Here is a 144,179-nt window from a genome sequence, read left to right as displayed (position 1 = left end):
AACACACAAGGAACTGTTTTCAAATGCTTTTTTTTTTGGCTTTAACAAGCTTTTGTATTAGGCTGGTCACCATATGTTCGCATAGCCTCAATAACATGCTACAAGACTCACACTCCCCAGAGTTCAAATGGACACTGAGCATGTGGATGCATTATCCTTGGGGAGGGTCTAGATGAGAAGTTTAGAGACTCTTTGCACCGTTTAGCTGGCAGGGTTTAGCTGTGCTAAGGCCTCGTCCTTCTGGTTGTCAGGCTGTCGGGGCCTGGACGTTTACCCATGCGAGGCACACTGCCAGCAGGCTAAGGCTGTACCCGCCGCCCAGGCAGGGTGAGGCCTGGGAGGTTTAGCCCCAGTGGTAGATCTAATATCCATGCTGGCTGAACAGTGTGGGCACCATCTGGCTGTCTGTCCCTGTAGGTCTGTAGCCTGTCCCCCAAAGCCATTTAGGCCTGCCTATGAGTAACACAGACTCATACAGTCAGACTTGGGGAATTCTGTTCTGTGCTGTCACAAGCCATGTTTGCTGTTTGGTGCCTATGATAGTTATCATAACCTAATTACAATTTGAATGGAACATAGTGGATGATACTGTTCTGGGAATGTTGTTGCTTCCCTGTGACCTTTGTCCAGGTGCTGCATTCAGCCTCAGGCCAACATGCCTTGTAACGAATCAACATGTGATACAGGACTTGGGTTCTTTTTTGGCTCTTATGTTGTACCATGTAATGATAGGCAGGAAATGCTGATGTTACGGACTCGTTGTAGGTGTCCTTTAAATATGCGCTAAATCAGGAGATGTTTCTCTGATAATCCACTATGCCAAGGAATTCCACCAGAACTGGAAATTCTCAACATAGCCTCTGACTCTCGGAGACAAAGTCTCTCAGCGTGTCTAAATGCTAAATACACATTAGGCATACTGGCAGTTTTCTTCTTTCCTTTCATTTGAGATCTCCAACAGAAAGTTCCACTTTGAACCAACTATGCCATGAGTTCTGGACCTTATTGGTACACATTAACACATCTGCCAAGAAAACCAAGTGCTGCACTACACTATTCTTCTGACAGCGTGGTCAGTGTTAGCAACTATGAAATGGTTTGGCAGAAGATGTTGTATGCCAGTGTATAAGTAACATATGCAGGTCTCAATAGTGACTTACAATAAATGTATTTCGGACAGAAATGTACACACACACACACACACACGCTATCTGGGATAATGATCAGTGACAGTCCTTTCCCAGGCCAGGTCAATTCCGAGGTACTGTTTTGCAGCGCTTCAGTGAGCTAACGGCTGATGTGGCTTTGACATCTCTCTCTACTCTTTTCTGGGTAGAATGTAACTCTTTTTCTCCACAAACACACTGTCTCGACCAATCCCCCATTTGCCCTCTCTCCAACTGAATTAGATTCAGTATATGAATTATTGACCTAAATGGGTGGCCGTCACCGTTGCCTAATATATAAGCAGGACATACATCACAAATATGTTTATTAAGCAACAATAATGTATAAAAAAGAACAGTAGGTCAGGGAAAATAACTGTGTGTTGAAGATAATGCGCAGAAGAAAGAAAAACAAGTAAACAATTCAGAAATTAAATCTACACCTCACAAGGCACATTGGGAGTTATTCCTTGTCTTCCGTATTGTGACTGGCCAGAACATCGTATGCAGACTAATGTATCTCTCCTGCATCTAATGTTCTGTACCACCTGCCAGAGTGTTAGGGTACTAGGTCCTTGTGTGTGGGTGGGCCTGGACACAGTGCAACTGGCTCAATGACTCAAACTGCATTCTCCCTTGAATAATCTGTTCAATAATAGAACACTAGACTGCCATTTAATTTTACATCCAATCATTACAGATTCTAAGAAGGGACCTATTTTCTTGTTATTAAAAAATGTACCCTTGATGGTTGGAGAGATTATAGATGCTTACTTTTGCTTGTTTCTGAATAAAATATCTGTGCAGTTTGTTGTGGTTTTCTTCAGTGTTTGTGAGTTATGAACTTGACAATGTGCGATGGTTGCAGGACTGGCTGTCCTTAATGGGGTTAAGGGTTGGTATTGCCCAGACACTGGGGTAGGTTGCCGGGGTCGGGGTCTCTGTGACTCTTTTAGAATTTTTAAACAGTAGGCAAGGGCAGGAGCTAGGGAGAAGAAGCAGCTAACCTTTCTACTCCTCTACACCAACTAGTTTTGCTTCAACCCCCACTCTCCTTTTTTCATCCATCCTTCATTTTAGAACTCTGTCTCCAAGCTCTACCTTCATCTTATCAACCCGGTATTCTGGATCCCCTCCCTCCTCTGTGGTCACCTGTGAGCTGCTGTCTACCTCCCCTCATTTCCTCTGCATTAGATATGAGGTGAAGCCTGAAGGCGGCCTCTAAAGGGGGTGTTTTCTTAGACTTTGACCTCTGACCTTTCTGACTGTTGACCCTGCTGCAGCCCAGCTGTGGGAGTGGTAGCATGGCTGCAGTGTTTTGATTCTGAATACAAGACAGACCCCAACGCACACACACACAAACAGACACACACACACACACACACACACACACACACACAAACACACACACACTTGCACACAGAATGCAATGACGATAACACAGTTTGATTGTACAATATCTTTAATGAATGTTTTTTCAACTAAGCTCCCAGTCCTTCAGTAAGAGCTCTGGGTTTCAACTGCACTGGGCCTTTGGCTAATATTCCCACATGAGTACTATTTATCTGTTATCATATCATTTCTTAACTGCAGAATGGCAGGGTATTTCTTTCCCAGGAATGTACATTTGATTAAATGCAGTATAGGGACTTACACAAGGGATCATAATCTGACCAGCGTAATGCCAGCTCATGATCCTCCAACATGGACTGAGACAGCTCACATTTCCTCCTCACACACTGGAATCAAATGGTGCAAAGCCATAGGCACATAGCCTTTCATCGCCTTCACCCCCCCCCACCCCCGTATTTTCCTTGCTCCATAGCTGTGAAATTTCCTCCAGTTTTAAAGACATTTAGTGAACACGTGCCAGATTGGGAGGACCCATCTAGATGGGGAGAACACGAGGGGCCTTGTCAAAATCCATAAGTCTGAAAGGTTTCAGAAAATTGCCCAAAATGTGGTGAGTAGTGTGTTGAAGGAGGGGGGGGGGGGTGTTGCCTCTGATACTCCTATCGCTACTTCTGCCTCTACCCATTCCCTTTTAGAGAGAGAGGGGGTAGTGGAAGAATTTATGTGCTAAATAACTCGCCCGGCGAGAGAGAGATCCTCCCCAATGCACTTCTATGTCCATACCATTATCCATTTTTCACGTCCAATTGCTCTGTTATGGTAATCGTCAGAGTCCCACCATGGGCCGATTACTCACAGCTGACTTCAGAGGAACCTACTCCACACTCCCACCATCTTCCTGCTGGCCCTTTATGCACTATTAACCCATTGCTGCTTATTAATTCCCTCCCAGTCATTCCAGAGCGGCCACTCCATGATATCAGTCATCATTCCATGCCTATTAGCAGAACGGCCAACAGTTACTCTGTGTGCACAGCCAGCGTTCTGTTTTGTGCTCCACTCTTGAAGGAAATGTCATTCCTTGAGTGCCGTGTACAGTGAAAAGAGCAATTTTGGATATGCGTTCATGAAGCCATCGTGGATTTGTTAAGTGGTTCGTATTAGTAGTTGCCCATGTTTATCTTTTGGCTTAAGGCTCCTAGATGGGTTATTGAAAAAGGTCCCAGATAAAAGCATTGCAATTACTTTCTATTGTTTTCAAATCAAGTTTTTTTGGAGGCCACCAAATTTGTTTCAACAGTGTAAAGGCCATTTGGAAGGTTATTAAGAGTTTGGTGTCCTTTTAAATCATCTGTACTCATAAGTCTTTAAATACTATTTATAGATGGGGATTGTCCCGGAGTGCTTTATGTTCCACTGCCGTAAATCCTAATGGTGCGCTAGCTCCTGGAATCAGAGCAGGAATATTCCTTGGAGTGTTCTTTGGCCAGTAGCTAGCCTCTGGAATCCCACCACGAGAGAGCTGTGGTTTGGAGCGTCTCAAGACATGTGAGGGAATGTGGGAGCCTCACTGGGCTTTAGCTTACAGGGCTAAACCTCACTCACTGTCTCAGTTTCTCTGTTACCACATGAAGGACCAGCGGTAGCCCTGACTGGTGCTTTTATGAAGCCTCACACTGACATTTGGACAGGCATTGTGGATACAGCTTAATAATCAATCAACAGTGTATTGATGTAGCTATATATATACAGTATATATAGTGTATATATATATATATATATATATATATATATATATATATATATATATATATATATATATATATATATATATATATATACACTATATATACTGTATATATACAGTTGTGCTCAAAAGTTAGCATACGCTTGGAGGATTGGTAATATACCATGTACCATTTGTAAAGAAAACATTTATTATGGGATTCACATTCAACTGTAGGTCATAACAGAATGGCACAATCATAAAACTAAACATGGCAACAAAGAAAAAAATGAACGGACCCCTGTCCAAAAGTCTGCATACTCAGTTCCTAATACTATGTATTTCCCCCTTTAGCATCTATGACAGCATGCAGTCTTTTGTAATAGTTGTCTATGAATCCCTGAATTCTTGCAGGTGGTATAGCTGCCCATTCGTCTATGGCAAAATGCCTCCAGGTCATGCAAAGTCTTTGGTCGTCTTGCATGAACCGCACATTTGAGATCTCCCAAGAGTGGTTCAATGATTATTAAGGTCAGGAGCCTGTGTTGGCCACTCCAGAACCTTCAACTTTTTCTGCTGTAGCCACTGGAGGGTCAACCTGGCCTTGTGCTTTGGGTCATTGTCGTGCTGATAAGTCCAAGTGTGTCCCATGCGCAGCTTTCGTGCAGAAGAATGCATATTTTCTACCAGTATTTTCTGATAACATGCTGCATTCATCTTGCCATACATTTTCACAAAATGACCCGTGCCTTTAGAGCTCACACACCTCCAAAACTTCAGTGAGCCACCACCATGCTTCACAGTGGGGATGGTATTATTTTCACTATAGGCCTTGTTGACTCCTTTCCAAACACAGTGCTTATGGTTGTGACCATAAAGCTCTATTTTGGTCTCGTCACTCCAAATTACAGTGTGCCAGAAGCTGTGAGGTGTGTCAAGGTGTTGTCGGGCATATTGTAACCGGGCTTTTTTGTGGCATTGTCGCAGTAAAGACTTCTTTCTGGCAACTCGACCATGCAGCTCATTTTTGTTACCTGTGGGTTTCTCTTTGTATCCCGAAACAATTAATCTGGCAGTTTTGGCTGCAATCTTTCTTGGTCTACATGACCATGGCTTGGTATCAAGAGTTCCCCAAATGTTCTACTTCTTAATAAGTGACTGACCAGTACTGACTGGCATTTGCAAGGCTTTGGATATTTTTTATATTCTTTTCCATCTTTATAAAGTTCCATTACCTTGTTATGCTGGTCTTTTGACAGTTCTTTTCTGCTACCCATGGCTCATTATCTAGCCTGCTCAGTGCACAAACTCATTGACTATTCATACACAGACACTAATTGCAATTATAAAAGCCACAGGTGTGGGAAATTCACCTTTTATTGCCATTTTCAGCTGTGTGTGTCACCTTGTGTGTCTGTAACAAGGCCAAACATTCAAGGGTATGTAAACTTTTGATCAGGACCATTTGGATGTTTTCTGTTTCATTATGATTTAAAAAGGAAACAACCAACTATGTGATAATAAATGGCTTCATATGATCACTATCTTTCAATAAAATAATTTTTCAACACTCAATTTCAGTTTGAGGAGTGATCAATATTAGTGGGAGTTGTTAGCAACAAGACGTTGAGACACCTTCAATTAGTATTTTGAAAAGTGGAAGTTGCTGCAATTCCTATTGAAAAAAAATCATTGATATTTATTTCATGGAACCGCAAACATTTCCCTGTTACAATTTTTGCCTATGTATACATCAAGAACGCTCAATCTCTAAAGACACTGTCCCATCTGCACACATGTTAGTATCAATCAAACTGCACAGGTCATCAGAAGTAGACGGGCAAAAAAAAGGAACAAGTTAGAAACTTTTTTCTTCTTTTTAAGTATACATTTTTAAAGAAAGAAGGAAACGTTGATTGTTAATCCACAACTCATGTGGTAGCCAAAAAAGAGAAAGACAAACAGAACTGAAAGGAGCAAATTAACATCAAGAGCAATTACTCAGGAACAAAGGACAAACAAAAGTATTTCCTTTGTTTTCCTCCATCTGGCCAGTCCAAAGCCAAGGAGAACAGGTAACTTTTGTTGCAGTTGTTATCCATTGTTCCTCAGTGAACTTCATAGCCTATGGTGCTCAATGCTGCTCTGTGAGCCTCCTTTGATTTCCAGTTGCATATGTCAACCTGCAATTATAGGTCCAAGTCTGGAAACTGTCAAGCATGACTCTGGCAGTATTGGAATTATTGCAATTACCCCCAGGTAATTGACCCGCCATCGGTGAAGATGTTAAACGGTACGTCTGCTGTGTAACCATGTCAGGAACCATCTTATTCCACTTTCCCTCTCAGTTTGACAGTCTGAACTGGTACTTGTCCAGCAATGAAACATTGTTATAGGACTGGTGAACATACATGCTTACATACTGTGGGACTAGAGTGGACAAGTCTAGATTCATGTGTAGGTTAGCTGGTGTACCCTGTAATGAACCCTATATCAATCAAAGCTTGTGTTTAAATATGCACAAGACCAATTAGATACAAATAAAATAATTTATCAGCTAACATAACTGAATGACTAAATTAGAATCATCCTAATGAAAAGCAAAAGAGACAAAGGAATGTTAAAAAATATGCATAGTTCGGCCTCCCTGAGGTTCTCTAGCAGACTTTTCCAGAGGCTGGAGCATAACAACTGCCTCTGCATATCTCTCTTAGTCCTTGGCTTTGGGATAATTAAAAAGCCAGTGTCAGAGGACCTGAGGGACCAACAGGGTAGATACTGTGCGATCCAGAATTGTTGGTGTCTGTTTAAGAAAATAAAAAGGCTGTAAAAATGGTTGTTTACTATCTTCAATTTAGGTAAAATTATATATATATAAATAACATTTATAATTTATAATATGTATTTCAAGTTCATATGAAACTTTTCCCATTTTACTGGGGTATAAATATGAGGTGACACTTGCCAAACCTTTTTATCAATGAAACCTGAAGAAGGTCAGAGTACCCACCTAAATGACATAGAAAGTTGTTGACCTGAATACATTTGTAAATGGCTATAAATACAAATGGCTAGACACCTGACAAAACACTATTACTATTATGTCTGCTATTAGGGCAATTAATAATAAGTTGACATCATACAGAGTGTAAAGCGTAGGTATGGATTGGATTTTCACTCTTTCCCGGAGGGGTCAAATTGATGTATCTGTAATACTAGGTCACCCTGACTGGAGCTGTGATGAACCTGCCTGAAGGAGGATGGAAATCATAATACCTCATCAGACACTGTAGGAGAACACTCAGTATTTTTTAATTGGCAACGGGAGGGAGCATAAAGTACTTAATGCCGGGGTGCCAATAATTGTGACATGTTTTGGGGTACACAATATGAATTGACTTTAAGACCAATATCATTGTTCTAAAATTCACAGGCAGCCCGTTACAGTGAGTTTAAAATCAGTGTGATGTGTGCTATACATCTGTCTGTTCATATCTTTCACCTGATACTTTGTCTTCTGTGCCTGTGCATTAAGTGTGCTGCAGATAGTCTCTGTGCTTTCGCTCCAAAAAAAGTACAAATGTCTTGTTTGGAAGTATAATAATCCAGTTTGCTTGTTTAAGTAACACTTTCAAATATAGGGGCTTGGAAATATGATGACAACTCTACAAACAAAATTTGGTTGAAAACAATGTTGCCATCACCATCCCATTTCACTTAAACTGCACTGTATTAAAAAAATCTATTAGCAATTTTAAAATCTATATTATGAATGATCTACAGTAAATTATACTTGTGCTTCATTAGTTATGCAATTGGCAACTGGTGAAGGTGGTTGGGATAGGACAGAGAAGACAGGTAGAAGTCTAAATTGACATACCACCTCCTTCAACATGTCTGTATTGACCAGAGGTAAACTACTGGGCAAGGTGTGCAAGAATACATGCAGTGACTTCAACCCTCTTATCAAGTCTGGCTTGTCTGGTTTTGTTATGCAGCAATTCATCGGATTAAATGTAAAGAACAGTTCAGTTTAGGGTTAAGTTTTACAAAAAATTCCATAATTGGGATAATATAAAACAGAATTTGGGAAAAACATAATCCTACTGAATTTATTGGGAACGGCTTAGTGTTTTTTTTACCTGAGAAAGTTGCAGAGGGAGAAAAATATTTCTTGAACGCAAACGCATATCCTAGGAATTACGTTCACATGCAACTAATCTGCACAATATATATGTTTGGTATCGACATATTTCCTCTACTATTACGTTGCAGCTTAGCGTTTTGCTATAATGTTGGTCCTTGCCGTTTAACTATTGTTGTAGTACCTAGACGATTTTGATCGCTAAGTCTACGTTACTTTAGGGTACATTCCATTGTGATTGTTTCACAGCTATCAGAAATGTGTTGTTATGAGTTATATTTAGGGTTTAGAGTTAGGTTACAATTAACGTTATAAAAACTAAAAGTAACAAAGCAATACAATCCCTTGTCTAGACAAATTCCTGAACAACAACAAAAAAACATTCACCTCTTTATGGAGTCACACTTGCATCCGTTGGGGTGCAAGTCGGTTGTGTTTCTTCCCCTCTCACCATCAACCCAACCACTGCCCCAGGAAATATGCCCCGGGTTGTGATGGTAACAGCCCTGGTCAGATTTCAATACTGAACATAGTTGCGTTTCACAAATAAGTTAGTGTAATTCCTAGGATGTTGTGTTGTTTGAAAGCTATGAAGAAAAAGAAGACACTAGGTTGTTTTTGCTTTTTTTTTCAGTAGCTCTCATGCTTAAAAATGTTTGAGACACCTGCTGACTTAAATAACGACATTATCCTAATTCTGTAATTCTTATTCTTTTTTGGTGGGTTGAGGTTTTGTTATTAAATGGACCAGACAGAACCTGGGGCGATCCTCCCTACACATTCCAGGCAAATCGAAGCTGACCATAAGCTTATGATTAGTTCAAGTCGGTGTATTATCATTGTATTCTCTGTATTCTATCTGTGGCAGAGTGTCTGCTGTCTATCAGTAGTGCTGATTCCACCCTAGTGTTCATCCTGTTCCCTCTTAGTGCAGCGCTGCTGTCTGGTCTGGGCCAGTCCTCATTATTCTCAGGCAGCACAGAACAAACCAGCAGCTGCTGCTCTCACTGTCACAGCAGCCATTGTTGATACCTCCTTCATCACCTCAGTGTGTTCCAGTCACCACAGAGAGAGAAGAGAGACGGAGGTAAGAGAGGAAGAGGGGAGAAGACAGGGGGAAATGAAAGAGAGGAGACTGAGAAAAGCAAGGGAGAGAGGGAGACAAAGGAAAAAGGGGGGGGCAGTGGAAAGAGAGAGAGAAGACAGAAGAAAGAGAGAGGCAAGAAGAGAGGAAAACGAGAGAGAAGATTCAGGGGAAATAAGGGATGGATGAGGAGAGGACAATGAGGGGTTGACAGAAACAGAGGGAATATACAGAAAGTAAGAGAGCAAGGGTGAGTGAAATAGAGAAATATAAAGTGAAAGAGCGAGAAAGAGATGGAGAGGGAGGGGAAGAATGGGCCACTCAGCCAATCACGTGCATCCTCGTCTCATCTGAATTAAGCTGTGCAAAACAGGCCCCAGGGCTGGTTGCTAAGCAGTGAGATGGGCTCTGCGATTTCCACAGAGACAGTGGTGGCCTGAACCAGACACCCCGTAATGAGCGCTCACACACATAGCCTCGGCAACAATAGAGTTCCAAATAATGGACAGTAATGTGTGCTAGGTAGGATACATGCTAGCTGTAATAATTATTCATATTCCCTATAGTGATATTTGAGATTGACCATTTTAAACTGCTTTAGAAAAATGTTGTTAAACACACATTCAAGTCCAAGAACCTTTATATTCAAATATCCGCGTTCTCATTAGATTTTTAGTTAATGTTAATTGATATTCAGACCAAGTGCTACTCCAGTTCATTGCTCTTTGTTGGCCTTTCCGGCTAAAGGGGGCGACATTTTGGCGACTTCCCAATTTGTCGCCATAGCGACATGTTGGTAAACTTGGTTGCCGTGGAGGCGAGGGTCTTGTTTGTTTCCTGAGAGCTCTTGAGATGTGGCTAGAAGGGCATTTTCCTTGGGTCCTGTTTTGGGCTGGAAGAGGAAGCTGGTTGACCTTTCAGTTTAGGAGCTGAAAGAAGCCAAACAAGCCAAGTCTGTAGGTCTGTCAACAAACACTTAACGGTCTGGGAGGAAAGGAAATGAAATGAGGACCCTACAGGACGGGCCAAATGCTATTCATTTTAAAGTGTGTTTGAGCAGGCCACTGGATGCTTCCACATGCCAAATAAATAATGACTAAAGTTTATCTATTCACCAAAACAATACGCTACTTAAAGGTTGTTTAAATGCAGAATGAGCTGAGTTTTGATACAGTGTTCATGCCCATAAGGTCAAACATATGAATGAAAAGCATTGCATCTACTCTTGTTTTCTGGAAATGATTTGTCTGCTCATTTGGCAATGATCAAACACACTATTTAGAGGCATAGTAATGCTGGCTAGACGTGTATGTGTGTGTGTGTGTGTGTGTGGGTGTGGGTGTGCATGCGGGTGTCTGCCCTTACGTGCCTGCGTGTCTGCAAGTGTGTATGTGTGTGTGTCTGTGTGAGTATGTGTGTCTGTGTGTGTGATGCTGTGGCATTCTAGATTGATAGTAACAAAGTTAGACATTAGAGCCTGCAGATATTGTCATAATTCTGATTCATGGCTAAAAAACTCATCCCCGATACAACAACAGGAACAAACAGTAAACCTATGCTATTTTCTTCTGTTTATTAAACAGTATACAATGAGGGTTAGACATATGCTACTGCAACAAACAGGAACCAATACACATCTGTATGAATATACTATTTATTTTAAATACCACAACGATAAAATAGATGGATATTTCCAAGACCTACTTTATTCTTCATTTCTTAAATTATTACAAAAGTCACAGAAATTGCAGGTAATTAAAACTAAATGAAAATGAAACAGCAAATTAAGAGAATTGCATTGGACTGACAGCATTGGCAGTGGCCCATCATATCAAGGCAATTAGCTGCTGCCAGAGAAGGCGACTGTGGCTATTTTTCTTGTTTAACTCGTTAGAGGGGTCTTCAGCACGGTGCTCACTCATGTCAGACCTCTCTAATTACTTTAAAACCCAAATCAAAGTGGCCACTATCTGCATTGTTCACTGCCCCCTCATCTAAGAATTTAATTAGCCGTTGGTTTTAATAAAATCCCTTTTTGGATGAGAAACATTGTTAATAAAGCTAACTTATCATCTATATTTATCAGTAGTTTAAAAGGATCAGGACAGGTTGTTATATATTACAATCCTTTAGTGTATTAATAGTTCCATAGCATAGGAGTGACAAGAGGTCTTTAGATGGTCAGGCCATTGTTTTGGATGTTCTTTAACATGTATACGGTATCAGCCAATTCCTCGTATCTTTCGCTAAACAGAGAAAATATTTGGAAGATATTGAAACACTTCATCAATAAGTTGGAAGAACTGGATTTGTTCCTGCTACCGTTGGTAATAGTCAAGGGTTGTTGTTTGTAGTGATAGTTGAGGGGTGTTGTGTTGGTAAGGATAGTCAACAGGTGTTGTGTTGGTAATGACAGTCAAGGGGTGATGTTTCGGTAATGATAGTCAAGGGAGGGTGTGTTGGTAATGATAGCCAAGGGGTGTTTTGTTTATAATGTCAGTCAGTGGGTGGTGTGAGTGATTTTATGAGACCATCAAAGTCTGTGGAGACTGAGATTTTGGCTGGTTGGTGGACAGTTCAGATGTAATGAGCCATGAGGCTTTGCCCATGTGCACATCTTTTTGTAGGAGGTCCAGTATCTGTAGGGATAATGTGGTTAATGTCATCATTAATGTGTCCTCATCCAGGACCATCGGAAACAACAGACTCCTTTTAACCAATCAGACGTGTTTATTTTTTCTCCTTTCCTCTGTGCAGCCTCCTTCTAATTGGTCACTGGTGAGTTCCGTGCTCTGTCTTAGAATGCTGAAAACTGTGGGTAAACTGGGTCCTGACTCTTTAGTGATAACAATGGAATTTAAAATATACCTCACCATTAAAAAAACACACACACACATAAAGAAGTGAATAGGTCATATTTTACCACTGGTGAAAACTAACACTTACCTTTGACCTCTGTATTTTGCTAAATCCAGGTAAACAGGGGATTTTGTTGTCATTATGATGGGAGAGGCAAAAAGCACTGGACTGCAGCTCTTGACATCAGTGTTTCTACAGTATGTTGGTCCAAGTCACTACAACTCATTATACAGTCAATAGAATATGCAAAAGAAAAAAGAAAACCAACAATTTTAGTGTCCAAAGTCCAAATGGTTGTTTAGAATGATTCAGATATTTTCTTGGTTTTAATTGTAATTAGAAGCTGGATCCCTGGCATAGGAGTTGAGCCAGTTTTAAGTGAACCTGGAAAATAGCTGTTTTTATCAGAGCCTGACGTGATGCTTAATTGACAGAAGTTCTTGTTTTGTCAGAGCTTGTGAACTCTGTCCACTTGGGCTTCTTCTCGGTTAATCTTGCGCTCCGACACCGGACAATAGCAGCTCAGAGACAAACAGTCCATTTTTCTAAAGGAATTATTTCCGATGGTTATTATGGAGGAAGTAGGAGACAGAGGCATTTGACTAGATCAACCCCCTGCCATTGTGGTAAGGCCAGACGTTGCTCCATGTGTCAACCTGGGACCGCCATAATGAAACAGTATTCGATACATTATTATCTCTCTCTTCCTCTCACTTTAATACTGCGTTGTTATTTCTCTCTGTCCTTCCCTATTTACCACTCCATCTCAATCTGTCTATTCCCCCAACCCCCCTGCACACACACACACACACACACTCACACACAAACACTCACACACACGCAAACAGTCGTAATTAACACATCTCCGCTGTCCATATTTCATTGTGTTTGCTTTAAAACCCCCAGAAAAGAAGGGGCTGGAGGAGGGATTCTCAAAAAAAGCCTCTAAGATTAATAAGGTTGAGAGGAAAGGGATGCGTCCTGGGAAACAGCCGAGCTCGGCACAATGCGGCGCGCTTCATTTAAATAAGGGCCAGGGTCTGCCCTGTGTGCGTGTGTCATCACAACGCCTCGCCACGTGAAATGAAGGATAACTAGCCCACCGGATTAGGAAATGCCCCATCTATCCTCCCTACACCCTCTCCAGTCCATTATTTGTATTCAAGGTTTCTGAAATGACATTGCAATCTGATGATGCGCCGGCCCATTATATTGTCTAGCAGGACAAATATCCTGGCGTTTTCCTCTGTAGAACTAACACAATTTCTCCATGTCAGAGATGGGTAATATCCCGGCGGTCCGCGAAGGCAGCGGGCTGCATTTGGGAATGCGGTCATTAATCCTGGTGGGCCATCTCGCGTTCAGATTATTAGGGAAATAAATTTGCATGCTGCGTATCAGCCAGGTGAAGCACTGAAGGCGCAAATTATATTTCCTGACAGCGAGGTCGAGAATGGAGCCCGCCACTGCATCGCTCACCCAGCCACACACATACGCATGCACGCGCAAACACACGCAAACACATGGGTAAGCACGCAGCCATACACACAATCTTTACCCCCCCCCCATACACACACACACGCACACATGTGCTAACAAACACCTACGCACGCAGACAAAGAAATCAAAAATGGTGTTCTTTCACACGTCCGCACACTGCCTCTTGTCCAGGTCCTGTATATATCTTAATGTATTACAGAGAGAGCAGGGAGTCCAGGTCTGTGTTATAGCACTGCCTCACATATCTCCCTGGAGCATGGCTGCAATCACCACCACCGACCGCAGCACACAAACACACAGAGCGCTGCCGGATGCCACCGTTCACACTGCATTTATTGAACATTAGACTGCGTGTGTGTTTGTCCTTGCATAAGCGCGGAAGGGTAGATATAACGTGTGCTTCTACGTGTTTGTGCCCATGCGTGCATGGGTGTCAGTTTTTGTGTGTGCGTCCGCGTGTACGTGCTTATGTGTGTGTGTGTGCGCGCGCGCGTAGGCCGCTGGCTCTTGTGTCCTCTAACCCTGATAGTAATGGTCCATAAAGATCTAGCCTAATGGGGTGGGCAGCGGTGTCAACTTCATTATTTAGCATCTCCCTCAAAGATGAAAAGTCTCTCTCAACTTCTGTTGTGGCACACGGCTAGGAAGCTGCTTTTTCTCTTCCCCCTGTTTCGTCTCGCTTTAAGTGTATTGACTATTTTCCACAGGACAAATGACTCTGTTACTGTGGTCTTATCATTGTCGGTCAGGGCTCATGTGTCCTAAATGCCGACCGCAGTTGTTGTGGAGTGATAAAGTCAAACGCGTTTAAAGACCTCGGCAAAGAGCTGGTATCATATGGAAAAGCCTAATACAACAAAGGCTCTATAACAGGAAATATGCGTTGTCGTTTCCAAGCGAAATTCCCTTTCACCTTAACCTCTTCTAGTGTGGACTCTTAATGAAGAAGGTCGTCAAGGACACCGAGGTTGTTGTCAGTTACCACGGACAACATTAAAGGGTTATGATAACAACAACAACAACATTGACAGCAACAGAAGTCATCGTTTGATTGGTGATCATTCGGTTTGTCCTTAATTGTTGACGTTAGGGTCTGGGAGCCACAATCAGTTACGTCCTGTCCGGTGTTTGGTGTAAAAACAGTGTCGACATAAAAAGGAACTCACCGTTCTCGGCTAGGCCACGTCTAACTTCGCTTGGGAAGGCTTGTGTTTTGTCACCATCGTGGTGTCTCTGTCATTTATCCTTCACCAGTCCATCAGCACTCTAGGCTTTGAGCAGCAGGGGGCCTGATTCTTCACTATACCATCTATTTAGAAATGCATATATTCTTATTAAAGTCATTGCTCCCGGAAGAAGATGACACCGAGACAACAGAATGACCTTGAAATATTCATCCTCAGACCCACTTTGGAGAATTTAAAGGCACATGCATGCAGAGAACCCCATACTGGGTCAATTTTCGTAACAATTAAGGGTGTTGAAGCGCGACGCAATACTTCTCTGCTGTTTTTGACCCATCGCTATCACATGGCTATCAGCAGACCCGTGTTTTGGGCCTGTAACTATACCATGTCGTGATGGCTTGACAAAACCTCATGCACATTTACAGTATCGGGTCTTATTCAGAAGTGACGCTTGTCGCAACCCACTGAGTCTACCTTTGAGTTTGAAACGTTAAGATAATAACACTTTTATCAAATCAAAATGTTATTGTAAAAAGGCAGATGGAAGGATTGTCATAGCTCGGTTATTGGGTATCACACTCAATAATGTGCACATTAGTCATGAACAAAGAACGTTCTAGCAACATGTGAGCAGTTCTTAACTGCAATGGCAAGACACTGCAGAGAACCATTTAACAAACCAAATATTTCTTTCAAATGTAGAACAGTTAGCAGTATTGGACCCTTAAATGAAGAATATTTTGGACCCTTCTTTATATCTTTTCCATCGTGGCGCACAAGGCAGAGCCAGTGAGTCCATCTCCGTTTGGAAGTAGTGCATTTTCTTCTACTACTTCAATGAGTTGGTAAACAAACTGAAAGGGTGCATACTGCCACCTGGAGTGTGTTGTTTGAACAGGTGATGTTCACCATGTTCTGCCACCTACAGTTATGGAACGTTTGTTGACAATTCATCGGCTGATCTCTTATGATGACCTGGATGGAAAAGCAGTCTCACCCAAATGAGTACTTCAAAATGTTGAAAGTTACTGTGAAACAGGCTGTCGGCCACTAGAGCCATCGATGTATCTCTGTGATACCATGCTATGTATGGAGTGTTGCGCAAATCCTCTCTTAGAGCACAGATTAAGCAATTTTGTCAAACGCTTTGATCCTTGAATCAGAGTGCAGCAGTGTGTACGGCAGTGTGTCGTTAGCTTCACTGGGACATACTGTCAACTACAGCACCCTCATTTAAGCCAACCCCACCCACCCTCATTTAAGCCAACCCCACCCACCCTCATTTAAGCCAACCCCACCCACCCTCATTTAAGCCAACCCCACCCACCCTCATTTAAGCCAACCCCACCCACCACTGCTCTATTTCAGGGAACACTGTAACCAGTACTCCCTGTAACATCTTGCAGTGTTCAATATTTAAGATGGAGAGAAGCTTTGATTGTGACAATAAAGCGAGACACAGAGGATCTTAGAGCATCAGAGAGAGGTTGGGGTGGCAGGGAAGGACGCGGCCAGCCCCCTGAAGTGGGAGCCAGAAAGCTCCGTTCAGGGGTGCGGGGGGCTGGTGATGAAAGAGGACTGAAAGTGACCCAGTCTGGAGAGATGTGGGTCAATGTGGAGAAGCATTGAGGAGAGTAGGACTGTGTATGGTTGCTGCTCGTGAGGTTCTAGGTTCACGCTCCCATAACGCCATTCGTGACAGCGATGACTGACATTTCTGTATGCTGTGAAGCTTAGAACTTTTCTCGCGCACTGGCGTGCTTGCTTTGTCATTACGTTTTATTTCTCCTGCTCTGTTTTATTGTCGGTCATTATGCACTGTGTTCCTTTAATCAGAGAACAAGGCTGTCAGTTTAATTATGTGCTCTCAATTTCCAATGAGGAAACAGTTTTGAAACTAAAACAAAGCACATGTCCGCAAATTAGCCTCAGTTGTTCCCCTAATACTCCATGTTGAGGGTGTGTGATTGAGCACAGAGAATAATGGCTGATTGGAGAGTAGAATAGGATGCAATGGCCTGTCTGTAGTGGAATGCATGTTGGCAGAGTGTAAAAGAAATCCTATTGGATCACTGGAGCACAGTGCAGAATGCCTGCCAGTTTCTGGGCCACTGGGATTCTCTGACCTGTGTGTGTGAGTGTGTGTGTGAGTGTGTGTGTGTGTGAGTGTGTGTGTGTGGGAGGCAGAGCGATGAAGACTGCACTTGCTTCACATTCAATCTGATGCGCAGCCTCACCTCTGTCATTATATTTAGCATATGATCCCGCTCCCCATTTCACAACATCTTCACATCCACACACGCTGCATACGTCGGTGCAGTTTAGATGTTACATTCCAAATAACATCACCCAGATGGACGTGAAAGTGTCTTTTTTTCCGAGCCGCGAAGAACTGCGAACAGTTCATCGATCGAACTCGAATCGTGCACATAGCAGGCGTTGGGGGGACGCGATGTTTCGCGCATGCACGCGTCGCTCACGCAGGCACGCGTAAGCACACGCGCGCACACACGCCCTTGGGATCATCGTCTTCATCCTCCTGTCTTTGCTGGGACATGGCAGGGTATGTTCCTGTCCCTTTGAAATGTCAATGGTCTGACACCCAGCATTACTGATGACTGATAACCCCCAGGCACACGGCTGACCCCGGCCACACCAGACTAATCATTTCACAAATGGGGAACTATCTCATCATGTTTTTTCCCTCCTGCCTTATTTCAATGAATGTTTCTGGAAATAACCATGGAAATGTTTTTTTTTTGTCTCCTGTACGGTAAAATATGTATTTGATTAAAATTGCCAAGGTTAAAGGAATATCTCAAATTTTAACTGATGTTAGGTTTTTCCTTTGTTCAACTTACTTCAAACAGCCCTTAAAAAACAGCTGGTTTTTGGCTTTAGCCACCGATAGCCAAAAGTCAATGGACGTGATCAGGGTAAAGAAATGTAACATCCAAATCCCTTATAGGATAAAACATTGTTTTTAACATGCTCTCACTCCCTGATTGCTTCCATTGATTTTTAGATAGTCTTAGTTAAAGTAAGCAGAAGTTTTCAGTGGCTGTTTAAAGAACTGAATCATGGATACAATTTCACCTGGCCCATGGGCTTTTTCCAGGGCAAGAAAAAATCAAACATCAAGTTATAACAACAATAACAAAGTACATGTTAGAGGATTTCTGTACATTTATAAGCACCACAAAACTAGTCGAAGTGACAGATGTTTTGCGTTAATTAGTTATTTAGCATTTTTGTTAATTAAATTAAGACAACAAAAGCTCCTGTTTTAGAAATAAACAATGATAAACCACTTTCTGGTTGTGCTTTTTAAACATTGAATATTAAAGCATACTGTATACCGGAGTGTAGCTGATGCGTTGTCTGCCAGATGAATACATGACATATGGGGTGATCTTCCTGTAGGCCTAATTAATGAATAACATTTAGCCTCTTTCTTACTGTACATACATGACTGCATGTTAGGACGCGGCTGCATAACTTAACCAAAATGCTTTTATTACTGTAATAATATTTAACATTTACATTTGATAACATGGGTGATTGTGTGCACCCCTCTTCATACAGAACATATTGTGTCTTGGTGTATATATTTGTGCACATTTGGGTCTTGCATGCGCGCGCGCGCGTGTCTCTTGGTGTATGTGCGTTCCCAGACCCCGTCCTCTGTCTGGCGGCTAGTTATGTGCGCTGACCTGTCACATTGAGGCAGCCGTCTCTAAATGGCCCGAGCGGCTGACACAAGCGCTCACCTCCTGGTGTCAGCCTAATGTCTTGTGATAAGGAGCTTATGCTAGTTTTCCTCAGCACATCAGCCCCAAGCCGTTCTCACTGGCACTATGAGTAACCCAGCTAACCCAGGCACCCTTGACCATAACTTACGGAAGCACACGCTTCATCATAAGCCCTGACTCGGGACGAGGGGGAGTCCAGAGACATGACAACAGAGAGGGCCATTGTTTTGATGAAAGGGATAGATACCTACAGTACACGCCTGAAGCTACAGGATGGGTTATATGAAATCTTAAGCAATTACAATAGAGATATGACGGTGTATGTGTGTGTGCGCGTGTGTGTGCACACGTATGTGTGTGTGTCTGTGTGTGTGTGTCTGTGTGTGAACACGTGTGCCTGTGTGTGTGTCTGCGTTTGTGCACGTGTGTGTGTGCACACGTATGTGTACGTGTGTGTGTGTGCGCGTGTGTGTCTGTGTGTGCCCGTGTGTGTGTGTGTGTGTGAGTCCTGTGGGTAAGGGCTGCAGGACGTCAATACCCAACCTGTAAATGACAGACACAGAGGGAGCATGTTTATCAGTTTGGCTGGATCTTAAAAAGGTCATACACACCTCCAACAGATGTCTGTGGCTCAGAGCCTTGTTCACAGAATTCATACATGTACTCAGTCAGGATGTATGAGCCGACCCACCTATCAGTCCCTAATCTTTGCCTGTTCATGTATTGCATATGGCTGTGACCTGCACTCGGATGTTTTGAGAGCATGTGTTTGTCTGTAATACTGTATGTTTCTGCTGGTAATACTGTATTTAATGACAAGTACCTGTCTTGTTGTGAATGTCTGTATGTACATGTTGGTCTGTGTGTGTGTGTGTGTGTGTGTGTGAGAGAGAGAGAGAGGTAGAGAGAAAGAGAGAGAGACAGTCTGCTCTCCCGCTGGCCTCTAATTCAAACCAAACCTGCACCATGAAATAGCTCTTAGACATCATTACACGCTGTGCATGTAGATGGGTTCTACCTCCAAACATGGCCACAGGGACTATGTGTGTTTGCGTGTGTGCGTGTGGGTGTGCGTGTGTGTTTGTGAGCTTGTGTATGTGTTCGTGTGTGTGAGCGCGCATGTGTATGTGTGAGCGCGTGCGTGGGCGCAGTGTGGGCAGCTAGTGTCACAGGAGCATTATTGAACTAGAGAGATTGTATTCTGTTAAAATTCTACCAACAACAATAAACATTTCACCTTTGGTTTTTCATGAAAAATTTGACTAATTTTTCAAGTTAAAGAAAAAATATACTTCATAAATTTTGTGGCATTTCATTCTATTTGTGAATGATTTTTGACTTTTGTAATCATGTCCCTAAGGCAGTAGAAAGTTGATATATTGTTCAACCGAGTTGAATAGTCAAAAGAGTTGAAATCACATTTTAAATAAGAAAACAAATATATGAGCAGTATATAGCAAAGATAATAAAGCAATAAAGCATCAATAAAGCATCAAGAGATAAACAACATTGGAAAAGTTTTTTTGCTACAGTTCAAAACATTAAATCAGAAAATCTGGTTGGTATGGCCTGATAATGATTGAAATGCTTTATATGAAGCTACATCAGTTGTCATGCTGTCCACCCACTCCCATTCCAACTTCCTGTCTCTGGACATCTGATCCAATCAATCAAGCCACTGTGTAACCCCAGGGTGCATTGGGGTTTTCTGGACCCTTCCCCCTCTTTATTTCTCCTCTCTACCAGGCACAGGACTGGCAAGGATCCCCCTTGAGAGAGGAGAGAGACAGACAGAGAGAGAGAGCGAGGGTGGGGGATCCTATTTCCACTCCATCTTGGATCACAGGAGCGAAGTCTAAACCCCAGAAAACCACAGAATATTCTGGCAGTGGACAAAGCCTGGATTCAATAAGTATGTGGACTAAGCTCCCTATTCAGACCCAGGGTATTGAATTCCTTATTTAGGTCATTTAGACTGTGGCAAAATTGAGACAGTATGCAGCTCAAATCTGCTGCTCACTTTTCTTTTCCTCTCTTTTGCTATAAGAAAGGGGGAGAGAGTGAGTGAAGGAGTGACCATTTGCATGACCATCAAAAAAGAGAGAAAGTGTGTTTGCTGAGTGCAGAACTTGAGTGTGTATGTGTTCCAGTGAGAGAGAAGTTTAGGTTTTCTGGAAGCTGTCTCGCATGGGGTTGTGAGTACATGCTGTCTCACAGGGGGTTGTGAATAGATGCTGTCTCACAGGGGGTTGTGGGTAGGTGCTGTCTCAAAGGGGGTTGTGGGTAGATGCTGTCTCACAGGGGGTTGTGGGTAGACGCTGTCTCACAGGGGGTTGTGAGTAGATGCTGTCTCACAGGGGGTTGTGAGTAGATGCTGTCTCACAGGGGGTTGTGAGTAGATGCTGTCTCACAGGGGGTTGTGGGTAGATGCTGTCTCACAGGGGGTTGTGGGTAGATGCTGTCTCACAGGGGGTTGTGGGTAGATGCTGTTCTCCCGCCTTCTCATTTAGCAGGCCTTAATTGGCCATTAGGCTGAAGAATAGCCTGCACCTCCTCTTATCTTTTCTCCTCTCCTCTTCTCCTGCTCTCCTTTCTGGACTTAAAGCTGATTAGGCTTTGATTCGTTAATAAACACACAGAGATACATTTGTAATGTAGTATGGTGAACATGAAAAATGGACTGGTATGTGTGGGAGAAAATAGACAAATCTTCCAGCACATTGGTACATACACCCCACACTACCAACTGGTACACACACCATACAATATCTACTGGTATATAAACCATACATTGCCCTGTGGTAAAAACACCATACAGTACCTAGTGATATATACACCATACTTTATCTTAATCTATCTAGAACCAGCTGTCCACAAAAACTGAGTATCACAGAGAGAAGGGCACCAGTCAGGTAGGACACCAAGAGGCCAATGGCAACCCTGAGGGAGTCACAGTCTTCAATGGCTGAGCTGGGAGACACTGTGCATACTGCAACAATAGCCTGGGCGCTTCACAAAAGTAGGGTTACAGGGAGAGTGGAGAAAAGAAAACAACTCCGTATAACTATTAGAGACATTATATATCGCAGCTATGCTACGAAAAAGTTGGGTTTTGAAATAGAAACCATTTGTTGGAGTCGCTATGTATCGCGGCTGTACTAGAAAAAAGTTGGGGTTTGAAACAGAGGCTATTTGTGTTTTTGTGAGAGTTATTTGGCAAGTTTAGTGTTATATTCAATAATTAGAATGTTCTGTTTAGGTTTAAGTTATACCAATCAAAATGTCTGGGCTATACATCCCTCTGCACTGGACAGTTGATTATATTGGCACCAATCTGATCATTTAAGCATGTATCCAGCCCACAACCAGATTATTATTATGTTTGTGAACAACTTATTATCTTGTTTAAATGGTTTAATAAAAACACAAACACAAAAATGTGATACTAAGTCTCTGGGAAAAATAAATAAATATGTTGCCTTGGCCTTCAGGGCTTCATCAAGATACAGTTTTGCACCGAACATTCTCAGTGCAAATGTAACCAAGCCCAAGACATCACTGAGAGATTCAATAAGTGGTCTCAAGACTGGTCTCAGCTCTGGTGAGTAAAAAATTATTATAGTTCTTTGTTGGTGTTCAAGTTTGTTGTAACCCAATGAAAGAGACAAAAACAACATTAATGTGTTACTTTAACATCCTTACTTCTTCTGACTTTTTAAACTAGCCAGCCTGAATGTACTGTGTAACCAGTCCTTGATTAGCATGTCTATATATTTTACCAATGGCCCTATCCCATTGAGTGGGAGTGGTTGTTTTTAATTTCATTTTGCAAACATCTAAAAAATCTAGAATACTCCTGTTTATCACTTGTATATGCTTGCATGTTTTAGTGTAGAACATGTGAAGAATCAGTTCATCAATTGCTCCATAAATGTGGTTGTGTACCGGTCCTGTCTGCTATGAGCCTGCAGTGAGAGAAGGTTGGGATGATCCAGAAGCGGCCCTGTGCACGACGAGTGGACACATTCGTAGGCTAGCCTCAACCCTCCACACCTGCCTCTCATCACGGCTAATCCAGGCGATTAGGGATGACAAAAAGCCGCTTGAGGTGAGAAAGAATTGATTGGAACTAACGGCCTGTGTTTTGTTTGTGTGATGATTTCACACTGAAGTAGCCCCTCAGCCGAGTCCGTCCCTGCCTTCCAAACAGACAGCAGAACTTGATTCGTTGTTTTCTGTATTTCATGAGTTCTCGTTGTTCTGTTCTCCATTTTTCTTTGTGTTATATTTCAATGAAATGTCCTCGGGCTATACCCTTCACAAGTTAGTCTTGTGTCCTTGCGGTGCCCCACTACAGTACATACAGTGGTGCAATAGTTGGTTTTTCCAGCAACTTGTTTGTCGATGTTGAGAAGAAATCAAGCTGTACTATATTCAAAGTGGGTTGCACCTGATACTATACACGTGCCTAATCAATTGGCATGCATTAAGATGAACATCAGTGCAAGTTGAAAATGTCTGAACAAAAGTAACACATATGTACATTAAGATGGAAATTGTCTGTACACAATTTTGGTGATCTCATTGCACAGAGATCAGGGCAGCTTCTGCTATGGCGTCCCATGCAGTCTCATACGTGCATCCCATGACTGTGGCAATGGGGTCAAACACAGGCTGTGCTGACTGGTGCTGGGAATGTAGTTCTGGACATTGGGCTAGAAGTTTCTATGCAGGCATTATTGACTGATGATCCAGATCTGTGGAAAAGGAATCTTTTTTGTTTCTGTTAGAACATCGGCTTCATGATAACCGGCTCTCCTCCAACAAAGAGATGATTGTACCATCTTTGCTGCTAGTTTTGACCTTTACTACTGGTTTCTCATCTGGCTTTTGATTGACTGAGAGCTAGCAAGATGAAACAATGAACGCTAGGCGCTATCTGTGGATTTTCAACAAAGAGAGCATGAGGTTAATTAGCTGTAAGATTAATGCCAAGTGATCGCAAGGTCTGCAATTGCTACAGTGTGCAACAGCCTTTAGTTTTGCCATGGAAGAATGTTGGCCCACTCTTGAGAATTGCTTTAACTCAGTGATATTTGTGAGGTTTATTTTAGCATTAACTGCTTTTTTCAGATCCTGCAACAAAATTTCTATGGGGTTTAGGTTTGGACTTTACATTTTGAATTATTTACCTAATGTATACTAGCTTGTGTTTCATTGTCTTGCTGCGTGTCCCAGCTGCACTTTGGCTTCATCTCATAGATGAATGGCCTGAAATGTTCCTGTAGAATTCTCTGACAAAAAAGCTGAATTAATGATCTTCTTTCAGTGAAGACAGGTCATACAGGCCCTGACGCAGCTGTGTCCCCAGACCATGACAGTGCCACCACCATGCTTCATTGTTTGTATAAGGGTCTTAATGTGGAATGCAGTGTTTGGTTCATCAGACATAACAGTGCTCATGTTGCCCTATAAGGTTCCACTTTTCACTTCCACAGAACATTGTTCCAGACATCTTGAGGATCATCTAAGTGCTTTTTGGCAAACTTGAGACTGAAATGTATGCTCATCTTAGTTAGCAGTTGTTTTGGCATTGCTACTCTGCCATGAATCCCGTTTTTGCCCAGGGTCTTTCTGATGGTGGAGCCTGCAGATCCCTGGATGTTGTTCCAGGGTTCTTTGTGACTTCCTCTATGCTGGTACATCTTGCTCTTTGAGAGATTTGGGCAACTTGGTCACTTCTGGGATGATTCAATACTGTCCTGACCTTTTTCTGTTGGGACAGTGTGGCTCCGATTGTGGTTTGGTGGAGACCCAGAGCCTGAGAAATGGCTTTGAAAACCTTTCCTGATTGATGGGCATCAATCAGTTTATTTTGATTGTGTCATGATTTGGCTTTGAAATCTTTGTGCCTACAATCGGACAGCAATGACCAAAGTTAGTCAAATTTACAGTGGACGTAAAAAGCCTACACACCCCTGTTAAAATGTCAGGTTTTTGAGATGTAAAAGTATTAGAGAAAGATAAATCATGTCTGAACTTTTTCCACTCTTAATGTCAACTATAATGTGAACAATTCAATTGAAAAACAAACTGAAATCTTTGAGGGGAAAAGATGAAAAATAAAAACCTTACAATAACCTGGTTGCATAAGTATGCACACTTAAAACTTGGGTTGTGGCTGTGTTCGGAATTAACCTATCAAATTCAAACTCATGTTAAATAGAAGTCATTACACACCTGCTATCATTTAAAGTGACTCTGATTAATCACAAATAAAGTTCAGCTGTTCTTGTAGGATTTTCCTGACATTTCTTAGTTGCATCTCAGAGCAAAAGCCATGGTCCGCAGAGAGCTTCCAAAGCATCAGAGGGATCTCATTGTTGAAAGATATCAGTCAGGTGAAGGGTAGAAAAAAATTCCAAAGCATTAGATATACCATGGAACACAGAGAAGACAGTCATCATCAAGTGGAGAAAATATGGCACAACAGAGACATTACTAAGAACTGGACATCCTTCCAAAATGTATGAAAAGATGAGAAGAAAACTGGTCAGGGAGGCTTCCAAGAGGCCATACTGTGTGCTACATGTGACAACAATCTCCCATATTCTTCATATGAATGGGCTATGGGGTAGGGTGGCAAGACGGAAGCCTTTTCTTACAAAGAAAAACATCCAAGCACGGCTGAAGTTTGCATAAACAAGTCCCCCAAAAGCATGTGGGAAAATGTGTTATGGTCTGATGAAACCGAGGTTGAACTTTTTGGCCATAATTTCAAAAGGTATGTTTGGCGCAAAAACAACACTGAACATCACCCAAAGAACACCACACCCACAGTAAAGCATGATGGGGGCAGCATCATGCTTTGGGGCTGTTTTTCTTCTGCTGGAACTGGGGCCTTAGTCAGGGTGGAGGGAATTATGAACTGTTCCAAATACCAGGCAATTTTGCCACAAATCCTTCAGGCGTCCGTTAGAAAGCTGAAGGAGAAGTGGAAGTTCACCTTTCAGCATGACAACGACCCAAAGCACACATCCAAATCCACAAAAGCATGGCTTCACAAGAAGATTAACGTTTTGGAATGGACCATCAAGATCACAGACCTGAATCCAGTTGAACATCCTGTGGGGTGATCTGAAGAGGGCTGTGCATATGAGATGTCCTCGCAATCTGACAGATTTGGCGCGCTTTTGCAAAGAACAGTGGGCAAATATTGCCAGGTCAAGATGTGCCATGCTAATAGACTCCTACCCAAAAAGACTGAATGCTGTAATAAAATCAAAAGGTGCTTCAACAACGTATTAGTTTAAGGGTGTACCCACTTATGCAACCAGGTTATTGTGAGTTTTTCTTTTGATTTGTTTTTCAATTGAATTGTTCACGCTATAAGTCACATTAAAGGTGTTAAATGTTCTGACATTATTTTTCTTTGTCTCATTCTTTTACATCACAAGAACCTGGCATTTTAACAGGGGTGTGTAGCCTTTTATATCCACTGTATATGGACCATGGGTAAAACAAATCAGGCCTGATTAAATACCAAGGCATTCAGCCATATGACCCTTATCATAATTTTTGTTGGGTTTAATGAACTGGGGGGGGGGGCATTCACGCCTTGAAAAGTGTTTGACTACCTAGCTCACTAAATTGTAAAGATCTAAAAACAAGCTTCCAACTTTAATGTCATTTCTTTCTCTCAGACTCTATGTAAACCCACAAAAAGATGTGACCACATTTTATAATATTTTTTTTTTAAAGAATCTGACTGGGGCAAGCACCTTTTCACAGCACTGTAATGTAGCATGATGAATCTAGTGGTTACTGGAGGTACATTCTGTACGCAAAACTGATCTGTGATATGTGTTTATGCTTTGGCTTGGCCATATGTATTTGGCCATTACTGCTGTAAAATCATGCATGTGAACTCACTTGCATTTCCCAGTGTGCCTTTCGGGTGAATTGTAATTACCACCCATGACTGTGTTTTGTTGGTTTGGGAACCATTTTTATTACAGGATGCCTGGTACTGTGTTTTGTGCGTGCGTCTTCATAACATTGCTGCATCAAAGGCCACCACAACATAAAAGCGTGGCATGCTGAATGAATTTCCCATATCAATAAACTACAAGGCAAAATGTAATCTAGCCTGAGCTTTCTGTACCGCATCAAATCCTGCTTCACCTCTCCTTCCAAAGTCTCCCTGGTCAGATCCTGTGTCCTCTCATTGTTTGACATTGTGTGACATTATCTTCATGCTCCCAACACAAAGCTTGAAAGACTGGACAATATATTACTCAGCCATCTGATATCACCACAGAAGCACTTTTCACTACAACTACTTTTCATCGAAGCGCAGTCTGGCCTTCAATCCTTCTCCAGCAGAAAACAAATTTGTTGATTCACCCTCATTTACAAAATCCTTATCGGTAAAGCCCCACTCTGCCTCTCTAAACTCTTCTCTTTCTTCGATGCTCCTGCAGCATATTCTGTAAAAACTACATTTCCCTGTCTGTTCCCTCATCCCTCTACAACTATGGCTCCAAAACATTCACACACTCTGCTGCTACTGACTGGAATAAACTCCAACAGGATTTAAAACTCAACCAATTAATCTCCATCCCTAGTTCTATTATCCGTTTACATGACCTGGTTATCCACCCTTATGACTGCTTAGCTATTAGTTATGTCCCCTGTGTTTTTAATGATTGGTTTTTACATGCAGTTGTAAGATGTCTCAGTCTGAGATTTTCACTTAGGTTTTAGTCATTTAACTTGTGTGCTTTGCAGCATTGATATTGCCCATCGTGAACAGATGGATATTATTGAAGAAAATGCATATTCAGTGACTTGACTGATTGAATGAAGGTTCAATTCAATGTAATGTCTATAACACCCTTTTCTATAGGTGATACTCTTTAGGTATTTAACCTCTGACAAATATTTGGTGTTTCAAATGAACAACACTGAGAAGATAGCTCGTACATATAATTTACCCCAGAATGTAGTATGTGTTTCATGGCCATTTCCAGTTGCCTTTATTTTTGTGTTGTTATTATGATGGCACTATAGGCTGTGAAATGGGTCATTAGTTTGACAAGGCGGCACCTTTAAAGTTTGAACACCTTTAAAGTTTGATGATACATGAATGATTACGTTTACATAAACCACTGTAACAATATGCATAACTCACCCAACTTTAGGAGTGAGCCAGGGATAAATAAATAATGAAAGTCAGTGAGGAGTTTCTCCTCAGGAAAAGGCCAGCCCCTGAAATAGTTTAATCAATAGAGGAATGTTCTTGGTAATGGAGTGTGTCAGCTTCTTAACCGGACTAAACCTTCATCAAGTCAATGAGGAGAGTTAAACTTCCCACTGATCTGAATAATCTCACAACATATCGACTGGAGGACAAATACCAAACACACACACACACACACACGTACACACGTACGTACATACAGTAGAGAAACATACAGATGCACGTATGCCAACAACTATGCATGCCTGTTCACACATGGATTCCAGCACTTGTATCATGAATTCGGGTCCTGAATCTTTCTGTCATCGTTTCTGTCATTGTTGGACTCATTATTCTATTTACACAAAGAAGGACCACAGGATGACAGTTACATTAAAGTACTCAGTCTATTTATGTCTCTGCCTCAGCTGAAGTAATTTACTTTGTGATATCATAAACTTAGGGTTTTTTGCCGTAATGAGATTATTTAATGAAAAATAAATTATTTACAGTGGAAAATGTTAATGCAAAAGGAACAGTGAAAATAGTCATTTTAAGGTGCTTATAACAGAGAACAATGGCCACATTTTGCTAGAGGTGTTGGGTTCTGTTGGTCTGTGTCATGTGACCCTGTGCTTACTGCATGTTGGGATATCTGTGTGTATCTTTGTACATTTTCTGTGTGTGTGTGTTAGATTATGTGTCTTTAGGTATCATTAAAATCAAAGGGAAACGCTGAAGGCCTATGGTAATGGGAGGGCATCTCGTCAAAGAAATAAGACATTGATCTGCAGTAAGGACTGGTTGACATTTCAGCTAAAGCCAAGAGAACCTTTAAGTACAATCCAATCCACCGCGTCATTCTGCCCCACCTCTACTCAAATATCCATCAGTTCTTATTTGTTTCTTTTCACAGCCATACTTCTCACTCCTTTTTTCCTTTCTCTTCCTTTATGATTCTGTTAGCCTCTCTAGCTCTTTCTGTCCCCTTTCAACCACTGTCTTCTCTCTCTCTCTCTCTCTCTCTCTCTCTCTCTAGTATTGTCCCCCTATCTCTTTCCCCTTCTTTTCCTTCCTCTCTATCTCTTCCTCCTCCCTCCCTCTGTTTCTCATTCTGTCTGTTTCTCATTCTGTCTGTTTCTCATTCTGTCTGTTTCTCATTCTGTCTGTCTCCACACTCTCCCAAGCCACTGGTCTAGCGGGTCACTCCATATTAGCTTACTTGTTAATACTTGGGGGGATTGAGATCAATACTTAATCAACAAGTAATGGGATTCTGCAGTCATCCCATATGATCTTTCAATAAAGACTTGAATCTGTCGCCCAACCTCTTTCTAAAGGGCTCCGAGAGTGATGGAGGGAGGGGATCCAGGAAGGAGCAAGGGGGAGAGAAATGAAAGAACGACAGGGAGAATAAGAGAGAGTGTTTGTGGTTCTTGGACGGCTTTGGCTTTGCTAGTCGGCTGCCTTTGTCTCTAATCTGCATCTGATTAAGGTTGAGCTGGGCTCTGTCCTTCACCCCTCCAACCCCTTAACTCCTCTACTAGGAGGAATGCATGGCAGCACACACATCCATCACACGCTCAACCGCATATATACACACACACATGTTCGGACCCACAAACACACATGTGCAAACGCACACACAGACGCTCACATACACACACACACACACACACACACTCACACAGCCTTGCAGGCTGGCCAAGCCTAACGTTATTGTAATGTTTATGATACACATGTGGTATCCTTTAGAAATCCCTCCAAAAAAGAGATAAACAGAGAGTAGGAGAGATAGATAAACAGTCAGGAGAGATAAATAAAGCAAAATACACAGACAGAAATAAATAGAGTAAAAGACAGATACAGAGGGAGAGAGAAAGATACACATGGAAAGAGAGAGATAGAGAGCAGTTAGGTGGAGGGGGTAAGATGACCTGCAGTGAATACGCATTCAAAAGGATTCCAAAAAAGTATTTCTATGTATCAGCACTTAAACATACAAGTCGCGTCTTACAAGTAAGGATACCCCTGCTTCTCAACACAGCAGGGGCTGATGTCTGACACTGAGGAATGTTATGCTAGCTTTTTCGTTTTGGTTTTATGTGGACCTGCAATCTAAAGGTCACCTACAGTCTGCGTATTTAAGCCTAGCCACCTGAACAGTAGCATTGCGATTTGGCAGTGATAACGCCGGCTGTTCAAGCGTGACATCGGGGCTGGTATTTTAGTACCTCGTCCAAAACCTAGTTGGTCCTTTCCTGTGATGGTACGGTTAGGGAACATTTCCCAAACAAGTGGATGCAACCTCATGTGACCTTGACCTGATTTGAATATCTTATTGTGGGTTCAATCTCCAGCAGCCAACAAATATTTTTGTAGTAAACAGAGTTGTTGTTATCTTACAAATGGGTTTAAAGCTAAACTTTAACCAAACATTAATCCTAACCCTGAACTTTACTTAACACTAACATAACAATTGTAGTGGAGGCTAGTTTGTCAGGTTTTGGTATATTTTTGCGGAGACATCTGGTCCCCACAAACAATATACACATTGACCTGGAAAACACTCACACTCCCTTGGGACACAGTGGTATCAAAAGTAAACTATTGACAGAGTCTAAAAAGTTAAAATAAATCCGTTTGGGGGTTTGAGTTCAAAGTACTAAACACAAAACCGATTCAAAGTACAAAACCCAAAGTGTGTAATTACTATACGTCAAATCAATGTTCATGGGGACAGAGAAAAACATATAACTCAGTTATTGGAACCAATTACATGCTGAAGGCCTATATAATAGCATCCCCATATCATCCTCTACAGCTTTCATATAGGTTTCATAATGTTTTTTAAAACTCTGCCTCGGAACATCTTTGAGTCATTTCTTTTTTTTATATTTCTTTTTTTTTGGCATGAATCAAAGCGCCCGTGACCGTGGTGGCGCGTGGCTGAACCAGTGACACGTGTGAACGGCGTCCAACGCAGTGCGCCGTACAGAAGGACACACTGTCAGGGAGCCACCAGCCCGGGACAGATGGCGCCCCCTGGCCTTTCCCTGTCAGACAAGTGGGACAGTGTCAAAACAGGTTTGATGTATGTTTGTTTACGGTCAACGTGTAAATGTGAGAAGGCGGGCGCCGTCCTGCCCGCACGCACGTACGTGCGCGCGCACCGTACGCAAAATGCAAATGGGTACGTTTACCACGGAGCCACAGCCAGTGTTGTCTCACAGGCCTGCTGGATGCGAGGTGCGCTCCTCTAGGCGCATGCTAAACAGCCCATCCAGACCGCTGTGCACCACGCTCACTTGCTTGTAAACAGGCTATGCGAAGGCATTGTCATGTTTTTTTTTTTTCTCTCCTAGCGACATTAATATGCATGAGAATCTTAGTGGTTTAAACGCTTCAGGAGTGTAGTGGCTTCTGTCGCCTCACTCCTTCCTTCCCTTGTCTTGGCCAGATTTGCAATTTGCATTTCATACACGACTTTACTCATCCCTGAAATATCTTAAACCTGGCATTAGCATTTTTCAATGCGCGTGTTTTGCGCGCTCGCGTCTGTGTGCATGGGAGTGAGGGAAAAACCAATCGCGCCCGTGTGTGTATGTGCGTGCGTGCGTGCGTGTGCGAGTGTGTGTGCGTACGCCTGTACACTCTGTGTGTGTAACTGTCAGTATTCACACTCTCCACTCCAGCTCTATATATTACATAACTTTGAACGATGTGTGGAAATGGATCCTCCGCTGTAACTCTTGTTATCGGTCTCTCCAATCCTTTATCAGTCTTCAACCCCACCCCCTGCCCGGTGACCGTTTGCTATGTGGTCACTCTCACTTCCTCTCCAGAGTGCGAACGCCTTTACACACACGCACACACGCACAATGGAGGAGAAATGTGGTGAGGTGCTGCCGGGGGAGAGTTGATGGGTATGGCGGGGTGGCCGTTTTTTTCTTTGCCAGTGGTTTCCTAGGTCTCTGCCCTATTGACCTGGCAACTCTGTGTCCCAATATATCCTGTTTCCTGGACTCTGTCACCGCTATGGTCCCTCAGAGTGATTTAGTGGCCAGTTTCATGCCTGGTTCCTCTGAGTTGTTACAAAACAACTGGACTTCGTGTTGAACATTTACTGGTATCCACACCCCGATAGACACCAGAGAGACACAGCAGGGTGTGTGTGTGTGTGTGTGTGTTTGCTTGTTCAGACCTACTGAGTGAAAGCAGTACCTTTCCCCTGTAGATGTCCCTCCGAGGATCTGGGGACTATTTGAGCTCAGGTAGCTCCCTTTGGGCTGCTGTATGCAACTGCTGTAACCATGACAGCTAGGCACCATGGCGATGAGGTACTGTGGCGATTTGTCCTTTTGGGATTGTCCTCTCTCGCTAAGACATCCCTCTGTCTTTAGGGATGGATGGTTTTTAACGGGCATTGGGAATTTCTGTCGCTAGGAGGAGAGAGATGAAGGAATAATGGATGGGGCCCTGTGTGTGTGTGTGTGTGTGTATGGGTGTGTTTGTGTGTATGGGTGTGTGTGTGTGCATTTGTGCGTGTATGGACTACAGGGGATTAGCCAGTCTCTGGGACGGTGTCCGTAGACCGCTTAGGGTTCAGTCTAACCACGCTTACTTTATCAACTTTAGGCTCTTCAAACGAATGTGGATGTGGATGCAATGTGGACATGTGGACGTGTGTGGACGTGTGTTTGTCTGTGGATGTGTGTTTTGTGTGTGGATGTGTGTTTGTCTGTGGATGTGTGTTTTGTGTGTGGATGTGTGTTTGTCTGTGGATGTGTGTTTTGTGTGTGGATGTGTGTTTGTGTGTGGACGTGTGTTTGTCTGTGGATGTGTGTTTGTCTGTGGATGTGTGTTTTGTGTGTGGATGTGTGTTTTCATCTGAATGTGTGTTTGCTTGTAGATAAGTGTTTCTGTGTGTGTGATCATAAAAGTTATGCAGATTTCAGTAGAAGCATGTTGGTTGTTTGAGACTGAGCAACACCTGAAGCTAAGAAATGGTCCATGGCTGCTCTCTGTTGATATGTACACTAACGTGGGTGTCTTCACATGTCAACAGACGTACAATATATTAGTATCTGTTTATATGTAGATGTTTATGTCCACTTGCTTGTGCATTATATTGTGCTTGAGAATGTGGTCTCTCTGTGTGTGTGTGTGTGTGTGTGTGAGCCTGACTGTCTTCCTTCTGGGCCTGGGTTCTCCCTTCTTCGTGTTCTTTAATTAAGTAAATGCACTTGAAAGACCATTCGGGTCAAATGGGTCATATTTGAGAGGGAATGACGCCAACGGATCTGCCCCCGGCCCGTGTGGCCAGGACTGGAGGTCAGGGGTCACGTGAGAGGAGTGCGGGGCTCAATATTCAGACACAGTTAGACCTTTCATGTCTAGTGCTGTTTGAGAGAGCGCCTTTCAATGCTAATTGATCAGAGACTACCGAGACCAGAAGATGATGGCTTCATGTAGATGGATGGGCATCTTTATAGTCTGCTACAGCAGGGCATTGTAAAGTGGATTTTAATTCATGGATCTGTTTCGGAGGGGTTTGCAGTTAAACTTCTTTCTAAAATAAATCGCAAGTTGATGAAATTACAAACCGTAGATGCCTTTTCACCCCTTCAATTATCATTTTTAGTCAGCATTTGCTGTGCAGGAAAATGTCTTAAACAACATGATGATCAAAGCAAGCATATCATTTGTACAAAAGAGGAATTTTCATGTTGTATATATTTTACTTTTTTGGGTGTATGCTAATGAGCCAATTGGAAGTTGGGAATGATTAGGTGGCCATGATGGTGAGAGACAGATTGAGGTGTAGCCACTACAACGGGGTTACACCTTTACACTGGGGTTACACCTCTACACTGGGTTTACACCAGGGATACACCACTACACTGGGGTTACACCTCTACACTGGATTTACACCAGGGTTACACCACTACACCGGGGTTACACCACTACACCGGGGTTACACCTCTACACTGGATTTACACCAGGGTTACACCACTACACCGGGGTTACACCTCTACACTGGGTTTACACCAGGGTTACACCACTACACCAGGGTTACACCTCTACACTGGGTTTACACCAGGGTTACACCACTACACTGGGGTTACACCTCTACACTGGGTTTACACCAGGGTTACACCACTACACCGGGGTTACACCACTACACTGGGGTTACACCTCTACACTGGGTTTACACCAGGGTTACACCACTACACCGGGGTTACACCACTACACCCGGGTTACACCACTACACTGGGGTTACACCTCTACACTGGGTTTACACCAGGGTTACACCACTACACCGGGGTTACACCTCTACACTGGGGTTACGCCTCTACACTGAGTTTACACCAGGGTTACACCACTACACCAGGGTTACACCACTACACCAGGGTTACACCACTACACCGGGGTTACACCTCTACACTGGGGTTACACCACTACAACAGGGTTACATCACTACACAGGGGTTTTACCACTACACTGGGGTTACACCTTTACACTGGGGTTATACCACTACACCCGGGTTACACCACTACACCTAGGTTACACCATAACTCTTATGATAAGTGCCATGGGATCTTTATTGACCACAGAGAATCAAGACTCCCACGTCATGTTCTGTCCAAAAGACAGCAGCGTACACAGGGCAATGTCCTTTACTGCTCCGGGGCGTTGGGATTTTATGATTATATTATAGTGAACAATGCCCCCTACTGCTCCAACAGCAACACCTCAGTATCTTGTCTCACTCTAAGGAATCGACCAGGATTGACCCTGCAAACCTTCAGAAATGAACCAGCACTGGAATGCATTGTCCGTTGTTTCTGGCGTGAATCTTCACTCAGTGGCCTGTACATTAGGTACGCCCATTCAGTATTGGATTGAATGCCTCCTTGGCCTGCAGAACAGCCTGAATTCTTCAGGGCACAGACAGTGCAAGGTGTCAGAAATGTTTCCACAGGGTTGTTGTCCGCGCTGACACAGCGCCGTCATTTTGCAGCTACTGACGGCACGTTTGTACATTCATGCTGTGAGAACAGACCGTTCAATCCCATCCAAAAGATGCCCTATTGGGTTGAGGTCTGGGCACTAAGTAGACCTGAACACTGAATTCACTGTCATGTTCCTGGAAGCATTTGGAAAAGGTGCATTGTCCCACTGCCGGTTACCGTGGTAAACAGTAGCCATGAGGGGAGGGATCTGTCCAGCAACCATGTATCAGAGACACTTTGACATTTAAACATTGCTCATTAACGTGGGCTAGATGGAACGTCCCAGCACCATTACAATTCTAGTTTCGGGGTGGTTTAGGTCATACACTGACCACTTACTGTATACTGACCAGAGCTTTCTACACTTTCTACACAGAGTTTTTCTCACTTTCTGTTAATTTCCTTCTGCCTATGTCTCCCCCTTCTCGTCCTATGTCTCCCCCATCTCGTCCTATGTCTCCCCCTTCTCGTCCTATGTCTCCCCCATCTCGTCCTATGTCTCCCCCATCTTGCCCTATGTCTCCCCCATCTCGTCCTATGTCTCCCCCATCTCGTCCTACGTCTCCCCCATCTCGTCCTATCCGTTTATCCCACTGTAGTGCAGAGCTAGCAGGCCTGTTGGCTTGTGTTGACACTTTCATGTAGAAAAAGGACTGGTCGGTACAGATTGGGAAACACACCGACAGAACATACCCTGTACAGCACCTTCACACCCATACGAACACACCCACTGAGATGTTAAGTGTATGTAAACCTCTGTGTTGTATATGGTGTCTGTGTGAACACAGAAACAAACAGGTGGAGGAGGGGGTGGTGGGAGGGTTTGCACCCACATGCTAGTAAGACCAGCGCACATCAGACTGAGTGAGTAACCTGACACTTAAATAGTCAGTATGAAATCTGACATTGTGATAGGAGCAATCCCCGCAGTCAGCTGATACGTCTCTGACCAATGACCACTCAGGTTTCCTGTCTGAACTGGCCATACTAATTTATTTTAGACAGATATTTTAGGGTCAGTTTCTGAGATTGTTTGTGTCTAGCAGAGCTAGACATCTGGTCAAAACATGCTTTTCCAAATACACCTCCCCTCCCTCTGTATCATACCTCATGCTCACAACTCTCTGTCCCCGCTCTGTCTCCCTTGCTCTCGCTCCCCTCTCTCTGAATTGTCTTCATCCTGTAAGTTATGTCATGTCGGCCACCAGGGGCAGTGTTCATTAAAGAGGTGCATATCTGACAACATCATTTTATGTCTTAAACAATATAGCACCATTATCTCCATCTTTAATGGAATCAGACTCAATAAACCATACATACAAACACAAAAGTACCTATTTACACAAACATTTGTTTTAACTACAATTAATACATAAACACTACATACTAACACGTACATAAACACTATATACTAACATATACATAAACAGTACACACTAACACATACATACACACTACATACTAACACATACATAAACACTACACACTAACACAAACACTACACACTAACACATACATAACCACTACATACTAACACAACCATAAACACTACACAATAACACATACATAAACACTACATAATAACACATACATAAACACTACACAATAACACATACATAAACACTACATACTAACACAAACATAAACACTACAGAATAACACAAACATAAACATTACACATGTACACCTGCGTAAACACTACACACTAACACATAAATAAACACTACACACTAACACAAACATAAACACTACATACTAACACATACATAAACACTACACACCAACACAAACATAAACACTACATACTTACACATACATAAACACTACATACTAATGCATACATAAACATTACTTACACATGCATAAACACTACATACTAATGCATACATAAACATTACTTACACATGCATAAACACTACATACTAACGCATACATAAACATTACTTACACATACATAGACACAGTACTGTACTGTACAGCTCCTTCTATCTCCTGTCTCCTTCTCTCTGGTTCTCTTGATTCTCTGTGCTATACATTTCTGGCATTCCAGTGCTCTTACCCTTTCCCCCTCCTCATCTGGTCCTCCTCACCTCCTTCTCCTGCTCCTCCTGCTCCTCCGCTAGTCCCTCATCTGTCTGTCCCTCCTCCTTTCCTGAAGTCAAAGGCTATAGCGTGACCTGCTAATGCAGTAGCTAGAGTGAGCGGCATGTTGACTCTAGTCTGTTTTGACAGCCGCTATTTAAGAAAATGGACTAGTTATTGTGCAAGTGTTATGTATAATTTCTCTCCAGCCTTCAACCTTCTGCGTTTCTTCCCATTCGTATCGCTCACTCTCTTTCCCTTTCTCGTCATTTAAAGATGTGCAGCTGATGGAGTGCTTAGAGGATGTGTGAGTATCTGACCTGGTTGGTTTTAAGTTGGTACTAAGTAGCTATCTCATCACCAACACACACTACATACTGTATGTACACACACATACACGCCCTGAAACTCACTCATCAAACATAGATGTAAGGGAAAATACAAATATGTTTCCCTGAAAAATCCCAATTCTAATCCACAAAATTATATCCTCCAGTTTGTAACTCCATTTCTAATCCAAACACCAATTTTAACCTCTATACCTAACAGTTATTTACAAAAACAGGGGGACTGACACTTCCTTGGTTTAGCCAAATTTATGTCCTCATAGTGAAACCAGAAGCACACGCACAACAGCACTGTATTATTTACTGTGAAAAGCTTCCCAATCAAAGTGCACATTTCAATTTTTATTCAATCCGCTGCACCTGTTAGCATGTCCAGTCTCTTCTGTCCAGTAGCCTATCTGAGTGTCCTTTTGACAAGAGTCCTTCTGACTCTGATTTGTCACGTCCATCAGGGCGAAGCTTCTTACTCAATGCAAAGATTCACTGCTGTTTTGCTTGCATATCATTATCCAGTGTCGCTGCTGCAGCGTGTATTAGTATGGTTGTGTGCCATCTGTTATGATCCCTCATTAATGTTTCATAGGGCTTTGCTTTTAAACGGTAAGATCCTATGGATGGTGGCATGTATGGGTGAAGTCATGTGTGTCAGGATGCACTCTCTGGGCCTTTACAGTTGGCCCATTGATTTATAATTAACGCCAGGGTAACTGCTTCAGCAGACACACAGCTGTCCTTTCTCTCTGGGGTCACAACAGTCAGTACAGTGTGTTTGTGTTTGTGTGTGTGTGCGTGTGTGTGCGCGCATCGATGCGTCATTGTGCGTAATTGCGTTTGTTGCGTGTGGGGACTATAGCAAGGCGACGAAAGCCTCTAAAGACTGCCAACGTAATGTATGTGCCGTATCTGTGTCAACCCTCCTCGATGTATTGAATGAACACACGTGTTGACCCTCCAAACCGTTCTGCTTTCCTATTCCAAATGTCCGCCCTGTTAGCAAGAGAGGCTCTGGAACTGGCTTCGTTTCTGGAAGGTTTTCTACAGGAACGTTATTAAGACATTCGAGAACCTGGAAGCTGTATCGTGTGCCACTGAATGGCACAACGCTGAAACGCTGTCTTGGATCTGTATGTGAAGCACACCCCATCCTGCCAATAAGACGTTTTCACCCTATTTTTGCTCCCAACACTTTATATTCTTTAGAAAAACTGTTTAGGGTTGGTTAATGTAGTTCTGAGTGTCCTGGAGGTACAGTGACCTGAGCAGATCAGGGCACTGTGGTTAATAACATTGGACAGGCTGACGCAGCCTTACCTGTCTATAACTGTGGCTGAGGCCCCGGGAAGGAGTCCTCCACCTCTTAAAGATGGATTCTGCAGTAGGGAAAAACGGCCCGACTGACTGCTTTATACAGTAGTTGTTTTTGTTGCTGGGCTGAGAAGCGCCACAGAGCACGGTGGAACTATCTCCAGTACATCGGCCTGTTGATGGTCTGTGGCTTACTTCTGTCTCAGGGGGGAAAACTGTCATTGTTTCCAGTAACTGCCTTGTTGTTGTTATATTGTAAATGGACGTGGATATTTCCGCATTAAGGAACACAGGACGCACCGGTGTGTGGTGGTTCTGTCACAGACTCCTGTGTCTTACCACTTGATTCACATAAATCCTTTTTTTGAGACCCCAAAGGGCATGGACCAGATCTTGTTTTTACAAATATCTGTAGGGTCTGAATGTTTTTTTAGTTTTTTTTGCCTCATGACTTCCACAAGCCACAGTAGTACTTTGAAGTAAGGAGATATTCTATATAGAAGCTGATAGGAATTCCCAGGACATATAGTATATAAAGTCCATAATGCTGTTAACTCACATAACCTATTTTCTGTCACAGACTCCACTCAGTTGTCATTGACTGATGGATATACATTTCTGACCAAATAAATAGTTTCTGTACTTATTACATGATTAAAAAAATAAACTGTAGGCCACATTTGTTTTTGACAATTATCAAATGAATGAATGGAACCCTGATCTATTAGCCCTGGGTGTCCCGAAAATAAAATATACAAAAAAATTAGTGTGAGGCAAAATATGGAGACGGAGCAAGAAGATGCAGCTGTGAAACAGTCTTATATTTTTTATGGGGTCTCTGTGAGAGCCAGTCTTCCCATAGAGGCAGGTTTAAACAGAAGCCAAACTAGCGCTGACTGTTCACCAGCCAGACTGAAAATGAACACACCATGTATAACATGGACTAGATCCAGTTCTAGTGCGGTTGCTCTTTTCATGGTGCAATACCAGGAGGTGGCTGGACTATAAGGAATTTGGCCAATCACAAGGCACGTCCAGCTGGACCACCATTACACAGCCAATTAGAGTGGACAGACAGTGTGTGTGTGACACGGTGTGTGCATGTGTGAGTACATGTGTGTTCCTGTACGTCTCCCTCTGTCTTTCTCTGTGATTGTGCCTGTATGCATGTGAGTCTTTATTTGTTTTTGTGTCTGTGTGTGTTTCTGTGTGTGTATGTGTGTGTGTCTTTGTGTGTCTGTGTGACTATGGACAGGTGAATGTTGCCAGAAGGCTGTTTGCGTGTCTGGATGTTGTTCTCCTTCAGATGTATTCTGTAGCCAGTCTCCTCTACCATACATTTACATTATACACAAACAAGGCTATGTGCAATCAAACCTGTGATTGTATTTCATTTTTTTCTCTCCCTCCACCACAGGGAGCACAGCGCACAGAGGCTGTCAATGAGGCAGGACAGAGTCAGACTAGACATCCATCGAGGGAACCTAGATAATGCATTTTAATGTTTTATTAATTCATGGTTTTAGCTGTCCAAACACTCCAAAGTTTTGAATTAGATGACCAACTAGCATTTGTAGCCCGCACTGATGTGACAATTTGCCAGTTGAGCTCACACAGCTAAAGTCAAATGGTCTCAAAATGCTAAAAGGTGGCACTGTGAACTCGGCACACTCTGAGGCTGCAATAAAGTGACCCCTGCTAGACCTCTCAAGAGAGACTGGCAACTCTTTTCAGCAACCCTTTCTTTCCTTTTTCTCTCTCCAATCCCCTACCCTGAAACCTGCTTTTTTTTTTCCCTCTCTTCTTTTGCTTGTTTCCCCTTCATTTCTCTGACCTGTCATTCCGTCGGCTGATTTGATCTGCCGCTCTGATAAAGTCACACCTTTTCCTGCCACCACTGAGAGGCCCTCGTCTCCTCTTTTCTTGTGTCCAGTGGAAGGTGAGGAGTCCTGTGGTCTGTAGGTGCCATAACAGATTAAGGGATGAATTGAGCCTCTCTCTGGGTTCTTCTTTGGAGGTCTTTCAACTGAACACACAGTCCATTCTACAGTGCATCACCAACCCCTCAGACCCTCGAGTAGGGAGTTCTTACTAGCCACGGTGCATCAATTCCTTGTTGCCGCTTGCCCTTTGGGACTTCAGGCTGGGTCTCTTTTTTTTTACAGAGACCCAGATATAAAAAGGGCCTTACAAAATTTCATTTGATTGATTGAATGCTTTAATTTATTTGAAAAATTCAGTGTATAGCCTTGTTTTGGAACCAAGAAATAACATGTTCTACAAGTTGGACTACTTCACTAGTTTTGGCCTAGTTTGGTTGAGTAGAAAATAATCATAATGGAGAAAGCTAATTAAAACCCCTTAGATTTTTTTTTCTCTGTTCTAGGGTCATGCACTACTTAGCTATGTAGAACTTGTATTATTCAGAAACATCAAATCCGGTCAAATACATTAATATCATATAAATGAAAAGCATACTGTGATATAGCATTGCATATGTCCCAGCGCTAGTCACAACTATAAAGCATTTGTTAACCTGCCACTTCACATGACACTGTAGTAACACTTTATATGAAGCATGGAGTCATTGTGCAATGTTATTTTTTGTGGGGGGGTTTATGACACTTTTATGTCGCTGTCAAAGCCAATCATAAATACCAATGTTTTGTTGTGGATATCACTACAAGTGAACAACAGAAGTCTAAATACAACAACTGACATCAATATCAATATATTGTCTTTTATCAGTTTTACCATGGCTTACGACTTTTCCTGTGCTCTTTGTTTTATAACAGATTTGTATACTCTTGATCCTAATTCATGAAAGGCTACCGGTTACGATACTAGTTGCCAGGCACATGTGGACATTGGTTCTGTTTAACTTGACCTTCCAACATTAATGTTCTAGAACTTCGGTTTCCCATGATTGTTTACCGAGACCCAATGACAAACAATTATTCTGGTGCACCTACATGCTAATAGCGGTACAACTACACAGTTCACAAACAGACAAACACAGACATACTAGTTCAAATGTCCAGTAAACCGACTTTCTCAATTTCTCCCAAAATGATGGATCATCTTGCCAACAGTGGATACCCTGTGCACTTTACTGGCAATTCTCAAACAGATTTGGCCGGTTTGTGTGGTATGGCTCCCAGCCGTGCTTCTGTCCAAAAGGCTTCTGTCCAAAAGGCAGGTGATCTGGGTCACGGCACTATGGATTTTCAAGGAAATTGCCACAGATGAACAAGAGAAGTCTGAATACCAAATGTAACCTTTATTAATTCAGCATATATACAGGAAGAATCTGTCCCAATCAAATGCTACAAGCTAGCTTACTAGACATCCTACCTATTGTTAAATAGGATACTGGGGACTGGTATCCATCTACCCTTTCCAGGGAGACACCCGCCTTTCCAGGGAGATACCCCACTTCCCAGAGCACCTACATATTAAAACAACAGCTAAAAACAAACTAACCTCCATCTCTTTCACGGAACAGAGCATATCTCTAAACTCAGGTCAAACCAAGATCTCTCTCACAGATTAAAAGAGCCTTGTTGATTCAGTTTATCAACGGTATAAACAGAGGCCTGTTCAATGGCTTTGTTAAATCTACTTCACATATTTCACAACCAACCCATATATTTGTGTCATGACAGTGTTGTGACAACGTTATGACTAGTAATGACCAGTTACGTCAGCTGTTAAGACACTTGGCTTCATACAAAGTGTCACAGGCACCATTCACAGGACAGTGTCTTTACCTTGCTCCTTCAGCATCAGGCCACTTCAACTAAATAGCCTTTCCCCTCTCCCATCTCCAAGATCATTCTGGTGAGCATCTATCCAAGCTATCAGCAATCCCAATTAAGACGCTGTGTAGTGTGCTGGCTGAAAGGATGTGCTTGGATTGTATACTGGTCTACCAACAACGTGATGTGCTGAATACCTTCTAGAGACGTCATGGTAACCAAGGAGATTACCGACATATACTAAACCCTTCAGGGTCATTTCCATCTCTCCACTCGTTTTATGTCTCTTTTGTACTTCTTCCCCATCCCTGTCCATTTCAATGAGTGCAGAAAAAGTGCAGACCCCTTCCTTCTCAGCCCGACCCCCCACCCCACACACACACACACACACACACACACACACACCCACACGCTCAACCCCCCCACAGTCCAGTCCTTCCCTCCATGTTCTGCTGGGTTTGGAGATGTTCAAAAGGTTGGGCTTTATATTTAGCCTTCTGTGAGGGTGTGTGTGTTGGTGTGTGGGTCTATCCGCGTGTGTGTGTGCGTGTGCGCGCGTGTGCGTTTGTGTGGACGTGACCTCGCACTGGCTTAAAAGGCCCTGCGTACTTAAAGGTGCATTACAGATCTCACACTAATCCGCGGTGATAGCTAAAGTGCTCTGTGCCGACCGCAGGAGACCAGGACCAGGACGCAGTTGGCACAGAGAGCACCGGATGTGGCCAGTTCGCATTATTCAGCATAAATGTTGTATTGGGCCACAATCCTCCAGTCTTAGCTAGAATGAGGGATGGATGAGGAGAGGGAGAGGGCGAGGGAGAGGCCGAGGGGATGGAAGGAGGAAGGTTGACATACCGTATTAATGATTTGCTCAAAACACATCTTCCTCTTGTGCCATGGTTTGGATGGTATTCTGTATTCATTGTGTAGTTTCCTCCTCTTTCGGCTGATCTGTCTATGGGTGCTGGTTAGAGCATCCACGGGGTTGGATTGGATACATGGATTGTGTGTGTTTGTGTGTGTGTGTATTTGTTTATGTATGTGGTTTAATGGTCGTGGGTATGTATGTATGAGTGTGTGTGTGTGTGTGTGGATGTGTGGGTTTGTGGGGGGGCATGCTGCTTCAGTGCCTGCATGCTGAAGTGTTTGTGCAGAGGAGTGGTCTAAGGCCAGCACAGGCAGCACTGATGGAGACCTATTTTAATTCTTAACCAGATGGACATCATTTATTAAACTCCATTTGAAATAACAATGACTATGTCAGGAGGCAACCTTAATTGCCATTGAAAACATACTCAATATGGAACTTGCCCCCTGACCCAACCCCACTATTCCACAATACCGTCAGGACAGCAGACCACCACTGAGTTCTTTTCATGTGTAAAAAAGGTTTTGGGTCCTCCTATAAACTCCTCTGCTCTTGCCCAATATGAAGGAGGTTGTAACTCTGTTATAAGTGGGTCCCTACTGAGACCATCTTGGATCTTTAAGGAGCCCCTATCACTTAGTGCTCCTTAAGTAAATACATCCTTTATGCAACAACATCTTAAATGCAAAGCCATTAGGCGCATACATACTTACGTTAGCTTAGCGAATCGCTGGTAATGGCATTGGCAATGAGATTGACCTGCAGTTTTACTTAATGTAAAGGGCCAGTTAAAGACCTCAGTGATTGTTATGTTTAATGTAGGCTGTCAGAGCGTAGGCTGCGCTGACTGAAGCAATAGGGATACTGGAGGTCTGAATTCATGTGTGTTAACTCTATGCTTTACAAAGTCATGAAGTATTGTTAAGCCCATGGAGTCAGGCCCATGGAGTCAGGCAGATGGCTTAGAATGTTGTATATCACATGTCTATAACATCTATAGGCTCTCCTGTAATGCCAGAAGGAAGAAATTATTTTCCTTTCCTTCTTTCATGGCGGTCACTCATATCTCTCACTCTCACGCACATACACACACACACACACACACACACACACACACACACACACACACACACACACACACACACATACACACACACACACAAATGTATTTCCCCTCCTAATTCTCTTCACAGTGGTACATCTGAGAGACTCCTCCATCCTTTTAATTCCCCTCCTGGTTCTTTTATATTGAGGCCCGGCCCTGCTCATATTCAATGTCAAAGGCTTTCTCTTTTATTGAACATCAAATCCTCTGTGTCTTGCCTGACGCTCTTTCTCCTGCCCAGAATATACATATTCAGTAGATGGCGGCGGGCAGCTATATGGCTCTCTACCCTCCAAATCCCAGATTGTGGGCATTAGTGTTGAAATAACACAACATGAATAGCGTGCACTCCCTATATTTAGGAGTTAAGTTGACTGTGCAAGCAGTGACGGAGTCTCACTGAAGGAGCCAACCTTTATCAGAGCCCTTTCAATTTCTTCAGAATGAGTTTGGGCTGTCTTGAATGTCGAACCAGCCTGTAATGTTTTCTCATGGTGTTGCCTGTTGTGGCCTTTTTAATGGTTATTTGCTCTTCATTGCTTGCAGAGAAGATAAAATGGCTCTATGGATGTTAAATTTGGCCTAATGTACTAGAAGAAAAGTGATTTTTTTTTACATTTTGTCTTGTTTTCTCCCTTGGATTACTCTACCAATATTACCTCTGTCTGACTGACTTTTTTTTTTATTCTCTGTTTCTCTTCCTCTTCTCTCCTTCTCAGTCTCCCACTTTGTCTCTCTCTTTTCTTTCATTGTCTCTCATCTCTCTTTCTCATCTCTCTCTCTCTTCTATCTTTCTCACTCCCTGCTCATTCTATCACCTGGTTTGTCTAAATATCGGTGCAATATAACCCCTGTACTCCTGGTAGCAGGTCTCCTGCTCCTCAACGGAAACCGCAGAGAGTTCTGTAGGGGAGCTCCTGGCTACACAACGTCTTCCTAAACTACTTCCGGGTCTCCATTTGGTACTCAGTTTATCCCGCTACCTCTTTCTGGCTATGATGTCATGGGGAGAAGGAAGGAGGGAGGAGGGAGGGAGGGATGGAAAGAGTGAGAGAGAAAAAGATGAGGAGGAAGGCCAGGGCAAGGAGACAGGGGACGAGAGAGTGTGGGATGTGGAGGTGGAGGAAGAGCATCCAAACAGGAACAGAGATGGTAGAAAGTAAAAGACATCCAAACAGGAACGGAGATAGTAGAAAGTAAAAGACATCCAAACAGGAAAGGAGATAGTACAAAGTAAAAGACATCCAAACAGGAACGGAGATAGGAGAAAGTAAAAGACATCCAAACAGGAACGGAGATAGTAGGAAGTAAAAGACATCCAAACAGGAACGGAGATAGTAGAAAGTAAAAGACATCCAAACAGGAACGGAGATAGTACAAAGTAAAATAAATTGTCAGTGAATGTACAGTTCCGGCTGTGTTTGGGCTAAATGGAGGGAGACTCATCAAGCTTAGGTGTGAGCGGTGTTTCCTGAAATGTTTTAGGCCGGGACGGTTTTAGTTGCACTAAATCTCTGTGTCTGATTTGGCAGCCGGCCGACCTTACATGCCTTTTTAATTCTGCCCAGTAAATAATGCAGACTTTGCAGTAAGTGGACTTGCAATCAGTTCCGATTAAAAGTGCATGAGCACCGGGGTCCTGCGTGTGGGAGGAATTGCGTGCGGGGGCGTGTGTGTGTGTGTGTGTTTTCAGAGGGGCAAGGGATTGAGGGGGCAGGGCAGGTCACTGACACAGACGGAGGTGGATGCTGCTACTCATACTGACCCTCTGCACACACACACACACACACACACACACACACACACACACACACAGACCCTGCAGACCCGCCCCACCCCACCCGAGATACTATGCCTATGGTACCAAACAGACAGCTTGCTCAGACCTAGCCCAGCTTCATTCAAAAAACACTCTCCAAACGCTCTGGAAACATTTTCCAAACAGCAGCTGATTTAATCCATACCAAATGTTAATTGGCCTTTTACAGTTAAGCCTGGATTGGTGCCTCTGCTTGCAGTCCAGCATTACAAGCTGTGCTGAACTGCGCCAAACTGGACAGGGATAAGCTGCTGAAGACGGCTTTCATATAGAGGACGTTCTGTTGGATCCAAAGTGATCGTAATCAACCACTTTGTTTGTGCAAACTTGAACTGAAATCGTAAGGCTGTCGTAGTCTTTCAATCATCACTCTTGATGTCAGTGTTTCTTTTTAGTCTAAGCTTTGCTGATGTTGGTAATTGGCTTGATTGATTGTAATAATACATTATATCATATTTGTTACAGCTTCTGTCCTCAACTGCATTATCACAGCTCTGTGTTAGAAGCAATGAAGGCCAGATCCTGGCGCGGTCACACTTTTCTGTCACTCATAAGAAATGTCTTACATTTCATTGTGCGTGTGGTTTTGTGTCCATTGCATATCTTTGCGCTTGCATCTTTGCCTGTGTGCCTGGACTTTGGCTTCTGTCGTTTTGAGCGTACATACATATTTGTGTGTCTATGTCTGCGCGTGTGTGAGAGCATGTGTGTGCCTGTCATGTTTATGGATGCTGGTCTCAGGGTTTGGAACGGCTGTTGTCATGCTGGTGGCTGTCATTTGGGTGCATTATCTACCGGGCCCATCTCAGCTGTCACATAATGAGACGACCTGTAGCACAGCGAGGTCAGCCTCCCACTGCTTCTCTCTGTACCTCTCTATCTCCACCACGTCTACCCCTCCCTCAGTCTATCTCCACCACGTTCTACCCCTCCCTCAGTCTATCTCCACCACGTCTACCCCTCCCTCAGTCTATCTCCACCACGTTCTACCCCTCCCTCAGTCTATCTCCACCACGTCTACCCCTCCCTCAGTCTATCTCCACCACGTTCTACCCCTCCCTCAGTCTATCTCCACCACGTTCTACCCCTCCCTCAGTCTATCTCCACCACGTTCTACCCCTCCCTCAGTCTATCTCCACCACGTTCTACCCCTCCCTCAGTCTATCTCCACCACGTTCTACCCCTCCCTCAGTCTATCTCCACCACGTTCTACCCCTCCCTCAGTCTATCTCCACCACGTCTACCCCTCCCTCAATCTATCTCCACCACGTTCTACCCCTCCCTCAGTCTATCTCTTACTTCTCCCTTTACCTCTGTATCTCCATCACCTCTAAGTCTCCCTCAGTCTCTCTAACCTCTCTCATCTCCCTGTCTTTTGCTCTTTCTTAATATGGGTAGCTCAGGTCTGAACTCGCGTGTAATCGGTCAGGTGTCCTATTGAGTTCAGGGTCTGTAGGTGTTAAGAGATGAGATAGGATATGTAATTAGGATGACATAAAATCACGCATGAAATTAAATAAAATGTTTACATTATGTCTATGTTTTAAGTGATTTTCTTTATTTTTACAGTTGCATTAAGCATTATCGTTACATTTCAGCAAGCCATTACAACAAGGCAACCATTTAACCCTTTGACACGTACGATCACACCAGTGTGATCAGACTAGATTGGTCCCTGAAGCGTACGATCACACTGGTGTGATTAGAATATATTGTTTAGAACGCACCATTAGCATGCCTAGGTACAAGTAACGTAACAATGGCTGGTCAGACCGCGCTGTTATTTACTCACATTTAGCTCAAAAAGTGTTTATAACTTTATTTCCTGATTGTAATTGTTTCAAAACACTATGATATTAACCAGGTAGCAAGCATTCAAATTGGGACAAGAAGTGTTACTTACGTACCAACAGACAGCCAACACTAATACACAAAAATGAATGATATTAGCGACTACTATAGAGTATCTTAACATTTCCTGGAAGAGCTGACAACCGATCAAAACCATTGTAAAAACCTTCTAGAAGTTACCTTACCCGTTGTATGCTTTTTATATAGTTTATTCATTTTCACTGCACTGAATTACAGGTCACTCTTTGTTAGCTCGCGGTTAGCTGACGTTTGACAGCTAGCTAAAGTTACACATGTGATGGAAATTCCATCGATCGACACTAGGAGTAAGAAACAGAGACAAAATTCTCTTGGCACAATTTAATAGTTTATTAATTATTTGCAAATAAGAGAGACGCGTCAACTGCTTACAAACATAATCGCCTGAGGAGTCTCTGACTCGATACAGGTCATTCAACAGTATATATTACATAAAAAAGGGGTGTGGAAGGCTTTGCCCATCTGTCTTGTGTCACACAGGTTTTACCCAAAGGGTGGGCTGTCCCCCCACCTTATCCTTCCTGCCATAATGTTTACTGTAGTGTTTACCTAAAGGGGCCAACTGACCTTGCTCCCCCCAAGGACCACATTCCTGAGGAACAAAAGACTGACACCCTTCTTTGTCTAGGCTGGAGGACATGGCCCAAATACCTAATAATCCTCTGATATTATACAGACATGTGTCACAATCAAAGTAAAGATTTACATATCAGACAATGGAAAGACAGACATTTCTCAAATGCACCTTAGTTCAAAATTTCCATAACACACATCAACCAGCTTTTGCAGCTCTTTGAATTCAAGTCAACGAGAGAAGCTTGCAATGCAATGTATGTAGTGTTCCTTACCTGGCAAGGTGACTGAACTCATGCGCAAAAAACTCACGCTGGGGGGTCGTTAAGGAATATTTGAAACTCACACGTGAAAAGGTTAAGAAGGTCCATATGACAATGACAGAAAAGGAAAGACATCTAAAAAAGAAGTTAAAATAATGCCCCCTAGTGGTCCCGCCAGCGGGTTTTAATTAATGTTTATCTAAGGACACATTGGCGTTAAATTATTTCCTCCATTTTTGCCTACATGTAGACAAGATTTTGGGCATCAGTAGAACAATTGACCCAGTACATGTTGTGTGAGTATGTCAGTGTTATGTTATTTATTATGTTTTTTGTTTGTTTTCTATGGACCCTTAGAAAATGTAGTTGGTGCTTAGAAAATGTAGTTGGTGCTTTTGGCCAATAAACATTCTCAATTGAATTGCAAGGACAACCACAGATTTCTTTAAATTTGCAGCAAAAGCTGTGTTTCCTCTCCAAAAAGCCCTGGTAAAATGGTTAAAAGGATGTGGCAAAGCAGCAAGAAAGTTATGATAAACTACACAAGTAGAGGGGGATCCTCAAGTCTTATTCATTGTTCGAATAATGCAGGTCCTAATAGCATGAATTATTTTAATGGCCTATTTGAATCATTTAGCTTAATTTCTCAGAGTTAAAATGATTGTGTGTTTGAGTTCATGTTGTGTGTATATAATATTACTGTGCGTGTACAACATCTGATGTTAAGTTCATGTTTGTGTCTCCCGGACGTGCGTGTGTTCTCCTCCTATGTGTAGGAGGGGGGTTGTGATACATGAGGGCAAGCTGTTGCACATAAACTATGAGAGGACATCATTAACTAACCCTGTGTGTGAATTTCTGCCTTCACAGGCACACATAATGGAGATATGGCGCTCTAGCCATGACCTGTCAGTCACATTGCTTCGGGGGCCCTTCATAAAGATTCTTCCTAACTCTCTGACGCCCACTTTAGTCAAACTGACTTCTGACCTGAAGGGGGGGACGGTGGGGAGGGGGGGGGGTCATGTACACAGGTGCACCGCAGGGATTTCTGTTTGCACCACTTTCTTTTCCCCTCATGCTGTTAAAACACAATGGGTCATTGATAAATCATGATTACAGTACAACTGTTAACAAGTCTCTGTTGTTTTAATTAAGCATGCATTTTATTCAGTGTTGACTGTGTGGTGTGTTCTCTGCACATTGACTTATGCACAACTTATTGTGCAGCGGGTATCCCAGCCAATAAGGACTTGGACCTATCCAAAAGTGTTGGTTCCTGGGTCGAGCGCTGGGAAACAGTGGAATTTATCTGGAGGGTTGTTGGACTCACATTTTCAAGGCATTTCTCTACTGTTGGGCCCTTGAGCAAGGCCCTAACACCACACCGTGTTCTACATCCAGGCGCTGCACTCCGTACTGACCCTGCCACTGACTTGTGTCTGTGATGTGCATTTGTGTGGGGTGTTGAGAACGGAGCAGCGAGAAACATTTGCATTGTTCACTGTATACTAGCCAATAATACTGTATAATATTGTATGGGCTGTTCTTGTATTCTGTTTGTATCATTCACCTTTCTAGCCATGATATTTAACTTTTTTAAGGATGAAACTTAAAACACACACACATTGGTGTTCAAGTGGGGAGTGTGTGATAGATGTGTGTGTATGTTTTACAGTGCCTCACCATGGGGTTTGATACGACTATACCTTTAATACCTCAGTGTGGAACTCATTATAGTAACACTCAAGGGAAATGTGTTTAATTTTGCAAAAAATCTCAATTACAACACTTAATTGATATCCTTATTTGCTTAATTGGCCCTCTTTTTTCCCTACTTTTATAAGAGATGTACACTATAGTCTAGATTAATGGAAACAAGTCATTTCTTGATGTAAATATCATGACATATTGTGCAGAACCCTCAGACTGTTGACATAATGTTACAATTACCATGAAACTGGTAACTTTGAATCAAACATTATGAAGTACACTTGTCAGTACTTCATTAGAAACATGCTTTCTTGGTTAGAATTAATCAATCAAAATGGATTATGAACGATAACCTATTCACCCTGATTAGAATTCTGAGGTCATAGTGAGAAACTGATTAAAATCAGAATTGATCGAGTTTAGCATTATATTACAGTTAAATGAGCATTCAAAATGTGTACTATAGTATTTGTAGAATCAGTAGGGGAGATGGTAGCAGTTATAGTACTAGTAATTTTTATAGTAGTTGCAGTGGTGGTATTAGTAACAACAATAGTAGTAGTAGAAAACTGACCCATTTCAATCGTTACCAATCACTGCATGTTTACTCTAGCTGTGGTAATCAAAAAAAATAATACTCTGCAACAACTAATCCTACAGACCCCTGTTGCTGGGTTAAGAAAACAGTGTAAGGCCAATAAGAGCTGTACGGTTTGGCCGTAAAGTGTTGAGCAATAACCCTGCACACAGCACACCTCTTCCTGCAGCCAGGGAGCCTTCCTAACAATACTGTGGGCCAAGGCCTACTCCAGAGTCTTTTATCCTCAGCGTGTAGTTTCACCCACTCCTATTGATTCCTTATTGACTTGAGATGTCCTCGACTCCAACGCGCCCCCTCCTCCCTTTCACTAAAAACCCCTTCAACTGCAAGGGGAAGGAAGACAGAGAGCTTTGGCATTGATTTTCCCTCGCTCCCTCTTTCCCTCCCTCCCCTCTCTCTCTATCTCTCTCTCTTTTAGTCTCTCAATCTCTTTTTCTCCCCGGTCTCTAACCTCTGCCTTCCCGTCTCTTGTGACCAAACTTCTGAAAGGGGTTGTTTGTGCCCTCGGTTGATGCTCTGCAACAAAAAAATGTGTAGACACTGTTTAATATAACAGGTCCTGCATTTAAAAAGATGTGTAATTCTACCTGTGATCCCTGCAAGACATTCATAGGAAATCGCAATCACACCCCAACGAACATATGACAGAAGTCTAAAGCGGCTCCAACTGTTGATCTCAGTCGATGTAGAGTCCAGTAGTATGCAGTTATTGATCTACAATTTCAGTTAAATTTGTCTTGCCCAAAACACCCTAGCAAGCCATTCACGTTGCCCCTAGTGGATGGTACTGAAGGCAGCCCTTTGATCACTTGACTAGACAAACAACAAATACTGCAGTTGATTCGAGGTGTCCTGGCTCCTGTAACAACGACCCACGCTGACTGAACCCAGATGGTTCTGCGGTCAGAGTACCTTTGGTTTAGGACATACAGTGACACATATATTCACATGTACATATACACTCACCTAAAGGATTATTAGGAACACCTGTTCAATTTCTCATTAATGCAATTATCTAATCAACCAATCACATGGCAGTTGCTTCAATGCATTTAGGGGTGTGGTCCTGGTCAAGACTATCTCCTGAACTCCAAACTGAATGTCAGAATGGGAAAGAAAGGTGATTTAAGCAGTTTTGAGCGTGGCATGGTTGTTGCTGCCACGCTCAGACGGGCCGGTCTGAGTATTTCACTATCTGCTCAGTTACTGGGATTTTCACGCACATTTCTAGGGTTTACAAAGAATGGTGTGAAAAGGGAAAAACATCCAGTATGCGGCAGTCCTGTGGGCAAAAATGCCTTGTTGATGCTAGAGGTCAGAGGAGAATGGGCCGACTTATTCAAGCTGATAGAAGAGCAACTTTGACTGAAATAACCACTCGTTACAACCCAAGGTATGCAGCAAAGCATTTGTGAAGCCACAACACGCACAACCTTGAGGCGGATGGTCTACAACAGCAGAAGACCCCACCGGGTACCACTCATCTCCACTACAAATAGGAAAAAGGGGCTACAATTTGCAAAAGCTCACCTTAATTGGACAGTTGAAGACTAGAAGAATGTTGCCTGGTCTGATGAGTCTCGATTTCTGTTGAGACATTCAGATGGTAGAGTCAGAATTTGGCGTAAACAGAATGAGAACATGGATCCATCATGCCTTGTTACCACTGTGCAGGCTGGTGGTGGTGGTGTAATGGTGTGGGGGATGTTTTCTTGGCACACTTTAGGCCCCTTAGTGCCAATTGGGCATCGTTTAAATGCCACGGCCTACCTGAGCATTGTTTCTGACCATGTCCATCCCTTTATGACCACCATGTACCCATCATCTGATGGCTACTTCTAGCAGGATAATGCACCATGTCACAAAGCTCAAATCATTTCAAATTGTTTTCTTGAACATGACAATGAGTTCACTGTACTGAAATGGCCCCCACAGTCACCAGATCTCAACCCAATAGAGCATCTTTGGGATGTGGTGGAACGGGATCTTCATGCCCTGGATGTGCAATGCTATCTCATCAATATGGGCCAACATTTCTATAGAATGCTTTCAGCACCTTGTTGAATCAATGCCTCGTAGAATTAAGGCAGTTCTGTAGGCGAAAGGGGGTCAAACACAGTATTAGTATGGTGTTCCTAATAATCCTTTAGATGAGTGTACGTTGTAGTCTAGTCTTCTGCAAGTAATCAAAGTTCGTCATTGATTAAACCTTGATCTGCGTCTGTGTCCTACAACTCCACTACTACGTTACATATATGCACTTCTTCTTCCAAAGCATCTCAGTTTACCCATTACCATACAATAACACTGACATTGATGTACACTCACAGTGGGTTAATAAGCACATAGACTCAGAGGCATACACGTTCAAAAGGGAGAAAATGGATGAAAGGACAAATGCACTCTAAACATCCTGTATTAGAAATATCCCAAACTTTACCAATAATACCACTCTTTCACACATTTTTTCACTTGAGACCAGTTGTGGAATAATGATGAAGCATTTAAAGGACATGAATGTACTGCACTGCACCTTATTGGACAGAGATTACTAGGATTACAATAAGATCAGTTACTGGCAGTGATAATAGTGATTTTGAATCGTTCTCATTTTGATGGCATTTCCGTCTTGTCTGGTAATATGTGTCCTATGGTGCTAATTAAGCCTTGGGCTTCAGAGGCTGGCCAAGTTGAAAGAGGAAGCATTACACCATGACCTTTACCGATTACCATCTCCGCTCTGCCTCACGCGCCAGCTTGCTTCAAGTGGAGCTTTTGAAGACTCCCCAAATTGATTTATTCCTGGTTGACGCAAAGTTTTGGATGTGCTTTATGTGTTTACATTCATTCAGGGAAGCCTGTAGAAGTGCTTTAGTGGGAATTGCGTGGTTATGAATGCTAAATAATGTTAGCCGTGAACTTGTGTTAGGACAAAAGAAGGACACTGGAAGGATATAGTAAGGACCTGGGAAGGATATAGTAAGGACCTGGAAAGGATATAGTAAGGACCTGGAAAGGATATAGTAAGGACCTGGGAAGGATATAGTAAGGACCTGGGAAGGATATAGTAAGGACCTGGAAAGGATATAGTAAGGACCTGGGAAGGATATAGTAAGGACCTGGGAAGGATATAGTAAGGACCTGGGAAGGATATAGTAAGGACCTGGAAAGGATATAGTAAGGACCTGGGAAGGATATAGTAAGGACCTGGGAAGGATATAGTAAGGACCTGGGAAGGATATAGTAAGGACCTGGGAAGGATGCAAGACAAGGGACAGGTAATAACTCTCTTTATGATGCAACAGTGAGTGCTCACTCGGCTCTTTTGCGTATTTCCGTTGATGAAAATACATCCTTCACACACAGTGATACGATGATGATGTGAGCAGCACAACAGGACAATCAATTATCTCCAATAGAGGAGATTCAAGAAGGCCTTACACAGGTGTAGGTTGTGAAGTTGCATATATGTTGTTATAAGGTCAATAGCAGTCTGTAATTACGTGTAGATTATAACTTACTGATTTAACTGAAACCAGTTCTGAAGTTATCATTATGCCTAGAAGTTTCTTTCTGAAGATTTGTTGGGAGCATTTAACATGAAAAATACAGGACAGAAACACAGCATGGTATGTTGTAGGACCCCTGACATCGTAGAGACAACAAGCCAAACATACACTATTACACAAGAAATCAAAGGTGATATTGCAGTCAGTTAGATGTTTCCTCTGCAACACCTGTTCATGTAAACAAACCCAACAAACTTCCTGTAAAAACACAGCTGTTTGGAAGCAGACGAAATAGGGAAGTTGAAGACAGTTGGGAAACCCTCACCTGAGATACAATGTTTTACTGTTCTACATTGTAACTTGTTTTGACAGCGGCAGTGCACACTGCACAACTCAGACAAAAGGGGAATTGTCTTAGATTACGACTTTAACTGCAGTTGTGAATAACCAACATGGTCTGACAATGAATGTACGCAAAAACACACAAGAGGGTATGTCAAGTATTTTGTGCGCTATAGGGACACTAGATTAGTGCACACATTTTTTGTGATTTTTTTCTAGATTGTATTGAGGAGGCCTTTTGTCTTCATGACACAAATATGTCATTGCTGTCATTAGTGATTGTTACGTTGTTGTGGTATGGTGAAATGCTCCTTTAATCATAAACTAGTAGTTAACTAACCTTAACCTTTTTTGGTATGTAACAGTAATTTATTGTCTTAAACCATATGACAAATACGAAGCACAGAGCCTTGTTGTCCATAACCTTTACCGGAGTATCAGTGTGATACTGTGTAGGAATAGCTGTTGTATTTTTCTTTGTACAGTCTGGTGTGTAGAAATGGTTTCCCCAGTGACACATTAACTGGGCGGTATCAACCATCAAGATAATTTAATGATGAACGGCTAATAACAACTGAGTTTGATTGACAAGCGCTTGTTGCAATTAGAGCACCCTGTGAGTGAGTTTACGAGTGTGCCTGCAGTAATCTGGATCTTTTGGTTCTGATCCGGCACAAAGGAGGTGGGCTGAGCAGAGTGGAAGGCACCACTGCCAGATGGCATCTTCACAGCAACCCCCCCCACCCTCCTCACCAGCACTCAACCATGCCAATACCAACCTAACTGCCTAATGGAATCCTCATCATTATCTTGTCAAACCACCTATTTTAATTAACTGATGATTTTATTATTATATGAAATTACTTATATTATTCCCGCAATCCAATTTCTATTTCTGGAGTATAAATGGAAGTACATGTAACCAGGGGTTAAACTGGGATATGGGAAGTAGGGGGAGCCCTACTTTCTTCTTTCCTGTTGTATCTAAAATGTTAAAATGCTGGCGAGTAGAACAGAATAGAATAGAACCCCCTAACTCTTTTGAAGTGAACAGCACATGGTATAGTTGAATTACATAGAACCTCCTGGCCAGTGGCAGTAGTAGTAGGGGCCGTTCCAAATGGTGACAGTCACAAGCATGGGTTTAGCTTATGACATAACCACGCAGATGTCAACAATGCAGTATCAATTACAATTAACACTGCACATGATAACACGCTGTACATAGAAATAAATTGAGTGTTTAAAGAAAATATGAGTAAATTAACAACAATAACTAGCTGACTGGATGTTCTGATTCAACTAGACAACTTGTTTGGACCCATACAGAAAATACATATATTTTTACAATGCATTTAACTTTATTCGATATACATTTCAGGGATGAAAATGTATTTCACCTTTTATTCTGAAATGTATTTAAAAATAATGACATCCAAGATGAGTTGTTATATTTTTCATCACTTCACAGCAGACCAGATAATAATTATACCTTTATTTCAACAAGGAACACAAACTGAGACCAAGATTTCTTTTACAGCTGAACACAGGTGTTATACCGTTAGAGGCCTCAGGTTTTAGTGGATACTGGGCCTGGCAAGGACTGTGTGGTCGCTTAGGTGTAACCCAGAGATGGGATTTTTCCTGAGATCAATGTTATATTACAACTGATAATAGGACCGGATTTTCTAAACAAATGCAGCACACTTGTCTTCACAATGTGAATATACAAATAACAATCAAAATGTTCATCCTTAGTGACGTATTGAAGACATCACTTTTAGGTGTTGAAATGCATATATACGGTGAGCAGAACAAGTATTTGATACACTGGTTTTCCTACTAACAAAGCATGTAAAGGTCTGTAATTTTTATCATAGGCAGGACCTGGTCAATGACCTGAAGAGAGTTGGGACCACAGTCTCAAAGAAAACCATTAGTAACACATTACGCCGTAATGGATTAAAATCCTGCAACGCACGCAAGGTCCCCCTGCTCAAGCCAGTGCATGTCCAGGCCTGTCTGAAGTTTGGCAATGACAATCTGGATGACCCAGAGGAAGAATGGGAGAAGGTCATGTGGTCTGATGAGACAAAAATAGAGCTTTTTGGTCTAAACTCTACTCACCGTGTTTGGAGGAAGAAGAAGGATGAGTACAACCCCAAGAACACCGTGAAGCATGGAGGTGGAAACAACATTCTTTGGGGATGCTTTTCTGCATGGGGACAGGACGACTGCACCGTATTGAGGGGAGGATGGATGGGGCCATGTATCGTGAGATCTTGGCCAACAACCTCCTTCCCTCAGTAAGAGCATTGAAGATGGGTCGTGGCTGGGTCTTCCAGCATGACAACGACCCGAAACACACAGCCAGGGCAACTAAGGAGTGGCTCCGTATGAAGCATCTCAAGGTCCTGGAGTGGCCTAGCCAGTCTCCAGACCTGAACCCAATAGAAAATCTTTGGAGGGAGCTGTCCGTATTGCCCAGCGACAGCCCCAAAACTTGAAGGATCTGGAGAAGGTCTGTATGGATGAGTGGGCCAAAATCCCTGCTGCAGTGTGTGCAAACCTGCTCAAGAACTACAGGAAATGTATGATCTCTGTAATTGCAAACAAAGGTTTCTGTACCAAATATTAAGTTCTGCTTTTCTGATGTATCAAATACCTATGTCATGCAATAAAATGCAAATTAATTACTTACAAATACAATGTGATTTTCTGGATTTTTGTTTTAGATTTTGTTTTAGACAGTTGAAGTATGATAAAAATGACAGACTTCTACATGCTTTGTAAGGGGGAAAACCTGCGAAATAGGCAGTGTATCAAATACTTGTTCTCCCCACTGTATTTATAGATATACATTTACAAAATGCCGTCACCAATATACTGTAACGTACTGTAGCAACCTTGGTAAAGCCACAGGTTGCTACTTGCCCCTTTAAAAGAGATATCGCTTTTTGGAGCAATGGTTATCTCACTCAACTTGGAAGCCAAATACCATGGGTTCAAGACATGGCCTGCCGAATGCCATTGTACATTTAAAAAATGTGTTAAATGTATTCAAAAATATAATTTCCAAATGTGTTCAAAAATATATTTTCCAAATGTTTTCAAAAATATATTTTCCAAATGTATTCAAAAATATATTTTCCAAATGTATTCAAAAATATATTTAGTGTGTATGTTCTAATACATTTTCAAATGCATCTACACGTGTTCTAAATGTATTTATTAAATTTCCTTAAAAAACATTAATTAAGTACCTTCATTTAATACAATATAATTTTGGTTATTTTTAAATGTATCCCAAAAATGTAGAATTTTATGTCAAACACATTAAAAAAAATTTAAAAATCCATATGGTGAGAAATAGATGTCTGACCTAACCAGAAGTATCCTTAAACATATGAGGTGTGATCAATCCAACAGCACCCAATCAAGCTGTTTGATTTGGAGCCGAAGTATAACAACAACAAAAAAAAATACATTAAACATTATATTAATGTCACGGCTATGACTAAACTGCTTCCACTGACAACCAAATTAGGCTATACACTGTAGCTGAAACATGGTCAAATGAGAAACAGGGGAGTGTAGTTCTTAAATTATGAGTACACTAAAACAAATACACATAACTCATCAAAATATGCTGCAAAACTCTTAATATTTGAGTTAGTCATTAAATTGCAGTATGGAGAGAAGACAGACCAGCTTGTACATTGATTGTACCACATTTTCCACACAGAATTTGTAAGACAATCCATAGTTGAAGAAAATATATATAAAAATAAAACATACACATACAGTATATTTATTTTTTTACCACAAGTGGGGCAACGACCCTAATGGGTGGACCACCACTGCTCTTGGTTCTGTTTATGTACATGGAACCTCGTGGTTCTGTTAAAGTACATGGAACTTCTGGCTCTGTTGAAGTACATAGAACCTCCTGGCTGTGGTTTGACAAAGTGGATCCATATCTTACACATGTATACTTTACAACAACTCCTTACAAATCAGAGGATACATGAATAAACTATGTTTGAAAGCTAATGCCTGATTTCCATGTGCATCCCAGAGGTAGGAATCATGGCCAACAGTAGAACAGACACACACTACTTCTGACATTGAGCGCATGCAGGAAACTTCCATAGTCTCAAATGAACGCATGCCCTTGATATAATTCTCATCAAAGTTCAATCAATTTTTCTTTCCTTTGCCTGAAGCAGTGTATCAAACAGTCTTCATCAGGCTCATCTCTCTCTCTCTCTGAGGTTTAGGATTAGAGGGAGGCCTACAGGGGAAAGAGGCTTGGAGGTGGAAGACGTAAGGGGGGACTCTAAGTCTGAACATGGGTCTCCATGTCTATGAGCTATAGAAATGTCCTGTTAACGATACGTGAATTAGCATTAACAAATGCAGTAGTTACAATGAACCAGTGACAGAAAGACACAATTAATTACTATTACCATTACTTTAGTAATGTTCTACAAATTAATGAACAGTTTGTACATTATTTGTTCATGTTGATACAGGACATGCACTGATGTAGTTGTTGGCATGAACAAACAATTTGTGAGGTCCCAATTTGAGTCCCAAAATCTGTAGATATTTTATAGATAGCTTGTTGATGGTATTGTTATCTCTTGATAAGCAACTTCTTGCTATGTTTAGAGTTAGGTTTAGGGTAAGTGTTAATTTTAGGATTAAGGTTAGGGTAAGGGCTTGTAGATTGTTCAAATGTTACTGATAGTCAGTAGATAATCTGTAGAGCATCTACATAAACACCCTGGGACTATAGTAATGAAGTGTTACCTCAATGCTTTATTCTCAACAGTGGGTTATTGGTTAGGATATTTCATCACTTACTTTGGGGAACACAAAAAAAACTAACTAGTGATGAGCTATCAGCTAATAATATTTTATAGCTGCCAATTGGTTATTACTAATTGGTAAGGTAGAATAATTGATCTCTGTACTTAGGCAGACACAAAAGTATTAACAAATTGTGAGGTATCAGTTATTAATAACTTATAGCTACTAATGAGGCATTAGTAAGTAATTGTTACAGTAGAAGAATTCATCATTTTACTAAAGGTGTAAGTATCAGTTATTTGCATTTTATTCCTACTAACTCTCACTGGTTATTCAGTTGGGCTACAAGAATTTGGTGTTGTGGATACATTTTAAGGTTGATTACTATTGAAAGTGCATAATCCTCCAGGAATGAGAAGATTAACTGATAATGTATAGGGACAATACATCAGTATTCCACTATGGATGCATGGACATCTTCACATGTTGGAGGATAAAGGATGACGACGAGGTGTGTCTTTTCAGTGGAATTGGAGATGGGCAAGTCATGGTGCAAGGAATTAACTGTCACATCCACAAGTTATCATGGTTTTGGCCTACTTGATGATTCATTAACTATACCTGATAAGACAGTTGTTGTTCAACTGTCATTATCTAGCTTACTTTAGTAATAACAGTTTCCCCAATATAATCATTTGAATAAATTGGATTGTCTTGTAGTCAGTGGTGCCGTCAGGCCTGGGCGTCCAGGGCTATAGCACCAGATCTTTTAAGAGTAGCCCTGGATCTCAAATTGACCAATTTTTTTTTTAAACCCGGTCCTAGCAACTACTTCTGTTTGCGGTATATATTATTTATTATTTATTCAAACAACTACTATACATATCGTAACATGAGTTCATGCCCTGTATTAATATGAACAAATTACATTACTGTGTGGCAATGTATTTGTAAAACATTAATAAAGTAATGATAACCACTATTTATGGTTTGTTTATGTCCTTCATCACTAGTTCATGTTAACTATTGCATTTGTCAATGCTATTTCATGTACCCCTAATGGAAAGTGTTACTAAAATGCCCTAAAATGCACTATTTAGATGCATTATGATAGAGCTTGCGTCTTATCAATTTGTTACATAAATTCAGAGGTTAAGCTGTGGTCACGCCACCGCTAATTGCGGTTTGGGTGGGGTTGGTCATGGTCTCTGTTAGGGTATGGTTAAGTTAATTATTGTCTCCATAGTGTTTGGTTGGGTTAGTCATGGTCCCTGTAGTGTGTGGTTGGGTTAGTCATGGTCCCTGTAGTGTGTGGTTGGGTTAGTCATGGTCCCTGTAGTGTGTGGTTGGGTTAGTCATGGTCCCTGTAGTGTGTGGTTGGGTTAGTCATGGTCCCTGTAGTGTGTGGTTGGGTTAGTCATGGTCCCTGTAGTGTGTGGTTGGGTTAGTCATGGTCCCTGTAGTGTATGGTATGGTTATGGTTAGTCATTGTTCCTGTAGTGTATGGTATGGTTATGGTTAGTCAATGTTCCTGTAGTGTATGGTATGGTTATGGTTAGTCATTGTTCGTGTAGTGTATGGTATGGTTATGGTTAGTCATTGTTCGTGTAGTGTATGGTAGGGTTATGGTTAGTCATTGTTCCTGTACTGTATGGTAGGGTTATGGTTAGTCATTGTTCCTGTAGTGTATGGTAGGGTTATGGTTAGTCAATGTCCCTGTAGTGTATGGTAGGGTTATGGTTAGTCATTGTCCCTGTAGTGTATGGTAGGGTTATGGTTAGTCAATGTTCCTGTAGTGTATGGTAGGGTTATGGTTAGTCAATGTTCCTGTAGTGTATGGTAGGGTTATGGTTAGTCAATGTTCCTGTAGTGTATGGTAGGGTTATGGTTAGTCAATGTTCCTGTAGTGTATGGTAGGGTTATGTTTAGTCAATGTTCCTGTAGTGTATGGTATGGTTATGGTTAGTCATTGTTCCTGTAGTGTATGGTAGGGTTATGGTTAGTCAATGTTCCTGTAGTGTATGGTAGGGTTATGGTTAGTCAATGTTCCTGTAGTGTATGGTAGGGTTATGGTTAGTCATTGTTCTTGTAGTGTATGGTATGGTTATGGTTAGTCAATGTTCCTGTAGTGTATGGTAGGGTTATGGTTAGTCATTGTTCTTGTAGTGTGGTGTGTTGGAGGATAAATAAAGGTTTGAGTGCTGGTGGGTGGATGTCATTGGTCAACCATGTCGGGATGTTAAGGGTTAAACGGTTGGTTAGACAATGTCATATGTCAGCCTTGTTGTGATGTTAAGGGTTAGCCTGTTAGAGAGTTACACACAACATTTGAGGACTGTGAAACATTTAGACATACTGAATGCACATTTTGGGGCTTTTAAAAAAAACAAAAAAACAGTCTAGACCCACAGCTAAAGATTACCGTTAAACAGGCCGGTCAACCAGGGACCATAGAGGTCTTTGTAAAGGACTCCCTAGAGTGCTTTTACATTCTGGACATGTGTTCTGTCCTCTGAACAGTTACATTACACTCCTTCTACTTGAAATCTGCTCTGAAACAACATCAATTCTCTATATATTATTCAGCATAGTTAGTGTCGGCCTAAAGAACAAACCTGTATTCCTATATGATACATTGTCATTTAGTTCTGCTTGCAATCCTGTCCTGAAACACAGATGAGAATGCTGTTGAATAATGTCTGACAGAAAGCCTATGCAGACACGCCTCATAACCCCCCCCCCCCCCCCCCCCCCACCACCACTCCCAATCCCTCTCCCCTTAGTCTCCCCAAAAAGCAATACAAAACAAAATAATGCCATTGGAAATCCCTGCTGCCTTTGGTGTTGCTAAGGTTACCCACTCAGATGCCTCAAATTACTCTGGTAGAAAGTAGCCCTCCAATCTGGGGCCCCAAGGTGATTGTGTTGTGTCCATCCCCGACTCTGATGTCACTTCATTTAGATTGACATCAGGTAGTAAATTAGAATATTCACTCCGACAACACTCTGGGCCTGGCCCTATCTTTACCTCCTTCTCTCTCTCTCTATCTCTCTCTCTCACAGCCCAGAACGAGTGCACCATGCTAGGAGTGCTCGAGCGGAAAATATTGCTGTCTAGATATTTGTCCTGGGGGTGATGGAATAGGCATTGTCTTGGGACCCTGTTGGGCCTGTAGTGAGCTGAAGAGGGCTGAGTCTGGCAGCTGGGTAGTGGGCTTTGTTGGGTGTCAGAGGATTAGGGTTCAGGACCCTGGTTTCTTAAAATACCCACCCTGATCACAAACACCCCTGTTTTGGGAGGGTCCAGGGATCGGCACTGCACTGTCCACATTTATTATTATTTTTATTTTTTGGGGGTTTTCTTATTGTTTACTTTTCGTTTACGCCTCTTTTCTTTCCTCTCGCTGTCACGACCCGCCGTTGCAGAAGAATACCCTCCAGCCCCTATCCCACCCCAGGGAACAGCGCAGACCCGTTTCCTATTATCCTAAACACAGTATTTAACCTACCAACATCTCCACGCCAAAGTAACAACAGCTGCCACGTTATAGGCAGACAATGCATGCGGAGATACAACAACGTGTTCACTTCCACAGTGATGTAATGGTAACACTGGCAGAATAAAGACGTGGTTGCTTTTCGGAGATGTGTTACTATCAGATTTTGTTAATGTCAGACAGCTGTGATTCCCCCAAAACACGCACAGAGACACACATCCAAAGACACACACTCTTAATCCTGTCCTCATTATTGAGTTTAAAGGGGAATAATGACACTTTTCTACATTTTGCCTAAGTTAAATCGCTTGAAGTATTTGTTGGACTGTCTGTCTTTGGATGAAACTCTCACTTAGGGAGAGCGGGTGGTGTGCTAGGGTGAGTATAGTATCATTTGGTAATATTGCTACAAATGATCTGTGCGCAAAACAAATGTTCTGTAACAGCTAAAGCAAAATGATTGGGAAAACCCAATTGTTTGTGAAACATATACATTAATTGTGATAAATGTCAGCCGGGTTTTCATTTTGTCCTTCTGATGACGTCTTATTGGCTTGTCCCGGATGGCACTCCACTTGCCCCATCTGCTCCCTGGTCTCCCTGAGTGAGAGAGTTGCCTGCATAGATAGACTGTCCAACAACATCTTCAAGCAATCTATGAACATAAGCATATTGCAGTAATTTGTTGTTATTCCCCTTTAGCACTTGGCTGTGTTGAAGTTCTCTATAAACCTGATGGTGGCGCTCTTCGCTGCAGCTGTGCTCCAGCATGTCTGACAGACCACAAAATACCGACCTAAATATGACACCTTTGTCCAGGTCCCCCAGACGTTGAATAATGACTTATTCTGTAAAGACTGCCTAGCACTGGGATCAGACCTGCAAGCTTAAAAACCAGAGGCAGCAGTTTCTTCATCCATGGTATTTTCACTAAGCCACGGCCATTGATAACTCCGGTGCAAGTTAGCCTATTTTATGTTCAAGTTTTAGGATTTTTTTTCAAACTGTGGCAAACCTTGTATTACCTTCCCAGAAGTTGAGTGTCATGGCCATGTGACTGTGTTACATCCACCTCCATGTGTGTTTGTTACTGACAAACAGATAAATAAACACATTACTTACTCAATAATCTCCTGAAGCTATGCATCACACACACACTTCAGCATTTATAAAAAATGTAATCTAAGTACCATTGCTGAAAGCCCAATAATGCCAGGAATGTCAAATATGGGGATAGGTTTTTTAATTTTACTGAAGTTTTCTTGTATTGTTTATAGGAAATGCACTTCAAACAAGCTTCTGTTTTGGGGGACCATCTGTGTAGCAATGTTTTTTTTATGTCTTTTTCAAAGCATTACCATGCATGAACCTATTTCACTAATATGTCATTTTTATTTAAAGTACAAGCCTGGTTTGGCAGTTTGAATGGAGTATATATACACATCACTCCGCAACCATCATCAAAAATGTTGTTCCATCTCTGGCGGCTTGTGGCCCAACACCTTGCTGACACACTTCTTTAACCCTATCAGAAAAAAAAAACTGTTACCAAAACAGGTCATAGATGTTTGTCCGTAGTTTGTCCAATTTGAGTATAAGTCGTGAGATGTTTTTGCATGTCCAACACTATGCTGCAATACAGGGCCATCTGAGGGTACTTTATGTCGGTACAACGTCCCCCCCAGCCCCCGTGTCTCCATGGGCCTTAAACTGTAACAGAGGTGGTGTGTCAGGCCCAGTCATGTCTGGAGAGGGGGACCGATAGGCTGGATAGTGGGAGAGGAAATGGCGCTTTATGGAGGGCAGTGTGAATAGAGCATTGTGTGTGTGTGTGTGTGTGTGTGTTTGTGGTAGATAGGCAGTACACACACATTAGTAATAACACTGAGGCGACCTCAAGATCACAACTTTCCATCGGAGTGCACCAGGAAGCCTCCCTGTTGCTTGGGGTGTGTGTGTTTCTCCAAACAGAAGGTGGTGCCACTTTGTCTCAGCACTCACACTCCTGTCCCTTAGCATGGCTGGAACATGTGTCGCTCATAAAGCGGTTTGGTGCTAAAAGCTGTAACATGACAGTTTGACAACTGCTCTTGGTTCTACTACCAGTTTACTATCACTGTCCTGAGCGCATTAAGATGTCTCTCGTTTGTGACTTACAGACAGCCCTGTCAGTTAGCACCTCATCAAATTACACAGAGTGGTCTTTACTGACACACTGTTCCAGGAACACCGCTGGTACAACTGTAGCAGGGCTGTCCATGGGAGAGAAGGGTCCAGGTTTTTCATGTTACCTGGCAACTTAGCGGCTCCTGAACAGATTGATGTGTTGCTGTCATGACTCTGACAGCTCTAATCAGGTGATCTACTATACAACTTAAAGACATCGACAGAGAGAAGAGACATATTCTGATATTGCGAAAGACAACATCTGCAAATAAAAAAAAGGGGATTAGATGGAAGTATCGGGCTTGTTGCTATCAGATCGTACGGTAATAAGGTAAATAAATACATCAAAATATTTGCTTTTTTTGGACAGTTTCATGTTTTTTTTGTGAATGCTTTATCAGAGCTAATAGTTTTCAACGCTTTTTCATCAGTTGGCCAGATTTCCTTCGTAGGTGTGTAATAGACTACAGTATTTCAAATTGCACGGCAATGACTGTGTATTTGTCACATTAAATAGTTAGTATTGAGTCAAGGTCCGTGCAACCAACTGACAGCCATCTTCAGGTAAGTACAGAATACAGTAGACCGCTGCTACCCCAGTGCTAGCCATTTAGTTCCTGTAGCCTGGAACAGAAGACAGAAATATGACCAGTTAATTGGCCCATGATGGCTGGGTGGAGAACTGGTGACTGCCGACAGAGTGCAAGACAGTGGGGATGATTAGTGCGGGAGTGTGTTTGAAAGTGAGTGAGTGTGTGTGCGCGTGGGCGGTATTTGTTGGTTGTGTGTGTTTTAATAATTGTGTGTGTGTGTGTGTGTGGGTGTTGTGTCTTCAGAGACCCTACTGCCCGGCTAGATAGCAGCAGCACCGGACTTATCAGTCATTCTTTGCTGTCTGACAAACAGCACAATAGGTGATGCACGATTAAAGATGAACAGCCTGTCTGCATGCATGCGTGTTTTTGTGTGTGATGTTTGACCAGGCCACTTAGTTTGTCTCTAACTGTGAAATCAAGACCAAATAATGGAAAGTAGAAAGACAATTTCAGAAAGGGAGGAAAACATTAAAATTCACTAAAATAAAAATAAATCAGGAGTGAACACAGCAGTTCTCGGTTTAGTAATTTTGCCCGGGGAAATTTGGGAATAAACCCCATTAGGGTGGAAATTGAAGCCCTTTGTTCTTAAGTATTTCAGTTCTGACAATATTTCCCTGATGGTGGGGAGAGCTTCACGGGGCCGGAGTTATCCAGATGAGACAAACAGGAATTAAAGCACCATATGTTCCAAACGGCTCCTCACTGGTGCTCAAATGCTTCTGCAATTTCTCTCAATACAAAGAGGCCTATCATTACTCTCCCTGCCTTATTTGTTTACTTATTGTGATGTTTTCTTTTTCAATCTTTCCACAATTTCTTGACTTCGGCTAGTTTTTTTCAAAGCGAACAAAACACCAACTGTGGATCTCTGGATTTTTGCAAACGATGAGTCAAATGTGAAAACAAAAAAATGACTGCGATGTAATCACAATACGGAAGTTCTGGATCAGAAACTTTTTATGTGGCACAAAATACCGCTCCATCTGCAAACACGGCCCTCGTATCATGTTTCATGTCTACCGTCACATAGAAGCAAAAGAAGCAAAGTTTCTTCTGTCATGATGGCCAAGCCTCACCTCCAGGTGTCGGTCGTGCAGACAGGCAGAACCGAAGGTCAGGGTGGGGTTAAAGGGGTCAAGCTCGAGGGATGCTACTGGCATTTGTCAACAGTCCCCTGGAAAAGTTGATCTTCCTTTCCGGCGAGTTCCCTCTCAATCTCGCAGCGTGTCCCAGGTCCAGGTCCCCGGTGCCAGTCCTAGCTCAGATAATTGTGTGTTTTCAACCTGACGTAGCCAGTTAATTTAGCCACAGATTGAAATGAAATAGCCCCGGCCCCCACACTGGCTGGCAATCAGGAGTCCAATTGGCAACCAATCTCTGCAGACATTAGTGATTCCAAAGCTAATACTCATTGTTTGAAGTGACACTGCAGCCCTGGCATTTACTTAACCTTTTGTCTTATGTACAAGGCAGAGTCAATGCTGAATCCCTGCTTAATTAATATCTATTCTCTCCCTCTGCCACCGCTCATTTCCTGAATATGCAGGCACAGTCAGGACACACAAAGCCAGTTAGTTCAGGGTGAGAGAGGGGGGAGGGGCTGGGGCGGAGAGAGAAAAGTACATTTTATCCAATCACATTATTTTTCGACGATACTTTCTTATTTCTTTTTCTGAAACTCATAATGAAAAACTGAAGTCAGTGTTAATTAACATCTTGAGAACTCTGCCATTGGATCAAGCACAGGTTTGCCTCAACCTGATCCAGAATTTAACTAAGGCAATGTTATTTCAGACATTGTCTCAAGCAGTAAACCGCAAACTTGAGATTGTATCGTTATCTGATTTTGATCTTGTCGTGCCTTTTCCACATTTGATTTCTTTCCATTCCAACAATACAGAAACCACACAGTGTTTTTATACTGGGTGAAGATGTTACAGAGACTTCATATTAACCTGTCACCTGGTATTTCATTTTTAGCATGAATCTGACAGCAAGCTGAATAAGACAATGGGAATGTGAACCATTTGTCTCTCATGATTGGTAGTAACTTTTCAGCAGCTGAAAGGAAAGTGGGATGCTGACGGAGAGAAAGAATAAAGTAGAGTCAGGAAAAGAGAAAGACTTATCAGGGAAAATTGCAAGGAGAAAAAAAAATGTCTGAGAGAGAGAAAAAAGGTAGATGGAGAGTTATCTCAGGGGACCTCTGTCTTAAATCCACATTTACAACGCTCTTAGTGACCGGGCACTTCTAAATAAGAATCAATGGGTAGTTAAGCCTGCAGCCCTGCCAATAAGGGTCTGCATAAACTAAGAAGTAAACAATGACAGCATGCTGCCTAGCTTCCATCCGACACAATGAATTCTAATCCCATCGCCACTTTGTCACAATGGGATTTTCTCCTGCTTTCTTCCAATTTTTTTCTTCCTTTTCTTTTTATAGTGCTTCTTGAGTAGGAAGAACAAACACACTGTTCCTCCATTCTCTTCTCCCTCATTGAAATATATATACTGTAAATTCTCTCTCTCTCTCTCTCTCTCTCAGTCTGTCTCTTTTTCTCTCTGACTGTATCGCCCTCCCACCCTTCCTTGCCTCCTCATCTGTGCGTGTTTGTCTGAAACAATTCATTTATGTTGCTCTGATGTTCTGAACGCGTCGGTCTGTGGGACGCATGGCTTCAGCACTCAGTCTGCTGGAGGCTGCCATGTCACGGATATCATGGGACCTCTTTACCCACTGTACTGTTCATGCACGGACACACACACACACACACTCTTTCTTCGTCTGCGCTGTGAGGCCTCCCAGCTGGGTTTTGGGGTCAGAGGCCAGTCAGTGGATCTCAACTGGCCTCTCTAGGGGTCTAATATGAAATGGTCAACGCTTGACAGGTACCAGCGCGTCTGACAGTGCAAACTCCAGTGTGGATCATGAGTGTGTGCGTGGGTGTGTGTGTCTGTGTGTGTTTGTGTGTATGTGCGCGCCTGTGTGACGGTGCTTTTAGCCAGGGTAGATCGTCGCTGTTCTGCAGAGCATGGCAAGAACAAAGCCACAGGGACAACAAGTCAATGACAACTCTCTTCCCTTCTATCTCTTTTTCTGGTCATCCTCTTTTTACCGCCTGTCTCTCTTTAAACCTGTCTTCCTTCAGTCTACACTTCTCTTTGTCCTTTAACCTGTCTTCCTTCAGTCTACACCTCTCTCTGTTCTTTAACCTGTCTTCCTTCAGTTTACACCTCTCCCTGTCCTTTAACCTGTCTTCCTTCAGTCTACTCCTCTCTCTTTCCTTTAACCTGTCTTCCTTCAGTCTACGCCTCTCTCTTTCCTTTAACCTGTCTTCCTTCAGTCTACACCTCTCTCTGTTCTTTAACCTGTCTTCCTTCAGTCTATACCTCTCTCTGTCCTTTAACCTGTCTTCCTTCAGTCTACACCTCTCTCTGTCCTTTAACCTGTCTTCCTTCAGTCTATACCTCTCTCTGTTCTTTAACCTGTCTTCCTTCAGTCTACTCCTCTCTCTGTCCTTTAACCTGTCTTCCTTCAGTCTACACCTCTCTCTGTCCTTTAACCTGTCTTCCTTCAGTCTACTCCTCTCTCTGTCCTTTAACCTGTCTTCCTTCAGTCTACACCTCTCTCTTTCCTTTAACCTGTCTTCCTTTCGGTCTACTCCTCTCTGTCCTTTAACATGTCTTCCTTCAGTCTTTCTCTTCCTGCCTCTCCCTAAACTTGTCTCCTCACAGCCTTTGCCCATCCCTCCGCTCTTCAGCCGCTCCTTTTCTTTTGACTTTGCACACTTTATATTTGTCCCTCTCACTTTCTCACACACACACGTGTACGCCTACAGACAGTTGGACAGACACCTCTGATGTCGTCCTGTGTGTCCCCGCCGTACTCGGTACGAAAAACTGTGGGTGAGATGTGCTACATTCAGCAGCGTGTGTAATCTTGCGTAAGACGGTCAGAGATTACTCTGTGTTGGGGGTAATTACATTGGGACCGGGGGGTTGCCCTGCTCTGTTCTGCATACAGTCAGGGAGAGCCTGTAAGCAATACATTACCAGCGCACAGACAGACACGGCCGCCTAGATCATTTAAGTCCAGAATTCCTCTGCTTTCGTCACGACGTCTATTCTGCCCAGCGTGTTCAAAGTCATGTCCCCTCGCCGCATGGCCCGGCCTCCGCGTAAACTGCGAATGCTGTCGCCATTAATTGCTCAGGGTTTAAGTCGCGGAGCCCGTTGGTTGACCAAAGCTCTGGAAAGGGTTTCTTCTCACCACTGTTATCTAAATTAAATTGTCTTTATCTCCCACAGAAGAAAAAAAGAATTGAGGAGAAAAAAAATTAATTTGTTAGATCAAAAATATATTAAATTTTTCAAGCACATCAAACAAATTTGTCTTCAGACAGGATGTACTGAGGCAGCCTTTCTGTCTTTTTTTCTTTAATTAAGAAAGCATTCTATTATTAAACCAGATGAAAAGGCAACATCAATTCAAACTGTACAGTCGTATTGGACTACTACTAATCTTTTGGTAATTATTTTTTAATTGAATCTTTTGAACACAAAAGCCCTGAGCAGATGCTTGCATTACTCGAGTCCCCCATCACACTCCACACCATGTATGCGAGATGATGCTCGACCAAGTGTGAGCAGAGAGGGAGAGGTTGAAGGAAAAGAGAGGATTCAAAAGGTGGACGTTCCAGGAATGTGTTAGTCTGTTGAGATGCAAACTTCTGCACAAATGAACAGCTCAGCAACAAAACTTCTTTAGACGCTTACACGTACATGCACACACACGCGCGCATACGCACACACGCCCACACGCACACACACGCACACACACACGCACGCACTCAGCTGTCAGAATTCTGCTGAAACACTCAGCATTTTCTAAATGGAGGGGTCAAGCAGTTTAAATCAAAATACAGATCGTTGCTATTCACCTCCGTGTTTTTTTCCTCGTCTTTCTCACTCGCCTTGTAATGCAGGAAGTGTCTGGATGAGCATTGCCTCCTAACATCAACATCTGTTGAGTGCTGATTTGCTGAATTTCATACGATTAGTCTTTAGGGGAATGTTCTATTAGATAAACCTGTTGTAAACCGGTAGAGCTTTGAGAAGGGCAAAATACAAAAATGTTTAGGGTGAAACTGGATGTTTTTCTGACATTTGATCTGCTCTATAAGTGGGAATTTCTGAAGTGAGTTCTCAGATGCCTCAAAGTACTTAAGAAGGTATGTAGAGATGCAAAGAGGGGCTTAGAGAGCAGGCAAATGGTGGTGGTCCGTAATAAAGAGACATCTTTAACTTTGCGCTATGCAACGGCACATGGTTGTTAATCACGTAGAGTACCCGTCAGACCTTGCTAAAGCAGTCTAAATCACATTACTCATGCATTGTGTGTGTATGTGTGTGTGTGTGATTGCAGGAATTTATGGGACAGGGTGGCTGTTTTCGAAGGATACTTCTCAATACCAGCTCAGACACTGGCAGGCAGAATGAGAGCGGTCTGATATGTGAGGATGAACATGCACTGGCACACACATGCACACAAATACACTCACAATGAGCCTTCCACAGGCGGGCATAAGTATAGCACTAGAATGCACCTGAGGAACGGCAACACAATACATCTGGGATTAGGAGAAGTAGTTCAGATTGGGAATAAAGTGGTGTGGATGCATGACCCAATGAATGCTAGATCTGATGGTCAAGCGGAGCACCGCCTCAGACCAAAATCAGGAGTGTATGTTGTGTGTCTTTCAGCCTGCATCTTAGGTTTGGCACACGGAGAGACTGATGAGAGCTTTTCAGTTGGGATGCAATGGGAGGGAGACAGGGAAGGACAGAAAGAAAGAGAGACTCGGAGGGAAAAAGTTAGAGAGATTGAGAGTGACCGAAAAAAAGTGCATTGAAGGAAGATTAGAGAGAAGAGTGTTGCAGTGGAGAGGGGGATGAGGAGAAATGGAAAGGAAATGGGAGGAGAGGAAAAAGAGCTAGAGAGAAGAAGAGAGAAAGTACGGAAGACAAATAGAGAGGAAGAGAGAAAATAAGGAAGAGAGGGAGGAGATAGTGAAATAGAAGTGTTAACTACAAAATGTATAGACTAATAAACAACTGTGTAAAGGACCTTGAGTGAAGTCACCTGTCCTCAGAGCACAGGCTGTCTTCAGCTTGTCTGGGAAATGAATGGTTTGTCGCTGTCACCAGTGACTATTGCTAAGATCTCTGAACCCGGACTCAGAGAAGAGAAAAGGATTTCTCATGTGCTTCACGGACAGAATGTCACAGCACGACCTGACGAACTGAAGAGTTTGAAGCAATATAGGGCCTCTTTATTCACCAAAATGACCCATTTTAAGGGGTTAGTTACCATTTTCAGGTACTTCCGGCACACACAACTTGGTACTTGTAAATTGAAATATTGCATTTCTGTAAATATAGGATTTTTAAGTACAAACAGCAGAGCATTGACGTTGGGCAGAGGACACCGAAGGGTTAAGTAGTCTGTGCATGTCTGCCTGTCTGTCAGTCTGTCTTTGGGTCTGTCTTGTTAACTCTGTGAAGAGCTCACCCTTAAAGCGTATTCTCATTCCACTCAGTCCTTAAGATATAATATTTACCCTCAGTTCAGTGGGCTCTACGACTGCATACAGGGGACTGCAGGGAATGAAGTAGGAGTGTCTGGCTGTTGTTTTCCTTGTTTCTCTGTAGATAAAACAAATAACCAGCTCAAAGCTAGGCAAACGGTGAGATGTAGACTGTTTATGAAACTCTCTGGCTGTATAAATACTGCCATTACTTGGGGAAACATTACTGTTGGGTCTTTTCACATCAATCAATCAATCAAATGTATTTATAAAGCCCTTTTTACAACAGCAGTTGTTACAAAGTGCTTTTGCAAAACACCCGTCCTTAAACCCCAAGGAGCAAACAACAGTATTGAATAGTGTTGAATTTCAGTGGCAAGAGAAAACTCCCTAAGAAGGCCGAAATTTAGGAAGAAACCTAGAGAGGACCCAGGCTCAGAGGGGTGACCAGTCCTCTTCTGGCTGTGCCGGGTGAACATATTATGAGTACAAATTGTAATAATAAAAAATGTATATGAGCTGAGACCAGAGTCTATTTAAACTTAGTCCACGTCCGAAGCATGACCAGATGGACAAGGAAAAGGGACAACAAGGGGGAGGGGGAGGTGTCAGCACAGTGGCAGCTGAAATCGTCCGGTATCGTCTTGATCTGCAACACAACCAGGAGGACTTTGGACAGGGACAGCAATGGGCCTTTCAAGCCAGGTACTCCTCAGGTGTGGGCCAGGAACTCATGTTCTCTTAAGTTTAAAACTGCAGGAGACAGGGAAAATTTAGAAAATGCATTCCTTATATCTATAAGGATTTATAGTGTAGAAGGAGAAGTGACCCTACTCCCCCAGCACAATAATATAGTAGCGTAAGACCACATGGTGTGGATTCACTGTTATGAACCTCAACAGTCAAGTTTTGTTTGTTTACGGACATTTTTGTGGGAATCTATGGATATATTGTTTAGATCATATCTGCAATATGGTGTTCAAAATGTAATTCTGAGCCGTTATAATGCCATGAATCCATTTGAAGGTGGCGGGGAGTTCTACACAAAACAATTATCTGATGACACAGAACGTATTTAACGCACCACCATTTGAACATATTCATTCCCCTTCTTCAAAAGCTGCTGTTTGATTTTTGTTGAAAGGACTACATTATAATTAATATGAATTTCCTTAAGGGCCTACATGACTGCATTGGGGGAAGTAATCTAAATTGGTGTTCTTCTATTCAGCCTCAATACCCACGACTGGACGCAGAACCAGAGATTTTCAAATGTGTCCTTATTGCAAGTAGGAGAAGTGGCAGGCGGAACCGCTCACACAATTTTTGAGTGGTTCCCTGTAACGTATTACTGCCCACCCTCCTTGTATTTCAAATCAAGCCAAGACCGAATAGCACACTTTATTCGAGTAACATGACCACTTACATTCTGAAAATGACTCTAAATGCAAACAGGCATAACTTTGGATGGGCAATTTTTTTTTTCTTTTTTTTTTTTGCGGGTTGTGGGGGCTTTCTTCAAATTTCACACTGTGTATTTTGCTTGGATGAAAATGAAAAAGAAGAAATGAGAGAGAAAGACAGATGGAGAGAGAGAGAAAGAAGGAGAGAAAATCAATAGTGAAGACATAGCTGGGGGCTTACATATTACATTTTGCATAGACGTCGGCCACAATTTGCCTTTGATCTCAGTCTTGGGATGACTCACTGAAGCCATCTCCGTCAGCCAATCCGGGGGAGGGTGGGAGGAGTGGTTGGATGGAGTGACGCAGACCGCAGAGACTGGGTGCCAGGGCCGGGCCTTACTCTGGCGCGGACGTCTTCAGACTCGCTACGGAGAACCGCCATAGATGTCCCCGACTACGTCTCCAACCCAGGCGGTCCGCTCAGAGGCTGGGACATGTGCCCTGCTCCAACTGGGCATGAATGTACCCCCCCCAGAGACCACTGCCGAAACACCAAACAGACACTGCTCAGTTAAAGATCAAGACTTCTGACTCCACCGGGTTCTAAGCGCGTATGTGATGATGTGCGTATGTGATGATCCTCTGTACGAGGATTAATTGTTATCATTCTCAACAACGGCCCCCGTTCAATATCACTGCTTCGACTCGACTCCAGAGGACCAGATCCATAGATATTAATCTGAATTTAAAATAAGGTGAATGCACTTGAACGTTGGTGTGAAAATAGCATTGCCTTGTTTGGATAACTGTTTAACAAGTTCTCCACACACACCTCATTGCTTCTGTGTGGACTTTTGGAGTATGATTACCTGTTCCAGTCTAATAGCACTCGGGGTTAGATTGCGCTGTCGCTGATTAAAAATCACATTAAGGTCCTGCTAAGAAGAAGAAGAAAAAGACGAAAGAAAAATAATGAATGAAGACATGAATGTAATTAATAGATAGAGGGGTTTCTCAGAGAAAAGAGAGCAGGATTTGTCATCTCTTCCCAACACAATGCCATTGTTCTGGAGACATTCATGAGTCACAGTGTTATTAATGATACAGAATTTACAACATACATTTTTCTCTTCCTTCTTCAACCAATCCTACAAACTTTTCTGTTATCTCCATGCTCAGTCTCCTGAGAGGTGTGGTGGCTCATAGGTACTTTAGGGTGCTGAGAAAGGATTTTGCTGCTGTAGATATCTTATAGAAGTTACTCCACAGAAATGAGTAAATTGTGTCCTTTTCATGGCGTGGATGCTCGGGAAGCATATGAAGTCGATTTGAGCATACACTCTGAAATGTAACATTGTACCTAGAGTGTTGTAGATTAAAATATTTCGAAGGTAATATATTGCTGACTTTCTGCACTACAAAGTTCCTGTCCATTGACTTTATACATTCATTGTTACACATGTATGATGCATGGTGCATAGAGAATTGTAGAGGTAAGCAAATATTGACCTCAGTATTTCAGCTACATATTCCAACCACATTCAATATTTCCCATGTCTTCTCTATACTAGTAAGGTACCTATGCTAGCATTAATAGAGGTTGGAAAGAGAGAAACCGTTTTTAGACCGTCTGCAGCCAAAAATACAAACTTTCCACTTAAGCTGCGTTTCTCACGAATGTTGGCCAAATCAGAGAAGTATCACTGTCAAAAGGACAGGACATTGTTTTCATTCTCATTTCTACACACATTTCTTGGTGTCCGTAGCAGAATTTGATATTATCCGAGGCTTACGTTTAATGGTCTAGACGGTGAATGCTGCACCCTTCTCCTGCGGTGGCCTAATGGCTGGGTAACTTTAGAAGAACACATGTGAAGTGGTATTCCACCAGCAGCCCCCTGTGCTCTAGATGGGCCCGACGCGCCAGCCGTCAGAGAGATGAAAGGCTCGCCATGTGCCACCGTCAAATCACACAGATCAGACACACGTCTTGAGTGGCCCAGTGGCCCAGCTTACTTGGATGAGCTACAGTAATTGTGCCCAATCCCCAATGATGGACTGCTATTAAACACACATATTTCACTCTCCATTTTTCTCTTTTTGGTCGTACGGAGTTGAAAATAGTAGCCGGGTCTCTGCCAGGGAAGAACTATTAAAAACTCAAATTATTTATTTTACTTGCTGTGTTCCAGAGCTAAAGCTGTTAGCTTTTTGTCTAACAGTTACAAGAGCACTGCGAATTATCCATCATTGGCATCTCATAAATTAAAGACTGTTATTTTAGGATGTGATGCTTTTTCATAGTATTCCATTCCAACTCCCTAATGATTAAATAAATTATGCCATCTATTGTCCAAGTACTTAAATCATATTAACACCAACTAAGATGACAGAGCATTGTTCGTATCAAAGACAAAAGGTGAATAGCCATCCTACTAATCACTCTCGGTGAAATACATTAATTCTAATAACACTGCATTACATTTTTCTTAAGAGATGAAGAGAAAGGTTTTATTTACACCTTATCAACAGCTTGGTCTGCAGCTAATGTGACATAATGTGCTCCATGTCTTCACAAGGTGTTTTTCAATCGCTGACAGGGTTGGGTTGAGAGGTTAAAGCTGGTTCATTGTCTTCTCTGGGCTGATTCCCCCTTCGATTTGATGGAGGCTGAGTCCTGGGATTTTTAATTACATTTTGACTGCACAGCCCTGTGTTAAACCATGAATGTCAAACTCCATTACAGTGTTAGTTGAACTGTTCAACAGTGTACTGTAACTAACCTAACTCCGACTGAAGTATATGTTCGGCAGTATAGCACAATATCATTTTTTAGGCTTTTAAAAAATTGATGGTCCATTTAAATCAAAACCCTTCTGAGTAACCCCTCTATGAGAGCAGGGAGAGGTTGGCTTCGCTTCATGTACTGGGCAGTGAGCTCCTCAGTGCCTTAGAGACAGGGTCTTAGACTGGCTGGCACGACATGGAGGGCAGGGGAATCATTTTAACATGATTACTTTAAAGTCTTAAAGCACTGGCTCATGGACAGGCACTGGCCATCTGAACAGACACAAAGACGTGGACACACAGACACACATGCATGCATTCTAGAATTTGCACAAGCACACAGGCTCCAGCACAGACTGCTGGGGAATTGTTAAATGATTGGCCTAGCGCTTAATTCAATAATTTCTCCTTTTTCCCTCTTCGCCTCCCCTCATTGATGAAGCCGGTTTAAGGAAAGTGATATTTTGCATATCTGGCTAAGTGCTCTTAACAACCCCCAGCTTTCACCATGTTAAAAATTAATAAATAAAAACCGAGGGGAAAGTGTGATCTTGCCAGGGAAATAATTTGCTTCTCTTGAACCAATGATGGCATGCACTTTATGCAAATTGGTGTCTAGGGACAACAAAATCCCTCTTAATACATATGCAGACTTTATAAAAAAAGAGACGTGAGAAGGAGTGGGAGGGGTTGGGGGGAGGGGCTGTGGGTAATAAATAGCAAGTCAGCACACTAACATGTTTTCTATGTGAATTTCACTGTTTGAAATGACCGTCAAAGGTCCACATCAGATGATGTGAGTACATGACAATGTTGTGTGTTTTTGAGTGTCTACCGTGTTTGTCGACTGATAAATGAGGCCATTCTAATGAGTTAAGTCTGACTGTTCCCTGTCATGGTATATTCTCTCTGACTTGTGGTCTTGGGTAATTTGGTCAACCAGCCTGTGGGATACATTTTATGAAGCCGTCCATTAATCCTTTGTGGGTGAACTGCGTCACTCTGAGCCTTTTTAGACTACAACAATTGTCGTGACAACAATTTCGTTTTAATAACATTTACATAAAATGTAAATTCAATTTTCCATTTGCACTAGCAATGAGAAACTCTCCCTGAGCCGTAAGGCAGAACACTTGCGCTTGCTATGCTTTGACCAGACCACTGACAAGGAAGGTGTATAATCTCCCTCACTGGTAATGTTGTTTACCTGGCAACTAACATGGCAATCTCAGTCAAAAACAGGTGTTGTTGCTGGTTATAGTAGATTTACTTAGGTGCCAGGGTGAGATGTACTAAGTTACTCCCCAACAACAAAATGATGTTCTACTGTTACCCTTTATACATGGAGCCACAAGGACTTCCTCTGTCACTGCCTATTCCATAACAATAATCGTTGAGCGAGACATCATTTATACACCTCAGTATTTATCTGAGAAGAGTGCCATGTTAACGCTGAATGTAGTGCGCAACAGCTGATTGTTTACACCATAAAACATGTATTGCCGACACATATCTGGCAAGTGTCATTCATCTAAATAAACAATTGTAGTGTAAACACGGTACTCTAATGTTATTTTTACATTGGATATACTGGTATATTTGTATTCCACTGGTGGAAAATGCCAGTTGTCTCACGTCACCTTCCAAGGTAATATTGGATAGTCCCTGTGGCTACTGAAGTCTAATGAGGAGGTCACTCAATTCGTATTGGAGTGGAAGCAGCATTCGGAAGTCTGGTTCTGAAGTCCTTCCAGCTCCATAGACAGAATCAGCAAAAAAAGATTGTTGGGAAGCAACTAAAAACACCTCAGACTGGCAACAATCACCAGCACCGGCAATTGTTTGACAAATAGCGCCATGTTGGTTACCAGGTAGACCATGTTGTCTGTGAGTTTATACACCTTCCAGGTCACTGGTCTGGCCAAAGCACTGTACGCGCATATGTTTCACCTTACAACTAAGGGAGAGATTTCTGTTGCTAGTGTGAATCTAAAATGAACACATCATGTTAGTGATATTTAAAAGGGCACTGTGCAGAATCCTGCCTCTAATATTGACAAGACAGTATTTACTTTAGAACAACACGACTTGCCTCATCCTCTCCTTCCCTTACTTAACGATACTGGAATAGCATTAGCTATGTCATGGTGGTTTGGGGTGGGTGGAAAGTAACGCAAACTGATAGATGGACTGAGAGAAGTTTCCGTGGGGAGTAGATAAGGTACATGGCACAATTTTGTAGAAATATATATTTGAAACATTAACTTAAAACATCAATTGCAAATGTTCATTTATGTTTGTTTTTATGGTAGTAGTACAGTAAAATCTTACGTGTGGCCACTTCAAATGAAATTCTGTTTTCAACAACTGTAGTCTAAATAGGTTCTAAGCTAATCACTCAGTCAAACACACACACACAAACTCTCAAATTCCCTGCAGAAAGATTGAGATATGAGTGCAGCACATTCTGTGCTAACGGGGGAAATAGAAAGACCAAACATTTGCTCGTATCCCAAAATAAAGCCTAAAGTTCAGACTCCTAGATCTAAACGTCATAGACCTTGGTTGGGGTTCAACTCTCAGTAGCCCTTTTTCTGTTAAAGGGAATCAGGAAGTTGCAGCGTTTCAGTACAATCTCTCTCAGACTCAAGTTTCTATCTCTTCTCTCACCCTCTCTCTCCCTTCCTCTATCTCCCCAACCCTTTCTTTTCCTTTTTTTTCTTCTTTCACTCCCTCCCAATATCATTCCTCCAACTCTCTGTCTCTCTGAGGAAGTTTTGAAACCCGGCTCCCTATGCAGAGCTCGATGGGTCTTTCATGTGTCTCTGCAGTGGGCCTTTCTGAGTCCTCCTGCTTTTGTATTCTTTTATTATTTATGCATGGGGCCAGGCATAAGCAGCTCCCGCATTAAGACAGATGGGGAGGGTGAGACACATTCATATTCTGTTTCAGGAACATCTTACAGAGCCCAGGAGTTCAAACATTCCCAACCAAATGCAAAAAAAAAAAAAAAAGAAAGGAATGAAAGAAGCAGAAGAAGGAAAGGAGAAGAAAAAAAAAACGACAAGACACTGGGGGTAGGTGCGGGAGTGTCTGCGTCCTGAACAGATGGAGATGAGAAGACGAAAGAGAGAGGCGAATAAAAGAGAGCAAAGGGAGAAAGCAGAGCCCAAAGAGGAAAACAATACACAGCAGAACCAGAAAAGACTTGGTAAAACTTATTTTGTTGTTGTTGTTGAATCCTATGAAATATAGATTTCATTTTGTGGGTGTTGAATGAGGTACAGGCGTAGATGGTTCTGGGGGATATCAGGGCCCTGAAACAGTGGAATACTGTATTTGTGTGTGTTTGTACTTGACATTAGGAAACAGCTAAATGAAACAGTAGGCATCTACATCTGTGAGAGGGATTTCTATTATTTCACGAGCGCGCGCGCGCGCACACACACACACACACACACACACACAGTCAAGTCAGCAATTGAGTCCCATGTTCACTGTCCTAGCCTCTCAGTGTTCCACAAAGCAGTGCTGATTTGCAGTGATAGAAACGCGCCCGGCTGCAGCGAGGATAAGTCATTCAGCGGGCTGATAATTATTCCCATCATACTGTTAACCAGTGTGAAGCACGTCAGCTCTCCCCTCGTTGGACGACACGTGACGTTGAGCTTCTCCCCTCTGTCCTCCGAGTCCGCCTCGCCCGGTTCAGCGGCCCCCTTCAGCGATGGGCGCGTTAAACCAAAGACGATGTCCCAGATGCCCCTGTCTGTGCCCGCTACGTCACTCCTCGGCGTCGCCGTGTACGGCTCTGACACTGTTCCCTGAACTAACGTGGCGACACCGCAAAATCAGTCCAGCCAATCAAGGCCTGCGTGTGTCCACGGCACTCCTCATCCTCCGGATCGAAATCTGCCCCTCAGCGTGAGCATAACCGCTCAGTATCAAACTGCCGCGGTCCTCGGAAGAGAAGCACACTGCGCTCCAGACTATGTGCGCGATTGGTGCGGAGTGTTTGTGTGCACCGTTTGTGTGCGCGTGTGCGTGAATTTCTGTACTGTTGTATCTGTGTGTCTGTGAAGCAGTGATAAAGTGAAAGAGGAGAGAAAGGGTGGATGTCTTTAGAAGAGGGGGAGTTGTGGTAAGAGTTCTAGGTGTTACATTTCAATACACATTTCCAAATCATACTTTATTCCTTATATTAATATCTCTACACTTGTTTCAATACCTCCTGTAGCTAATCAGATGCTACCCTCCTTCCCTCCCACCGCACTGTCATCACTGGCATCTCCCATGAGTAATGTGTCAGTCAAACTCCTCATCAATATCTGCTCTCTTTATCTCGCCTTTAATATATATATTAAAGGCGAGACATGGAATAATGGAATATTATCAACTCGAAAAATATAGCACATAATTTGTCCATTCTTCTTCCTGGAACATTTAGACATGAACGGTTTCGTTTTCTAAACAGTTTCTTAAGCATGTTTAACCACGCACGATAGTGAAAAGAGGATGTTATTCAGACAATTTAGGTCTTTGCAAACACTATTATACTACCTCACTATGTTGTCCATATATACAGTAAATATCATTTAAACCGTTTTTTAAATAACAAAGTGCACCGAAATGTAATGATAACCATATGTATATAAAATGTATACATATAATTTAGATACATATAGATATACATTATATGCACAATTTTTATATGGTAATTTGTTATACATACAGTACCAGTCAGAACTTTTCACTGGTACTGTATGTATGTATGTATGTATGTACTGTATATACAGCGTAAGTAAACACACACATATAAAGCAAATGTTGCTCATAAAAATTCTGGTCCAAATGAAATGATACAGCAAATACTGCATCCAATGTTGGTACAGCATCAAAAATGTATTCCAGCTACTGTAGCTCCTCTCACTGGCTTAGAGGACAAACACAGTCTGTTACTATTCAATCCAATCCAATTCATAACAACTCCCTCTATTGTAGGGATGTAACTTTGATGAGCAAGACAGAACATACAGCTCTTGGAAAAAAATTAAGAGAGCACTGCACCTTTTTCTTTCCTTTCCAAAAGGGACAAAAAGGACGGTTTTAAGTGAGGAACAGAAGTGTTAAAATCAAGAGACCACTGCAAATTGAATGCTTCTGTTCCTCACGCAAAACTTTCCTTTTCAACTGTTTTGGAAAGGAAAGAAAAAGGTGCAGTGTTCTCTTCATTTTCCCCCAGAGCTGTATATGCATACATATTTAAATAACATAATTATCATGCAGTTTAGCCATCTCATTCTTGACTTTTCAAGTGAAGTACTTGGATGTAAAGCAAATGTCGTTGATGTTGCCTTTTTGAAATGGCTTTAATCTCGGCTTCACTCCAATGTCAGAAACGACAGCATGGGAGGAGATCATTTCCCACACTGACAGTATAACGATTTGAAACACACACCTCATCTACATGTATGTCACAAGGTTTTGTGTCTTCATATTAAAGGCTGTGCAAGACACCAGAAATACATAAAGACACAGACAATCTCAAAAAGGTGAGATACAACGATGTGCACACACACACACACACACACACACACACACAAACATGTGAAGCTATTCTTCATCTGGACCTGTCCAACATCCTAGTCAAGACTGAGAATTCTCAGATTGTGTTTAAACTAGTACTGCTGAGTATGATTGTGTTTAAACTAGTACTGCTGAGTATGATTGTGTTTAAACTAGTACTGCTGAGTAAGATTGTGTTTAAACTAGTACTGCTGAGTATGATTGTGTTTAAACTAGTACTGCTGAGTATGATTGTGTTTAAACTAGTACTGCTGAGTATGAGTGTGTTTAAACTAGTACTGCTGAGTATGATTGTGTTTAAACTAGTACTGCTGAGTAAGATTGTGTTTAAACTAGTACTGCTGAGTATGATTGTGTTTAAACTAGTACTGCTGAGTATGATTGTGTTTAAACTAGTACTGCTGAGTAAGATTGTGTTTAAACTAGTACTGCTGAGTATGATTGTGTTTAAACTAGTACTGCTGAGTATGATTGTGTTTAAACTAGTACTGCTGAGTAAGATTGTGTTTAAACTAGTACTGCTGAGTATGATTGTGTTAAACTAGTACTGCTGAGTATGAGTGTGTTTAAACTAGTACTGCTGAGTATGATTATGGAGGTTGTGATATACTTAAGTGTCATATACTTCCTATTTCTAATAAATGCTAACGTTCCCCCATTTTTTATAAATTCATGTTGCAGGGTCTCTGTAGTAATTTCCTGGAAAAAGTTATTTCTCCACAATTATATAGTTGAAAAGAATATTGTCCCATTTGGGATTCAAATCCATTTACATAGATGATTCCAGTAATGCAGTGCAAATATAATTTAATTCAAAGTTAATTCGGATGCATTACTTTTTAATAAAGAAATGATAAATTATAATCTCCTCTGCAATTTATTCTTTTTCTGCTGATGCCTGCACTGCAATGTGTCCACTCATTGTCTTTCCAATAATTGTGACACTGTCAGAAAAAAAAAATGCAATCGTAAATTTAAATCTGTTATCTCAAAGCCGGGTTTAGATTCAGATAGAAATAAAGAGAGAATAAAATGATTTCATATTTAGTCTAACGTGGATGTGGAGTGGACTCTCAAGCCGTTTAGCCTCCATTTTTGATCCTTCCATTAAGGTTGAGATTTTGCTTTTGATAACGTATTGATTTCCTATCCTACTGCTAACATACTTCTTTTGAGCTTAATGCATCAGGTAAAACGTGAGATGTTTGAAGTGCTAGTGCGGATTGTTAGCCACAGTTGTATGGGTATTGTTCTAATTCAAACATATCCTTGGGCAGTGAACAAACTTCTTCTAAAGATGACATTCAGTTCCCCTGTTTGTAATACAGTATTTAGTACATACTGTGCATTCAGAGACACCGCTCTATATATGGAAATGCAGGCAAATTGTAACATGACTAGCTGTGACTGTAATGTGTAAGTGAGGATGATTGTTCAGTAAAGTGTTACAATGTTGCAGTCATTTATCCACTCAGACCAGGGTGGCGATAGGCTGTTTCACATGCTAATGCCGACTTGGCCGCAGCCCCTCTCATTGGCCCGATTACATGCTAAGCTGCTAATTAGCACATAGTCTGGACTGTCATTACCATCAGCAGGGCTGACAGCTCCACAACCAGCCTGGGAACCACTTATCTACAGTAATGTGACAGCAACAATCAGCCTGTGTATTTCATTAATGTGGAGTTTTGGTTTAATGCGTTATTTGACTGAAGATTTAGATCCAATTGGTCAACTCTGGTAGGAGAGCTGTAATATCTTTCCATATTTGGTTTAATAAGAATTATGTTTACTATATACACAGCAGGTCTACTGTTGTAACCAGGCAGTCTAGTGGTGGAACCAGACACTCTACTGTTGTAACCGGGCAGTCTAGTGGTGGAACAAGACACTCTACTGTTGTAACCAGGCAGTCTACTGTTGTAACCAGGCAGTCTACTGGTGTAACCAGACACTCTACTGTTGTAACCAGGCAGTCTAGTGGTGGATCCAGACACTCTACTGTTGTAACCAGGCAGTCTAGTGGTGGAACCAGACACTCTACTGTTGTAACCCGGCAGTCTAGTGGTGGAACCAGACACTCTACTGTTGTAACCAGGCAGTCTACTGGTGTAACCAGGCAGTCTACTGGTGTAACCAGACACTCTACTGTTGTAACCAGGCAGTTTACTGGTGTAACCAGACACTCTACTGTTGTAACCAGGTAGTCTAGTGGTGGAACCAGACACTCTACTGTTGTAACCAAGCAGTCTAGTGGTGGAACCAGACACTATACTGTTGTAACCAGGCAGTCTACTGGTGTAACCAGACACTCTACTGTTGTAACCAGTCAGTCTAGTGGTGGAACCAGACACTCTACTGTTGTAACCGGGCTGTCTACTGGTATAACCAGACACTCTACTGTTGTAACCAGTCAGTCTAGTGGTGGAACCAGACACTCTACTGTTGTAACCGGGCTGTCTACTGGTATAACCAGACACTCTATTGTTGTAACCAGGCAGTCAACTGGTGTAACCAGACACTCTACTGTTGTAACCAGGGAGTCTACTTGTGTAACCAGACATTGTACCGCTTAGCCATGCTGTTTACTAGTGCCACAAAGCAATCTATTGTTCAATTGAGGCAGACTACTTTTTAAGTGCAGATGGTCTTGTGGTGTAACCAGTCAGTCATCCATCGTAAACAAACATTATAGTGTTGTAATCAGTCAGTAATCATCCAAAATCTTTTAAATATTTTTTTCCCAAAATAACCATCATAGATGCTCCCTTCAAATATGCCCTTCTTTGTCCAACAAGAAACAGTTACATTTCAACCAATCATCTTAAGAGGCCTTTAGGATGGAATTCTATCAAGTTACTATGTAAAGCACAAAGGATGTCAATGCCATTTGCTGAACAATACCTAATCAAACACAATAATATATTTTTTACAATTTGGTTATAAAAAGATTGGATAGTGGGTGGTGTATCCACTTAAAAACATATGCTAGCCGAAAGCAAGGACAAAAGATCAAACGTTGATAATGTTCCAAGGCTAATTTTCTCAAAGATCATAATTGATTGGTTGATTATGCTTTTTTCTTCGTACCTCAGAGGAGCTTCTTTAATAGCTTCATAATGCTACTACAGACCCAGACATGTAAAACTCAACCAATTAGAATGGTAATAGGCTCTAATTAACCAAAGATTATTTTCATTTAAAAAAAGAGATAGCGAATTTGATTACTTAGATATTCATTAACTTTTTTCCCTACCCAGGAACCTTGCTCCCTTTATTTTTATGCATATTTTAGAATCTCAGAAACATCACAAAACATGCAAACCTGACAATGGCTGTGGACCTAGCAAAATATTTATTCTTTAGAATATATGTTCTTTATTCCTTTGTTTTAATTCAATGAATAAATGCATAACCATTGAACATGTTTTAATTGAGTGGCATCATAAGGACATACAACATTTCAATAATTGTGACCATTAAAATTGTTTAAAATGAATGTTATAATTGTATTACATGAATACAATTTGCAAATACAAACTTGCAATTGCCATTAAAGTAATTTACGTGATGCTGTTCTCCAGAGACAGTTAGAGTATTGAGTGCATACATGTTCATGGTATTTTATACTGGCCCCCCATGGGAATTAAACCCACAACTCTGTTATTGCAATGCACTTAGCTACACAGGGCCCTGCTATACTGTAGCTTATCAACAAATATCCACTGAAAAATTGTTAATCAGTTTGTGTGTGAGTTATCAACAGTGGGCAAGTATCAGTTCAGCCAGCATTCATCAATAATTTGCAGCCATAGTTTTACAGACAGACTAGGGGCCTCGCTTAGCAGCTGTTCACCATCTTTCTTTTTCTTTTGTTCTTTCTTCATCTCTCTCTCTTTTACTCTCTCTTTCTCCCTCTATCTCTCTCTACCCTTGCCGTAGGTCAGGGTAGCAGCTCCAGCTAAGGCCCACACAACTTCGCTTGATCACTGTATGGTTCTAGTCAAACAGGTACAGTAAGTTTGTGTGTGTTTGTATGTGTGTGTGTGTGTGTGTGTGTGTGTGTTTGTATTCACCTATCTGTGCTTATGTGTCGGCTGTGTGGTGTCTCTACCAGGTTTTCTGTTTATCTGCTTTACTTAGGGTCATTTCTGTTTAGCTGCAACATGGCTCTAGTGCCAAAACACAAATATTCCTCCTCCTCTGCCTCACCTCTTTACCTTTCCTCCCTCCAGCTCCCTGCTGCTCTTCTCTGCCATTCCTTGCTTCTCCCTCCAGGCCCCTGCTGCTCCTCTCCTCCCTGTCGTTCCTCTCTTCTTGTCTCTCCAGGTTCCTGCTGCTCCTCTCTTCTCTGTAGGTCCCCCTCTTTTTCTCTGCCTTACATCGTTATTTGTTATTTGTTCTTCCTTCAATCTTCTGCTCTCCCTGCTTCAACGTATTTTCATCCTCCTTTACTTTCCTGTCTTCCGTCTGCGCATTCCTTATAGACAGGTCCCTGGTCTGGTCCCGAAGGTCAGGAACACCTCCATCCTGTTTATTGTGACAGTAGCTCGGTGGTTGTAAGGCCTGCTGGCTACACCTTCTGCCCCGTCCGTGTGTGAATGTGCATGTATGCTGTCGTTGGCATGGGGCTGCCCAGGGTCTCCCTGGCGTGCTGTAACAGGTGTTTACATGCGCCCGCTGGCACCCTGCCACCACTCTACAGCCAGTCGCCATCTTGGCAGCCTGTTCCCCATGAACCCACCATCCCTCTAATCTCTGCTCTTAGCACCGCTAATCGATTTACACAGCACTCAGAGTCAGGTTAGACACGCAACACTCTGCATATACCTGTCCGTCTGTCTGCTTTTCTTTCTGTCTATCTATCTATCTATCTATCTATCTATCTATCTGCAAGCCTGTCTGTCTGCCTGTCTGTCTGCCTGTCTATATTCCTGCCTGCTTGTCCAACTGCCAACCTGTCTGTCTGCATGTCAACTTGCCTTTCTTTTTGCCTGGCTGTCTTCCTCTCTGACTATTTGCCTGTCTGTCTGTCCGTCTAAACATTTAAATGAATTTGCCTTAAACATGTCCCCCTTTACTTGGAGTTCTAGTTAGTAGCCAGTGTGTGTTTGTATTCCTACAGGGGGAGTACAGTAGCAGATGAGCTTTGAGGGTGTTGATGGGGGGGGGTTACTGTAGTGGCTGCCATGTGTGGAGCAGAGATATGGTCAAAGGGCCAGCCTGTGTTCAATCTCTCGCCACACGCCTTGAAAGAGGGAGGGAGGGGAGCAGTATCCCCTGTAACCACCAGCCCCCCCAGAACCAACCGCCCCTCCAAATCCACCACCCCACCCACCCTTTTTCCATTTCAGATGCAAAGCCAGGGCGAAGCGGTGCATGCATACAGTCACAGCAGCAATCTCATCTATGTCCAATCTGTCATGCTCCTGCCTTTCATTATTCCTATGTGGAGAGATGGCGTTGTCATATTTTATAGACAAAGGAGGCACGCTTCAACGCCGGCCCTGGCCATGCTCTGGCCAGGCAGAAGTGTCAGTCTACTCAATGCCTATCTAGGTCAAGGCAGAAAGGAGGGAAAGCCAGAGAGAAAGAGAGAGAGGGGTTAGCGATGGAAGAAAAAAAGCTCCTGGCGTATCTGGGAGGCAAATGAACTGATGAAATTATTGAAATGTGGTTCAGGCTGAAGGAGAGGTTGTGGGGTGGGGGGGGGGGCTGGTCACTGTACTCTCCTACATTTGTGATGGCCAGCCTGGGGCCTAGGAGCACAGGGAACTCATCTTCCACAGCCGCTCAATGGCACCCGATATGGCCTCATATGCATGCATGCATGGTGCTGTTGTTGAATATGTAGAAGTGAGAGCAGGGCCCAAATGAAGGAGAGGGTGAATGCTTGGAGAGAAGGATGGATAAATATGAAGGAGAGGGTGGATGCTTGGAGAGAAAATGGATACATATGAAGGACTGGTTGGATGGAGGGATGAATATGAAGGAGAGGGTGGATGCTTGGAGAGAAAATGGATACATATGAAGGACTGGTTGGATGGAGGGATGAATATGAAGGAGAGGGTGGATGCTTGGAGAGAAAGATGGATACATATGAAGTAGTGGTTGGATGGAGGGATGAATATGAAGGAGAAGGTGGATGAATAGATGAATATGAAGGTGAGGGTGGATGGATGGATGGATGGGTGGGTGAATATGAAGGAGATGGTGGATGGATGGATGGATGAATATGAAGGAGAGGGTGGATGGATGAATATGAAGGAGATGGTGGATGGATGAATATGAAGGAGAGGGTGGATGGAAGGATGAATATGAAGGAGATGGTTGATGGATGAATATGAAGGAGAGGGTGGATGGAAGGATGAATATGAAGGAGATGGTTGATGGATGAATATGAAGGAGAGGGTGGATGGATGAATATGAAGGAGAGGGTGGATGGATAAATATGAAGGAGAGGGTGGATGGATGAATATGAAGGAGAGGGTGGATGGATGAATATGAAGGAGAGGGTGGATGGATGAATATGAAGGAGATGGTGAATGGATGAATATGAAGGAGAGGGTGGATGGATGAATATGAAGGAGAGGGTGGATGTATAAATATGAAGGAGAGGGTGGATGGATGAATATGAAGGAGAGGCTGGATGGATGAATATGAAGGAGAGGGTGGATGGATGAATATGAAGGAGAGGGTGGATGTATAAATATGAAGGAGAGGGTGGATGGATGAATATGAAGGAGAGGGTGGATGGATGAATATGAAGGAGAGGGTGCATGCTTAGAGAGATGGATGGATAAATATGCCAGGGCCAGACGTTTCCTCTGTCACCTCTGTTGCCTCTCTGGCTCCCTGTTCACTTCACTGGAATGATTGGGTCCTGGCCTGGAGAGAATGGCTGCAGTTTTACATAATATACATATATCATCCATGTCTGTGTGTTGGTGTGTGTGTGTGTTTGTGTCTGTGTGTGTGTGTGTGTTTCTGTGTGTGTGTGTTTCTGTGCAGTAGTGTGTATGTGTGTGTGACATCCAGATGCCAGTGCCACATTCAGTGTCTGTCATTGAGACAGCGGGGGTGGGGTTAAGGTGACCTGTTTTAAATATAGACAGTGTCATGACAACATGCCGAGCTCGACTTATAAAACACATTTGCATTACATCCGTTTCATGCTTTTCCTCCTCTTCTTTTCTTCCTCCCATCAGAGACAGGGAGAAGAGACAGCTTGTTTCTCCTTCGTCTTGGGTGTTGAAATGCAGCATGTGTCATGTCCTGCTTAGCTGGACACAATTGGAGACACATTCAAACGTATTAGTATACTACAGAGTGCAGCAACAACAGACATACCTTTGTTTAGCTCTAGTGAATAGCTTGAATATAAGGCCATGGCAGAATGGAGAAAAGAATGTCAATTTTCCCCAAGAAGCTCAAATGCTCAGGTAACAGCAAGCTCAGACTATCACTGAATGGAAGTGAAATGTCACAAATGGGGACGCATACGATGACAAGACTGTTAGTTCGGTAAAGGTTATTCAAATGTTGCCAGTCAAGATAAAAAAGAATGACAAAATTTGAAAAGAATTTCCATTACTTTTCAGGCATTGGACCAGGCCCTGCAATTAATTACTTGTACAGTAGTCCCTAACTTGCTGGTCCTTTCCCCACACACGTTTACTTGAGTACTCGTTCATATTTCTTTTCGCACTCAAGTACTTCTGATATTGACAGATTCCCCTCAGCTTTTGGGTGTATATTCTAATAGTTTACGTATTAGTTTATGTATTAGTCATTCGGTTGCATTGACCAAGTTGAAGTAACAACCCAGTGAAAAACTGCCTTTTAAATATTGTTTTATGTCATATGAAGTTAATATTGATTTGACCTATATTCTTATGGGTGGCCTAAACATTTGGACTTGACTTACCGTAATAAATTTGAAAGAGCTAGCTCAATAATGCTGTGTTGGGTTAGTAAGCATGTTCGCTTGCTAACATTTGGTAACTTCTGCCAAATAGTGAGCTAAGGTTGCATCAGAACAACAATAGCTAAGTTTAAAAGTTAGCTGGATAGCTAGTGTTTTCCTGTCATTCACTGAAACTGTAAATGTTTTTTGGTTGTTGTTTGTACTGGTTAAAACAACTATACAGTCTTATGAGTTTTGTTGGTGTATCTGCTAAGATCGAACATTGCAAGCTGATAAGCCACCCTCTGTAGTTTTCAGCTATTCCATACAAGAATCAATTGGTATAATTAACATTGTTTGTTTGTTTGTTGGGAATTATTCTTGACCTTATTTCAACGTTCTCTGCAATATATCCACAGTCATTTCTTCTCTTGCAGAAAGCTTGCACATTACCTCAGTAAGTAATGTTTTAATGGTAAGTAACAATTAAGGTTTTTACTTAGGTCAGAAGAGGTTTCTACTGCCAATGATAAGCTATAATCTATTGTGGTGTGAATGGGCCTTTAATTTGATCCATCTTTTCATCCACTGCCAAGTAGGTACTGTTGAGATGTATGACACCCTACTGTACCAGGGACTTCTGTGACTGTGAGAGTGTCTGAATGCCCAGCAGCAGAAAGGGGACTCAGAATGTAGTTGTTTGCAAACAGTCAATCTTTCCGCAGAGGTGAGGACCCCTTCATGACAAGATACCATCAGGAGACAATGATGAAGTACATCTCTTGTTTTCAGGAGGGGAGACGTTCTGACACCATTTCTTTGTTCTTATACCTGAGATGGCTTATAACTAAATCAGGCCAGAATTATTCAAAATGAATGAACCTTTGTGTTTTCTGTTCCATCCCATAGCTTCTGCCGTGATGTTCTGAGACATTGATGAACAGTTTGACTGCTGTTATATTAGCTCATAACATTTGAATGCCTTGTTTCTTCCCGTGTTCCTTTGTTGTTCCTGTTCTCCAGGTACTAAAATCATGCTCCCAGCTGCCTACCATCATCCAGACATGGTTCCATCTGATGTCCTCCATGACCAACCTCCCTCTCAAGTCGTTTAATCTGCTAAGAATCTCTGCTTTCCATCTCATCTGGGACACCGTGAGATGCGCAGAGGCACTACGTACATTTGTACCTCAAATATATTACCTCTCCAAATTATTCACACCCCATGGACATCCACACGTTTTATAAAATCAAAATGGATTTGCCAGTCTTTTATTTAAGGATAGGTATCATATGAAGCCATTTATTATAAATCATAATGATAACAGAAAACACCCAAATGGCCCTGATCAAAAGTTTACATACGCTTGAATGTTTGGCCTTGTTACAGACGCACAAGGTGTCACACACAGGTCAAAATGGCCATTAAAGATGAATTTCCCACATCTGTGGCTATTTAAATTGCAATTAGTGTCTGTGTATAAATTGTCAATGGGTTTTTCAGCTCTCATGTAGATGCACTGAGCAGGCTAGATACTGAGCCATGGGGAGCAGAAAATACCTGCGTAACAAGGTAATGGAACTTTAAAAAGATGAAAAAGGATATAAAAAGATATCCAAAGCCTTGCAAATGCCAGTCAGTACTTATTAAGAAGTGGAAAATTCAGGGATCTCTTGATACCAAGCCAAGGTCAGGTAGACCTAGAAAGATTTCAGCCAAAACTGCCAGAAGAATTGTTCGGGATACAAAGAAAAACCCACAGGTAACCTCAGGGGAAATACAGGCTGCTCTGGAAAAAGATGTGTGGTTGTTTAAAGGAGCACAATATGAAGATACTTGAACAAAAATGAGCTGCGTGGTCGAGTTACCAGATAGAAGCCTTTACTGCGCCTATGCCTCAAAAAAGCCTGGTTACAATATGCCCGACAACACCTTGACACACCTCACAGCTTCTGGCACACTCTAATTTGGAATGACGAGAACAAAATTTAGCTTTATGGTCACAACCATAAGTGCTATGTTTTGGAGAGGGGTCAACAAGGCCAATAGTGAACAGAATACCATCCCCACTGTGAACCATGGTGGTGGCTCACTGATGTTTTGGGGGTGTGTGAGCTCTAAAGGCACGGGTAATCTTGTGAAAATTGATAGCAAGATGAATGCAGCATGTTATCAGAAAATACTGGCAGACAATTTGCATTTTTCTGCACTAAAGCTGTGCATGGGACACTCTTGGACTTTCCAGCACCACAATGACCCTAAGCACAAAGCCAAGTTGACCCTCCAGTGGCTACAGCAGAAAAAGGTGGAGGTTCTGGAGTGGCCATCACAGTCTCCTGACCTTAATATCATCGAACCACTTTGGGGAGATCTCAAACGTGGAGTTTATGCAAGACGACCATAGACCTTACATGACCTGGAGGCATTTTGCCAATACGAATGGGCAGCTATACCACCTGCAAGAATTCAGGGCCTCATAGACAACTATTACAAAAGACTGCACGCTGTCATTGATGCTAAAGGGGGCAATACACAGTATTAAGAACTAAGGGAATGCAGACTTTTGAACAGAAGTCACATGTTGCCATGTTTTGTTTTATGATAGTGTCATTCTGTTATGACCTACAGTTGAATATGAATCCCCTAAGAAAGAAAATACAAGTATTTTGCCTGCTCACTCATGTTTTCTTTACAAATGGTACATATATTACCAATTCTCCAAGGGTATGCAAACTTTTGATCACAACTGTAGTTCCGTACAGTTACTGTACATGTTGGTGTGCCGCATGGCATTAGCATCAGTTAGAATCAGTCAGACAGCGGTAGGAATCAGTCACTCCATCTCAGCCCTCCTTCACCCAATCTATCAGTCAGCCTACAGCTGTCTATCACCGTGTATGACACATCAGAGTAATTAAACACAAGTCCTGTCAAAGGGAGGGAAGAAACTTTTTAACTTTTGGTCTGTGAAGTATGTGTGTGTGCTTCTTTTGGCTAAGTGTAAATCTATAAAATGTCCATTCTGTTGGTCACATATTCTTCTTTTAGGTAAAAGAAAACTCTACTGAGATCAGCTTTATCCATGAGATAGTTGTCAGAATGCAGAATGTACACCTAGCTCAATCTCGCTCAGATATCTAACCTTAACCCTTTACAGTAATTCCAAATCCTAACCTTAACACTTACCCCCTAATAGCTATCCCTAACCATAATACCATATATATGTTATCCTTTGAATTCTATGGACAAATAGGTCATGTATTAAATGCTTTGTACAGTAGGATATACAAATACTTGAATTATTTATTAAGTTTAAGTTTATGTAAGGAAATGGGACGTAATCATAATTTTACACCCAGATGTTTGAATTTGCCAATTAGTTAACCAATCTATTGCGCTTGTGTGTTTGTGGGAGTCTGGATGTGTTTATGTGTGTGTTGTCTGTGGGTGGGGGTGGGTGAACATGCTTGTATCAGTAGCGTTGAACACAGCTCAGAGGATGAGAAGGTGGAATGTGATGAGTGCTAGGCTGACCACAGCACTACAGGCTGTTGAGGATATCAAGTCGTTTCAGTGTGTGTGTGTGTGTGTGTGTGTGTGTGTGTGTGTGTGTGTGTGTGCGTGCGTGCGTGCGTGCGTGCGTGTGTGTGCGTGTGCGTGTGCGTGTGTGTGTGTGTGTGCGCTCGGCTCTACAGCAGCTCCATCCCGTCGCGTCGATGGCCATGCTTACACAGGTCCATGGCCACAATCCAACAAAGGTTAACATTACGCGGTTGTACATAGACACCTACACCTACACTCACCTGTGTGTGTTTTTTCATTGAGGCATAGACTACAGGGGACTTCGCAGCTCCAACCCTCCCACTCTCTGTGTTACACAACCTCTAAGTCTTACTTCCTGAACACAGACTCGTTAATTGAGTGTAGTTATGTCTATAGAAGGATAGTGAGGAATGCCACGTATCCTCTGTACTGAAATTCCATTAGCTTGTTAGCGGACACCTGAAAACCGTGCGTACTCAGCTTGTTAGACGAGGAGGGGCTAAATGAGTGTGTTCAGGGTCATTGTCCACTTAAACCGGTTGGGCTAACGCAGGCTACTGTGAATTATTCATGGGATGAGACCAGACTCTGACACGACTTGTATTAGAGCAGCCTCTCTCGCTCGCGCAATTTGGTTAATTTCGGAGCATTTGAGTGAATGCACTTTTTTCTCTCCTGTGAGGTGGAAGCAAAACAGACAACTCTGTGGCCACAGGTAGAGACGGTATAGTTATTCTATTATTTAAAGATTGATAAAGATTAATGTTTTCTGAAATAAATTACTGTTTTCTAAAAAATAAATAATTTATGAAATACATTATTGCAATACGGAGCTATATATTTTATGCTGCTATTCTATGCATTTTTTTAATTATATAACTTTATAGTAAAATAATTGCTTAGAGAAAGACATTTTGTTTAACAAGTAATACTTTTTTTCTTAAAAAGGTACAGGTCAAAATGTTTGACTCTTTTAATACCTTTCAATAACTCACCTTAATCATGGCTCTGAGTCCTTTTCTAAATGTGATCACATTTTGAAGGATCTTAGAACATTTCTCTGTAAAGAGTCATATGTGTTCCTCTTTATCAACAGTGTCAATACGTTCTCACCTCGCTGTATTCTCCTGAATAGATATTTGGATTCCATTTGAGATGTTTTGACCTTGAGTAATGTTTTTTCTGCTTGTGCTAAATGTAAAACTGCTATCTTAATAGAGAAAAGGGGAAAAAAAGAAATGTCAAGTACTTGAACGTTAAGAACACTAACAACAGCCTTTGAGTGCCAATAGGCTGTGCTTGTGGTATTTATTTCCATCCCAGTCTGTCTGGTAAAACAGGTTTTATAGGCGTTGTCACACTCATAGTCTTTCCACAGTCAACGCGTGGTTATCAGTGTGATATAGAACAATGCTAAGTGCCCCTCCACCCTCTGGCTGTTTCTCTCTGTCCCTTGTCCACTGGTCTCCTCCAGGGGAAAACCTCTGAATGGTTCACAGCCACTGCACCATTTTGCCTGCTTCAACCTTCTCTCTGCTCCCTCTCCACTGTCCGTCCCCCTTCACCTGGCCAACCCTCCCAGCCGCCCTACAGCCTCACCTCCGTCTTCTCCATTCTGCCTGTCATCAATCTTGCTAAAATGACAGCAGACAGATGTTAGCCTTTGCAAATATCAAATCTGCTGCTCCAGGGCTGTAGTGCACCCAGCCTGGTACACACACACCCACACACACACACACGGAGTCCCAGAAATAGCCCCATACCGTCACGGCCAGAGTGAAGCCAAAGACATCATGGCCATAGCAGGGGTGATCTGATCACAGTGCTATTTGCTTGTCTCCCTACCTTATCAACTGTTCCAGAGTTCTTCCCTGGGCTAATTTACCTTCTCTCTTTCTCTCTGTTGATAACACCTTCATTTACTCCCTCTCTCTCTCTCTCTCTCTCTCTCTCTCTCTCTCTCTCATCTATGCGGCCCTGATGACAAATATCTTCCAATCCTCAAATCTATTCTGACAACCAGGGATGTGGTGGGGGCAGGATGACAGGGTGAAAGGACAGTCACCAAACACAGACAAACACTCACACACACACACACACACACACACACTCCCTTCCGAACTATTAAGTCATCTGCCTGCTCAGTGTTCTGGTCAGTGTTCTGGTCAGTGTTTAGGTCAGTGTTTAGGTCAGTGTTCAGGTCAGTGTTCTGGTCAGTGTTCTGGTCAGTGTTTAGGTCAGTGTTTAGGTCAGTGTTCAGGTCAGTGTTCTGGTCAGTGTTTAGGTCAGTGTTTAGGTCAGTGTTCAGGTCAGTGTTCTGGTCAGTGTTCTGGTCAGTGTTCTGGTCAGTGTTTAGGTCAGTGTTCAGGTCAGTGTTCTGGTCAGTGTTCAGGTCAGTGTTCTGGTCAGTGTTCAGGTCAGTGTTCAGGTCAGTGTTCTGGTCAGTGTTCTGGTCAGTGTTCTGGTCAGTGTTTAGGTCAGTGTTTAGGTCAGTGTTTAGGTCAGTGTTCAGGTCAGTGTTCAGGTCAGTGTTCTCGTCAGTGATCAGATCAGTGTTCTCCTCAGTGTTCTTGCCTGTATTCCTGTTAGTATTCAGATCAGTGGTCAGGTCAGTGTTCAGCATAGTGTTCTGGTCAATGATCTGATCTGTGTTCAGGTCAGTGTTCTGGTCACTGCAATGTTGAGTGTTTTGGTCAGATTTCTGGTCAGTTTTCTGGTCAGTGTTCAGGTCTGTATTCTGGTCACTGTAATGATGAGTGTTTTGGTCCGTTTTCTGGTCAGTTTTCTGGTCAGTGTTCAGAGTTTGAGATTTGTGGACAAATCTGAATGAAGAATTGTGTGAATTCTCTTTAAATCCATTAACATTTTTACTGAATATGACAAGACCACATATCACACATAAAGCAACATTTGAATTTAATTTGAAGCAAAGAAGTAAATGAAAATGACTAAAGAAATCCTTACAAAAAAAGGAATTAGGCAAATATGTTAAATAGTATTTGCACTATTTGCATAAATAAAATAGTATTATTTTGATAGAATATATTCTACTTTCATCTTCCATGTTTCAGTTGAACTGGTATTAAATAACTATTCTACCTTCATTTCATATTCATTTTAAATCAAATTAACTACAAATGAATAGTGTTATGTATTTATTGATTTGAATCCTGAAAATTGACTTGCTGAGCCGTGGCATATGAGACCTTTCTTTCATAATCGCATAAAGGCATTTCCAGGGGGTTGTGGTATATTGCCACTATACAGCTAAGCATTGTGCCCAGGCACTCCGCGATGTGTCGAGCCCAAGAAAGCTCTTAGCTGTGGTATATTTACCATATATCCCACCCCTGTCTTATTGCTAACATACATATACAGTATATCAATATATTAACATCATGAATGTCAACTTTTAACAAAGATATATATGAAATATATATGGAAAGTTGAAAGAAATGGGGACTCCTACATCCTGAATACATTCCTAATGGTCCATCGATGCACTCCACCTGATGGTAATTGTAAGAAATGATTGAGTCAACTCGATACCATGAGGACAATGTCACTAAATGGCCATTGTGTTTTCAGATGGAACTTTAGTTAGGCTAACATATTCTGTCTCTTACAAAATGAGGAAGAGAGATGGAGAGATACAGCGGCGAGATAGAAGGCCACACGAGAAAGTAGGTGATATAGACAAAGAGAACAAGAGAGAACGAGAGAGATGTAAAGAGAAGGAGGAAGCCTCATCCTAAGAAGTCAACCTCTTTGACGGATGATTGAGTAACTCATTCCTCTTCGTGCCATCTAGACTGATGTCATGGTAGAGTTTCCACTGTGTTAAAAATGAATGATATCCATAGATATCAGCTTTAAATCCTTAAACAACCATTAGCCAGTATGGACACTCTCAGTATGACAGACAACTTAGAAATAATGGGTGAAGACAGATAGTTTTTAAGTTAAGTTCCTTCTCATTTAGCAAATCATCAAGAACCATCTGCATAATAAAATACTGTACAGTATTCCCAATCATATCTTGACGAAGAAGGGAAAATGCAGAAGATTTATTTCAATGTTTTGTTTCAGGTCATAAAGGAAATAACCTAGTTTGGGCTATAATTAAGTATAATGTAGATTTTAAACTGCAGGCAAGAATAAACTTTTTATCTTCAACAGAGTTACTGTACTTACAGTACATTCCCTGGTTCAATGGTGATTCTTACAATGCTAACCTTCAAATAGACTCTCTGTACTATAACACAGACCTTTGTACTATAACACAGAAAAAAACTAATGTAAGGGCTCAGAGATCTGATTATCAATAAAAATGCACTAGAAGGACCCACAGGAAGCCTAAATAAACAACATATACAGCTCTATTTAGATGTTCATGAAAAAAATATTAGTCTACAATAATGTTGCTTTTTCATATACTGCGCATTACAGATTTTTAATAACTTGAGCTCACTTTCATTTAGGCACACAGACACGCACCAAAGCATTGAGACAGTCACACACACACACACACAGAGAGACCCAACCATTCATTTAAAGTCATTGTTATCACGTCCCCAGGAGTAGAGCACCAGAGGAATAGTGGTGTTGTCTCACCTGTGTGTGTGTGTGTGTGTGTGTGTGTGTGCGTGCGTGCATGCGTGCACACGCGCGTGTGTTTCTGTGGAGTAGTAAGGCTGAACAGAGGCTTTGACAGGTAGACTGTAAAGCATGTGTGAAGTGGAGCTGCGTTCCCCAGCAGATGTCTGTGAGAGCTGTTGTGCCCCCCCCACCACCACCCCCAGAGGGGACAGGGGGGCGGGGGGTGAGGGTAGGCATCGGTCTGTCTTGGTCAGTGTCCTGCGCGTGCGTTCAAGGGGTGGTGAGTGACCGTACGTATCTGAGAAGACAGAATTTGTTCCAACTATGTCCTGGGTGTTTGTAGAGGATGGGTAGGTTGGCTGAGCCTATTTTATCCCACTCCCATGTAAGCATACATGGGATGTCCTGGGGCTTGCGTGAACATACACATTCAAACACACCTTCGCAATTCGTAGAAACATGAAAAGAATATAGGAAATTTCAGACGTTTACAAACTGTAATTACGTAATCACAAAAAGTGTAGCAACAGGCAAAGGTCCACCATAACCCACATAATCTTTAATATGTCCTGTACCTTTACAGTTCTAACTCATATATCCTACATGTGTGGACTCAATATGTAGACCTCAATATAAGAAATGCAAAGAGCACATTTTTGGTGAGGACATATTGACCGCTCTGTCCTTATGACTAGGGCACAGGGAAGGTGAGGCGAGTGCCGAGTGCAGGAGAGGAGAGCACTGTCACATGGGACTCTGTATTGATTGAGCTCTGACATTGATTAAGCATCCCTTGATTCACAATGCCATTCTGCTCCATATGTGTGCATTTAATAAATGTGTGTGTGTGTGTGGGAGTGTGTGACTGTGTGTGTGTGTGTATTTGTGCCTCTTTTAGTGTGTGTCCACGCCTTAATGTTTGTTTTTGCGTTTTTGCGCCTGTACACCTTTGCCGATGAGAATATTTGTATGTTCTTATGTGTCTTGTTGAGTAACATGGAATATATATCAGCCCCTTTGAAACTCTTTTATTTGTCACTATGTTTGTTGTGAAGGAGTTGCTCAACATACGCTTGCTGACCTAAGAATTAGTGCTACAAAATAGTTTCCCACCGTATGCTTTATGATCCCTGACTGGGCCTCAAGGCCTGTCTGCTGACAAGGGGATTCCTGACGGAGGATATCACTTTGTCTAAAAACATATAGAATGAAGACGAGCGCTTGGGGTCAATTCTAAAACCATAAAAGCTATTATGGTCATCTTGATACTGTTTTTTGTAAGCCCGCCTTCCTTCCCCCTTCCAGACTGATTGGCACCACAGCCTGTTGTTTAACCGTCCCTCTTGTCTTCCTAAGCTGTATCAAACCTGCACCTTGGCAAGTGTTAGGGCAGAGAGGTACATCTAGACTGCGTTCTGCCTGTATGTTCTCTCTAGATCGGTGATTAAAGAGGTTGAGCCATCTGATCCCAGAAAACTTTCCTTATATCCTGTCTTGGCTGATTTTCTACCACAATTGCTTCTTGTCTGCGCTCATACACAACATAGATCCCAGTCGCTAACATTAGACTACAATACCGTATGTCTCTAACTTTACTTTGCTATACTATATGTCCATGTTATTAGACTACTATACTATATGTCCATGTTATTAGACTACTATACTATATGTCCATGTCATTAGACTACTATACTATATGTCCATGTCATTAGACTACTATACTATATGTCCATGTCATTAGACTAATATACTATATGTCCATGTCATTCGACTACTATACTATATGTCCATGTCATTAGACTACTATACTATATGTCCATGTCATTAGACCACTATACTATACATCCATGTCATTAGACTACTATACTATATGTCCATGTCATTAGACTACTATACTATATATCCATGTCATTAGACTACTATACTATATGTCCATGTCATTAGACCACTATACTATATGTCCATGTTATTAGACTACTATACTATATGTCCATGTTATTAGACTACTATACTATATGTCCATGTCATTAGACTACTATACTATATATCCATGTCATTAGACTACTATACTATATGTCCATGTCATTAGACTACTATACTATATATCCATGTCATTAGACTACTATACTATATGTCCATGTCATTAGACTACTATACTATATGTCCATGTCATTCGACTACTATACTATATGTCCATGTCATTAGACTACTATACTATATATCCATGTCATTAGACTACTATACTATATGTCCATGTCATTAGACTACTATACTATATGTCCATGTCATTAGACTACTATACTATATGTCCATGTCATTAGACTACTATACTATATGTCCATGTCATTAGACTACTATACTATATGTCCATGTCATTAGACTACTATACTATATGTCCATGTCATTAGAATACTATACTGCATAAATGGCCCTGGTGAAGGAAAGACATGGTCTCCTCTTCATTCATTTCTTTCTATTCATCATTAATCCCTCTGTCAGCAATGTTCCCATGTTTCTCTATCCTGCCGTTTCTCCATCTCTCCCTCTCCCCCTCTCTTTTCCTTGTTCACTCTCTGTCCTTGTGAATAAGGGCTTGTCATCAGCGGCCCTGTCACTCTCTCCACCATTCAGTCCCTAACACCTGTATGCTCTGATAATCACCCCCCTCCATTGCTTCAGTATGCCCCTATCACCTCGCTCAGTCTTTCTCTAGCCTTTATTCATCCTCTTTTCCCTTCCGTTTAACCTCCGAACCCTATTCAATTCTCAATGTATTTCCCTCCCTACTCTCCCTCTGACCCTTGCTCTGCATCTGACCCCTGCTTGACCTCTGACCCATAACCTACCTGTGACCCCAGCTCTACCTCCGAACCCTATTCACCTCTGACCCCTGTGCTACCTCTGACCCCTACTCTACCTCTGACCCTTACTTCACCTGACCCTGATCTCCCTCTGAACCCTGCTCTACCATTTTCCTTTGTTGCCTCCTCTCACACTCCCATAGAGTTACAGGCCCTAAGAAAGCTAGGGTCAGTCCAAGATGGAAGGGGATTGTGTGCATGTGTGTGCATCTGTTTGTGTGTGCGTCTGTGTGAGTGTGTGTGTGTCTGTGTGTGTACATCTAGGCCGTAACATTGGGGATGGTTAAGGGGCCAGGTTCAAGGGCTCAGGCTGGAAGACAGACTTACATGTATTAACAAGGGGAATGTGATGCCTATAAAGTCTGAGAGGTTAGCAGGAGGCCAGACTGAACACTACACAGCCCACATTACCTGCTCCTTTGTTTGCAGAGATCCAGAACCTGCTGGAAGCACTCCACATGGCCAGTATAGCTTAGCCCTCCCACAGCTATTTCATAATGTCTGTGTGCGTGTGTATGTCAGTGTTTGTGTGTGTGCGAGAGAGACAATTTTAAGATCAGAATGACAGAAACACACATACATACACAGAAACAGTTCTGGCCATTCTGTCCTGTCATACTCTGGTCTTTAATTGGATTTGAAGGAGACACTCATAAACAAAAGACAGTTTAGAGGGAAGTAAACAAAAACAGTTTTCCCCTTTCCTTTTTTCCTTTTTTTTACTTAATCTTGCAAGTTTTGGATACTGGCCGAATGGTCGGTCATAAGGAAGGAAGGAGGGAGGGAACAGGGCCTTCTCTGTCTTTTTCTCTCTATCAGATGCCTAGCGTGTTGCGAGTATTGATTCAAGGCTTCAGTTTCTCTACTCTGGAAAAGGGATTGTGTGGTAAAGACTTGGTGAGGAAGGATGGAGAACAGGAGCAATGGCCTGGAGTACATGAAGATGTAAAAGGTGAAGGCTCCCATTGGACACACGCACACACCCACACAAAACACACACAGACACACAATACAATACAATCTGTATTTGAATCCACAAATCACACACTGAAGTCGATAGGACCCAAACCGTTTCGGTGTCACGGACATCTAAACACAGGACTCACATGAACCCTTCTGATGAACCGGAAGCTCCTCCTTTTCCAGACCACACAGGTCAGCTAGGTGCCTTGGATTCATACAGGCCCCTCGGAAAGACATACACACACACATACCCACACACACACAAATATTTTACATCTGGCATATTCAGCACAATTGTCTTCAGCTCAAACCACATGTTTACTTCCTGAAAGCACTGCGTCCGTGACGGGCAGGATCTTATCTCTCTGGACGTCCAGTAGAATGGACTGACTCTCTCAAAGCCTCTAGCTTCATGAAAACAAGTAGAAGGGGACGTTTCAATAATATCAAGCCTGGTTGAATGCCCATGGCTATCCTCCTCATCTTGTTGAAATGAATGTCAAAGATGGATGTTCCATGACAAAGGTTGCTAGATATCAGTGTGAACAATCTGTCATTCTGTCCCTAAGCGTGGCAGTTCACCTTAATTGCCCCCAGTTCATTGCTGTAAAGGAGAATTAGTTCTTAGTCAACTTTCATTGAAAAATAATAATAATACTTTTTCTTTTGTATAAACGTTGAGGGTTAATCAGTTTTACCTGCGGTGGCTTCCACTATGTCATAGTGCACTTTGAGTCGTTCACCAGATCAGACCAGGTCATCTTTTTGATAACATGCGCCTCTCTAGAAGACGTTGTTGCATTGTCCCTGTCGTAGGTTTGGTGAATTTAACATTGGCTGAGGTACAGTGGCATGGCTAAACATGGTTACTTAATCATGAGGACTGAATGTAATATTGGCCGAGGTACAGTGGCATGGCCAAAACATGGTTACCTCATCATGAGGACTGATTGTAACATTGGCTGAGGTAAAGTGGCATGGCCAAAACATGGTTACCTCATCATGAGGACTGAGTGTAACATTGGCTGAGGTTCAGTGGCATGGCCAAAACATGGTTACTTCATCATTAGGACAGAATGTAACATTGGCTGAGGTAGAGTGGCATGGCCAAAACATGGTTACCTCATCATGAGGACTGAATGTAACATATGCTGAGGTACAGTGGCATGGCCAAGACATGGTTACCTCATCATGAGGAAAGAATGTAACATTGGCTGAGGTACAGTGGCATGGCCAAAACATGGTTACCTTATCATGAGGACAGAATGTAACATTGGCTGAGGTACAGTGGCATGGCTAAACATGGTTACCTCATCATGAGGACTGAATGTAACATTGGCTGAGGTACAGTGGCATGTCCAAAACATGGTTACCTCATCATGAGGACTGCCATTGGACCCGGTGATGTCTGGGTGCCTTGTCACAGCGCTTTCAAACAAGCTCTTGTCAGCAACCACGTCTACAAAAGAACAATGGACTATCCATCTGCCTGCGAGAGGGGAAACGTGACTATGCAAATCGGAACAAAATCCAGATGAGACAGCTTTCAGAAAAGGCTTAGATGCTAAACTACTCCCGGAGAATGGAGTGGACCTATTTCGATTGGGGCTTTTACAAGAACAACATTTTCTGCAAACCAAAACACACACACACACACACACACCCACACCCACATATAAACTTTCACTTACAGACCTTGGCTGAATACATACACACGGGAACGCGTCATTATCACCTAGCCAACTCATAACCTTCAATATCAGCCTCCCCCACCTTAACCCTCTCCTCTCTAATCCTCATGTGAGATGGGGTCCCTATCTCCCACAGTTACCATGCCAGCAAGGTGTGTGTGGGTGTTTGTCAATTTCTGTGCATGTTGTGTGTGTGGGCATTGCACACCCCATCAGATTTGCATGTGTGTGTTATCTATTTGAATAAATTGTGTGCTGGTTTCTAACCCCGGTGATGTGCTGCGGCCGGTGGTGCTAATTTACAGCCAGTCTAGTGTGTCCCCGGCTTGATGACACCATCTGAAGCATGTTGTCTAGACGACATTGAACCTTCCGTCTGCCCGGGGTAATTGTTTTATGCAAATGGGGAAATCCAAGGGTGGCGTGTTTGCGGGCCGGCCCAGTCGGTGTGTTGAGGTGTGACTTCTGCCAGCCAGTCAGCGGGCCACGCAGGAACCAGCCTACTAATAGCCTGTGCAGTTATTATTAAGGCTGTTATCTCGGTGATTGTGTGGTGTCACCACTTCAGACGCGCGGCGAACGGGATTGGGGTAGAAGGTGGGAATTCCACACTATAACAGCGTTCGCTCGTAATGTAGGAACGCACACGTTTGTGGAAACGTCACGCACGGCGACAGACACACACACACACGTGTTCCGTTAGAAGACGTCGTCTGGGTCTCGGTTGGTCGGGCCTGACGCTCGCAGTTCCAGGATAACAACAGGTAAGTCCTTTTGGATAAAACGTACGTTTTTTTTTTCTTACCAAGAAATAAACACGCTTTCGCACATGCTCAGATCATTGCAAAAAAAAGGCCACGAAATAACGGTCGATCCCGTACCCTCGCCCTCGTTCCTCCTGTGCTATCTGCTTCCTTATCAGTGGGGAGGGGGTGCGATGCGGCCAAGTCATCAGTTTAATTTCATGCTGGATTTGCAGTGCTCATCTGAATTGCATGTGAGCTGGGACTGATGGGTCTACGTCTTAGCCCTGGAGATTCAGACACAGATGCCACAACCACATACACACACGCATGCACACGTGAAATAGGGCGCACACAGACACACACACACACACACACAAATTCACAAAAACACACACACGCTTACACATCCAGCGTCACAGACCTGTTTCAAGGTGCCCCTAAATATTGCTCTATGGTCAGTCTTAGATTTTCACTGAAATAATTGGGGGAACTATAGCTGACCCAAGGTCATGAAAATTCTACATATACACAGGTCTTTTCAATAAAACTGTTTCTTTTACACAGACCTATGTGCACTACTGATGGCCAAACGTAATAAATGGACAAAGAGGTTATGGTTCGCTATATAGGTGAGATATAGGCTATATAGGTGAGATATAGGCTATATAGGTGAGATATAGGCTAGGGTTGGGGGGTTTAGTATGAATATGATGTTCTTTGTTTAAAGAAAATCCTGCTTCAGTTAGTCAAGTTAAACATTACTGTATGCATGAGTGTAAATACTGGTCAGTGGCAGTATGCCCCTCCCACCTGTTACAGCACTTCCTTATCAACTCAGGAATATCTGTCGCCACTGTACATTTAAATTGTCGCCCCAATTTCACTCTTCTGACGCTTTCATCAGGTTGCTAATTTACTTAATCCTTCCACTTCTGTCTTTGCACCATCCTCTTTAGTCCGTGAAATGAAATAAGAGAAAGACGGCCAATTACCAGGTTACAAGGCTCAGAGCAATTAAGGGAATGTACAATTGAGAAAAGGTTCAGGGTTTCAACAAGGCCCGTCTGACACAAACAGAAAGCCTCATAAAACTATGAGTCATATTTTGTGCCCTGTAAAGTCAAAGTGAATGGCCATGCCTCAGAAAAGGCAATGTGATGATGCTCTGCCCAGACGGTAAACACTATGAGTTGCATTAAGTTGATTGATTAACCCTTCCTATGAAGAGAGGGATGCATTGGTCATTACTGTGGTGAGGATGTTTAATGTTATTCAAGGAGTCTGTCTCGTCCCCAACACAACACGTGACATCGCCTTCTATTAAACATGTCTGTTCACAATAGGTACTTGGGTCAACAATGAATCTACAGTAGTCCTGTGAGCCAACTCTATGGAAAATAGCACAGGGGTGTGAAAAGTAATGTTTTTTAGAGAGAGAGAGAATGAGAACACAGAGAGAAGGAGAGCGTCTAAGGAAGACAGGCATAGAATAGTTGGTAGAACTCAATCGTTTGACCTACAAACAGCATTCTGAGAGGTTGTCTTGTCCAAGTTGTCTTGTCACAAAATTGACTGTTCTTCTCACCTCAGCTGAACTCAGTAGACGGTCATGAAAATGCAAATGTTCCCAGTTTTGATTTCCAACTTGGAGAATCTCCAGGTAAAATAGAAAAAATAGGTTCTAAAAGAAACAAATACATTCCAATGTTTTCTTATAGCGCTCAGATTTAATAGATATACCTCAAAACAAATGTCATTAAATAATTAATTGCCAGTAATCTAATAAGGGTGTTTTTTCTTACTATTTGTTTAGCCATTCACGTGACATTCAACATGTGTTTCTATCTGCTATAGAACAAAGGCCTATTGACCTGAAATTGTTTACTATACTTATATGTAGTTAGTTGTACCTACGAAATACAACTCTCCGTCAAATTGCTATATGAGCCATTGCATTACATTTTTAAAGTAGTTCCACATGCTTAGCAGAAATCCCAAACGAAGGGCTAAGATCCTAGCTATAAATATCAAGTAAACATTTGTTACGGTGCAAGAGAATTCCAAGGACTTCCAATAGTCTTAAAAAAATGTTTGGTTTGGGAACCGTAGTTCCCTTGGACGCTCAAGTCCACCCTCTCTGTGTCAGGAATGGAACAGTTTGTCATCTTAATTTCAGCCGGCGGCTCTAAACTGTTTCCCAGCTTGTCTCGATCTTTGACTCCGCAGTACCCCAGGGTGTCCCTGGGCAGTGGCTAGTAGCATGGAGGTTGAAAGGGAGGAGAGAAAGACGAGGGGAGAGTTATTGCAGCTGAGCTTACAGTCCGCTTTAGGATGTCTGTTAGAGACATTGACCTTAACTGGACAAGGACTGTCTGTCTACACATCCACCACTGGAGAGAGGGAGAGAGAGAGAGATTGTGGAGGAGATAGTGGGCCTGGCACTCAAATACTAAATTAACCCTCCACAATAAAAATGACAGAAATAGTAGAGGCATACCAATGGACGGACAAACCAGCATTAGGTGCAATACTATAACTTAACAAATAGATTCTTAAATTTTGAAAAACATGTGAATTTCATTGACATAGGGCCTTCGTCATAGCAACAGGGTTTGAAAAACGAACGCGGTAACCTGCGCTGTAAGCTCACATGCCATCTAGGAAGGAGGTTAGAGAAGGTACAATGTAAAACTTTTTACTGACATTTACCGCATATAATGTAGTCATGCATGTACCACAATTGAAAATAATCATTATTTCAAGAAGTTCTATCAAATGTCATTAGTGGGAGGCGGGCAATATAACGAGATGACGCTGCATTCACGCTGACCTGACCCTGCTCTCCCTGAGTAAGAGAGTTCTGTAGGGAAACAGTTCAACAAACACTACAAGTGATTTCTGAACTTAGACAAATTGTAAGCATTCGGTGTTACTACCCTTTAATGTATTTGACCACATATTCGATCAACAATAACTTGAATAATTACATCTCTGTTCCTGTTCCCCGGTAACTGCTTACAGTCAGAAGAATCTTGTATCACAAGTAAACTGTCCAACTGTGTTAAATATTATCATCATTATTATTATCTGTATGTTTCTAGAACCTTTTGCTGTAGACATGGTTTTCAGAGACTCAGTTGTTATCGCCTGAAGCCTGTTAAAAGTGGTCGGTCTAAGGCAAGGACTCATCTTGTTTCTGAGAGTGCTTTTGGTTTTGGTGAGTTATTTGGTTTCTGCTCTACTTGTTGTAGTTCTACAGATGATCATGTGACCATTATCTGGACCTGATCCTTTAATGGCCGGTGATAAACAACATTCCACCAGCCCCATTCAAATCAATATGCTCCTGCCTTACACTGCCTAAGAAGAGAACTAATGGTCGTAAAACAGGACGTGTCTTATGCCACCAAAGAGGGAGTTATTTAGTGGAACATTATGACATTACAGCATGACGTGTGGTTGCGTCAGTCTACTTGAAATGGACTGTCATCAGTTTTGTTAGGGCTTTCTGGTTGGGGATGGGGGATGGGGGGGTTAAGCTAATCTCTGCCTCCAAGTGTTGAATGCCTCCAAGATTTGTTTATAAATAAATAAACATTTTAATAAAGAAAAGAGAAAAGGAACCAGGCAAGACAAATTCGGTCGGCCCGCATTTAGAAGGGGTGAACGTTGTTGTCATTGCTGGGTTTGACTGTGTTGGTTTAGCGTTCGGACATTAGATCGTTTTGTCATGCATTACCATCACGCCAAGTTTGAATATTTCGCTACACACCAGTAAGCATTGTGTTAAACTGACTAACGTTTCTTACTAAGTTGTCTTCCACCTCAAGTAGCATCTATGAAACTGATAGCTTTTGCCACCTGGCTGTTTTTACAGCTTATTAGCCAGTAAAAGGCTTACTAGTATCTGCTAATTTACTACTTTGAATAGTCATAAAAATCTAGCAATTGCTAGCGAGAACTTTACATTGCCAAAGCTATTTCATTTCATGGCACAACAACATTAGCTTTTCTTTCATCCGTGTATGACGTTGATACAATAAATAACAATATGGGTAACGATAACTGACTTTTTCATCAAATGAAATGATGAGAGAATCGTGGAAACCCCTCCTCTTTTCTTATCTGTATTACTCCAAAAAGCATGCACGGATGCGTACTTCGATTACTATAACATAGCTACTGAAGATGGTAGCCAGCAAAGTCTGTCCTGAACAAATCCTAATGCATGATTTGTCTTGACTGTGGTGAGGCATGAACACCGCTCCCCTGCATGGCAGTCTGTGTCTCTAACCACTACGCTATTTAACAAAGGGTTGAGTCAGTCAGTCAGTCAGTCACCCTCTCACTCACTCAGTAAGAGACATTTGCTCTTCTTGGCCGGCTCTGATAACACGTTTCTGCCAGTCAAATTGAATACCTAACCTTAACGAGTCAGGATTAATACCTAAGCCTCGTTTTTTTACTTCAATCACACATAGTTTAGTCTGTCTAACCCATCTGAAAGTGCCTGACTGTTGAGAACGCAATCAATAGATTTTTGTCTCCCCTTCCAAAACTTCTGTTTCTGAAATGAACGTTCTTAACTGAAGTGAATCTGGGATACCTTGTTGGAAATAAAGCTGTCCTCTTTCTCACCTCACCTTTCTTTCTGATAACAAAGAAAGTTGCTCCAAACCCACCAAACACACATCCAGTCAGTCCCCCTGCCCCCCACCTCCGCCTTGCCATTCGGCCGCACTTTGAGAGGCGACGTCCCAGAATTCCTCAGGGCACCTCATTAGGCTTTAGCTCCGTCTCTCACGGGGATGATGGGTAAACTTTAGAGAGGTCACCTCCTTTCCTTTACCTCTTCCCTCCCCTCCTCTACCCCTTCTTCCGCACCTCCTTTGGTCCTATCAGTGGGGAGTGTAAACAAGCAGAAAGGTTAGGGCTGTTTTCACCTGCCGCTGTCTTCTCCCATTAGGGACAAAGGACAGTGAGCTACCAGCCCTGGTTATGCCGGAGCTAAAAAGAAACATAGATGAACACCCAGTCACACTAAGAGAGGTTCTGCCGGGCTGTGAAGTTGTACTGATATGCTAGGGCATCACCTTGGATTAATTACCTCAGTTAGCATTTCAGTTTGACTAGGCCTTAGGCCTTCTGGGGTACGTTGGGTTTGCTATGGTACTGGCCAGTTTCCCCTTTTTCTCTTTCTCATCGGTGCACAACCCTCTTTGTGCAGTGTCCATTCATCTCCCCCTCTCTCTCTCCCCCACCTCCCTCTCCTCTAATTTCTCTCCTCACCTCTCCACCTTTCCCCTCCAGTGGTGGCAGATCTGTCTCAGTGATCCTCCCTAGCCCTGCCCAGGCCAGTACACATTCATTAGCTAGTAGCTCTCTCTCTCTCTCTCTCTCTCTCTCTCTCATAGCTGCCTGCCTGTTTGCTGACTTCTTGTGGAAAAAGCCATTTAGCCTGCTGAATGTCAAGGTTAGTGCGCACTGTCCTTGTCATCAGTCTCTGCAGCAGAAGGTCAGGGATAAGCTTTCCTCAAATGGCCAGCGTCAAAGGGGAAGCTGACTTAACTCATCCAGAGAAAGAGGACCTTCTCTCTCTCAGTTGATAAACAATCCTTTGGGCTGCACCTCTCCTCTGTCTCTTTCTCTCTGTCTACCCCTCTCTCTTTCTCCTCTTGATCTCTGTCATGTTAACCCCCTCACTGACAGTGTTTGTGTCTGTGTGTGTATTTCTGACTTAACTATATACTGGGGACGAATCTGTCCCCAAACTGTGGTTAGAACAGAAACTTTTTTACTGCCCCCCATTTTGAAAAAAAAGCTTTTTTTACCTTGGCTTTGGTGTAGGGCAAACGTTACTGCTGTGGTTAGAATTAGGTTTAGGGACGGTCTATATATTACGTATAGGTGAAGTTTGGGCATACATTTCCAGATCACGGTTAGAGTTAGGCTGGGGTCAAGGTTAGGGTTAGCGCTCTGGAATTGTGGTCATGGATTTGTAGGTCGGGGTTAGGTCTCAGAAAAACAAACGTGTGTATTTGTGATGGGGGATTCATGCGTAAAGGGGAGATAACACTGCTCAACAATTTCACCGTACCACATCAAGCATGGTCTTCTATGTCCAGTAGGCTACATCGGTCTACATTGGACATTTTTCTCCCCGATACAGTTAAGTCATAAACACACACACATAAGGCCTAAACTAATACCGTTCTCCCTGTCATCAGCCTGTCCTCTACAGATCCACTTTCAGTCATCAGGTCTTCCTTTTACTCCCTCTCTCCCCCTCTCTCCTCCTCTCTCTCTCCACACCTCTCACTCCCTCATTCTGTCATCCTTTCCTCCCCTCCTTCTCCACTCCCTTCTCTCTTCCTCTCTCCTTTCTCTCCCCTCTATTCCCTGCTCTCTCTCCTAGTCTGTCTCCTCCTCCCCTCTCTCTCCCCTCAGTATCTCCGCAGGTCAGTGTTTGAACAGATGTGTGTGGTTAAAGTCTGGTTTAAATGACATTGATCGTTTGTGTGTTTAGTTATTCAAGAGAGAGACAGGATTATTATGTTTGAATATTGGGCCCTAATACAGAGTACTGAGTGAGAAGGTGTGGTGTGTGTGTGTGTGGGCATGTGTGTGTGTGTGTGTGTGTGTGGTTTTCCTCTTGCTGATGAAGGATGATGAAATGTGAACCGTTTGTTTATGTCTCCATGTGACAGGCTATCTCCAACCATATTCTGCTTTCAATTTTACTTGTTTTAAGAATCTTCCAATGAAGAAAGGAGACTGGATGAAATGTGGACTGAAAAGGGTTAGAGGTTCTACCCCAGTGCTTGGTTTGTGGTTACGTTTTTTTTTAAATTTTCAAGCCTTCTCCCAAGCCTTTCCCCTTTACTAAACCTCTTAATATCAACACCAAAATGTGAAGTACACAGGTCCCGTTTGTCTGACAAGCACCCAGTTGTCGTTTGGATTTTGGTAGTATTAGACAGATTTGAGATTTTGGACAGACTTAATATTGTGAAGCCATGTGTTTTTGAATAAACAGCATGGTTATTAAAGGTGACAGGTTGGGTTCCGGGTACATCATGTGGAGTGAGTGAGCAGTAGTCACAAGGCTCTGTTTCAACGCTGCCCTGGGGTCACCCCCTGAACATGGAAACATTGGGACATTCTTTTGATGACGAGGGCTGCAAAATATCAACTAAAGTTATCTTTGGAAAATAAAGTAATCTTTCTGTTCACAAGTCTTGGGATGCTCTAGTCATGCTTGGGAACTTTGTTTACCTTGTGAACTCTGACCTTTGTCCTCCCGTGATACAGAGGCTGTCTTGTGCTTGCTCTGGCCTGAGGACGTCCGCGTTACGTGATTTAAACAAGTGGCCTTGACATAACCAGGACGCCACTTGTTGGCGGATAGGATTGTGTAACTGTTGGAGGCAAGGGCACAATCAATAAGAAAAAGTGTGACAGAAACTTCAATATGCAGTCTAGTGTGTTTATATTTTCTTAATATAATTTTGTATTTTTTTTACTATCTATTCTAAAAATCTTACATGCAAGATGCGCATTACTGAAACATGTTGAAATAGAGTTCCCTTGAGTAATTGTCTTCTACAGTGCTGTCACTGGCCATCCATTCCACGACACATCTCAATCACTCCAGACTAAGGCATAGGCTCTGTATAAATCCCCCAGGGAGGTGAAGGGAGTCTGGCTACATATGGTGGGACTGGAGGATCTGGAGCAAGAATAGAATCTATAGCAGATCAAAGGCCACTGCAGGCCCCTCTGTCATACGACACACACGCATAAATTTACATATGCGCGCACACACACACACACACACATAGACAAACATTGCATTCTCTCTCCGTCCGTGTACCTGCTGTACCCCCCCCCTCCCCCTCCCCCCCCACACACACACACTCATCTGCATATTCCTTGCACTGCACTATAAATTCCACCTGATACGGGCACTTATTCTTTCATAAATCTCCTCCGTGTCACTTTCATATTACAGAGATTTATTCGCCGATGAACAACACAGAGCGGCGCGGTGAAAGGGGAGCAGGGAGCGGGGCTCTTCGTCGTTTCATGACCAACATGGCGGGCGGTGTCGTGTGTGGATCTGCATATGCCTTTTGAGTGTGTCACACTGGTGGCAGCCCCCCGAGCAGGGAGGGTGTGTGCCTGCCAACAAAGCCCTGACAGCTCCCCGTGCCACCATCTCATCTGTTCCAGCCGGCGCACTCCTCAGAAACCATTTCACTTTCATTAAACAGTGTTTGATATGGGCTGAGAGAGGAATACATGCATCGCCCGTAGCCGTCATGTGCTCTTCTTCACTCTAACTAGGGACGTTTCTCCCTTTTCACCCTCCCACTCCCAGAATACCTCTCTCCCTCTGCTTTCTATTCTGTCCCTCTCTCTTTCTCTCTTTCTCTCACCCTCCGACTCCGGTTCCCTCTATCGTTCTCTCTATCCAGACTCTCGCACTCACTTTCTCTGGCTGCCTGTTGGAAGAGTATGTAGGCTGGTTAAATAGGGAGCTTTGAAGTTGTAGTTAGTACTTACATTCCTCTCTTCCTTTGTCCGCGTCTCCTACTGTTGAAACAGTGATTCATGTACTGCTCGTCCAACCTCCATTAATTTCGTGTAATGTAGCTTTTATCTCGGTCGCTGGGACCTCTATCTCCTCCAGTGTCTCCCTCTCTCTGTCTTGTATTCTTCTCTCTCTATCGTTCTCTCTCTCTCTCTCTCACACACACACACACACACACACACAGACACACACACATAGCCCACATACAGCTCTCCTATTAGTTTCTATCTCTCTCTGTCTCTCTCATTCTCTAAAGGCAACCGGTTCTATTATTTGCCTATGTCTGACTCTCTGTTAGAGGACATTGTAGTAGAGAGGCCTACTGCAGTTAAGATGTGTGTGTGCGTGTGTATGTGTGTGTGGAGGGGTAATTCACCACCAGTTTCATTTCCAGGCAACAGAGACTGTCCCAACTCCTCCTCATCAACATACAGTATACAACATAACCAGTAGCATAAACCCATAACTCACCATCTCAACAATTCCATGCGCTCACATACAGGGTGTAGACCATTATGTTTAGGCTATACATTTACATTTCCAAGCTGGTCTTACAACATTTATTCCTATTCCTGTTTGTATTTCCAAGACACCATTTAGTATGATACACATTTTTCAAAACATACGCTATGTTAGACGTGTTACAAATTAGCAAAACAAATGAAATGTTAGAAGCTGGCTGAATATATTATGTTACAAATTGCAAGGTTAGGTTTAATGTTAAGGTTAGTTATTTAGATATATTACGTTTAGAGTTAGTTAGGGTAGAGTTGGGTATCAAGGTTAGTGCATTCTGAATGTGGTAAGGGTTGAAGGTCAGTTTAGCTTTCTTTCAACTCGATGTTAGATAGTTCCTCACCCTGAAAAAGGTCTATGGGCCAAGAGAAACTGTAATCTATTATTCAGTAAGCCACCACACTTAGTCACCCCGAGCCAAAAATCTATGGACGTTTTCTGTGCGTGTGAGCATGTTTTACATAAAATATTTCCAAATCACTTGAAATCAACTCTCTATTTGATTTGATGTTACTTAAAGGTTATTGGGCTATTAAACACTGAACATGCACACTCACCCTAATTACTTCCATAGATTTTTAGCTAGCTGAGGCTAAAGACCACTTTACCCTGGATTATAGTTTCTCTTGGCACATCGACAACTTTTAGGTTAAAGAAACATGAAAAAAAGGTTTTACAATCTATTTAAGGAGTAGGATCTATTAATGGTTTCAAATATTCTTCTACTTTTACCTTTCTTTGGGGCCGGTTTTGCGGACACAGATTAAGCCTAGCCCTGGTGGTCCGATTTAGCCTAGGCCAGCTTGGTGCTGAAAGAATTCCTTAGACCGCCGCCCAACCTGGGAGGTCAAAGATGTACATATACTATTCTGCATCTGATATTTGAGACCAGGTTGGCATGTCTGAAACATTTGATTGTATGAGCTAGTGTGCAAAACATTGTGCCTCAATGTGGCCTTGTGCGTGCACAGAAACACAAAAAAAAAAACGCCCTAAAACAATCGTATTTAGATTCCATTAATTACTTTTGCTGTTTACGAGTTCCTTACGTTTAAAAAAAGTCTGTGTACATTTAGTCACACTGCAAACATCAGATTTCAGGATAGATGCGTAATGTTTCATGGTTTCATTACACATAATGGCGTTTTGAATCTGTTTTTATCGTGCGGAGAATGTGAAATGTCCGCTGTCTGCATTGTGTTGTGTCTCTGTCCCTCGACCCCGGAGAGAGCGTCACTGCACTGAGCCCTACAAATGTCAGGGGTCAAGTTTATTTTGGAAAAGTTGGAAGCTAAAATGCTGGTCACCCAGGGCCACTGAAAAGGTCAATGCCATGGCAACAGCTGCTGGATCCTGTCACTTCAGACCCCCCAGTCACAATTAGAATCGTCCATGTGACATTGTCATTTTCTCAAATGGAATAGCTTCGGATCTCACGTTTTCAGGAGCTTCCAGATGCTACTGGGCATGTGCGGATCACCTTCAACTCCACTAGATGAAATACACAGGCTGCTGGCTCGGCTACAGTTATCATCCTCCACTCTAAATTGTGTGTATTGTACCTCTTTCATAACAGCACCTGGGGCTATTTTGAATCGACAACTCAAGAAGACTGAAATGCTTTGCCCCATTTAATTGAATCTGATTGACATCCAGATTAATATTTTGTAGAATTATGCATGGATATTTCACTGGTAAATTGTGAATAATTATCAATCATGCGGTCATTAAATCCAGTGGTGATTTTGTCTTTCTGTTGTGGTGTACTATGTTAATATACTTTGTTTTGTTAGGTGTATGTTGTACTGTATTTGTGGCCTTTCTGTGAGTCTGACCATTGTCATCTCTGTCATTAACGAAAAGGTGTTTTCGCTCACTCATTTGCCACTGGGGGCTTTTTGTTTATCACACCGTTCTCTGTAAACTCGAGAGAATGTGGTGTGTGAAAATTCCAGGAGGTCAGCTGTTTCCGAGATGCTGAAACCATCACGTCTGACAGCAACCATCATACCTCGATAAAAGTTGTTTAGATGGCCTGTTTTAATGTTTGGTTGAACAGCAACTAAACTTGCTGACTATATCTGTTTTACTGCACAGTTTATATATTGAGTTGCAGCCACATGATTAGCTGTTTGGCCATTTACTTTAATGAGCAGATGTAGTTAATAAAAAGTGACCACTGAGTGTAGCAGGGACACTGATCTATGGCCTGTTCTCAGATCCAGAATGTTATTTCTGCAGAAACAGCTTTTTTCATATTTCTTATGCTTCCATCATTATCTGTAGGAGCTACACTGTGGCATTACAAATAAAATGCAAATACTGTAGTTTAGGGTTTAACCCCAAATTTTCTATACAGAGCATGACGAGGATCAAGGCTGAACCATGATTTTTGGAAACTCGAAATGGGAATATTATATACTGTCTTCTTGTACGCTTTCAAGAGCACTTCTAGCAGAAGTTATCGATAGACAGAGCTCTAGGATCAGCTTACACTCCACAAATTATATCCAAAACCGTTTGGAGGATTGTGGGAAACAGACCATATCTGCGTGTCAAGGGATGACTTCTTCCTTCCTGCAGTACGAGGGCATTCTGATTCATCATCCATCATTAGTCTAAGTATCACAGCAGTTAAAAAGGGCTGGGGAGACCAGCATGTTGTCTGGGTCTGGTGCCAAAACTGCCATTGCCCAATCTCGCCTCTCTTCTCTCCCCTCTCCTCTCCTTTTTGTTTTCTTTCCTCTTCTTCTCCTCTTCTTTCATTTTCTGTCCCCTCTTCTCCTTCTTCTTCTTGTGACCCTCTTCTCTTTTCCTGTTCTCTCCTCTCCTCTCTGTCTCTTTACTCCCCACTCCCCCTCCCCCTGAGACCTGGTTGTCTCTCTTCCTGATAGGGGGTTTAATGTGAAGGTCTGGTCTTACACTGCTAACATATGTAAGAACACCTGAGTAGCAGCCAGCCTTTACTCCCCCCGCAATATCCGCCTCCGCTGCCACTCGAGGGTTAATGTGCCCCCCAGCCGTGTGGCAGGGCGAGCTGGCCCAGTTCCCTCTCGCCTGACCGGCCCCCACGCTGGGCACCCGTGGCCCACCAACAGCATCCATCGCGTCGCCATGACGGATCACATATGGAAGCCCTCCACCTCCTCATAGCACCGGCAGGTAGAGGACAAGGGTGAGAACGGGTGGAACAAATGAGGAGGGGGGCGTTATACAAGGCATAGAGAGAATCAAGGTTGGATTCAGCATTAAAAAATAAATAATTCTGTATTTTCAAATGTCCGCTTACAACAGCTGTCCGAACAAATGTTCCTCTTTATCACGGAAGAGTATTCTAATAATACAGTGGGCCAGACAATAGAAATAAACTAAGGTAGGGAAAATCGGGAAATGCATCTTAAGGTGAGAGGTTGTAAGGGGACAATGAAGACAGCACTTTATCACTCTCGGTTTCAAAGTCTCAATCTTCCTCTTGTCTTTAGCATTTGGAGTGCTAAGGTCCCCGACGCCAGCAAAGGTCAGGGATCTGATTTATCGGTCTCTTATGGAGGCACTGTCTGTAGGGCTGAGAACTGTGCCATACGTCTGGACAGCAGCCAACATCACTGGCTACAACTTAAGCCTCGAGTAGAGGGAGATGAACAGGGTTGGAAAACAGGCTCGGGTCAATGCCATTTCAGGTTAAGATGACGAGTTCTTATGCCGGATGTATTTTATTTGTAAATAATGTATTTGTTATAGATTTTAATCCCTTCTGGGACATACTTGGCCAAATTATGCTATGCTACATACAGTATTAATATCATACATTTTCCAGTTATAAGAGTAACATTTGTTCAATATGATTCCTTTTAAAGTGAAATACTGCATTTTATGTATATATTTTTTATATTTTTCATATTGTTTTTCCACCAATCATGTCCTTGTGATACAAACAAATGAAACTGTAAGTTAAACATTTGATGATTTTTCATTTTGGTTGCAAATAAATCAGTTAATTTACTTCAGTACCAGTTTCCTTCTATTTGTTAATTCTACGTGATTGATCACTTGTTAATTCAAGTGAAAATGTATTCATTATTTTTCCCAAATCACATTTGACATGACAAGGTCTCAGCACATTATTGTGAAGATTTTATAATTTTATTACATTTCAGGGAGGACTTTTGCCAGAAATGTGTTCCTTCATAAAACCAGTAGAAACATGATTATGGTTTTTCATTTCATGAATAAATGAACATCAGCAATCTTCCTGCCTTTCTTCTTTGTTCCTTGTCTATATATTTAATTTTTCACTTTGAAGCTTGTCAAATCAAATACATTGTTTTATACAATACAAACCACTTTCAGAACCATGTAATGTATTACTTTGGAAGGACATTCTGCGGAGTCAAACGATATAGAATTTTAAACATTTTGGGTGAATCCAAACTTGAACTTCACCAGCCATGTAAAAAACCTTGTCAGGAAACTAACTGGAGTTTTGGGTGTTTATTAATGGAAAACCAATATTACTAGCATGGTGCTCAAGCGTTTGTGCAAATTAATTGTACACTGTAATTGCTTGAATAAGAGCGAAGATGAGAAACGAAATGGCGTGAAATCAATGGCCACAGGGTGATGTACAACAAGGGCACTGAAATTGTATACAACACCTACAGTACAAACACTAACTTCACAAATGTCTCTAAGAATGGAATGTAGCAGGCAGAATGGAGACTTGTCACAAGCCTCTCAGTGGAATTGATAATGGTCATATGGCATAACACATCGCAGGCTAAGATTGGATGGTTCTGTACGTCAGTAAAATAATCCTCAAAACCATTGTGTGTTGCGTGTGACCTTAACATGGGTCATGGAGGTAAAAAAGCCTCACTACACCAAAGTCCAACAACATGTTTTACAGTATGAGGTTTTTTCTGCTTCCATGTTCTCAGTTCAGCAGCACAACAACTACTGACATGCGTGGTCAAAGAAACAAACGTAAACACGTGTGAATTGCTTAGGTTAGTTTAATAGAATTAGAGCTTGTTGGCCAAACGCACCGGCAATCGTTTTTGGCTTGGATATTGGAATGCATATCCACAATGCACATATTGCAATTTCAATATAAATGATCATCTGGAATGTATTCCAATTGAATATATCCAATGACACCTTAATTGAGGAGGACAGGCGAGAAGTAATGGCTGGAACATGCGCTTGATACAACCAGCGACCTGTGATGTATATCCGTATACAGTGGGTGCATAATATGTACAAATATATATATATGTACATTTTGATATATATATACATATGTGTACATTTTTATATATATACAGTGGATATAAAAAGTATACACACCCCTGTTAAAATGCCAGTTTTTTTGATGTAAAAGAATGAGACAAAGATAGATCATGTCAGAACTTTTTCCACTTTTAATGTGGCCTATTATGTGAACAATTCAATTGATAAAAAAAAACTGAAATCTTTCAGGGGGAAAAATGAAAAATAAAAACCTTACAATAACTTGGTTGCATAAGTGTTGCATACCCTCTTATAACTGGGGATGTGGCTGTGTTCACAATTAACCAATCACATTAAACTGTAATGACTTCTAAAATATAAGTCATTACACACCTGCCATTATTTAAAGTGACTCTGATTAATCACAAATAAAGTTCAGCTGTCCTAGTAGGATTTTCCTGACATTTTCTTGGTTGCATCTCAGAGCAAAAGCCATGATCCACACAGAGCTTCCAAAGCATCAGAGGGATCTCATTGTTGAAAGATATCAGTCAGGAGAAGGGTACAAAATAATTTCCAAAGCATTAGATATACCATAGAACACGGTGAAGACAGTCATAATCAAGTGGAGAAAATATGGCACAACAGAGACATTATCAAAAACTGGACTTCCCTCCAAAAAAGACGAGAAGAAAACTGGTCAGGGAGGCTTCCAAGAGGCCTACAGCAACATTAAAGGAACTGCAGGAATTCTGGCAAGTAATGGCTGTGTGCTATATGTATATGGCTGTGCACAGGAGATGTCCTTGCAATCTGACAGATTTGGAGTGCTTTTGCAAAAAAGAGTGGGCAAATATTGCCACGTCAAGATGTGCCATGCTAATAGACTCCTACCCAAAAAAACTGAGTGCTGTAATAAAATCAAAAGGTGCTTCAACAAAGTATTAGTTTCAGGGTGTGCCCACTTATGCAACCAGGTTATAGTGATTTATTAAAAAAAATCACCCCTCAAAGATTTCAGTTTGTTTTTCAATTGAATTGTTCACGTTATAGGTCACATTAAAGGTGGAAAAAGTACTGACATGATTTACCTTCAAATTATAACAGTTTTATATAGGATGTTGTAAAGTAGTGATGTTATGTTTCAGTGTGGTTTGAGATCTAATGTGTCATTGTACAGCTGTTTTCATTATTATGACACCAGCCCCCCTTTCCTGCCTGTTCCCTCAGGCTTCCAGGACAGCCTTAGCGAGATGTTTAGCTGCATTCAACCACATGAAAGAAAACCTCTCTCTTCTGACATATAACTTGAAAAAGCCTCCTCCAGTTTGCTTTCAAGAGGTGTGGAAATTGAACACAACAGCCATTTGAAGTGTGGATTGAGGCACTTTTTTTTTTCCTGAAGGGAATGAACTGATGACAACATGTGGCGAGGAAAGCTGTGCACATGCCGTTATAACCGCTGAGTTAGTTAATGCTTCCTACGGCAGAGGGGCATTGTAGAAATATACATAAGGATAAACGTTGTATACTGTGTGTATTGTAATGGGGAAGGACAGAGAAACCTGACACAGGAGTTTCGTGCCCTGTAGGTTCTTTAATAAAGGGAAATGAAGGGTGAGGGGAGCAGGTGAGTGAAAAATCATAAGCAAAGGACAAATCCCTTTAACGGGGGAGGCGGCGACGTCTCAGAGGGGGCCTCCCGGTGGCGGTTTTGGGGGTATGGACTCACTTTCTCTGCAGTCCCTCCTGACCCCTCTTCCCCTGGCTTCTGGGTCCTGCAACAATGGGGCATTGCATCTACTCCTTGTCTGGTATTGGCCCTGAGTCAGTTCTTGTGAGCCCCTACATTCCTCCCCTGACGAGGTCCCAATTAGGAGGCAGGTGTGCAGGGGCGGGCCTGACCATGCTACGCTGCCCCCACAAGATTCCCAGAAGCCACCAGCTTTCTCTTTTGGAGGCATTGGTGCAACACTGATTCATCGGGTACACATGCGCGTCACTATACATATATATATATATATAAATATTTATATACATTATGTATATTGTCTTTATATAGCTATATATATATATAGTAAATAAACAGATAAGTGAATACTTTAGGTATTCGTCTTCTGCACAACAAACAAAACATGACCTTGGCCAGTGGATAAGAAGGTTCCCAGATGTTAACCTGCAAACTAAACCAAGAACTCTAAGAGAACTTCCTTCAAGAAACTCTACAGTTTCTGTCTCTCTGACACTGCTATTATTTTTGAACAGTATTGAACTCCAGTTGTCCTCCCCTTGGGTTCTGCCATCTACTTCAAAAAGTTACAATACCCCACAATCTGTCTCCGCTCAGTCAGGTAGTAGCTCAAGATTCCATACAGAGGAGCCCATAGACAGGCTAAGTTGCTAAATGGGAGGTCCTGTCTTATTTGCACCCAGTGGCCACTCTTGGTGTGAACTGTGTAAGATGAGCATATATGGTCAACCCACAGGGTATCATTTAAACTCAATTCATTGATATAACAGTTCAAATGATTTTCTATTTTAATTGTGATGTCTACAAATGTGTTTGTCATTTCTCACTCCTTTACGTGGTTTGTGTGTGTACAGTTTTTTTTTGTGCAAACATGTCTGTTTTTGTGCATGCTTCAGTACGGACATTTTTGTGTATTCTTAAAGTGGTGGGAGTGAGGCTAGAGAAATCGCTAAAGCTCCCAAAGAAGACACAAATCCTCAACCCTCAAATTAGAGGAGCACCTATTTAACTATAAAGCAATGCCTCGAATAAAGATGGCACAGACTCTCACTCTAAATATTAATCAAATGAAGGGCTTTCAGAACTGGCATTTCACCCCTGGAGAGAGAAATACTACTCTCCTGTCACGTGAATGAATGGAAGACGCAATTAGTGACAAAGAGGTGGCCTTTTCACCATGCCATATAACTTCACAGTGACTTAAAATGGCTGTGTTACACTTAGCCCTAATCTAACAAGGAGGGTTGGATATAACCAATTATAGTAATCATTTCTTTTGAAAGGAAAAAATGGTAGAAAGAAAAAAAATAATTGTTGTCATAAAAAAAGGAAGAAAGTAAAACAGAAAAACGACAGTTTGTATTCAGTGCCTGATCGACTGGGGGTCCATATTCTGCTACCTGTTCAACATGGCTCTTGCTCTTTTCATTGATTCTTACTATCTCTGTATACATTCATTTAACAAATGTCTGCTGTTCTGTTGATCTGCCGTTAACATCTCCCCTTCTTTTCTCCAGCAGATTGTCCCCCCGAACATCAACTGTTCCTGGGGACAGATGAGACCCCATTTTATATGTGAACAGCTCTGAACGTCATTGAATGGCACACTCCAAAGGTTGAATGTGCCGGTGCCCTTTCTGTCTTAAATGGTACGTTGGCATTTAACTTCACACGTCAGCAGAACTCACTTCTGAAGTTATGGCCGTTGTAATGTAAGTATGTGTTTTTTTAACACGGGTATTTGTTTTCCTGACACCTTTGTTCTTTCACTTTGAATCTAATTTCCATTAACTCAACGTATTCTGCTATTGTCTGTTCTCCCTAATGAAAACAAAACAAAAATGCATTTAACCATTTTGTTTTAGGGGGAGGGTGGGTTGGGGCGTTGTCAGGGCCTGGAGCATGTGCCCTCATGCCTGTTAGATTACCCTGCCTGACCAAACACACAACTGTACACTTTGGTGGGCAAGTGTGGACATTTAACGCCAAGGAGTAAGTTTCACACATTCCCATGGGTACCATATTCACATAAGGCAATTTACATTTCACATTTATATATTGCACATTTGAAGTGCCCTCTTCAAATAATTATGTTACATAGATTGTTCTCCACTGTCTTACTGTGATAAACATAATTCCATCCAGAAATGGATCTGCATTGACTGATACCCACCGCTTCTCCTAAAAATCTGTACCAGTTCCTGTATTATTTCAAACGATAAATATTCATTTTTCCTTTTAGAAAACAGGAAGCATGGATTCTAATGAACTGTCCCTTTAACATCTAAACTCACAGTTTAAAGTATATTGTGTTCTGACGGCGGTTTGAGGCATTGGTTCAGGCCAGCTCAGGGGATGTCTGTTTATGTCAGGCTGGTGTCTGGCAATCAGTGGCATGTTTCTCTAACCTCTCCATCTCCGAGCACCTCTCTAGAGGTAATTAATGAAGTTGACCTCTCATTGATATTGACCAGGCTGTTAGCGGCCCTGCCTTCGCCCCGAATAGCAGCCAGGGGGTATTGAGTGAAAACCCGACAGAGGTGTGGAACGAGGGGCCAGTGGCTTGGTGTGCGCACGTGAGTGAGTGTGTGAGTGGGTTGAAGGTCTGCCCAACTCCGCATTTCACCTTTCCACCCGAGGTGAGTGGGGGCCGAGCTTCGCGAGTCTTCTGGCGTAACAGGATGTAAAGTAGTGATTTGATATTAAATATTTTACTAAGAAATCGTGTCATTGTTTCATACAGAATATTTAATACAAAGAAGTGTGTCCAACAGAACGCATAGTCTGTAAACAGGTTCCTATAGTTCAAAACATATTAATGTAGCACAGGAACACAATCCACCGTACTCCGTCCTGTGTGATCCGCGTCGCGACAGAATGCGTCATTGTCTCCACTGTCCTCCCGCAGGGTTAGCTGAAAGAAGATACAACCCAGTACCACTTGAATGGTCCTCCACTGGCTGAAACCAGCTAGCATGTTTGTCCCAGATAGAGGAGAGCTCCAACTGAAGCTTCGCCAGATACAGTAGAACTGCTATGTAACTCCGTAATGACAGTTATACTGTTCTGATCACTGTAATTGCCTTTGATTTACTTTAAGCCACGTTTGTAATTGATAGGATCAGTTGAACTCTTTTGGATGGTCTGGTTGTCTGTCTACATAGGCCAGCTCATCTCCTGATGCTGTATGGAAGCTACAAATTAGAGAACCTTCATTTGCACTGTACTTTTAAGTCAATGAAAACAAATTATTCATATGCTTTTCTGCTGCCCTAACAATGGTAAAGTGCTGCATGCCTTTTTTACCACCAAAAACATGCAGTGACTCCAAATGAGATATTTATCTCATAGCTTTGGCTTAACATCTTTTATTCCATACAGTATGCTAAGCCAATTTTACATAGCAATGTTGTCATCTATCCAAACATGTATAGTAACTTTGGTTAAGCAAACATTCTGGGATAGACAATGACATTTTTGTATTTCGAGGATATGTCTCGGTCCAGGTTATCAATGAAAATGGTATGGGCCTAAACAAAGAGCTTTTGTAGCACTGGAGATCCCACTGGTTTGACGTGCCAATCTGAAAGTTACCATAACCCCTGAGGGTTGTCAAAGAAAGGAATTGACAAATCCACACCATTTCATGATATAATATACAATATTCTCCTTCCATAAAGTTAAAGCTTCGAGCCAGGTTGTAACAAACACACAAAAACCAAGTGGGGGAACAGCAAGAGGAAAGGGACAAAGAAAGAGGGAGAACAGGAAGTAAGAAAAGCACAGTAAAGGTTAGTTGAGTGGCCTTTATAGATCGGCCTGTCTGAGAAAGGGGATGGGCGAGCGAGGGGGCGAGGGGGCGGATGAACTTCACTTTCTATTAGTGGCCGACAGGGGGACGCTGCATCAGTGGCCGATCAATAGGCTGAAGGACAAGGGTGTCAGAAAAATGAAAGACCCTTCTTTCTACTGGCAAACGTGTCTCCGGGAAAAAGAAGACAGGGGCAAAGAAAGAAGGGGGGAGCGGGGGTGTCAGGGACCTCAGCCCTCTCCAGGGGGAGAGGAGGAGGTGATTGAAAGGGGCCCATTTTGGGGGGCCCTATGGACCTGATCCTGTACTCCCAGACCTTCTTCTGTCTGAGCGCTCTAGGTCTCTGTGTCTGAGGGTAATCACACAGAGCTGAGTGTCTCCGCTTGCGGCTTTGTTTGTTCCTCATGCTCAAGGCCCAGAAGTCATTCTGATGGACTAGCATAGGAAGAGCAGACTGGCTTAAATTAGCGGTTTTACTATTGGTAAATAACTCTCTGGTGTGTTCATTTCACATAGGAGACTCTGACACCTTGTCATGTCTAATTATTTAAAAAAAACACCATCAGTGCAACTGACATTATACATAATTGGGCCATTGGAACCAATTGGAACCAATCTGGAGAGATATCATTGGATCACAATTCATTCAAGCTGAGCAAGTAATACTCTGTGGTGAAGTAAACTTGTTACCAACCACAGACTTCAACATACATCACTGTTTCCAATCACAGACCAGAAAATACAGCAATGTTACCAACCAGACTAAAACAAAAATCACTGTAATCTACCACAGACTGGAGCATACCTCACTGTGGCCACACACAGTCTAGAACATACCTCAGTGTTTCTAGCCACATGCTAGAAGATACCCCTCTGTAATCTACCACATCTTAGAACATACCTCAGTGTTACCTGTCACGGAATATCATATACTTAGACTTGAATAGTCTTCACTGTTATCTAACACAGACCATAAAATACTCTAAACACCATCACTCTCAAGTTATGTTACTGTGTGCTATATAGCCAGTCAATGGTACACTAATGTTGCGTAATAGCTGTTTCTCTTTCTCTGTCTCTACTTTTCTCTCACTGCCTTTCTCTCTCTCCTTGTCTCTACCTCACTCTATCCCTGCCTTTCTCTCTCTCCTTGTCTCTACCTCACTCTATCCCTGCCTTTCTCTCTCTCCTTGTCTCTACCTCACTCTATCACCTGTCTTTCTTTCCCCCACCTCTCTCCCTCTCACCTGTGTCTCTCCCTCTCACCTGTCTCTCTCCCCACCTCTTTTTATCACCTCTGTCTCTTTCTCACCTCCGTCTCTCTCTTCCCACCACTCTCCCTCCCCACCTCCCTCTCCGCTCTGTCTCTCTCCCCATCGCTCTCTCACCTCTGTCTATCTCTCGCGACCTCTGTCTGTCTCTGTCTACCTTTTCTTTTTTGGTCTAATCTTTCTCTGTCCTATCTGTCCTTTTTCTTCCGTATCTTCCTCACAGGACATGAAAACACAGTCGAACTAGCAGGTCATCCTCAAACTGTAACAGAGCGTAATGTTTCACTGAAAAGTTTTATTTTATTTATCTGTAGCGTGTGTCTCGACTACAAGGCTAATAGTTATTTTTTTTTATAAATCATTAAATAAAAACTCTCTCAACTCATTCCGTCTCTCTCTTCCTATCTTCCCTTTATCCTTCTTCAGTGATATAGCCCCAGCAGCCTTGCGATCTATCATGTACCTTCAAATAAATAAAATATGAAGCAACTAAACGCAAAACAACCTGTCGTATCAAGACTTACATTAAAAAACAAGCAGAGTCATTTCCATAATGTGTTCTAATGGATGTTGTGCGTGGTGGATACAGTAGGTGAGGCCAGAGGGGACTAGTTTTAGTCAACAAAGCGCTCTGTCTGACAAGCGTCATTATGTTTATGGATATTATGAGAGAAGGGGATGAAATGCACATAATTATGCATCCTGGCAATAATCTAATTTACTCAGCCTCACCTCTATGGACCGACCCTTCACCTTGGCTTCAGCAATAAAACCACAGAGATGAGCAAATACATTATCAGATGTGATGGAAATGACAGTGCTAGTGGAATGCACGTTTTATGAGAGCGTGAGCTGGGCTGGGTGTGTGTTCTGTTCATGTAAGCCAATGTGTACAATTTGGCAGGGTTAATTGAGGATTTATGATTAGTGCGTTGTTAAATCATGTTCTCTAACTCATCTAAACGTTTCCGCTTTCAGCCTAAAGAACAAACAGCTCCGGCTGTGGACCATGCTAACCTGATTGACGTTGTTATCACAAGTAGTCCCAAATCCTTAATTAGAGGCCTTCATTATAACCCCATACAACTAACCATGTGTGTGTATGCGCACGCCCATACACACACACACACACACACACACATATAACGTTATTCCTTTTTTTTTTCTTCCTTCTTACATTGACTCTGCCGAGCTACTTCATTCAGAAAATACAGCTGCCATTCCTGGGTTCTGGCGGTCCCACCTAAATATAAGATGAATGTGCTAACTGTTAGTCCCTCTGCATAATAGCATCTTGCTAGATGACTAAAATGTGAAATTCAAGTGCCCTTTTGCTACACACACATTCGATGCACTGTAATCTAATGTGGACCGGCACATTCCTCTCTATCTGCAGCAGCACATGGTGCTCTCTAATAAACTGGTCTGGACCCCAGGGCCAGGCTGGGGGGACCGGATCACGCTTGGTGGTGAGTGGTTAGCCCAGAGCCTGGGCTGCCCTTCATCCCCTGCCAGGCCGGGCGCAGTGAGAGGGGACTGGGGCTGCTCTCTGTGCTTTACGGGCCCTTTAACGGGAGCCCAGGCCTTCTGGAACCAACCCAGCGGTTTACAGCCCTTATACTGCAGTACCGCCGGATGTTGGGGCCGATCTGTTTTCTCTGGCCACACCTAGTATTTTCAGTCGCAAAAAGAAAAACACTCCCCACCGGAGTTATCAGTGACTCTGGGTTTTAAAGGGAGTACGGCGAGGCATGAACCCCACGCTCTACTGTCCTCAGACCCCCTGTGTGTTAGTGATGCTGACCAACTGATGCACTGTCCTATCCATGCACACACACATAACTGCACTCACACACACTTGTACACACACAGACATACCTGTACACACACACATACCTGAACGCACACACACTTGTACACACACACACAGCTGTAAACCAGTCTTCTCTCAGAGGGCAAAGGTTTACCCCTCATCACCCATCGCGACCCTAGGCCTCACCCCCTTTGACACCACCTCCATTCAAAGACAGGTCCTCGTGTCCCTCACCCGGCCAAAGCTGATGTCCTTTAATTGCCCCCACCCCACACCTTCACCCCGCTCTCCTTTCCGCCTCTCTTCCGCCATATCCACTTGTCACCTCGGGACGCTGCAGTGTGTGTGTGTGTGTGTGTCAGTCAGAGTGTCCTAATGTCTCCTTCACGCGAGGAGAAGAGAGCCCCATAATGCAGCTCTCAGCGCTGTCTATTAGCCCGTTCCTTCCATTTGTCCCTGCCCTCCTCCGCTCCCTACCTCCTTTCCTCCCCCACTCCTTTGTCCTGCGATATGAATGTACTTTGATGCTTAGTAACTAGGCCTGTCCTTTTGACATGAGCAGCCACCGCCTGCCCTTGTTAAGGCCGTAATTAGCCTGTCCTCCTTATTTATCAGGCAAGTACAAATTAGCCCCCTATCTTCCAGGCCCACTGGCCATTACACACTCTCCTTCTCCATCCCTCTCTCTCCTTCTCCATCCCACTCTCTCCCTCCCCTTCTCCATTCCTCTCTCCTTCTCCATCCCACTCTCTCCCTCCCCTTCTCCATCCCTCTCTTGCTCTTTCTATCGCCATCATTCTCTCTCTCGCTCTCTTTATCTCTACACGTTAAGGTTGGGTGAGGAACGGCATGTGTGAGGAGGTTGTGATCCTTGGTGTGTGTTTGTCTGTGCGTTGTCTCTTTGTGTTGTATGTGTGTTTCTGTGCGTAAAGCTGGGCTGTTGGGATGAGAGAGAGAGAGAGAGCACAAAGGCCAGAGAAACACTTCTCTGACACTCAGGCAATACTGGAGACAGCTAAAGAATAGCCAGGCCCCAGATGAATAGCTCTCATTTGTGAATATACAGATCTGCGCAGTAAATAGGATGGAGAAAGGGGCTGAGGGAAGGAGGGATGAGGAAACGTGGAATGAGAAAAGGCTGAGGGAAAGAGGGATAAGAAAGAGAAGAAATTAACAATTACAAAGAACAAGATTAAAGCCACAAAAGGAAACACATGTCACTATTTAAACTTTTTAAAGTTTCTAATCCCATCAATAAATATGTTGCCCTGCTCTGCCTGAGATGTGAATGATAAATGTGAGAGGAGTGTTTCCTTCATTCTGAGTGAATGTCTCTCCAATGGGGGAACTTTCCAGTGCTTCATCCCCATGCACCTCGCTGGCATGCCAGCACCCTTTAATAATAAGGAATGAAGACAAAATGGTGAATTCTGTTTGTGGCAGAACTTTTTTCAAAGGACAGTGCTAATTGGTACATAATGGAGATATCACTCCCCTTCCATCTCCTGTCTCACCATCTTTCTTTATGGGATTTACTGTATGAAGATGTCATACAGTAAATTCTATTACCATCGATAAGCTGCAAGCTCTCCACCTGACTCTTCACTTAATGCCTGTACCAGGGTCTTCAACTCTTACCCTATGAGGTCCAGGGCCTGCTGGTTTTGAGTTGTAGCTCATCATTAACTGCACCCACCTGATGTCCCAGGTCTAAATAAGTCCCTGTTCAGAAAAATAATAATACATTTTCTAACATCTTGTTGTTCACTTTCCCCCTCTCCATCCATCTTTCTCTCCTTCTCTCCTCTTTACTAAGAAAAAGGTCTACCATATTAAACCATGACCTCGGCCGTCCCCACTCCCAGCCACACAGATACACACACACGCACGCACACACAAACACACTCCCCCCTGCTCCGAGTGTAGACTGTCTTCTTTTGCCTTTCCCCACACAAAACTGGAGTGCCTCATGCAGGTGGACCAGCGCCCCCACCCTAGTGCCCCCCGAGTGCCTCAGTGTTAATAGAGATGTAAATAAGTTCAGACAGTTGCGGACCTTTGTCTGGCCGTCCGCTCTGGAGAGGCCTCATGAGGGTCGCTCTTTGTCCCCCACCTCTTTCCTCCTGCCCCCGGATAGAAGGACCCTCCACCTCTGAGAGATGGCTTGTTTTTCTCTCCGTCTTGTGGTGCTAGAACTTACCATTAGGGGGCTACTGCGTGTGTTCGCATGTGTATGCGTCTTTCGTACATGGCATGTGCACAATCCCCTGGCTCCCGGTATAATGACAAGAACAGCCCGGATTCGGATCCTTAACCAATGTGAGGTCTATGAAGAGACGATGTCCGTATCTTCTCTTCATAGACCTCACATTAGTTAAGAATCATGACATATTTTGGATGATATCACAGTACAGTAAAATAGCTGTAATCACCAATTATGTTAGTAAAAAATAATCTGACTAATTGTAGGGGTCGCCTTGCCAAATGCAGAGGAACGATTTTAGGATCGTTATTCACTGTAATAAAAAGAGGTGTAGAACAAATAAATAACGCAATAAATAACAATTGTAACTAAAAGCAAAGTAATCTCACATAATCATGACATTTGCTGTGTTTAGTGGGCTCCCAGGGTCCACAGACATGTGGTAACAGCTTTTGATATAATGATCAGTGTCATTAGGAGAATTCAACAGCCCTATTCTCCCCACTGATTTAATACATGCAGGTTGTGGAAGCACACACACACACACACACACACACACACACACACTGGTTGGTCCAGCCGAGCACTGATCAGAGTGCGTTAGCGGTGTTGGTTGTTGAGGGCAGAGGACATGCTGCTGTAATGCATTCACTAATAACTGCGTATTATTGCCAGATCCCCAGGGTAGCACTTTATGGAAATGACTGTTTTGTTTTTGCAGGGGAAGGGTGATAAAGGGCGATTTGAAAATGAGCTATTTGGATTTTTTGACACTGTGTCCACCTTGCTGTTTTACATAGCGCGCAGCTATTGGTCTGTACCTAAAAAAAAAACACACACAAAAAAACATTTGTTATATATGTAGACAGGGGATGACAGTGCAGGCCTTTTACTCAGAAAAAGTGCATTAATCCACTTTGCGTACTTATCTATTTCCTTTTGGAAAAGTATTGGTCTGACCCCCAAGGCGCAGCACTCTGAGTCACTGCCGCGGAGCTGCATCATTGCGACCCAGGTTCATATCCTGGAAGTTCTGCAAAGTTTACAAATTTGCACAGCACAATCTGGGTTTGGGGGAAGGATTTTCTGACAAGTCAGCCCTGCCACGTCAAGCTCTAGCAGCTCCTTGTGGTGGTACAAACAAGTTAAGCCTTCATGACAGCTCTAACAAATATATGTTGAAGCAGGCCAGGAGTCCCTGAAGCCAGGAGTCCCTGGCTTGCTTCAACACAATGTTGTTTCGGACAGTCTGGAAGGCTGTCTAGTCCGTTAGATTTACGGGAGAGAGATGACATTACTGTAATGTTGCCTGGAAACACTGGCCAAACTTGGTCAACCTCCGCATAACTCTCTGTGCTTAAATGATGTCCTGACCTTACAATAAGATCTCTCAAGCCAAAGGTTGAGGCTGTGTGGTTTTAACTCTGTCTGTCTGTTTGTCTGTGGCGTCTGCAGGAGGATCTAGGTCATGGCACAGACCTCACCAGACGTCTGCAAAAACCTGGCCGGCCAACCGATGAAACCGATCGGAACCACACGGACCAGACTGGACTACACCAGAAGGCTTCAGACACAAACTACCAAAGATATGCTGCACACAGTCCGCTGAGGAACTGGGACAAAGGGAGAGAGGAAAAGAGACAGACAAATCAGAGTGAGAGTGAGAATGGAAGTATGTACGATCGAGAGTGACCGAGAAAGAGAAAGAAGAAGAGGAAACGAGAGAGATGGAAGGGCAGGGGAGGCCGGCAGGCGGCGTGGGGAGGCTGTCGTATGCACGAGGAGCGACGCTAGGCAGCCGGCAGAACTGTAATTAATGAACAAGTTTCTCATGATTAACTTTTATTAAGCCATACTCCTGAGTCCACCAGCCGCCAGGTAATGAGCACGGCCTGGAGAGTAGGACAAAGGAGAAAGAATCCTACTCTGAGTCCCACTGCTCTTTAGTCACTGGTTAAATGGCTTCACACTAATGGTAACCTACTGTACAAAGCCTAAGGCTGGGTCATAATGAAAGAATAACCAGTACGCCTAAATATTAGTATGTAACAAGCCAAGAACCTCTTGAAGAGCTGCTAGCATATAACATTTTTAGATTTTCCATTCTATTTAGCAGACAGTGTTATCCAGAGTAACTTCCAGTTTGTGACATTCATCTTAACAGAGCTAGGTGGGACAACAACACAACCCAATACATTTCACTCAGCATTGCTATCAGCAAAGTAACTAACAGAAGGAAGAGAAATATATAATGCAGATTTCCACAACCAGTTTCAAACAGGCAGTATTAATTTTGCAAATATTTATTATTTACCCAGGTATACCGATTACAGATACAGAAAAAGGACCCATTCAAATAAAGGAAACCAGTTTGTGGCAGACCAGTGGTGGTTAAAAATCCTCATAAAAGTAAAGATTCCTTAACAGAAAAAAACTGAAGTAAAAGCAAATTCTAACTTATGCCAGTGAAAGTTTAAATGCTCAAGAATTATGGAATTCACTGATGTAATTAATGAGCTGAAAATGTAACATTTGAATGTGCGTCAGGTACATACTTTATTAAAATGGAAGTAGTATGTTCTATTTTTTTTATATATAATAATTGTATGACATATATATGGGTGTGTCCAGATTTGGACTGGTACTGTATATATAGAACAGTTACAATACAAGACATGAAATGAAAGGCCCTCCAGCCACCCAATTGGATACTTGTTGTTGACTACATTTTAAATCCTTTACAAAACGTGTATTGACTGTGGCCAGAGATGCAGAGACAAAAAGCTCTGCTCATTCAGGCTCAAACCCAGGGCGCATGGCTTTTAAGAATAATAAAATCTCATTTCAAAATGAGGCTTACAAAATATAATAAAAAGAAATCCGGCCTGCTAATACCTGGCACTAGCAATGGCGGAACACGTTAAGCGCACCGCATAAAGCGGGCATTTGTCTTTTTATGCAAGCACCTCATAAAGTAGCATTAGCAGTTAGCAGGGGAGCTCGGAGTCTCATCCGGGTGGGTTTAGGCCCGGTGTGTTAGCTAGCGTGTTGGCTAGCCGGCGTTATTAGAATGACATTAGCTTTACACGTCCCGCACTCCAGAGCATAGAGCACCATGACAACCATTTCTCGCTCGGCTCTACTCCCAGTGACTCTCTGATCACTGAAGACTTCTCACTCTTCAATGAGGTGGGGACATGCTACTCCCCGCACACGGAAAGATAGTGTTGGGGGGGGGGGGGGGTCAGAAACAGTAGGAGAGGAAATGGAGTGAGAGATAGCTAGAGGAGGAATGGCGAGAGAAATATACCTGGGTTTTTTGCTCATTCCCCAGCCTTCCCATCCTTCTCTTTTGCATATACGCAGAGCTCCTCTGTATAACAATGTGACAATGCGGTAGACCGAGAACACGGAGCGTTACAGGAGCCAAACAGGAGCATCAGTTATCTTGCGCCTCCGAGGGGAGGAGGAGTGTGGGGGGCGGGGGGGGGGGGGTGCATGCAGATATTGCTATACACTATTGCATCAGCCGTCGAGACAAAAGAGCCGAGACAACTGTCCGAGGGCATTTGCATTCATCTGACTACGGACGCTAGCACTCCGTCCATTTAACGCCAACGGACACCGTGTATTTCCAAATGTACCACCTATCTTTCTTGACATCACTTGATAGACTGGAATACAATAGGGACGTTATCTAACGCTTCCATACCGTTGCTGCTTAAGTTTTCATTACTGCCCTACCTGGGTATCTTCCATGTAATTGAACGTAACGTGGCCAGGTGCTGATGGTTCGGTCCGGATATCTACCAGATTCACTGGAGGCAACAATGGGACTGGACTTCTGATGGATAAACCCAGCACCTCCGCGGATTTGTATGACACAAGTGGAAATTGAAAACCGCGCTGTACATATTGCATTTCACAATGACTGGTGTTCTGCTGCCATATGCACAAGATGCACAAACCCAAACCATGTATCTCAGTGATGGCTTTTCCTACGTGTCCCGACGCGGAGATATGTTAAAACATTTGAAAATGAAATCTAAATGAAATCTCACTGCATTGCTTCCGTGGTTAACCTGAATGGTACGTGAAGCGGGGAGATCACTTATCACGCGCCGTCGTCGGTAAAGGAGCTGTTTGCCACCTAACCCGTGTCTTATATAATATCCTGGATACGATCCTCTGGCTATGTCATTAGTGATCTGCATACCAAACGGCGGATCCCACTGGGGAGCCGAGGCAGCCTCTGTTACCACTGAAGTATCAATCAGATAGATGCAAGCTGTTAGGGTTGTGTACCGGCTAGTGGATGTTGAAGTATTGTACCGTGGCTATCTGGACAGTTTAATAGGAGCAGGGTTGTATGTAGCTCTGACTGCCAGCTGTAATCACCAATGAGGAGTCTCTGTCATCTTAGACCCGGACACTTCTATTCCTTCAGCTCCTGCGCCTGAGAGACAGCCCAGTGAGTTAGACTGCCCCAAACCAACGCTTTTAGTCATTGGTGAAGACAATCGCATCATAGGAAGTAGGCCATTTGTGTTGTGTTGTAGTTAATCGTATAACCGGAATCGCATTACATACGGATGGAATGTTTTAACCGATAGGTCTGCGGCGTGGTGTTACCGTAGACCGTCCTGAGAATATCTATTTAGCAAACCATCATTCCAAGATCGGGCCATATAAGTCTGAGTTTATTGACTACTCTTCTCATTATCACAAATCTGTTGTTACCGCAGATATGGCTGTAAAGTCGCCAAATCTGTCATGGTTTGTCTCTCTCTTTTTTCTTTTCCTTTCCTTTTATCTCCATCACTCGGAGTGACGATGTAGGCAACGAACCGGACCACGAGTCACAGAGCTACGCTAGCTTGGCAATGTCGCTCCCATCCTCCATATTGACAAAAACAGGGATTTACACATATTAATGAATAATACACCATGACACCCAGAAAGAGGTCTGAGGAAAGAAGGATGAAGGAGTGTGGGGGGTTTATTCCTCTGGGTATATGCTAATACCTCTGAGTAGCCGTGTTCCTTCTCTCTTTGTGGCCAGTGAGCCTTGTTAGGCTGTGGCCTCTTCAGCGGCAGCGGGTAGAGAGAGGGAAAAATAGACAAATAAATAAATAAAGGAGTGAAACGGCGTAGAGGACGGTGGAGCGAACGGGAGAGGGAGAGGGCTCGTAACGGCAGCACCTTGACGCGGATGTACAGCTGCTCGCCGCGCGCTTGTCTCACCTTTCCCCTCGTCTGTCGGCTGACGCGTTTGATTCTCCGCATTCATACATCAATGAGCTGAGCGTGCTGACACCTCATCTCACTGTCTACTTTGGGTACGAAGACACTGTTTTGCATATCACTACCCAGCTCACCCACCCCCCACTCCTGACACCTTACCCATCTTTAAAGAGAGGGGGTGAGATGCGGAGACAGAGAGGGACGTAGAGAGAAAGTGAGAGAGAGAAAGGGGAGAGGGAGAGAAAGATGCCAAAAGAGATTGATATAATTATCAGCAATGAGTAAGAGAGAGAAAGAGAAAAAGTGAGAGTAAGAATAGGAGGACAGATGATGAGGGTCAGAACAGTGAGAATGAGGAAGAGTCAGAACTGTAAGCATTAGGAATAGTCAGAACTGTAAGCATTAGGAAGAGTCAGAACTGTAAGAATTAGGAAGAGTCAAAACAGTGAGAATGAGGTAGAGTCAGAACTGTAAGAATTAGGAAGAGTCAGAACTGTAAGAATTAGGAAGAGTCAGAACTGTAAGAATTAGGAAGAGTCAGAACTGTAAGAATTAGGAAGAGTCAAAACAGTGAGAATGAGGTAGAGTCAGAACTGTAAGAATTAGGAAGAGTCAAAACAGTGAGAATGAGGAAGAGTCAGAACAGTGAGATTGAGGAAGTGCCAGAAACAGTTAAAATGAGGAAGGCTCACAGTGAGAACATAACAGTAATTAATTGTCCCCATTCATCTTCTAAAACCTGTTTGTCACTCTCTCTCTTTCCCACTTTATTTGGCTTGTACACACGCACACACACACACACGCACACACACACACACACACACACACAATGACATTCCTGATATGTCAAATGGAGACACCTCTCAAGGCTCTAAAACAACTAATTATGACCAACTAATTAGTGAGAACAACCTACAGTTCTTACATTTACAGTCATTGATCTGCTTTACACAGAGCACCACACTGGAATCCTGTACCACATGGCTAGCATGGGGAGCCTGGTACATACAATGATATGACAGCTCTGGTGTTTTGATATATGGAAATATGTATACATATATGTACTGTGTATATCCATCTATATATACAGTACATAGATAAGTAAAAGAAAGAAAAAACATTGTATTGATGTGTTTCCTATTTAATTGCTGATTTTAGGCTTTGATTCACGAGGAACAGTTTGTAGCCTGTTGTATAGGCTGGCTACAATAATTGTTTAGGATACCATCCTGCCGGTTTTCCTGTATAATGGTTGGTTCTTGCAGGATCCATATGAATGCATGTATCATAAACACATCACAAACAGCCCAAAACATGTGTGCATACATTACAGGATCTCTCTGTTTTATATACATTTAGAAACTATTATTTTGGACACGAACATGGTCCAGCTGAATGCCAGTTACCTCGATGTTCTCTCGATTGGTATATCTCACTGAGCGTTCACGCCAAAATGTTCTCGGCGTTGATGAAGGATTCAATGATGGGGGCTGTACCAAAACGCTTTCTCTGAAAGATGCTTTCCTCCCCACCCCGACAGCCGAAACGAGGGGGTGGGGCCCCGGATGGGGTGATGGAGAGGGCTCATGCAGGTTTGGGGTGTGTGTGTGTGTGGCTGGAGGGTGGGCTTGGGGGAGGGATGAGGTAAAGATGGGGGTGGGCTCTAAGGTGTTGGAGTCTATATAGGTATCATATGGATTCCTGCCAAAGCTAATGTAATAAATTGATGTTTTCCCGGGCCATGAGAAGGGGTGGGGGCCGTGGGAAGGGGTGGGGGGCCTGCCTTTTAAGTGGCACGAGCTGTCATCTGTGTGCATGTGTGAGCGGGGGAAGAGAGTGTGAATGTCACTTTGAACCGCACGCCGCCGCACCGCGTTGCTCCCCCTAATGAGAGAGAGGGGCCGCCTCCGTGCCAGCCCAGGGGCCAAGGAGGAGACGCCACCCTCCCCGCGCCCGCCCCTCCCTTCACTCCACCCTTCCCCATCCCTCCTAGGGCCTGACAGCCTCAGATAAATCAACCCCCCCCCCCATGCCAGCATCCCTCCTTCCGCCACCTGCAGTGGGAGGAGAGCGCTAATTTTCTACAGCGAAAGGGAGAAAGGAAGGGGTTGAAGGTGGAGGAGGAAGAGGAGGGGGAGTTGTGCGCCCGCGGTTGCGAAGGTTCCTCCAAACTGTTCAGAAATCCCCCGGGGGACTGAGAGGCTCTGCGACATTCCGCAGCCTTCGGTCCGGTTCAGTGTGATGTTTGTGCGTTGCTCAACTCTGGATTGTCCTAAATGTGTTCTGTTGTCACTGGCTCGATGACGTCCCTCCTCCGTAGGTTTCTGTTGCTCTTCTCAGGACAAGAGGTCCAGGGGTCACTGTGCTGACCAAGTTGACACCAACGCGGTTTGGTACGTGGTGCGGAAGAGTGGCTCCAACAGCATTTCCGTCCCGCCAACTGGCCTGTGGGGGTTATTATACTGTTGGCTGGGTTCAGATGTGCCACTCGGCGGCCGTGGTTCACGGGCCCAGGCGGGACACCCAGGTGTGATCCGTCATACCCCCTCACCCCACTGTCCGCCGAAACGCCTCTGTCCTGCAGTCTCTCCTCGGGGTGTGTAATTGGATTTATGCGGTGTATTGCCAGGCCATTCTAGTCTCATAATAACAGTTGTTGCACGAGTATATACACTCGTTAGATATTCCTAGCGAACTGTGACGTTTGTAGATGTGATCTGTCCCGACGCATCTGATGTGTGTTGGTTCTTCGTATTATAACTTTGGCTGTCAGGTACAGTCCTGTGGGGGACTGCTACTTATGCCTGGGCTTTTCTTAGTTTGTTATAATGGCCGTCTAAGCGCAATATTTTCCTGGGTTAGATGAAAGTGAAATATATATCGCAACCTGATCAACAGAAAATATGTTAATTGCTTCATTTTCAAAGGAGCTGTGTTTCTGTGCACGGGAAAGCTGTTACTCTGGCAATCATAAGAGAGCTGACACAGGAGTATGGGATAGGAGCTAGACAACAAATTGAGTTGAGGGATTGTAAGCATATGTAGAGGACCAGTGGGTTTGTTTGACGGCTGGCAACCGGGGATGGAGATGGAATCTGCGAGGTGGCCCATGCATTGTGAAGAGGATCCAGATGAAAGAGGAGAGAGGAGTGTGAACTCAAGACAGATGGTGGGAGTATAGTAAAGGGGGAGGAGGAAGACAGGAGGAGAAAGAGAAGAAAGAAGGAAAGAAAGAAAGAAAAAAAAAAACTGTAGAGAAAATCCAGGAATGCGACCTGCCGGAGTAAAAATTGCTTGCATTGTTGTTTTCATTATCTGGCTTCTGTCATTTCATTTCATAAGCTTTGTATCTCTGAAATGAAAGGGAGAAGAGAAAAAGGTACAGTGGGGAAAAAAAGCAATGGAGGAAAAAGAAGAGAAAAAAACCTGTGAAATTAATCTTTTGTGCCTGGCCTGATGGAGGTGCGACATGCTCAGACAAAAGGAGACCAGGAGAAGCTGCTGTGATTGATGAATAAAGTAAAGGTGTCAGAAGTGTATTATGTAAATTAGCAGAGGCAGAGACCATTTCGAGAGCGAATGAGAGAGCGGACGGCCGTGTATGCATGTCATGGGGGGCTATCGTCCCCGAGCACGGTCACTGTGCCATCTTTCATCTCAGCAGACAACCCAGGCTCCACCAGCAATCTCTGCCGTGGCACGGCCATACAGCACAGTTCTACGAGTAGAGAGGGATAGAGAAAGATAGAGAGAGATAGAGAAAGAAAGCGAGAGAGAGTGAGACTGGGAGAGGAGACGGAGAGAAGAGCTGGGTTTTGAATGAATACAGTCATGCTGTTTGACCTGTACATGGTGTATCTCTCCCCTAGCAGTAAATGTATACAGTTACTGCCAGCACACTGTTCACTTTCACACAGGGGAATACCTTTATTTCACTTGGTCATAAAAAACGACTGTAAAAAGACTCAGCATCTTATTCCCACTGACAATACATTATACAGACCCAGTATTTGAAATTGAGCTGATGTGTGGCGTTGATGATGTTTTGTGTTGTGCTAGTGTCTTTTTTCATGGTTGACTGTGTTGTGGTCATGTAGCTTGTGTTGTGCTAGCTGTTGTGGTAAGCTGTGGCATGTGTCACTATGTGGGTGCAGGTCTATTAGTATTGTCTATTCACGTTAGTCTTCTGTTGATCTCCTCTTCACCTTGCGCCACCACATTTCCCTGGAATAACGCTCACGCATTACACCTATGTTGGCCCTGTGTATCAAACAAACTATCATACAAATGCACACGGTGCGTGCGCGTGCACACACACACACACACACACACACAGCTGGCAGAGAGAGCCATGGTTCACCCACCCCCAGGACCTCAGCAGCAGCTTTCCGCTTCAGTCAAATGCTCACAGCAACATCGCTTTTAATAGGATGACAAAAACAATCTATCACTTATGCACCAACACAGAACAATATAAAGAGGTTAAGGGAAATTGATGACATCCTCTGCTTTAATTCACAGCCAGACTGCAGCCCTGGGTGATTGAAATAGACACAGATGTATAGGGTTACCTTGTTGAGGAGGATGCGCTAATTGCTAGCCCTTGTCGTTCGTCTAAGGCTCCATCTCAGTCACGGGGGCTAACTAGCCAGCTCTACTCCATTGTTTTTGTTTGTTCAACGGACAGGCTACTAAGGAAGCTATTTTCATCAAGCAGCTCGTTATTAACAGGTTCAGAAGTAAGCTGGCCTGCTAGTTCTCTGTGTTAGCGTTTATTATGAGTCCACAAAGAGTCGGTCTGTCTCTAATGAATGAAAGAGCCCCGTGTAATTGAGCCTTATTAGGCCTCAGTTGAACACCAGTGGCAGAGATATGAGAGGGAGAGAGAGAAAGGGAAGGAGAGAGAGGGAGAAGTAGGGAGAAAGAAGGAGATTGAGAAAAAGAGGAGTTTGAGAAGGTAAAGAAGAGAGTGAGCAAGAAAGAGACTTCTTGAAAGAAAGAGAGGATGTAAGTAAAAGAAGACTGATATTGAGAAGAAAGAGAAAAGAGGGAGGGATATGAAGTAAAAGAGACAGGGAGAGAGGGAAGGCTGGCATTGTCAAAATCGTTCCGCTTCTTTGCCGCTGTTTATTAATTTCGTCACCGAGGCACATGGCAAAGTAATTTCAGATCTCTTCCACTACAGTGGTTTACATATTTCCACTGTAAGTATGAATGACAGTTAAAACTGTGCTGATGCCATACAGACTCGTAAACATTGGCAAGCACTTCAGCTGGCATCATCATAAAGGCACTCTGTCTAGGAAATCACAACACAGACTACAGGCTCGTAATGCCTGAGAGGACAGCAACTGTGGACCGCTGTCTGTCAGAGTTGGTACGGGGGTCTCCAAGACAAGTCAAAAAGGACATTTTTCCAGCACCACTAAGCGAAACATGTTTGAATAGACATTGCAGATTGTTTATTTATCTTATATTTTAGCTTCACAGAATCAAACATTAAAGTGCGCCCACAGTGAAAACCCACAATAAAAACTGACATGTTTGTACATGCAGTACAGGGTTTAATAATTTAAGTGTTTTTTCATAGTTTGTGTTTAACAAAAAATATTTGTTTTGGAGAGCATACATATATCTGGTGATTTTGGCCCACCGATTTGCAGTTTGACTGGTAGGTCAAATCTTTTGGGCTTTTTTTTTTTTGGACTGACCTGGTTGTCAGTTATTGATTTTGAAAGAATATTTATGAAGACCTCGCCTAAAGATTAAGAAGAATGTGAAAGAGAAGAATAGTGATGAGGCTTGAAGTGAGTGACTGGCTACTATTTTGAACTTTGTGTATTGAGGTTTCTGGTACTTGGAGCTACTGAGGCTTCACCAAAGTGGGTGACACACAGAAGGCATGAGATAAAGTCCAGAGGCAATACAATTCAGGCTGGTTCACAGACATTCCCTGCATAAGATCATCCATAAGATGGCTTTCCCTCCATAAGAGCATATATAAGACTATATAAAGTATCTCACAAAAGTGAGTACACCACTCACATTTTTGCAAATATTTGATTATATCTTTTCATGAGACAACACTGAAGAAATGACACTTTGCTACAATGTGAAGTAGTGAGTGTACAGCTTGTATAACAGTGTACATTTGTTGTCCCCTCAAAATGACACAACACACAGCAATTAATGTCTAAACCGCTGGCAACAAAAGTGAGTACACCACTACCGTTCTAAAGTTTGGGGTAACCTAGAAAGAGTTTGGGGTCACCTTGCGTTCCATGAAAACATACATTAAATAAGTTTGAATAGCAAATATAACAAAATGAATAGAAAATACAGTCATTGACCACGTTAGAAATAATGATTTTTCATTTAAACAATAATTGTGCCTTCCAAACTTTGCATTTGTCAAAGAGTCCTCCATTTGCAGCAATTATAGCCTTGCAGACCTTTGACATTCTAGTGGTCAGTTTGTTGAGATTCCACCCCATGCTTCCTGAAGCACCTCCCACAAGTTGGATTGGATTGATGGGCACTTCTTACATACCATACAGTCAAGCTGCTCCCACAACAGCTCAGTAGGGTTGAGATCTGGTGACTGTGCTGGCCACTCCATTATAGACAGAATACCAGCTGACTTCTTCCCTAAATAGTTCTTGCATTGTTTGGAGCTGTGCTTTTGGTCATTGTCCTGTTGTTGGAGGAAATTGGCTTCAATCAAGCGCCATGATCTGGCATTGCAAAAAGGAGAGACAGCCATCCTTCTTCAGGATTCCTTTTACCCTGTACAAATGTCCCACTTCACCCCTTCGAAAGCGCCCCCAGAACATCACATTGCCTCCACCATGCTTGACAGATGGCGTGAAGCACTCCTCCAGCATCTTGTCATAAGGTCTGCCAAACAACTCAAACTTTCTTAAACAGTCCATAACACTTTTTAGTGATCTTCTTCTGTGTCTTTGTTTTGTTAGCCATCTAATATTCTTTTAAATGATTGGCCATTCTAAGATGTGGCTTAGAAGGCCAGCATCCCAGAGACACCTCTTCACTGTTGACAATGACACTGGTGGTTTGCGGGTACTATTTAATGAATCTGCCAGATGAGGACCAGTGAGGCATCTGTTTCTCAAACTAGACACTCAAAAGTATTTGTCCTCTTGCTCAGTTATGCACCAGGGCCTCCCACTCCTCTTTTTATTCTGGTTAGAGCCAGTTTGCACTGTTACGTGGGAGTAGTACACATTGTTGTACGAGATCTTCAATTTCTTCACAATTTTTCTCATGGAATAACTTTTTCATGATTGATTTCTCAGAACAAGAATAGAGGTTTCATACAAATGTTCTTTGTTTCTGGTCATTTTGAGCTTGGAATCAAACCCACTAACATTGATGATCCAGATACTGAACCAGTCTAAAGAAGGCCAGTTTTATTGGTTTTTTAATCGGCACAACAGTTTTCAGCAGTGCTAACATAATTTAAAAAGGGTTTTCTAATGATCAATTAACCTTTTAAAATGATTAACTTGGATTAGCAAACACAATGTGGCATTGGAACGCAGGACTGATGGTTGCTGATAATGGGCTACTTTATGTAGATATTCCATTGAAAATCTGCCGTTTCCTGCTACTAAAGTAATTAAAAAACAATGACTACACTGTATTTCTGTGATAGTCATAGTTCTTTCCTAAACTGAACAATATGGTATTAATGGTGAGAACCGATATATATGGAGAGGTGGACACTGAGCCTCTGATAAGACTGATCATCAGATGTTGACACCACCCATTCAGGAGTATTGTTTCAGTGTATGCTCTCTGATCTGTCTGGACTTGGAATGGTTGGAATGGATAACTTAAGTTAATCAACAAAACAATGCAGTAATATCACTAATTCCACATAGTTTCATGTAAAACATAAAAAAGAAGAGAATACACCGACCTACTGTTATTGTGACAATAGTTATTTAACAAATGAGAAAGCAGACTAAAGATGAATTAACAAATCATTCCAGCTGCCTAAAGCTGATGCTGCAACACGTTTCATTGGGCATACCCCTTCCTTCATTGTATTCAGAGGGGTTTCGAACACACAATGCTGTATGTGGGACTGTGTACTTAAAAGCGCTCTCATTCAGTCTGTCACTCAACTGCTATATAATCAAAATCTCCCAAGTCAATATGCTGCGGCTGAAACTGTATAGATGCTAATGTTAGTTATGATCAAGCAGTAGAATATCACCTGTGGTGTTTATTATTTATTAAAGGATAGTGAGAAAGGAAAAACAACAGGCATAAGAAGAGCTAGAAGATTGAGTCAAAGAAGCTGGACGTCTGTCATAAGAGACCACACTGCAGGATCTGTGGAGGACAGAGTGGCGAGGGAAACAAAGCGCTAGTTCACAGAAAGGCTGCAGCAGGAGGTGGAGAATACCTTTTTTTACTCATTTTGTTGTTCTCCCTATAACATTGAAAAGTTTCTTAATTCTATGAAAATTCTGCCAATCACGTTTGTGTAGGTAACTATCTTCCAGTTAGTTGTTTTCTAACAACCACACGATCGTATGGATCACATTTCCAAGCCACTATGTGTTAACGTTGTTGCTTGCTTTTATGGGTTTCATGCTGGGTATCTGTGAAAGCACTTTTTGAAAATAACATTGTGATTTATCAGACATAATACATTCAAGTGATTTACTAGACACAAAGTAGTTATTCAAAGTAAATGAAAAATTTATTCAATCTGGTTAACTTAGTTTACCCAGCAGCATTGGTGCCAGGATCCCACTTCCAGCA

Source organism: Esox lucius, chromosome 6, assembly GCF_011004845.1.
Source record: "Esox lucius isolate fEsoLuc1 chromosome 6, fEsoLuc1.pri, whole genome shotgun sequence".
Lineage (NCBI taxonomy): Eukaryota > Metazoa > Chordata > Actinopteri > Esociformes > Esocidae > Esox > Esox lucius.
The sequence above is the reverse complement of the archived record's forward strand: the minus strand, read 5'-3'. Positions refer to the sequence as shown.